This window comes from Mixophyes fleayi, chromosome 4 (assembly GCF_038048845.1).
Source record: "Mixophyes fleayi isolate aMixFle1 chromosome 4, aMixFle1.hap1, whole genome shotgun sequence".
Taxonomy (NCBI): Eukaryota; Metazoa; Chordata; class Amphibia; order Anura; family Limnodynastidae; genus Mixophyes; species Mixophyes fleayi.
Window position 1 is genome coordinate 233896859 of NC_134405.1, and position 144179 is coordinate 234041037.

General features: G+C 42.3%; 1 protein-coding gene across 5 annotated transcripts; it reads right to left on the reverse strand.

The window, feature by feature from the left end:
• Nucleotides 1-23696: 23696 nt before the first annotated feature.
• On the reverse strand, nucleotides 23697-72701 carry MDM1 (Mdm1 nuclear protein). 5 transcript variants are annotated; one of them, XM_075209489.1, is made up of 15 exons: nucleotides 72654-72701; nucleotides 71552-71657; nucleotides 67877-68535; nucleotides 66097-66231; nucleotides 65129-65308; nucleotides 58955-59097; nucleotides 57970-58069; nucleotides 47009-47047; nucleotides 40967-41142; nucleotides 39672-39950; nucleotides 30884-31032; nucleotides 29448-29578; nucleotides 28102-28336; nucleotides 27526-27585; nucleotides 23697-25472 (listed from the first exon to the last, which is right to left on the reverse strand). In XM_075209489.1, exons 1-15 carry the CDS (start codon nucleotides 72684-72686, stop codon nucleotides 25363-25365), a joined length of 2535 nt encoding a protein of 844 aa, XP_075065590.1. In that variant the 5' UTR covers nucleotides 72687-72701; the 3' UTR covers nucleotides 23697-25362. The 5 variants fall into 5 exon arrangements, with proteins under 5 accessions (XP_075065590.1, XP_075065592.1, XP_075065593.1 ...); XM_075209491.1 differs by lacking the exon at nucleotides 72654-72701 and adding an exon at nucleotides 72538-72652; XM_075209492.1 differs by lacking the exon at nucleotides 47009-47047.
• Between the last annotated feature and the right edge of the window lie 71478 nt (nucleotides 72702-144179).

Sequence of the window (144179 nt, forward strand, 5' to 3'; positions counted from 1 at the left end):
TTTGGAAGCGACAGGCTTGGGCTAGGGAATGATTGTGGGGGGAAAAAGAGAGAGAGGAGTTGAGGGTGACACCCAGGCAGCGAAGTTGAGTGACAGAGGAGATGGTGGTGTTGTTGACGACAATAGAGAGGTCATCGTGGGATGGGAGTCTGGGCGGAGGAAAGACAATGAGTTCAGTTTTAGAGATATTGATTTTGAGAAAGCGCTCGGACATCCAGGAGGAGATGGCGGAGAGGCAGTCGGATACCCGAGTGAGGAGGGTGGAGGAAAGATCAGGAGAGGAGACATAGAGTTGAATGTCATCAGCATAAAAGTAATACTGAAGACCGAAGGAGGAGATGAGAGCACCAAGGGAGGAAGTGTAGAGCGAAAAGAGTAGAGGGCCAAGAACAGAGCCCTGCGGGACTCCTACGGGGAGAGGGTAGGAAGAGGAGGAAGAACCAGACGTGGATACAGAGAAGGAGCGATTAGCGAGGTATGAGGCGAACCAGGCATGGACAGAACCAGAGAGGTCGAGAGAGAGAGAGAGAAGAGTTTGCTGCAGGAGGGGGTGGTCCACGGTGTCACAGGCTGCAGAGAGGTCAAGGAGGATGAGTACGAAGAAGTGACCCTTGGATTTGGCTGATAGGAGATCATTAGTAACCTTGGCCAGGGCAGTTCCGGTAGAATGGAGGGGGCGGTAGCCAGATTGGAGAGGGTCAAGGAGGGAATTGTCCGCCAGGTGCCTGGTTAGGCGGCTGCAGACAATCCGCTCAAGTAATTTGGAGGCATAGGTGAGAAGAGAGATAGGGCGATAATTAGCAAGAGAGGTGAGGTCAAGATTGGGTTTTTTGAGGATAGGAGAGATAAAAGCGTGTTTAAAAGAGGAGGGTACTACACCAGAGGAGAGTGATAGGTTGAAAAGGTGTGCTAGGTAAGAGCAGGCCATTGGAGAGAGAGAGCAAAGGAGGTGGGAGGGGATGGGATCGAGAGGGCAGGTAGAGGGTGGAGAGGAAAGAATAAGGGAGCGAAATTCTTCACCGGTTGTAGGGCTGAAGGAGCACCAGAGTTGGTTGATGGGGGGAGGTAAAGCGATGAGGGTGGCGGGAGAAGAGGAGGAGGAGATGTTCAATCTGATGGCCTCAATTTTGGAAGAGAAGAAAGTGGCGAAGTCAGAAGCGGAGGGAGAGGGGGGGAGAGGAGGGAGCTGAAGGTGGCAAAGAGGCGGTGGGGATTGGAGGACTGAGAAGAAATTAGGGACTTAAAGAAGGATTGTTTAGCGAGGGAGAGGGCAGAGGAGAAAGAAGAGAGTATGAATTTAAAGTGGAGGAAGTCAGCCAGGGAGCGAGATTTCCTCCAGAAGCGTTCAGCAGTGCGAGAGCATCTTTGGAGGAAGCGGGTGAGTTTTGAGTGCCAGGGTTGGGGAATAATGCGATGTCTGCAGATAGAAGAGGCCGGGGCAACAGCATCCAGGGCAGTGGTGAGGGAGTGATTATAGAGAGAGGAGGCCTGGTCGGGACAGGCCAGGGAGGGAAGGGGTGAAGGGAGAGTTTTGAGAGAGGAGGAGAAGGAGGTGGGGTCAATAGCATCCAGGTTACATCTAGTGAGGGTGGCTTTGGGCGAGGCAGGAGCAGGGGAGGAGGACAGAGTGAAGGAGAGGAGGTGGTGGTCAGATAGTGGGAAGGGAGAGTTGGAGAAGTTAGAGAGATCACAGAGATGAGAGAAGACGAGGTCTATAGATCCTGTATTCTGTTTGAGTCTATAAATAGGCCTACTTTTGTATGGACCCGGTTTACTACTGATTACCCACTTATGTAGCAACATGCTTAATGTCTGAATAGTCTCTTGTATGACAACCCAGAAAACGTCTGACTACACACTTATTATTACTATTATTATTATTATTATTATTATTATTATTATTATTATATACACTATTTTATAAGGCACGGCAAAAGGTCTGCAGCACTGTACATATAATGTACAGTAGTATACAGAACAGCAACAGACCCCGGCTTGCTGACAATGGCTATATTTATCCCACATCCTTACCTCTAGAGGCAGAACAGTGGACCGCGACCTGCGTTCCTCCGCAGCAAAGCCCATTCTTGGTGAACACCAGGGGGTTCGTTAGACTCCTCACCACCGGCCGGCCAGCGCTAATCTAGAGTAAGGCAAGTACTCCATATTTATTACTTATTTACTGCACGTTATACAAGTGTTAGAGTTTGCTCTGACCACAATATGAATACTTCGGGAGACCCTTCTCGTAGGGATTTGCTACAACATCTGTTAGGAAGGGTAGAGAAGCAAGAGGCCAATCAGGAGCAGCTGCTTAAATTTTTACAAGGACTTTCAGCCCGAATGGATACCTTGCAGAAACCTTAGTAGCATCAGGGACGGCATCAGCTCCTATACAGGCTCCTACTATCGCCGCCTTATCTACAGGTGCGGCTTCATCTCTACGTATTTGTTAGGAACTCCCAAGTCAGCACAGTGAAACTCGGGAACTACTCTGAAGGCCAGGTGTTCGCTGGAGCCCCTAGTGGTGGGGACAGACTGGGCTGCGGGCCGACCGAGGGTCGAGTAATGTATACTGACTTAAGGAGTTCCTAGAAGTGGAGTGATTGGTGGACAGTAGTATAAGAAGAATCCTAGGTCAAAAGGTCACAGGCACAGATGCAATATCCAAGGGCAAGCAAAGGGTCAAACTCACAAGCAGAGAAGCAAAATCCGAATTCCAGGCAAAAGGTCAAGATCAGAAGAGAAGGGTCACAGGTCCAATAACAAGCAGGGGTCAAAACACGGGTAGTCAAATCCAAGGTAGCAGGAACCAAAAATGGATAGCACAAGCAGGCAGCAGGACTGAGGACTGAACGCTATAACCGGCAATGAGGCTAAGTCCTCATTGCCTTAAATAGTCCAGGTAGCCAATCAGGGAAGAGCCCAAGAAGTGTCCAGAGGCGTGACCTAACAGCTGATTACCAGGTGACCAATAGCGATGTAGTTCAGCTGCAAAACATACCACCAAAAGACACTGCCTCCAGAACCTCCAGATAGCCATGATTGGCTACTGCCTAAGTGACCTTTCGCGTGTACGCCTGCCTATTGGCCAGCTGGCCGGGCGCCACGCTAGAGATACTGTAGCGTCCCGGTTGTTGCCCAGACAACCGGGACGTGGAAACCGGAAGTGACGTCCCAGTTGCCGTAGCAACCGCCGGGACGTCATCAGAAGCCACAGGAGAGTCGCGGCGGTGCCCGCGGCCGCCGCGATCTCTAACAGTATTCCTAACCCACCTAAGTTTGATGGGGACCCTAAGTTATGTAGGGGATTTTTAAATCAATGCGCTATACAATTTGAGCTCCTTCCCGGAAATTTCCCATCTGAAAAGGCTAAAGTAGCATATATCATATCCCTCTTGTCTGGTCAGGCTCTAGCCTGGGCATCCCCACTCTAGGAGAGAGATGATCCTTTACTACATAACTACTCCAATTTCCTTTCTACCCTTAAGAAGGTTTTTGATGAGCCCGGTAGGGTTGCCAACGCAGCTACCAGTATCCTTCGTCTCCGACAAGGAAACCTTTCTGTAGGTCAATATGCTGTACAGTTTAGGACAATGGCCTCAGAGCTCCGGTGGAATAACGAAGCCTTAATAGCTGCCTTTTGTCAAGGTCTTACAGACCGAATTAAGGACGAATTAATCTCCCAGGAACTTTCTACTTCTTTGGATGATTTAATTTTCTTGTGCATTAAGATTGACTTTCGTTTTAAGGAGCAATCTCTGGAGAGGGAGCATTCCCGTCCGGCCCTTGTCGTCTTGCTCCCATTTTTCAGACCCCTGTTCAACCTCTAGAAGAACCCATGTAGCTCAGAAGAACCCGCCTTTCGGCTGAAGAGAGAGAAAGAAGGTTCAGGAACAGATTGTGCTTGTACTGTGGTGAGAGGGGTCATCTTTTGGGTACCTGTCCTAAGCGGACGGGAAACGACAGAACCTAACATTTAGCAGGGAGGTTTTGTTAGGTCCCTCTTGTCATATCCTCTCTTCTTCCAACAGTAAAGATTGTCTTATTATTCCCTGTACAGTAGTGGTAGGTTCCAAGGTCCATCCTGTTTCGGCACTACTGGATTCCGGGGCAGCAAGCAATTTCATTTCTTCGGATACCATCTCTCAATTAGGTATTTCTACCCAGTCCCTAGAGAGACCCATCTCCCTTACCACCATTGACGGAGGCACTATTTCTGGAGGACACATTCTGTTTAGAACCATACCTTTAACCTTCAGAGTGGGAGCATTACCATCTCTTTTTTAATCATTCCTAAAGCCATTAACTCCTTGATCCTGGGTCTGCTATGGCTTCGTCTTCACTCTCCTGGGATAGACTGGCATTCTGGTGAGATTATTTCTTGGAGTTCTACTTGCCACAGTAGTTGTTTGACTAAAGTAACACCTATTTTGTCCAAAATAAATGCTCAACTGGGCAATCCTCAATTATTGCCAATTCAGTACCGAAGTTTTCAGATGTCTTCTGTGAACAGGAGGCCACTAGACTTCCACCTCATAGAAGCTGAGACTGCGCTATTAATCTCCAACCTGGTAAACCCATTCCCTGCGGACGTATTTTTCCCTTATCTGTTCCAGAGACCAACGCAGTATCCGAATACATTCAAGAAAATCTCAAGAGCGGGTTCATACGAAAATCATCATCTCCAGCAGGGGCAGGTCTCTTCTTTGTAAAGAAGAAGGATGGGGGCCTTCGCCCTTGTATTGATTACTGTGCCATCAATTCTATCACGGTGAAGAACAGATATCCCCTACCGTTGATCTCTGAGCTCTTTGACCAAATAAAGGGGGCCTCCATTTTTTTCAAGTTGGACCTAAGAGGGGCATACAGCCTAATTAGAATAAAGGAAGGGGATGAGTGGAAAACAGCTTTTAATACGCGAGATGGACACTTTGAGTACTTGGTAATGCCCTTTGGGCTATGTAACGCTCCTGCTGTTTTCCAGAACTTCATGAACGAGATCTTCCAAGATTTACTCTATCAGTTTGGAGTTATCTACCTAGATGACATCCTTATCTTCTCCCAGACCTTTTATCTCATCGCAGACATGTAAGAGAAGTATTGAGTAGGCTTCGTGTGTGTTCGAACAAAAAAGACTTCCCTTCCTAGGATATATTATATCCGAAACTGGCCTTCAAATGGATCCATCCAAGCTTAAAGCCATCCTGGATTGGCCACAACCATCAGGCCTTAAGGCTACTCAGCGATTTCTAGGATTCTCAAATTATTACCGACAGTTTGTTAAAGGATACTCTTCATTAGTAGCCCCCAATACAGCCCTCACTTGCAAATCCACCAATCCTAAGATCTGGACTCCTGAAGCAGTGCAAGCCTTCAAAGATCTCCAGATGTTATTCTCTACAGCTCCAATTCTTCTTCAACCAGACTGTCAATGGCCCTTTTTTGTAGAGGTGGACGCATCCTCCGTGGGGGTCGGGGCAGTTCTATCTCAAAAAGAATCAAGTGGTAAATATCATCCTTGTGGGTTCTTTTCTCATCGGTTTCTCCCTGCAGAGAAAAATTATGGAATCGGTGATAAGGAGCTCCTGGCGATCAAATTGGCCCTTTCTGAATGGAGACATCTACTTAAGGGTACTCAGTTTCCGGTAACAGTATACACTGATCACAAGAATTTACTGTACCTACAGTGTGCACACTGTCTGAACCCTCGTCAAGCCAGATGGGCCATCTTCTTTTCACGCTTCAATATCAATATTACCTTCCATCCAGGCTCTAAAAATGTTAAAGCGGATGCTCTCTCTCGTTCATTTGATGCTACTGATACCGAGGCCCCAGAGAGAGACAAACCAATCTTGGATACCAACTGTATATTGGCTTTGTCCCCCCTGATTAAGAGAAGCTGTCTTCCGGGTAAAACCTTTGTAACCCTACCTCTTTGTGTCAAATTATTGCATTGGGCTCATTCTTCCCTTTTTTCTGGACATGCTGGGGTGCGGAAGACTTAGGAATTAATCTCCCGAAAGTATTGGTGGCCTACCATACGTAAGGACGTCAAGACTTTTGTCTCTGCCTGTTCAAGATATTTTCAGCATAAAACTCCCAGACAGAGGCCGACTGGTCCGCTTATGCCATTACCTATTCCTGATATTCCATGGTCTCACATTTCAATGGACTTTATCACGGACCTTCCGTGTTCTAAAGGATGTACTGTTATCTGGGTCGTCGCTGACCGGTTTTCTAAGGTTGCACATTTTGTTCCTTTGAAGAAACTCCCTTTGTCTCCTGTCTTAGCGGATCTTATTATTAAGGAGATTTTTCGACTTCATGGTTGCCCTACTGATCGGGGATCACAATTTGTATCTAACTTCTGGAGAGCTTTTTTGCCAAAAACTAGGAACCAAACTGGATCTTTCATTTGCATATCATCCCCAGAATAATGGGTTGACTGAGAGGACTAATCAAGAATTGGAGAAGTTTCTAAGGTTTTACATCTCTGCTAATCAAGATAATTGGGTTGACCTTCTTCCCTGGGCAGAGTTAGCTCACAACTACCATTATCATGAAGCAGCCTCCAATTCCCCCTTCTTTATCTTGTATGGTTGTCATCCCAGGCTACCAGCCTTCTCTTCTCTTCCTCACTCAGAGGTACCAGCGGTGGATTCTCTCTTTTGCAGGTTTTCTACCATCTGGGATCTAGTGAAAACCAGCCTGAGGAGATCCGCTAACCGTGCTAAGAAGGCGTATGACAAGAAGAAGAGGGTAGCTCCTCAATTCATCCCAAGGGACAAGGTGTGGCTATCCACCCGTAACATCCATTTGAAAGTTCCTAGTAAGAAGTTGGCTCCTAGATTTATCGGTCCTTTTGAAATATCCCAAGTTATCAATCCGGTGGCTTTTAGATTGAAGCTTCCTTCTTCATTACGTATTCCTAATGTCTTCCATGTTTCTCTCCTTAAACCTGTTATTACTAATCAATTCTCCACTACAGAGAGACCACCACCTCCTGTGGTAATTCAAGAACAGCCTGAGTTTGAAGTCAAGCAAATTCTGGATTCCTGCAGCTCTAGAGGAGTTCTGCAGTTCCTGGTGGACTGGAAAGGGTATGGTCCTGAAGAACGTTCATGGGTCCCTGCTACCGATCTACATGCTCCACGACTCCTGCAAGCTTGTCATAAGAAATTTCTCACCAAGCCAGTATAGGTGTCCACCTTTTTTGGAGGAGGGTATTGTTACACACTTACCTGTCCCCGTTCCAGCGCTGCGATCTCCGCTGCTTCCGGGTCTCGGCCGGGCGGTCACATGACACGGCAGGCGGGGGATTCAAAGATGCTTTATAAAAACTCTGCTCTGACGCCTGGGCAGCGTCAGAGCAACTTCCTCCTGTTCCCGACTAAACGTTTCCTGTGCTTTCCAGTGAACCTTGCTGATCTTCCAGACTCTGTTCCAGTGTACCAGACCAGGCTTGTTTGACCACGTTACCTCTTTGCTCCAAGTGTACCAGACCCAGGCTTGATTGACTACGTTGCTTCTCTGCTCCTGTGTACCAGACCCCGGCTTGCTGACCACGTCTAATCTCTGCTCCAGTGTACCAGACCCCGGCTTGCTGACCACGTCTAATCTCTGCTCCAGTGTACCAGACCCCGGCTTGCTGACAACAGCTATATCTCCCACATCCTTACCTCTAGAGGCAGACCAGTGGACCACAACCTGCGTTCCTCCTCAGCAAAGCCCATCCTGCCTTGTGTGTAATGAACCAGGGGGTTCATTAGACTCTGCACCACCGGCCGGGCAGCGCTAATCTAGAGTAAGGCAAGTACTCCATATTTATTACTTATTTACTGCACGTTACACAAGTGTTACACCTTTGAAACAGTCTCATAGCTTACTTATATGATATATTAAAGTATCGAGATTTTGGGAAAGAATTAATTAATCTGATTAATTTTTTTTTTATATTTCTCCTACTACTTCATCGGTAATTAACGACTTGAAGGGAGAAAAAGTTGCCATGTCAAGAGACAGCAGACAGGGTTTTTCTATGTCTCCATTACTTTTCATCTAACCTTAGATCCCATGCTCAGAGTCCTCCAGAACTGGTCATAGCTACAGATCATACAGATCAGTGACGAGACGATCATTGATGTCAGCATAGCAGATGACATTTCACTATATATCAAACCTAAAGGATGCCCTTCACCAGCTAATGGGGAAATTGAACAGTTTGTATTTAGGGTGGACATTGATAACTCAAACACACTGCTATTAAAGAAAGTAAGCAGCTACCCTCACTGGGCTAAAGACATCTATATAAATTGGGCAAGAAAAGCCATAATATACTTAGGTATACAATTACCCAACAACCATCATAACCTATATAAATTCAATATTACCACATTGTTAGGGAATATCACTAAGGACTTGGGTGAGTTGAGCCATCTCCGACTACTATATTTAAGGAGAGTGAACCTCATAAAAATGGTTGTATTCCTGGGGTTACTATATAGCTTCCAGACACTCCCAATAATATTAACTCATAGAGAAGTCCTTGCAATAGAGTTTATTAATTTATTTGGAAAAGAAAACCCTTAATAAGTCTGGTTAAGCTCCAGCAATCAAAACCCAATGGGGGAATCAATCTGCCTAACATATCTCCATATGGTCAAGCCGCACAGCTAAGATATCTTAGGGACTGGCCTCATGGGGAGTACAATCCTGACAACACAACACTAGGAAAAATGTTATATCCCAAATTGACCTGGGGATAGTAAAAAAATAATAAGTAGAATCTGATTGTTGCTATGGGCTCCACCTTTCCTTTTTAGAAGGTTTTGTAAATCTGCCGCCTGATCTCCTACCTACATTTACTCAACCAAAAAGTACCCACACATATTAGGAAATCCCCTGCTATTGACCTAAAGAAAATTGTGTCATCAACTGAGGCACAAATATAAACTTCATCCCTATATCTCCCTGATTTTCCCTTAATGAAAAACCCCAAATTCAAAGAAGGTATGGCTGCTATCCTTTTACAGAATGGAAAAGAGCTGGGCTCATGGGGATTGAACAATTGTTATACAAAGCAATCAAGAAGCCCTTAACATTTCAACAACTGCAGGAGAAATAAGATTGTGTCAGACCCTTTGACCTGGCCTACGTGCAGGCCCAACACTATGCCAGTAGGGTCTCAAGGGCACTATCAGAACCCAACTGATGCAATCCACTGGATTCCCTACTATCTAATAGTCCACAATACACAAAGCAATTACACTTCATTATAACCCTACATAATCAAATTGATGATGAAAGTACAAAATTGGGAATCACATAATGGATAGTATTTTTTCCCTATCTTTCTATGGACATATTGTTCCACTCATTGTCAGTCTCAATGAAAATTTTTCCAGCAAGCGCACAAATAGAACTAATTTCTGAACATCTATGTGACAAAATGAGTGTGATAACCCTGTGAGCATTTGGTTTCTCATTTCTCACATAATGTGGATTATAGCAAGTACTTTTTATAGCCCATGCTTTTGTTCCCCAGCTCACCAGACTACAACTGCATTGTCCAATAACATGTGGCTAAGGGGACATTGTAATTCAGTGTACATATGTATATTGTGTATTGTATATTGATGACTTGCAGTAAGGTTGCTATTCATTGTCTTTAAAGTGAAGCCAGGGGGATTATGGGTAGGGATAATGTTGTAAAATGCTGGAGTGGGAAAACTAATTAGTGTCCATTGTTCTCACCAGGCTAGTCCAGACAGGCCATCTAACAGGGGAGGTTTTGTGGAAGGACAGCTCATCTTCACTCCGCTCTCCAACCCCCCCTAGTCCAGCACTGACCAATGGTTAATGAGAATAGACCCAGGGGTTTGCAGAGGGAGGAAAAAGACTGTGTGGAAATTAGACCTGAGATATAAGGAGTCACTCCAAGGGGGAAGGGTGTTCATTCTGGGATTTCATTCATGAAGACTGCAAGATTTAGTTTTGAGTTGTCATTCTCTACTAAAGTCTATATATGCAGCTGAGAGAGATCCATGGGTCGTGAAGTCTGGACAGCCAGGTGACTATATCTACTTAAGCTATTGGGGTAAGGGACAGATAATGTGCTAAACCGGCCTGCCATTTATTTACTGTGTGTACATAATATTCTAGTGTTGTTTGTATGACAATAAAGATACTGTCGTATTTTTATAACTGCATTTTGCCTGAGTGACCATGCGAATCCTAGAAGGTACTGGGTAGACTTCCCTGGCATAGGAAGGCACCCGTGGGTGGCCAGCCAGAGTGAAGTGGATAGCATTGGGCCAGATAAACCCGGTATCTTCACAATCTACCACAGGACTTTCTGTCTCCACATGTGATCTGGTTGGCTGAAAGTCATTCATGCCCAAAATATGGACATCTCATGGTGGACGTGACCTACTGCTTGTGGGACTGCCCACCAATTAGACATTTTTGGACACGGGTTTAGAGGTCCACAAAATACCATTTAGTAACTTCCTTGCCCTTAACCTCTGAGTGGTCTATTCTGGGTATCCTCCCATGGTTACAAAAATACTTGAGGGAGGCAGAAAACTGACAACTGAACACTTTTGTAACAATAAAATGTAAACTGTACACCTGTGCTGTATTAAGTTTTGTATTAAGTATGCTTCAAAAAAGTTAAAATTGTTTAAAAGAACAAAATACATTTTCAAACTAAATATAATAAGAAAGATCAATTTATTTACAGAATAGTAAGAGAGATGGTAATGCCCAATGTGAAGTAGGCCTGGGATCAAGAAAACAGGGCTAGGGAAGCGGGTCTAGAGGTAGAAACGATAATGCAATAGTTGAAGGAGAACTCAAGGAAGGAGAAGACACAAATAAGGTGACACCAAGTCGGGGAGTGGAGGTGATAGAGGCAAAGGAGTTAGGAGGAGGACTGATAGACTTAAATAAAGAAATTAATTTTAAGGGCACACTTGAAGCCTGGGAGATTAGATGCTAATCTGGTAGGGTATGGAAGATTGTTCCACATGTGAGGAGCAGAGTTAATCAGTGTGATTGTAAGGCAACCATCATTGGCAGAGTGGAGGGGGTGGGAAGAAGAGTTGGTAGAGATAATGTTTGATATACAGGGAGAGGATTGGTTGAGGACTTTGTAGGTGAGGGTGAGGGACTTTGTAGGTGAGGGTGAGGAGTTTAAATTTAATTCTGTAGGACAAAGGGAACTAGTGTAGCAACTGGCAGATAGTGACAACAGAGAAAGAAAAGTGGCAAAGCTTGAGTTGGCTAGGTCACATAGGAGGATGTTACTGTAATCAAGTGAGTGAATAAGAGAGGTAGCTGCCATGATGAGAAAGGGCCATATCTTGGATATGTTCCAGAGGTGGAAGTGGCAGGATTTGGAAAAGGACTGAATGTGAAGAGTGAAGGAGAGGTCCAAACTACAGTACAAACTTCATCCTCTTTGAGGTTAAGGTGGGAATTTAATTAGCCGCAAAGTGGGCATTCCGGAGACTTTGCGGCGGAGATATCAACAAAAATCTAAATTTTCCACATGCCCCATAGAAGTGCATGAAAAACTAAATGGATTTTTTTACCACTGTAACGGTAAAAGTGCACAGCAGCGATGTTCTGTTGCTAGTTGAACGTTGCCCTAAAGCAAAAATAGAGAACTTAAAGAACTTTTTAGAGATGTTCAGGGGCAGGGCTTGCATAACATCACAGGAGATCAGGGAGTATGCTTACTTTACAAACAGAATGTCTTCCTAGAGGAGTGAGGTGGAATACATGCCATACTACTATATTAACTCTGTAGCACATTACAGAGTGTGTGCCTGTGTGTTCTGACCCACCACCTATCGTTATTTTTCAGTAATGCTTGGAATATAGTGATTGTAGTTGCATTGAACAACCCGAATAGAACCATCTGCTTTCTGCATAGTTTCTGGAGTGACTGTGAACAAATCAGACTTTGCATCTAGTCGTAGATGGGATACCGAGTGCAACCTTTCACTCGTCTCAGTGTTTATATAAGTCAGCGCTTGCCAAATATACCAGATGAAATAAGATGTAAAAGCTGACATGTATGGAGCAAATAAAAGTTTGTACATTAAAAGGGGACATTGGGGCTGTCTTTTTTTATTTGTGTAATTTGAATATGTAAATATTTAATTCATAGTTGAACACCTTCTCAAAATCCATGAACAAAAGTATCTTCAGAGTCAAAGGTCTTTGAGGTCTGTAGATCAGTGGTATTGTCAATGTGTTATGCTAAGGACCGTGGTTAACCTGTGTGGATCTCATATGTTTTGTAATGATTAAAAATTTGCAGCCTTCCAAAATAGGAACTGTACCACTGCCGTATTCCATATTCCATGGAAGTGTACATGGACATTATCCAGAATAATTAAATGTCTGTATAAAAAAGGATCAAAGATTTGAAAAACACAGTCATCAGTACATTCTAGGTTTGTCGCACAATTGCAGCCAAAAGACAAAAAAAAGCTGTCCTTGAGCAACCTAGATAAGTAATAATAATATTTACACCAGACCACTTATTGTACTTTCTTTTGATGCCAGTTATGGATGACATATGTACTGCGGTCTCCCTAAACTAGTCATTTGATAACAGGAAGCTTTGTATGTAGTGTAGTAAACACTGACATTCCATATTCACTGCATGACATTTGTTAAAATATGGTGGTGTTGATGATATTTAGTCAGCATACTGAAATGTAGTAAAAAAAAAAAAAAAATAACTAAAATATATGTTATAAAGTATAAAGCTTTATTACGAGATATGTAAGAGTATTGGCAACCTTTACACCTACATCTAATAAACAAATTGATAGAGCAGGTATACACTCAGCAAGCGAAGTTAATGTGCTACTATGCAGAATCACTTTGTTGGGGGAATAACATATTACTAATCCCACTCTCTGAAAATGTCTCAGAAGTTATAAAAGGTGGCTTCCTGTCATCACTCTTAATTTGAGTCATTTCAGCCTTTTGACAATGACATATACAATTGTCACAGGAGAAATGTTGCTAACGTTTTAACATCATAGTCTCGCACTTATACCACCCGGTGACTATCAGGGCATTTTAGAACAGAAAAAGCTGGAAACATGCAGGAAAATGATATCATACCAGAAGAACTGTTAGCACGCTGCAGTACATATGGAAATACACCATAAGCGTTTTTACAAAAGTGCAGAATTATGGGCCTGTAAAACAAATTTTGTGGCATCAGGCTCCTAGTTTTACACAAATGCACAAAGGCACCAGTTTTTACATGGAAGCACTTGGATTTTTTGGATAGATGACAGCATCTGCATGATCTGCTAGTATCAGGATATTCTTTGTTAAATGCAGCCGAGGAACACAAATAAGTCTAGTTATGCACTGTCATGCTATTTAACATTTAATTTTGTGAGATAAGGTTATTTAAACTCATAGATTTTGGAAATCACATTTAGGGGGTATTCAATAGAGAGCCATTTTGCAAAGTTGCACTATTAAACAAGGCTTTCTGAACTACTACTGCCCGCGTGGTATATCTCCTGAAATATAAGACTTGTGTAGAAGTAAAAACTGTGTGTTGATGAGAGAAGTGGTCTTAGCAAAATTGTCTTGTGTATTGCACATGCATCTTATGTTATAGTTCTTTCTTTTTTTCTTTTTTTATTGCATCAAGCTATAAATACCATTGTTATGAGGCAGAATTGGGTAATGCCAAGTAACTTGCATCAAGAATCTATGCTATTATTATTATTATCCTTTATTTGTTAGGCGCCACAAGCTTTCTGCAGCGCCGTACACAGCACAAACAGTAGACTATACAGGGTGAAACAGTACAAAACAATAAACAAAAATACCAGTACTTCAGAAACTCCAGGCTGGCTAATGCAATAGACATGGAGCAGAAGAACAGCTAGGGAGACAGGAGGGAAGAGGGCCCTGCTCATGTGAGCTTAGATCCTAAGGGAGGGAAAACAGAACAGGCCAAAGGGGAGCCAGATGTGGCAAGCGGAGAGAGCGAGTGGAGGAGATGAAGGGGTTATGCGGATGGTTGGTAGGCTCTAAGCAAGAGGTGGGTTTTCAGTGCACGTTTGATGGAGCACAGAGTAGGCAAGAGACGGATGGAACGAGGGAGGTCATTCCAGTGAACGGGGGCTGCATGGGAAAAGTCTTGGATTCTGGAGTGGGAAGAGGTGATAAGAGTGGAGGAGAGGCGGCGATCATTGGCTGAGCCCAGGGAGCGGTCAGGAGTGTGAATGGAGAGGAGGTTAGAGATATAGGGGGCAGTAGAGTGGGAGAGAGCCTTGTAAGTGGTGGTGAGGAGTTTGAAAAGGATTCTGTAGGGGAAGGGAAGCCTGTGTAAGGCGAGGCAGAGGAGGAGCGGCGTGAGAGGAAGATGAGTCTTGAGCGGAGGGGGGAGAGATGGGAGTGGGGGAGGCCGGTGATGAGGAGGTTGCAGTAATCCAGGCAGGAGATGATGAGTGCGTGGATGATAGTCTTGGTGGCATCCTGAGAGAGAAAGGGGCGGATTCAGGCGATGTTGCGTAGTTAGAAGCAACAGACTTGGGCAAGGGAATGAATGTGGGAGTTAAAAGAGAGAGAGGAGTCGAGGGTGACCCCCAGGAAGCAGAGTTGGGTGACAGAGGAGATGGTGGTGTTGTTGACGACAATAGAGAGGTCGTGGTGGGATGGGAGTCTGAACGGAGAAAAGACAATGAGTTCCGTTTTAGAGATATTGATTTTGAGAAAATGCACGGACATCCAGGAGGAGATGGCGGAGAGGCAGTCAGATACACGAGAGAGGACGGTGGAAGAAAGGTCAGGAGAAGAGATGTAGAGTTTAATGTCGTTAGCATAAAGGTGATACTGAAGACCGAAGGAGATGAGAGCACCAAGGGAGGAAGTATAGAGCGAAAAGAGTAGAGGGCCAAGTACTCTGAATACTCTCCATGGAGGTGAACATTTCTAAATTTCCACTTCCACAACTGGTCGTACATATGTTCAGTCAGACACATCTCAAGACGCATCCAACTGTAAAATAGTAGCATTTGCACTAGACATACAGTATATGAGACATACAAGTGTGTGTAATAATGCCATGCAATATGGTAAATATAGCATAGAGATGTGACTTGACAGTGATAGTAGTAAATGCTCAAGTTGCATTATCCTATTTGAACACTATATATGTAATGAAGTGTCATATACACTAGAAATAATATTGTCTGAACAGTTATTAATACATGCAAAAGTAGAATTTTCCATATAAAATGTAAATACAAACACAAATAAAATATTAAAGTAAATTTTTTTTTTTTATTAAACTCAAATGAAAACATTCTTTCCTGCAAGTAGTTCAAAAGAAAATGTCAAATAAGTAATATGAATAGATGGCATAATTTCATATAATATAGCCGCTCTGCTAATGATGTAATCAGCTGGAGGGGTCCAGACGATATCATCCAATCAGAAGCTGTTAGACAGTGCTGCTGATAGTCATCATCAACATAGCTTGTTGTTGTACCTCTCTTCCAACACCCGCAAGAGATACTCCACCAAAAAAGGAGTATCTTCGGGGGAGTGTACATTTGATTGTGCTGCAATTACACGTACATGCCTGTAATCGACTTACACTTGCCCACCATTGACTGGTTGACATTTGTTATGTGAAAAAAATAGAATAATATAGAATTAAGCACACATGCTCAAATGTACTTATACTGGGTATATTAAGTGACTTTTGAGGTAATTTACTAAACAAACACCAAGGGCTAGATTTACTAAGCTGCGGGTTTGAAAAAGTGGGGATGTTGCCTATAGCAACCAATCAGATTCTAGCTGTCATTTTGTAGAAAGTACTAAATGACAGCTAGAATCTGATTGGTTGCTATAGGCAACATCCCCACTTTTTCAAACCCGCAGCTTAGTAAATCTAGCCCCAGGTCTATTTGATCACTTTTGCAGTACAAATAGTCCACCATGTGGGGATTCATGTATAGCTCCATCAACATTTCTCATTCGGCACACCTCTCTCCGCAATATGTGAGCATTACAGCTGTGCAGGACGTACACTGTTCCTTTCAACCTAAGTGTCCTTCAGTGTTAGGTAAGTATGCATCTGTTTAACAAATGTTTTCATCTTCTGCAGACGAGTGCTCTTACATGATGACCAACTGGACCTATGTGCTTGCACACGTTGTGTGAGCACAGGAAAATTCCTACAATTCTCCCCCATTTTATTAGTTAAAAGAAATAAAGACAGGCGCATAGTTCACATGTCGCAACCATGGCTTAATGTTTAAAACTGTGAAACGTATATAGCATGAACTTTGATCAGCGTATAAAAGACATCCTGGGCATGATTCATTAAGGAATGTAAATGTTGATATGTGCTGTATTTTGCACAAAATTGCTCTTCGAGTGCCCAGACCTGGACTATATGTCAGGGGACACAACATACAATTCATCCTCGAGCGCAATGGACACTTACAACAGTCTACAATTGCATGCAGGGAACTGGGAGGGGAATGAGCGTTTGCACATAGTAAATGAACAGTAAGGCCATGCGAAGGCGCATATTTTTCTGTAGTATCAGTTGCACCAGTTACAGGTCAGGTGTAAATGCTGATTGATAGTGAGGACAGTCGCTTATTCATGCTAAAATATGTGTTTGCAATCAGGAGCAACTATAACAATGCATTTTATATACAGTGGACATTGATAACTTTGTGATAAATTTATTTAATTGGAAAATGGTAAATTAATGACTATATTATTAACAAGTGACCGTAATTGAATATTTTTCTGTGCGTTCTGTTTGGATTTTATATTCCACATATGGATTGGACATATCCTGCAGTGTATTGTATCTGTCAAATTAGAGCTCACTGTTATTACTCTGCATTTATCTTGTATCTGGCTGCAGTACCTCAATACCACCAGATGTGCTGCTGTTTTACCCTTGAACATTCCACCTTGCCTGCAGGAGTTGACCTCCTTCCCTGATTAGTGCCTGCACCTTTTCCACTGCTTTATATACCTGCCTCAGTCATTGCTCCTTGCAGTTCATAGTTTGTTCCTGGCTGTTGCTGTTTGTCTGCTATCCTTGCAAATAATCTGGCCCAGTTTGTTACTTCGGTTTGACCTCTGCCTGTGACCTGATCATCCCTGATTGCTGCCTGGATTGATCCCTTGCCTGTGACCCAGACTACGCATATTGCTGCCTTGACAGACCCTTTGCCTGGTATTTAACTCTGCCTTTCGCCTGCAATTCCACTTCCCAGCCTCAGGTTCGTGGTGTCTGCTGTTTGATCCATTGGACTTACCTGTGTTCTGCCTATTGTCCGTGATACCATTTCCCCAGCGTCAGGTTCGTCGAGTCTGGTCTCTGCTCCTTTGGATTTACCTGTACTCACTGTAATCGACCATACAGATTTACAGCTTGATCGAGCCTCTGCTCATACTGTATTGCTCTCCAGTGCTATCTCCATATAGGCCACTACTGGTATTACACCCAACCTTGAATCTGTGTTGCTACAGACTGAACTATTAATCATTTCCTGCATCAGTGGCTCAAACCTAATTGTCCTGCTACCTTGTACTATGGTTAACCCTTCATATCCTGGCACTTGCTATCTTCATATGTTTGAAACACACCATTGCTTGTTCTGAGTTGTTGTTCATAGGTTCTCTGCACCAATTGGCTTTCCATGTGTATCAATCTTAATAAACATACTTAGTTTTATTCAAACACTTCCATTTTCCTTGGAGTTCATACTAGGAATCCTAACACTCACCTAAACCCATATTCAACAACAGATGTTTCTTCAGACCCGGCTGTAGTTGAATATGGACGTGCGTATGCACCAATTATGTGAGTTTCCTTTTCTTATGCCACATTCAGTAAAATGGGTATTTTATGGCATTACTAATCCTGGTAATGCAGATGCACAAGTTTGAATTCTAGTAAAATAAACGCATTGGGCTAAATTTTTGCAAAGTCAAACACTATGACAATAATAGAAAGAGTACATGCTGAACAATAGTTATGCCTAGTGAATATCTAGAAGCATTTCATGTACAGGACATTTATTTTTGAGTCCATAGATATGATCATATTAAGTAAAATAAGTGTAAACAGAGTGCAAAGGAGGCAAACCATAGCACACTGTTGTCAATCAAGTACAAAACTACACTCTGTGCACAAATGTATTTTGGCTGCTGTTAGTAAATTGGTCCATCACAAACTCAACAAAAGAAAAATAGAAAACATGCCCAGTGCATTTTCTGTGCTATAAAAAAGGAACATTTTCATCATATTTACCGTAATATGTCTTTCCTTGAAAGAAACATGGCAGCAAACACCAATGGGTCAATTTCCTACCTACCTTCCCAGGACTTTCCCAAAGCTATAAGAGATACATTCCCCCTCCTCTCTCTGTCTTTGATGGTCCTAGCATAGTAAACAATTAGAGATGGGCAAATCAAGTCTGCCATTATGTTCAAGTATAGAAAAATTACAAAAAGGATCATATCCTTTTTCCATTTTCCCAAATCACCTCCACATGGCACTGGACACCAATGGGATCTATTAACACAGTCCAAAAAACAAAATGGGAAGGGATATTTTTTGCTAACACAAATGACGAAGCAGCCTGCAAAAAAGCAGATATATAACTTGTTTTGAAACAAAATATCCAGTCTTAGTGCTTAGTAAAGGAATGGAAAATTGAACACACTGCTGCTCAGCAGAACTGCACTTGGTGCAGAACTGTCTTAACAAGCCTATGATGGGTTATAGCCATTATAGAAATATATGTTCAACTCCAAAGGGCCCTGTTTGCAAAAAATAACTTTCTTACTGCAGTCATAACTCAACGTGGAGGCAGTATTGTGAAAAAGTAAGGCCCTCATTCATTCCCATTGCTGTAGAGCAGAAAGATTCACATTTCTCAGCTTCAGTTTCTCTTAAGATATACCTTTAGACATATGATCATGTTAAACTGATTCTTTCTGTTCTGAAGTAGAGAAAGTACTAAATATTACCATGCTAGCATGATAGAGTCCTACTGCAGCTAGCATGAAAACAGATGCCATATTTACATAGGAATAAAATAACTTTCCTCTATTGATTGAAAACTAGGTAAGATTCAGACATTTCAGGATCTCACAAACCCTTCTGGATATTGTAACCAATAGAAATAATTTTTAACGACAAGTCTGGTAGACTAAGAAAATGCTTCTGAAATGGTTCATGTATACTAGTATATCCCAATAAGTGTAAGTAATCCTTAACAGTAATTTGACAACATAATGGACCACTCCAATGGAGTGTTCTGCGTAAGTGACCCCAGGTAGGGAGGACAAAGACTTGGGCTCAAATGGTATAAAAACAGAGGTTGCAGTGTGGGGGGTCGCCATCCAGACTGGGGCTAGATTAAAGAGAGCAAACGCACACTGTCAGAAGGTGTTAGAAGCTAAACTTCAAGTGCTTGAGACGCAAAATAAGGCCCGGCCATCTAGAGAGATTAAAAAGGAACTTACTCAGGTAAGAGCCCAACTACAGAAAATACTTATGGCTAGGACCCAAGCAGCCCTAAATAGATTGCAGCAAAAATTCTACGTGGCCGGGAATAGAGCAGGGAGGATGTTAGCGCGTAAACTTAGAGGCCGTCAAGCTAGGAACAGAATAAAATATATATTGGAAGAAGGTGATCGAAAAGTCTCTAATCCCAAAGACATAGCTAATACATTCGCTAAATTCTATGCTACCCTATATAATCTGAAGGAAGATCCCACCACGATCCAGCCAAATAGCAAAGCCATAGATTCCTTCCTGGAGGGCCTTAATCTTCCCAGTCTTGATCCTGAAACAGCCATGGCTTTAGATACCCCATGGACACAGTCTGCAGTTGAAGAGGTTATTAAAAAATCACCGAAAGATAAAGCCCCAGGCCCAGACGGCTATACCAATAATTTCTATAGTGCTTTCAAGTCTGACTTAGCCCCTATTCTTGTGCAAGTGTATAATACTGGTACTGAGCAGGGGCACTTCCCCAAAGAATTGCTCGAGTCTCAGCTGATAACAATCCCGAAGCCGGGGAAGGACCCCGCTTGTTGCTCTAATTATAGGCCCATTGCCCTGTTGAATACTGATATAAAAATTTATGCCAAGCTCATAGCTAATAGATTGCAAAACCTTATCCCACAGCTCATACACCCTGATCAGGTGGGGTTTGTTAGTGGACGCCAGGCCTCTGACAATACAAGACGAGTCCTTAACATCATTGAAAGTATGAATGGGTCCCACCTTGAGCTAGTAATTCTCTCCCTCGACGCAGAAAAGGCCTTCGATAGGTTGCACTGGGGGTTTATGCAGCAGGTCCTTTTTCGCTTTGGGCTGATAGATTTTTGAACGGGATCATGGCCCTTTATAGTGACCCCACGGCTAGAGTACTCAGTAATGGTTTTCTCTCTGATCATTTTAAGGTTTCGAATGGCACCAGACAAGGGTGCCCCCTTTCGCCCCTAATTTTCATTTTAGCAATAGAGCCTCTAGCCCAAGCTATTAGACAGGCCAAGTCCTTTCCTGGGGTCACAGTCAACCAGACTGTTCACAAGCTGTGTCTTTTTGCAGATGACATCTTACTATTTGTAACTGACCCGGAGACCTCGCTGCCGCCCCTCCATGTTATACTTGATAAATTTAGTGGGGCATCTTACTATAAATTGAATACCACTAAATCCGATGCGTTACCTATCAATCTTCCGCCACCTAAAGTGTCGAGTCTTAGGGCTCTCTTTCCTTACTCTTGGAAGTCATTATTTGGGTATTCAGATTACTCCCTCGATAAACAACATTGTAGACTTTAACTTTGTGGCTCTGATTCCCCTAATACTTACCTTGACTAAGTCATGGATGTGCTGCGAGGTCTCCTGGCTAGGTAGGCTGGCGGCCTTTAAGATGATGATTTTGCCGAAGCTAATGTATTTGTTCCATACGTTACCATTGCACTTACCAAAACCTATACTGGACAAGTTACACTCTATCATGTGCTCATACATTTGGAAGAACAAACCTCCACGAATAGCTAGTGTTCGTATGTCTTTAACTAGACAAAGAGGTGATCTAGCTCTCCCAGACCTGGCTAGATATCATATGGCTTGCCTTCTGGCCCAACTTAGAGACTGGTCTCTCCCCCCCAATACAAAACCATGGGTAGATTTGGAAAGAGCTCGCAATCCTCATTTCCCCTTGCAGGATCTACTCTGGCTGCCTAGACGGTGGCGCCCACCGTGTGGGTCCCTGTCCCGGCTAGCTGGTGACTTGTTGAGGGCCTGGGATAAGCTGATTGTGAACTCATCTGCCATATCTCTTCCCACTAAGAACCTGTCATTGAGAGCTTTGGCTAAATTTATCCCGGATGTAAATTTGTCCCTGTGGATAGCGAATGGCATGGTAGTCCTAGGATCATTATTTGATGACCAGGGGTTGATGTCTTTCACGCAAATCCAACACCAATTCCATATACCTGCGAGAGATTTTTACAAATACCTACAAATCAGACACTGGATATCCTCCCTCTCGAGATATAATCTGTCCCTACAGGCCCTTCCAGCCACGCTCCTCTCGAAACTTACGAAAGGAAATAATAGAGCTGGGATCACCTTTTGGTACGGATTCACCTCCCCGGAGCCAATAGCCAAGTGCTCTAGTCAACTCCAGTGGGAATCAGATCTCCAGATAGCCCTCACAGAGGACCAGTGGCAGGCAGTCTATGTAAATGCTTTTCACATGTCCAAATGTTTAAACCACACTGAAATGTTCATCAAGCTAGTTAATAGACTTTACCTGACCCCCTCTAGAATCCATAAAATGTGGCCCTCCCAGTCTAAGCTGTGCTGGAGACAATGCTCATTGGTTGGGGATTTGCTTCATATCTTTTGGACATGCCCGGTTTTGCGCTCTTTCTGGGCTCAGGTATTTGACCTAGCTAAGAGAGTGACCAAATTAGATCTTCCTCAGACCCCCGAGATTGCCCTTCTCCAGGTATATCCGCCTCATGTCCCGAGACAGGCCTGTTATGTGTTTAATCATATACTTATTGCCGCCAGAGCAGCCATAGCCCAGGCATGGAGAGCACCGCTCCCCCCCTCTCTGTCAAAGGTAATTACCAAAGTCCAGTATGCGTTTGAAATGGAAACACTAGATGTCCCTTATTCAATGAGACCATCTTCCCCATTGATGAAATGGTTTGAATGGCATGTCTACGTGACCGACGGGGGTGGGGCTCCAGTAAATAATCCTTCTTCTTCTCCCCCTGCTATTGGTGGTTCTTTGTCAATAGTTGCGCCCTGATTGAGTGTTTATGTCGGGTTTTCCAAGACCTAGGCCAGGTCTGGTGAGTTAGTTTAAATTTGCACAGTAAACTGAATACTATAAATTGTATACTGTCTGTAACTTGCAAATTCTATATTGGTGTGGATGAACTCCCCCCCCCCCCCCTCCTTTCCCCCCCCTTTTTTTTCTTTCTGTACCCCCCATTTACTTAAAATTTTTTCAATAAAAACGATTGATGATAAAAAAAACAAAAAACCAGAGGTTGCTGTTAAATCCTTCTTACCTAAAGGCGGAACATAATATCCTGATCTTGTACCTTCAAATCAGTTATAACCGGTGTGAAATTATTTACTCCTTTGGCCAGAATATTTTAAAGGTGATCACTGCTCCTGTAAAACATTACTATTTAGTATCAGATGGTGGAGCGTTGGAGAGAAGGGTGAGAGGCAGAGTGGTGAGCTTTAACTGGTGGTTTAAGCCCCCCCACATACACACACTAGGAAAGAGCAAGGTGAGACATCTTGAGCGCTGATGTAAAGGGACAGAAAAAAACCAGGAGGTGGTGATGGGCCTGTCCTATGTTTGAAGGGGGGATTAGTAACACATGGGTGTTCGTGGGGAACAGGAAAACTGAACACATGCTACTTCACATTTTGTTTTGAAAGATTTAGTGACATTTTCTAAAGTTTTAAGATTTACATTGTTATTTACAATGTATAAAATACATAATTATACTCTCAATAAAACATCATAAATGTATAGTATAAAGCTTGCTTAGATTTAATTTAAAAAAATATATTCATTTCCTTGACATTGTGAAAACCAAACTAAATATATATCTATATACTTATTACAAAAATTAAATTTCACACCAATCATGTACAATATATTCAACTTGATTTTACATAAATTAAACAAGTACACAAAATATTAAATATACCAACTCAAATAATTAAAGTTCTAACAAACTGCATTTGCATGTGCGCAGTTGGTATAGCAGGGAGTTGCTTTTCTCAACAGTGACCACATTCACTTGTATAAATCTTGTTTAAGTTTCATTCTGGCTTGTGGGCGTTTATGGTTTTGACAGGAACTCTAACATTCCTGTATTCTAGGTACAAGCAGATTTTTATGGGCAATCCATCCAGTAAATGGTTAGGTCAATGTAACTGACAAATCTTGGTGAACGTGTCGACCAACCGAGACCATGTCAAAGTCAATATTACGAAATAGTGAATTGGTACTATCAGAGTGATATACATCAGTATTAGGTAAACATGGAACTTAACACACACATCATACAACTGAAGAACAAAATTTATATGAAGCCAAAAAATTAATAGAATGTTACATTTGTCGATTTATAGGGAAATGTTCATTAGTTAAAAAGGAACTGCACAAATGAAAAAAATGCATATCTTCCAATACATAATGGATAATTTTAAAACATTGCTATTCATTTTTCTGCTGTTTTAAGGCCCTTACCCACTGGCATTAAAACGCTACATCTGAGATGAGTTTTTAACGCAAGTGCAAAGCAAGAAGATGCATGTAATATAAAATGTAGTCTATTCTATGTATTCATAACCATTTTTATACATACTTGCAACTGCATACATTTGTGCTGCTGAGGTTCTCTGCTTGATCCATTTTAGTGCAATTAAAGCATATCACCACGTTTCATAAAGTAACTTTTTTCTTTTGGAGTGTTTTGTATATATACTGACTAGGAATTAACAACAGCAGTTACACCATCTTTGTGCTGTATTTTTCTTCATTCATGCCAATGGTACATTCTTTCTTATGGATTTGTGCACTACATGTAGAAACGTCATTGATATGAATGGACCAATGACATAAATGAAGCTTTATATTATTGTTTTTCCCCCATTTATTTAGAGTCAAGTAAATGGTACTGATGATCAAAGGATGGAATCCAAGGGACTCCCCTCACTGGCAGACAATTATATTGAGGCTAGCACGTGAAACTGCTTATGATTGTCTGAAGCAGTTCACGTTGTCTGTTTTTTTTATTTTTATATCCTGTGGATTACAAATAAAGAAGACTACAAGTGGACTACAAAATGAAGCATTCCATTGGCTAACAAGAGACTCCACTGGACTACAATCACAGACCATTTCCTATGGATTACCAGAAGAAGATCTTTTTGATTAAAAATGAAGAACATCACCCATTGAATTACAAATAGAAAACATTTTCTTAAGATCGCCAAAAGATTTCCCTTGGATTACAAATAAGGAATATTCCCCATGGATTACAAATCAAGAATCATTACAAGATACAATACATATTTTTTTCTATTAATAAATGGTGAAGAAAAGTTTGGGGAGTATTTATTTCAACAAAAGTTTATTTAACAATTGTGTGTGTGTTTTTATTAACATTTTGCTTTGCTACTTTAGTGTAAAACTTGCATTTTTTTTTATACTCAAATGCAACACCAGTGGGTAAATGTCTTTTTTTGATTGAAACATTTAAACCAATCAGCTACTCTGCAGCAGTAAGTGCTAACAATTTTGTAGAAAGCAGCAACATTGTTTCAACAAAATTAAAAAAAACACACAGTAATCTTGATTGCCTGGAAGATTCTATTAGAGTGAATAGGAAGTAGAAGTGTTGTGAGAACTCACGCCATTCTATTTTCACACTGAACTTACATGTCAGCTGAATTTTTCAGTAGCTGTCTCTAACTTATACAAGAAAGAGAACAAGAGGGAACAATGTCCAGGCCAGCCCATACATCTGTATTCATTTTAAACTGTAGTATAGCCAATTAATGCTCAAAGAATCATACAGTTACTAATGTGCTCATTATTTCAAAAGACAGGACTATAAATAGAAGTATTGCAATAACATACCAAAAAGGTCATGGTTTACGTTTTAAAAATACAAAACTTAAACACACAAAAAAATCATCCTATTTTTTACATGTTCCACATCAACTACATTTTTTTTTCCCTGTAGCAGTTGATTAATCTTGTCATTTCTTGCCCCAAAAGTATTCTTTTCTTCTCTGTGCACGCTCCAAAACTTGAGAGGCCAGGGAGCTAGAAGCTGCTGACCTAGCAGAAATCTGAGAAAGCCGGTCATCTGAAAAAAGAATTGCCGTAATCAATGGTATGTAGGTACAGGAAACATTCCATTGATACAATTGATGATTAAGGAGATACTACCAGTTACTAATGTAAATGTCCCCTATAACAGGGAGACCACCATTGAGTGGTCCCTTTGCAACAGTGAAAACAAGTCCCAGGTTGGCCAGCACAGGGCTGGTGCTTTTATGAAGGGGCTGAGTGTATATTGAAATACTGAGTGTGATCCCCCTGACAGTTGGGTGGGATCCTGGATTTGCAACTTATTAATGGAGAGGAGTCAGTAAGTCCCTGTCCATTACACTAAAAGAGTCACAATTTAAAATTAGAAACTCCTCAGAACTCAGAAAACCCATATTCACCATTTCATTAAATATATAAAAATACAAAAGCACCTGATGCATCTGCATACTGCGCCCAACCAATGCAAAATGATCCAAGTCAGGATTCTCTCTTGAACGGTTGCCATCACAAGTGACAACCATAGGGAAAAACTAGTGACTGGTTGGTCAGTAAAGCGGTCTCCAAGTATAGAAACATTGGTCAGTCTTAGTGTGGGGATGGGTTCTTTTTTCTGGGGATTTTTTATGGGGAGGAGGTGGGGTCCTTGATATCATGATACATCAAGAAAATTTATATTTTATTATTTGTGTATATATTTATTTATTTCTCTTTTGGCATTAGGGGCAGGACACTAGGATCAAAGAGTTAAATACTACAGTCTCCAAACTAGTGGGTGGAAAGAGTACTAGCCAGAATGGAGCTAAGTCATTATGTTCCTGTGCCCCCTCCCCCCATAGAGGCATGAGACATGGGCTCATGCCTCTATGAGGATGGTTTTTTATCATCACAGGTAGACCAAACACGCATGGCCTCCCTATAATAGTGGAAACCAGCCCTGGCTGTTAAGTACTGGGGTTGGATGAGAATGTGAAGGGTGGGTGAGACATGCGGTTTGTATTCAATTATTTACTTTTGTTTTAAGCAGTGAACTGTAAATGGGGATTGTTCTATTACAGGCGGCAAGAACGTTTCTGCCGAAAGTTTAGGCCTTTGGTGGAGAAGTACATTTCTAGGAGCACACTGAGCAATGTAATAAAAAGGTTCATCCAAGTGACACATGTAGTATAAACAGTCTTGATGTCCCCTCAGTCACATGATTTATTAAAATGATAACTAAGGGTAAATCGGGTAGTAATTTATGTGAAAGCATGAAAGTTTTATTCACACTTGGAGTTAAAGGGGCAGAAGGTTGGACATTGATTTCCACTTTTCCACACATTGAGGCACATCCAGTGAACTTTGGTTCCACAGGGCTAGTGATCAATAGGAAATCAAAATTGCTAAAACAATTTTTGTCTTTTTAATAAGATATTAAAATGAGCAGTGAGGTATGGAGAAGCTAGAACATTAAAAAAGTTTCCTTTAAGGTTGCATTATTTCACAGAACATTTTCAAGACACAAATGGCCTTCACTTTAATGCTCTCACTTTATCAACTACTTTTAAAGGAGTTCCCTGTAAACTAGGCTCACAAGTTGCACTTAGCTCTCAGAATGTGCTAACATATTGTTTTGATAATATAAATTACAAATTCAAATTAAGACAATAATTGTGAGGTCCAAATAAGCAGGCAGGGCTGTCACATATCACTTTGGAGGCAGCCATAGGAATATCAGAACACAAGGGGCAACATGTGTACAAAACTCTTCACAAACTCTTACCAATTTGCAAGAAAGAACACGATTATTAAATAGGCTACTTCCACATCTTTCTAACTATTTATTCTGGGACAGTTAAATATACATGTGGGAAATAGGTGTATGACACTGAATACATAAAATAAATTAATAAACATACAATTATCACCTCTAACTGATCATTCTATTTGTAGCTATTTTGATATGTTTTGTTTAGCTCCTCCTGCTATTTATCTCTAAATCATAATCTATTTGTTATGTCTATGTGTCCTTGGTTTGTATTGAGTAAAGGAAGATTACACTTATAACATCCCACACAACTTTCACTGTAAAGTGTCATCATAAACCATACCTTCCATGCTATTGTCATCATTAAGGGCTGCATTGTAAAAGCCAGGGCTGTTAAAGTTTCCTGAAAGTAAAGAAACATTAAATATATTTATATTACCAGTAGAAGTAAAACTGAAGAATGAAAATGGACAAGTGGCAATACCTGGTGGATGGGTGTTCTGCAACCTTTACATGTACCCATTGTGAGATTTGTTTAACAAAGGGTGAAGAGCCACTAAACACACCCTACAAAAGGTCCTTTTTCTGCATTGCCCGGTGTATTCATTGGGTTGAAGCTGCAGAGGCTCCCCACTTGTTTATCAAAGGAAAGAAATGTATTACTAACTTTATCTAAAAAAAATATATATTTTATAAATTTAAAACACAAATCTCTTACCTGTATACAAACAAAATTTAACTCTGACTAAAAGAAACACTAAATAGCTTAAATAACTTTCAAGCACCCTCCCAAGCTTTGGGCTCTGGCAAACAGCTAATAAGTATAGAAAATGTGCATTTTGCCACCACTCGCTGCAAAGCAAATTTTGGGTGATTCACACATATCTATTTAGTAGTAACAGGATTTTTTTCATCTTACCATTATGCTGGAATTCAGGATCTCGTAGGGATCCATGTATTCGACACGATGAACTCCACTGCTGAGATACTGGGACAGAAGGTTTCTCTACAGGTCTGCTGACAGGATATGAGATGGTTGCTGGGGAAGGTTTATTGGAAACGGGTGAACTCAGCCATGGATCCTCCCTCAATGGCAATGGATCTACAGTCATTAGACCAGCAACAGGGGGAGATTGTAGGGACGGCATTTCATCCTGGCACACAAGTTATTAAAGTTGGGAAATATTACCGATATTGCAGTAATAATGAGAGAATTTGATCACTGATGACTATATAGAGGATAAAAGATTATAATTACACTAACTAAAAGTCACCAAGAAGATCCTTGATCATATAGTGCCTTTAATGTTCATAGATTTCCAAGGTGACTTAGTAGGAGACATAATTTACATTACAATATGCTTTGTAAAATATTATCACTAAACTCCCCACTGCTCTATGCAGTACCTATTGCACTAAACTAAAACTGTAATGCATTATGCACTACACTCCAATGGCAAAACTACCACCACCTACAGGGGGTCACCCTCTTCGGGGAGCTAGAGGTTAGACTGGCCAAGCAATACTGGTCTACCATCCTGTGACCCCCACTCAGTAGTGAAGCCCAAATTTCACTGGTCAGGCACTGGCCCCTGCACATGCACAGAAGAGCAGAATGTGGCCTCCTTCTGAACACAAGGGGAGATTGGCTCATGTGTTCTGTCCCTGCAACACTGGAAGGAAATATAGCTCTCCAGTTGTTGTGGAACTAAAAGTAACAACATGCTCAGACAAGCAGAGCCTGGCAGTGCTTGCTGCGACTTCCACAACAGATTCCTAGAGATTATATTTGAATTGTACTATGATCCAATAACAAATTACTGTAGATGTCAATTATTTAAATGTAAAATACCAACATAAGGTCCAGTGAATTCAATTCAGTTCAGTTTCACACCTTTGTAAAAGCACCAGAAATTATTACTATAAAGATCTAGTCAGTCAGATAATGCTAACTACATACAGTAGTGGGATGACTGTCACGTCAGTCAAAATGTCCATTGACATTATCATGTCATCTGAGTCTCAGTTATATTTTGTTACTTATGCCAAGTTGCTGTTACATATTTCTTATGGTTTTGATAAATGTTGTCCTTGTCAAAATTACTATCTAAACCAGTCTTACTTCAATGTGGACTGGCAAATGACCTAGAATAAACATTTCTTGTAAAACATACTAATATAATGCAACTTGGTCACCTCATGCCAATATTTTTTTTATACAATATCATCACTTTTACTTTTCAGAAAATAATACACTATTCTTACCTTTTTCTTCCTTCTTTCAATGAAATATTTAGAGACAGAATTACTTGGATAACAATCTTGTTTAGTGGAACTTTTATGCTTATGTTCTGGTGCGTGGTGATGATTAGTTGGGGAAACTAAAAGAGCACCACCTGAGAAGTAACATATTAGATTATTAAATTATACTACTACCATTATATTACAGAATGAGAACTTAAACATGGAACTCGTGTAAGACTACAGCTGGAGATAATGAAGCTGTATATCAAGTTACCTGTTACAACTATTATTACTTTAATCCTGTAATTATCCTGTGCACAGGTAAGACTAGGTTAAAAATAATAAAGCTAGGTAAAAGCAAGTAATTGATTGTTAAAAGTATATGTTTTGGAAAAATACTAGGTACATGCTATTATTTTCAGTTCTGCAATGTTTTAATGTTTGTCAATTATACAATCCATGTATTGTTTACACAATTTCTAGCAATTAGGAAAAATATTTGGTTTTTGCCTATTATGCATTTCAAAGTCACACTGCATTTAGATTTTATTTATTTTAATTACATTTTTTTGTCAATTCACAAAATGTACTGGGACAAATAGAGCCGAATCTGTCCCCTTCAAAGACATATAAAACAAATCAAGTAGTTTTGGGGGTGCAAAAAGGCTCTGCATCCAGCCACTCAGATGACTGCTTCACTAAATGTGCATTCTCCATCCCCTGAGGCCTTAGCATGTGAGGTCTTTCAACAAGGAACACCTCAATCCATTTTGGTGCACAATTGGATCCAACAACACACTGGAAGATTCACATTTTGTTAGCTCATTGTATATTACCTTCTGATTTAAGGAACACTACTTAATGCAAATCAGGTACAAAGCTATTTTCACCTGACAGCTTTAGTAATAAAACAGTGCAAAGGGTTAACCTTGGAGTAACTTTATATGTTTATGTAACAAAAAAAAAGGCAAAACTTTGTTCAAAAATATAACAAAAAGTCATAGCAAGAAAAGTAAATTTCACAAACTAATGAAAACCTGTGAGAGACCTCTGGTGATTTATGTAGATATATTCTATAACATTTTAGAAAAGGGAAGAACCTGACTTAGTAGCAGTGGCGGATCAAAGGGGGGGGGGCGATCGGGGCGATCGCCCCCCCCCTAGCGGGGGCTTGCTTCCGGCGGCTGCACACTGTGCAGGTCCGTTCAGCAGTGACAGTGTGCTGCCCGGCTGCTCTGATTGTGTTTTAAACACAATCAGAGCAGCGGGGCAGCACACTGTCACTGCCGAGCGGACCTGCACATACTGTGGAGCCGCCGGCAGCCTTAGAAATTAGAACGGGGGCGGGGCCTAAATCGCCCCCCCCCCCCTCCTAAAATCGCAAAAAGTCTGGATCCGCCCCTGCTTAGTAGGCAGATTTACTCTGCGTATGAAAGCATGCAGTCTACAAATCTGACCTGTGGCTGGAGTAGTTAGATCATGATGAGTCCGCTGTACTTGTCCATGTGTTTTCAGTTTTGGGGTCGGGAGTCTTCCTTCAACTTCTGAAGACATGGAGGTACATTCTGACTGATCCTCTGGAGGACTTATTTTCATAGAACATGGTCTGTAATAACAATATATAAACAGTTTTATGATGATTTACATCTCTTATTAACACCTTAAAATAAATACCCGCATAAAAATCATTCATCCAAAGAGTTCTTTATAACGCCTTCTTGTTAATAAAGAAGCGCACAAATTGAATTGGGAATCAGATATTGGAGAGACTTTGGACTCAGAAGAGAGGATGGATATCTGGGAGTGGTCTCTAAATAATCCATATACTACTACTCATTAAAGAAAATGTCTATAAATTGCTTTTTAGATGGTGTTATGTTACATCTAAACTCCACAACATTTTTGGAAACATCTGATTTATGTCTGCAAGAATTGTGGGAAATTTTTCTGCCCCAGACTTCAGCATTTGTAGACATATGTGAACAGATGTCAGAAGCATGATTTCCTCCATCATTTGTACCATTGTCCCACTAAACCTAAAATTAATTTCACTTCCCTTGCCGATTCCAAATGTCCCTAAACATCTACACAATTTGAACACACATATTCTTGGCCACACAGTTTGCTGCATCTTGATTAAAGATTAGTCGCCCCACTTTAACAATGGTCACTAAATAAATGTGACAAACAAATGGAATAAATAATCAGTATCTTTGTCCTGCGTTTGGTACTTTTAAGCTCGTCTGGATCCTGACTTCTGGCTTGTCTCTGACCATTCTTCTGAATTCTCCCTGTATACTGCGCCATCGTTTGATATCCAACTCAAGACTGTCGACCATCCCTGGTCTCTTATCCAGTGCACTGGTAACTAACTTGGAGAACCACGATCTGCGCACCTCATGCAGCCAAGGCCCTACCACCTTGTGAGGTTCCTCGATAAATACCAGGGGTGCGTTAGACTCCACGCCTCCTGTCAGTTCTTGAAGCTGATGTGTTGGAAGCAGGAAAAATTGGCAAGTGTAAAGATCTGAGCGACTTGTGATGGCTAGATGACTGTGTCAGAGCATCTCCAAACCATCAGGCTTTGTGGGGTGTTCTGGTAGACAGTGGTTAATAATACCTACCAAAAGTGGTCCAAGAAAGGACAACTGGTGAACCGAAGACAGTGTGATGGGTGCCCAAGGCTCATTGATATGAGTGTGAAGCTAAGGCTTGCCCATCTCGCCCAATCCCACAGAAGAGCTACTATAGTACAAATTGCTGAAAAAATGAATGCTGGCTATGATAGAAAGGTGTCAGAAGAAACAGCCCATTGCAGGTTGCTGCTTATGGGGCTGCACAGCCGCAGTCCAGTCAGAGTGCCCATGCTGACCCCTGTCCACTACCAAAAGCACCTACAATGGGCATGTGAGTGCCAGAATTGGACCATGAAGCAATGAAAAGAGATGGCCTGGTCTGACGATTCTCGTTTTCTTTATATCATGTGGTGCGTGTGCTCTGTTTACCTGAGAAAGATGGCATCAGGATGCACTATGGGAAGAACGCAAGCCGGCAGAGGCAATGTGAAGCTCTGGGCAATGTTCTGCTGGGAAACCTTGGGTCCTGGTATACCAGGACCCATATCTACCTAAACATTGTTGCAGACCAAGTACACTCTTTCACGTCAACGGTATTTCCTGGTGGCAGTTGCCTCTTTCAGCAGCATAGTGCACCCTGACACTGCAAAAATGTTCAGAAATGGTTTGAGGAACATGACAAGAGTACAAGGTGCTGACTTGGCCTCCAAATTCCCCAGATCTCAATCCGATCAAGCATCTGTGGGATGTGCTGGAAAAACAAGTCAGAGCCATGAAGGCCCCACAGGACTTAAAGGATCTGCTGCTAACGTCTGGGTGCCACATACTACAGGACACCTTCAGAAGTTTTGTGAAGTCCATGTATCGACAGGGTCAGAGCTGTTTTGGAGGCAAGAGGGGGAGCTACACAATATTAGGCAGGTGGTTTTAATGTTGTGGTACATCGATGTATATCAAAATAAAAAGCACAAACATGTCCAGAAATGGAAATGGTGACAGCATGTAATATTCAAAGGGAAGCAAATTTACATATAAGTAGATTTGATTTTTGAAGATTCAAAGGAGTTTTTTGAAGGTATATGAACCTGCACACTTTTCATTGACTTATCATCATCATCAACATTTATTTATATAGCACCAACAAATTTCATAGCACTTTTCAATTGGGAACAAACAGTAATAAAACACTACTGGGTAATACAAAGAGGTAAGAGGGCCCTGCTACTTATTTTCAGATTGTTCCATTAATACAGGAATACACATTTTCAACAAAGCAAAGCAAAGCTTTCACGGAACAGAGAAAGAAAAAGCACTGGAAAACATTTTGACAGTTACTTCAAAGTCAGTCATTATTAGTGGTATTGAAATGAGAGCATGACCACTGGCTATAGAGGCCAATTTAGTTTACTCCTAATTGTGTTTACTCTAAAGTTGTCAATATACATTATTTGTTTGAAAGCTTTGTGCAGATCAAGGAGCACCACTTATCTGCGGAAAACATAGTTTCCAAAAATAGGGCAAAAGTTGCTTTGAAGAAGAAATCCAGATTTGTTCCAGTGACAAAAATAAGAAAAAATGCACTGTATTATTTGAATGAAATGGCAAAATCTTCAGTTGATGTATTATATAGATATGAATTAAAAACAATTAGGTCAGATTTTGATAAGCTAGTTGTCAACTAATTCTGACCTGTTCCCTCCACTCTGTACTGAAGTATATGGAGAGCATGTAATAAAGGGGGGAACTGAATTGAATGTGATTTATTTTTTTTTGACGCCGGGTTAATAAAAAAAAAAAAATTCCCGCGCGGGTTTAGACCCGCTGGCACGACCGTTTTAGCTAGCCCCGCGTATAAAATCATGCAATTCAATTGAAACACAGTTAACGCTGCCACAGCGAGTTAATCATTGGTGCTTGCAAATTTTTAAGGGAGTGAAGGGGAGGGTTTAACGCGGCCATGTATAAAAAAAAAAAAAAAAAAAAGGATTGGCATACATTTGCATACATTAGATTGCACTACACAACCTTTCTATTTTATAATATCTGCATACAGTACTTTCTTTTAGCATATTTTTTATTTTACTATTTATTACTATAGACTCAACTATACTATGTCAAAATACATTAGTACATACATATTAGTATGAAAAATATAATTAGTGATTTTTGTGTTTTTTTAATTTTATGGGTTTTTTTCATTCTTTTTTTAAAAATAAAATCAACTTTTTCATGTTATGTATTACTGATAAACATAGTTTATTTTTATTTTTTTCATTATTACATGATTTGAAATACCCTATTTGCTGGCGTATAAGACTACTTTTTTGCCCTGAAAAACATGCCTCCAAGTGGGGGGGTCGTCTTATACACCGGGTCCAGTATGGCGCGGTATCCAGTGCGGCCGCGGCGGGTCATCAGCGTGGCTGCGGCGAGCATCAGCAGCGATACAGGGGTGCCAGCCTTTTCGGCGTGACCGGCCCGTTCTGCTGACAGGGAGGGCAGACAGGGAGCAGGGACCAATCCAAACAGCCAACAGCCAACCAAAGTACTGCACCATTGAACATAATAATTGTGCTGCTGCAAGACAATATGGAGTTACAGAAAAGATGGTTCGGGACTGGAAATCAAATGAAAAAGCATTAAAGATTATGCCAAGGGGTAAGTGGGCACTTGCTCTTTCCCTCTATTTGTTATCTTCCTTCTATCATAGACTAGTGAATTACGTTTAATAAACTCGCACTGTTTTATGTTTACTGTACATGTTTGATAACATACAGCCTTGTGACAGTTTTCCTGCATGTCATAGGCATTCGAATATAAATTAACATGTTGAAATCAAATCTGATGTTCTTTTATGTTTTATTTGGTGTGTGGAAGGTGTGCGGAAGAGGGGGTAGTCTTATACGGCGATTATATAACAAACTCTATATTTTGAGTGGAAATGTTGGGGGTCGTCTTATACGCCCAGTCGTCTTATACGCCGGCAAATACAGTAGTTTTCTTAGGCTTTTTAGTTTTAGCACACCCCAAAGAGGTGCGAGATAAAAAAAAGCATATTGGCCTGTTTAACGCACCGCTTTAAAGAACAACTGAATAACTTTTAACGTGGCTGCCTCTCGCATACCCTATACTTTCAATAGATCTTCCTTTTGAGCACGATAGGACCGTTTGAGCAAAAAAAAAAGTGCATTAAAAAATGAATTCAATAGCGGGTAAAGTTAAAGCGCTCCAAAATAAAGAAAAACTTATTAAAATTATTTAACACTGTGTCAAAAAAATACTCGTTCAATTGAATACCCCCCTTAATGTCAGCATTTCCAAACAGTCCCCACTCCACATTACAGAAATACACACATTTTGTCTTGAGCAAATTTCACAGCATAAAAAAAGCCCAAAAAACAAACTTTTGCTTGTAGTGTACATACTGTATATTATTATTATTAGTATAATGTATAATTTATGTATTTATGTTTTTATTTTATATAGAACCACTATAGTGCTGAGCAGACGCTATTATTTTATTCACATCATTCTCTGCCCCATTGGAGCTTACAGCCTAAATTACCTATCACACAACCCCCCCCCACACACATTACAGTCATGGGCAAAAGTTTTGAGAATGACACAAGTATTGATTTTCACAAAGTTTGCTGCTTCACTGTTTTTAGACCTTATTGTCAGATGTTGCTAAGGTATATAAAGGTAAAATTACAAGCATTTCATAAGTGTCAAAGGCTTTTATTGTCAAGTACATTAAGTTTATGCAAAGAATCAGTATTTGCAGTGTTGACCCTTCTTTTTAAAGACCTCTGCAATTCACCCTGGCATGCTGTCAATCAACTTCTGGGTCACATACTGACTGATGTCGCCCATTCTTGCCTAATCAATGCTTGGAGTTTGTCAGAATTTGTGGGGTTTTGTTTGTCCATCCGCTTCTTGAGGATTGACCACAAGTTCTCAATGGGATTAAGGTCTGGGGAGTTTTCTGACCATGGACCCAAAGTTTCGACGTTTTGATCCCCGAGCCACTTAGTTATCACTTTTGCTTTATGGCAAGGTGCTCCATCATGCTTTGGCTGAGAAGCAACCCCACACATGAATGGTCTCAGGATGCTTTACTGTTGGCATGACACAGGACTGATGGTAGCGCTCACCTTTCCTTCTCCGGGCAAGGGTTTTTTCCAGATGCCCCATACAATCTGAAAGCAGTCCAATCCCTGTACCTTTTGCAGAATATCAGTCTGTCCCTGATGTTTTTCCTGAAGAGAAGTGGCTACTTTGCTGGCCTTCTTGACTCCAGGCCATCCTCCAAAAGTCTTCACCTCACTGTACGTGCAGATGCACTCACACCTGCCTGCTGCCATTTCTTAGCAAGCTCTGCACTGCTGGCGCCCGGTCCCGCAGCTGAATCAACTGTAGGAGACGGTCCTGGCACTTGCTGGATGTTCTTGGACGCCCTGAAGCCTTCTTCACAACAATTGAACCTCTCTCCTTGAAGTTCTTGATGATCCGATAAATGGTTGATTTAGGTGCAATCTTACTAGCAGCAATATCCTTGCCTGTGAAGTCCTTTTTGTGCAAAGCAACGATGACTTCACATGTTTCCTTGCAGGTAACCATGGTTAACAATGGAAGAACAATGATTTCAAATACCACCCTTCTTTTAAAGCTTCTAGTCTGTTATTCTAACTCAATCAGAATGACAGAGTGGTCTCCAGCCCTGTCCTCATCAACACTCTCACCTGTGTTAAAGAGAGAATCACTGACCTGATGTCAGCTGGTCCTTTTGTGGCAGGGCTGAAATGCAGTGGAAATGTTGTTTTTGGGATAAAATTAATTGTCATGGCAAAGAGGGACGTTGCAATTCATCTGATCACTATTCATGACATTCTGGAATATATGCAAATTGCCATCATTAAAACTGAGGCAGCAGTATTTGTGTTATTCTCAAAACTTTTGTCCATGACTGTAGTGTTCATTTTTGTCAGCAGCCAATTACCCTATGTTGGAGTGTTTGAGGAAACCGATGGAAACACAGGGAAAACATACAAACTCCACACAGGTATGGCCCTGCTCGGATTTGAACCCATGCCACTACTGCTGTGATGCAACAATGCTAACCACTGTGCTTCCAACAATATTCTAAAAGCTTCTGTTGAATTTTTGTTTAAATGAGTGATGTTACGCAAAAAGGCATACATAAAGTTTCAGAAGCACTATAATAATTGTATGCATGTTGGTGTGAAAGAATTGTGATAATAGATCATATAGTGCAGAATGCCTAACTGTTTGGCATATTTGCAATAATACAAGTGGGAACTATCATACCGATTCCTTTGCAATAGTAAAGTAACAATCAGAGGGGAAATCTATTTTTATTTTCAGTATAAATCTCTATAATCTAGTAAATGGAGATTTATTACATTTTGTTTTATTTTAAGAATGGATAGTTACTATTTTGGTTTGGGTTTTTTACATAGTGACTCCTGGCTTCTCTATCCTCCTCAAAACTCCTAAATGATCTCCTAAATAACAAACACCTTGGGCTAGATTTACTAAGCTGTGGGTTTGAAAAAGTGGGGATGTTGCCTATAGCAACCAATCAGATTCTAGCTTTCATTTCTTTAGCACCTTCTACAAAATGACATCTAGAATCTGATTGGTTGCTATAGGCAGCATCCCCACTTTTTCAAACCCGCAGCTTAGTAAATCTAGCCCCTTGTCAGAATAAGCAAGAGCTCTATTTCTCTTGTCATCTCCATATTTTTTATATTGCACTGGTTTTGAGCCAAAGTCATCAGTAAGTTGATTGGAAATACACATGGCAATTTTGCAAATCCATCTTTACCACATTCCCTTGTTCCATAGTTTACAATGAATAAATCAATCTCTCTGATTTTGAGATGTTTGGTGATATTTTTAAAGGTGTCAGAAGTGTCAAATTTAATGGAGATTTCCCTTTTCTAAGTCTGGAGATTTGAAAATCACCATGTAAGGTTTTGCTACAATGCCCCCTTACAGTACCTAAGGAAGTGATAACTAAATGACTTTTTGTTCCCCTTTCTGCAACCATTTAAAAAAACCCACAAATGTTAGGAAACTAGAAGTACTAAGCAATGGAATCCATTTTAGGAAAATTCCATCGAGCGAGCATCCTAACCACTAAAACTTCTATCAGAAGAAACTAGCCACAAAAGAAACTTGGAACTCAGAAACAATACTACAAAATCCTTATGACACAAGAAGAGTTTTGTGGCTAGGAGAGCTGTTCCGCTACGTGTTATGGTGAATGCTGAGCTCACCTCTTCCTGCTGAGTCACATCTCTGCTACCTGTGCAAGAAGACTGATACTGGCTCAGCATACTAACAGTGATACTGCCAAAATAAAGGTTACAACCCAAGGTGACCGGTGGAAATTGTGAGAAATAAACGGAACATCCTTTGGTATCATGCAGCGTTGTCCAAGTAAAGGAAATTCAATTATATCATCTCATTTGGGCTGCCATAAAAAAAGAGATGAGTAATTAACAGTACTGTCAGGGGATTATACATATTTTATTGCAAGTGTGACATTATATTCAGTATTTAGTAACGAAATTGGGACATATTCTACACATTTCTGTTCATCTGTATTAGGTTTCCTAGTATAACTGTACTAAAACAACCTTTACTCAACCACTTTATGTCATTACATCCTGAAAGCAGATCCTGTGTAAGAGATCAGTAAGAAGGCAGAGTAAAAATGTTTCCTTAATAGTAAAGCCAACATAGCGAAAGCAGGGAAGTTGTTATAGAACAATAAACTATATAGCGGCTCCGAAATCCATAAAATATAAAGATATTGACTATTGCAATTCCCTCCTTACTGGTCTTACCAAAGTCAGACTTGAACCCCTACAATCTATTCTGCACGCAGCGGCTAGATTGATTTTCCTTACTAACCGTCATTCCTCAGCTGAGCCACTCTGTCAGTCTCTACATTGGCTGCCTGTATTTCAACAAATCCAATATAAAATTCTTCTACTAACATACAAGGCCATCAACAAAATTGCACTGACATACATTTCCTCACTTGTCTCAAAATATCTCCCTACTCGACACCTCCGTTCTGCACAAGATCTACGTCTCTCTCCCACTCTCATCACATCCTCCAACTCTCGGTTACAGGACTTTTTTCGGGCTGCACCCACTTTGTGGAATTCCCTCCCTTGCACAGTAAGACTTTCCTCTAGTCTTCAAACCTTCAAGCGTTCACTGAAAACCCACCTCTTCAGACAAGGTTATGATATTCCTCAACCAACATCTTAATTTCCCTAGATTACCCTATTACCATCCTCTACACAGCTAACGCAAGACAACAACCCTCTGACCAACATTGCAACACACACAGCCCACTCAATACTTCTACCATAGCATTCTAGCTGGTCCATTGTGCAATATGATGTAGCACATCATATTAACTCCCATTGTCTAACTCCCATTGTCCTATAGATTGTAAGCTTGCGAGCAGGGTTCTCTTACCTCTCTGTCTGTATGTATTACCCAGTATTGTGTTATCAATGTTTGTTCCCAATTGTAAAGCGCTACGGAATTTGCTGGCGCTATATAAATAAATGATGATGATGAATGATGATGATGATATAAAAGTAGAACATAGTTTAAATACTACCTTTGCATCCTTCTTTCCTTGTTGCTTTTGATGTAATCTTCCTCTTTATTGTGTTCTGCCTGATCTATCTCCTCAGTGTCAGCAGCTTCCTCAGGTTCATCCTCTACTCTCAAGGGCACTATGTCTTCTGTTGGTTCTATATCATCATTTTCATCCCACACTAGTTTTCTCCTTACGGGGATGGTAGGGGACTCTAAAACCCCTAAATCTGTATTAGATGCAGTTTTCACTTTTTTTTGTGACTGGGGTATTTTTTCCTTCTTCAACGATGTTTGTAATCTATGAAACCAATGCACAAAGATCAATAATTTAAATATTAGTAATAAGGTATATAATATGCTTACTCCGATCACATGAATTGAGATGTAGACCAAAATGGTGCATTGTTCTCAGGAATGTATTGCTCCATATCTACTGATATGCTGGGCTCACTTAAAAATCACAACATCAATAATATTTCAGATGACCCTTATCAAAGTATCCTAACAAAGACTTAAATCTATCTACAAGAAATAGAGAAAAATATTTTTTAACTTGAAAATCAGACACTGGTTTAACCTATACATTCTGAGCAAAGTCAGAGAGTATGATTAGCAGTTGATCATCTTGTACGACCTGTCAGCCAGTCTCTGCAGTAGCCATTTAGATGTCAGCGGCTGATTATAAAAGAACTATGGGAAACGGGTGATTTATTGTCGTTGAGAAAGTGTCTTACAATGCACAACAGTTCTTGGCTAAAGACACTGATTTCTGAATGTTTGCTTTAGAGCCTAACTGCCAGGTTTTATATGCCATTTGTATAGTAAATATTTTTGCACTGTTTGGCGGAAAGTAATGTTTTAACGGACTGAATGAAAGTAGCTTGATGGATATTAGTAACCAGTGATCAGAGACTTTGTAACTACAATGTACATATAAATATACAGTATGAATATATAGTACTTTTATATATTATATACAGTAAGTAGAATTTTTTTTTTAGTGAGTTTGACAAAGTCAAATTCCACACAAAGACTATTCAAGAAATGCAAATATCTTAATACAGAACTTATTATCCATTATTTAATTAATGGATAATAACAATATGTGATAAATGCCATTTTTTCATACAGTTAGAGACTATACTATATATTCACTTTAGAAATACTCCTATTTCAATTAATGGGTATACTCATTGGTGTTACAATATCTGAAGTTGTTGTAACAGATTCTTTGCAAACCTTCATACTTGTTCAAAGAAAGCAAGTATAGGTCTTATCCACTGGCTAACTCAAGGACTACATCATGAAACGTACCCAGCAAGATCTAGAGCTTTAAGATTGTTGCTCATATCTTCCGCACTGCTAGAGGTAGAAGACACATCCCATAACTTGTTGCTGGTAGAAAGGATCTGATTAAGGTGTTCTCGGGAGAAGTGAGTTCCCTGAGCACGACGTCTGTAATACTCTGCTCTTTCTCGTCGTTCCTTCACCTAGTCAAAAGTGGGCAAATATTTTACATAACTGGGAAGCTGGTTCAGTATTTTTTTTTTTATATATAAAAAAAAAAGTTATAAAGTGATTCATCTTAATATAGATATTGGAAACCGTTGCAAACTATCAAGGCACTAAGATGTCTTTTTTCTGGCTTATTGCATATATGCAAACATATTTAAGCAGAGTGTAGGGCCACAAAATAATTGGCAAAAAAATGTCATTGTAATTTATAAAGCAGTGTTGGACAAGTTTACTATGTGATTGGTAGGGTACTAGTGTCATGAACAGAAAAGTAAAGCTGAACGTGTCATTATGTGTAAACTAAAAACAAACAATTTAATATATATTTCAAAAATTGTCACAGAAATGGCAAAGATAACAAATACACATAAAATATAATTAAATCAATTTGAAGATAGTAAACAATCCTTCCTTTCACAACTGTTGCCCCAAAGCACTGCTAACAAATTAGTCATGTATTGTGTGCTTTTTTTTCCACAGATAGACAATTGTGGTGATATTTGTGGACACATACCTTTCTCCACATAGGTACATCACAGATTCATGATGTGATTTTGCCGCTTGTGTCAACCGCAGAAAAAAGAGCAGCAAAATTACTAAGGCCACAGTAATTACAAGCAGTAATCATAGCTTGTTGTCACACATGCATTTTAAAAGTAGCAATTTTCTGCAGCTCCAAACAAGTTTAGAAAAAAAATGTAGGTCCCAGTGCACAAAGGCAAAAATGAAATTATGTCTCTCCTCTGCTCTATTTTGCTAGCTGGATAGGAGTAGAAGCTGAAGCTCACATAGAAATGACATATTATGGAGAGATGCAGAACAGAGCACAGAGTCGTCTTTCTAAACACATGACTGGATTGGCACATGCTCTGCTTTCTCCTCTTCCTGTTCAGCCATCCGCCTTGGTAAGAGTCATGTGCAGATCAATCCCCCAATCGACTAAAAGTCCGTTAAGAAAGGGCCTTTAGGGGCACCTTAGTTAACTAAGGAAGAGACATTAATAAACTAGCTAGCTGTACTGAATACAAATTAGCTACCCTAAGTAACCTCTCCTAAACGCTTCAGCATTACTTAAGGTGTTAAGAAAGGCATTGCCATTAATTAACCAACTCTATAAATGCTTAGAAATTATTATTTACGTAGCAGGCTGGCATAAATAACTAGTTATGCTGCACACATTGAACTCTTTAAAGGGCCTATTTAAGAATTTTCTGATTTTTGCCCTTTAAGTATCATCTGTCATCGCAACGGGGCAATTTACTATAAATGACATGTCAGGACAGCATGTCTGATTGGAGGCTGTCCTGGTGATGGCTCTTTTCTAATAAATACTTTGGGTCCTACTTGTGTTAAACAGCATAGGAGAGAGCAGCAAACCTGCCAGAGAGGGATCCGAAGATCCCGCTCTTGCGATGCCCTCCTCATAACAATGAATGGCGTTAGCCATCAGGGTCAAGCTTTTCGAGGCTTGATAAAATTGCCAACACCGCAGTCCCCATCTCCAATATCTCCTGCATTAGGCTTTTCTTAACTTACCATTTTACTTACAAATGGCTAAATGCGGAAATGCTGTTTCCGATTGGTTCAGGGCTTCATAAATAGTTAAAATAATTAAAAGCACTGTGCTACTTATCAGTTCTGCAAGTGTGCAGAACTGATTTCCACTACCTTCTCCAAGCACTACATGATAGTGCTAAACGAGAAGGCAAGTGAACTCAATAGCTCATTGTTGTGACCACCAAAATTACATGTCATGAAGTTCCCTTCTGAGCACTATGTGGTCAGTCCCACTCCGCTGTGATCTGCACCCAAAGGGGACTGATGTGTGAATGGGAAGGCATTAAATGGGAAAGATAAAGGGGTTGATAATAATAGTGGTGGGGGGATGAAAGGATTAAAAGAAGAAAGGGGGATGAGAGGGAAAATGAGAACAGAGAAGTGAAATACCTTGAAGGTGGGAAAGAATGATGATGATAGGAAGAACTAAGAATTATGACAGGGAGAGGGGATGGTGATGGGGTGGAAAAAGGATGATGAAGATGGGAATTAATTACCCCAAGCGCCGACTTCCACACTAAAAATTTCATGGACACCCCGATCATTATCACCCTCCACCAGTACTACCTGATTCTAAAGTAAAATTTCACTCTACATGTGATTGCCTTTATATAAAATGACTGTTTTGGTTGCACAAGTATGTACTCGAACATGTATGTGGTGTCTATGTACTCAGTAAAATCTCTGGTTTTACATTTTGCAAGTTTTTTTTATTTGGTACATAGGATTCATGAAAATTTAGTTATTCTTTTACTCAATAGAAATTTTTCAAAAGTATGTTTTCAACCCAACAGTTCAGGAATAAGGTTTAATTATATATATAAAAAAAAATCTCTACAGTGCATAGTTTTAGAAAAGATATGCATTTCTGAGGAGACAGTATTGTTGTGGGTTTGAAATTTTCCATTAAGTTGTTAAGAGTGTGCGCTGGCCATACATGTCATGGGCCCTATACATACATTGTATCAACAAGATTACATAGTAAGAGGGCAATGGAACTGAAAAGACAGAATAGTGCTTTCAGTTCCATTATTTTAATAACAATATATTATAAGAATTGGCCCTAACATATACACAGTGGTATTATTTAAAAACAAACACACCCATACATGTACAAACACACATATATATATATATATATATATATATATATATATATATATATATATATATATATATATACACATATATATATATATACACACACACACACACACATATTATATATACACATATATATGTATTCACAATGGCCGGAGCGGGCTGGTATACTGTGGTATGCCATACTTCCACTTCCACTGCCTTCAATGTAAAACTATCAAATTTACTTCACTTACATCCATACCACCACTTCTAAAATTTCTGCTTCGATCACTGAGTATATGTATACATACATGCAAGCTATATTTATACATGTATATGAAAACATGCTTAGAATATACTTTATTGTTGTATTCATGAGGGGGGGGGGGGGGTGAAGGGGACAGCATGCCAAGAAAAAAAGGGCAAAATAGAAAATCTGAAAATCTGACCCCAAAACAGACAGCTTTTACGTATTTTAATTTCATATATATGTATATATATATATATATATATATACACACACACACGTGCACATATACATATACATATATACATATACACACATATACACTCACTATATGGGCAAACGTATTTGGACACTTTACCATTACACCAACATAACACTGTAATGATATTGCATTCAAATACATATACTTTAATATGGAGTTGGTCCCCCTTTTGCAACGATAACATCTTCCACACTTCTTGGAAGGCTTTCCACAAGATGTTGGAGTGTTTCTGTGGGAATTTGTGCTCATTCATTCTGTAGAGCATTTATGAGGTCAGGTACTGATGTTGGACGAGAAGGCCTGGCTCGCAATCTCTGTTCCAGTTCATCCCAAAACTGTTTGATGGGGTTGAGGTCAGGGCTCTGTGCTGGTCAGTCAAGTTCTTCCACACTGAACTCATCATACCATTTTTGTAGCCTTTGTAGTCCTTGCTTTGTGCACTGGGGCACAGTCAGGTCGGAATAGAGAAGGGCCTTCCGCAAACTGTTGCCACAAAGTTAAAAGCATAGTATTGTCCAAAATGACTTGGTATGCTGAAGAATTAAGACTGTCCTTCACTGGAGATAAGGAGCCTAGCCCAAACCCTGAACATCAGACCCATACCATTATCATTCCTCCACCAAACTTCACAGTTGGCATAATACAGTCATGCAGGTAACGTTCTCCCGGCATCCGCCAAACCAAGACTCACCCATCTGACTGCCAATCAGAGAAGCGTGATTCGTCACTCCACAGAACACGTTTCCACTGCTCCACAGTTGAGTGTCAGTGTGCTTTACACCACTCCATCCGAACGCTTGGCATTGGTCTTGATGATGTGAGGCTTGTATGCAACTACTCAGCCATGGAAACCTATTCCATTAAGCTCCCACTGCACAATTTTTGTGCTTACATTAATGCAGTGGAAGTTTGGAACTCTTCAGCTATGGAATAAGCAGAGCGTTGGCGACTTTTATATACCATGTGTCTTAGCAGTCATTGACCCCGCTCTGTGATTTTACGTAGTCTTCTGCTTTGTGGCTGAGTTGCTGCTGTTCCTAAACGCTTCCACTTTCTAATAAAATCACTTACAGTTGACCGTGGAATATCCAGCAGGGATGAAATTTCACGAAACGTCTTATTGCAAAGGTGGTATCCTATCACAGTACCATGCTTAAAGTCACTGAGCTCTTCAGAACGACCCATTTTTGCATCACAAATGTTTGCAAATGGAGACTGCATGGCTAGGTGCTTGATTTTATATACCTCTGGCAACGAGTCTGATTGAAACACCTCAATTCAATAATTAACAGGTGTGACCAAATACTTTTGTCCATATAGTGCAAATATCTAATATATAAATGCTTAGTGGCGTCTGTGTGTGGAAAAAAAAAACAAGTTGCAGCGCCACCTGCTGGGCAGAGTTATACACTGACCTACTAAATTCTTAGTGTGTGTGGGGAAAAAAATTCAAAAAGGGCTGAAATTTGGTATGGCTCAAACTCATTTTCGTGAGGTAATTTTACCTCATGAACACACATGTGTAGAGGCGTGCGTTAGTGTGTGTGTGTGTGTGTGTGTATATGTGTGTGTGTGTGTGTGGAAAAAACTATTTTCTCAGAAAGGGCTCATCCAATTGACCTGAAATTTGGTATACTGACATTATTTGACAAAAAAATTAGAATAGTCAAGTCAGTTAACTTCCATCATCCCCCCTTCCCCCCGTGGGAGGGGTAGTAAAGGCTAAATTTACGAGTTGAGGGGTCAAACTCATTTTCGTGAGGTAATTTTACCCCATGAACACACATTTAAAAGGGTGCTTGCGTCGGGAAGTAACGATCTTCCCCTGAGGAGGCCTGGGCTAGGCCCAAATGCATGACAAGAACCTTTTTAAGACCTTAAGTATCTTGATTTGACTAGAATGCATGAGTATCATGCATGGGTTAACTTGTGTATATATATATATATATATATATATATATATATATATATATATATATATATATATATATATATATATATATATATAAAAACACACACACACACACCGACAAACATGAAAAATGTATCACTAAAATGTCTCTTATGAGCTGCAACAACAGGTTTAGGTGTTACTTACATTTTTAACCTTTATGAGCTTGTGTTAATTGTAAGAGATTGCAGGGAATACCTACTGATATGTTAGCACCCATATTTGCTTATCATTTGCATTTTCTTATCCTTAAGGTTTTCGTAATTGTTAAAAAATGCCAAAGTGCTACCTAAACTAGAGTTAGGGGGACCATACATATCTTAGAGCACAATCTCTTAGTGTTAAGGAGATTTTACAAGCTTTAATGATCTGCTAGATCTCTTTAAATTTAATGAGAGTTTAGAACATCTATGTGAGTTTATGTCTTTCTTCGTTCAGCTGTCAAAAATTTAATGGAGAGAAACATATTAAAGTCGTGTAGAAAGCTGGAGTTTATGAATGTTTTCAGAAGATTTAATCCCATAATTTATACATTATATATTTTTATAACCAAATACCCTGAAATGAACACAAAATGCTGGAACCTGTCACACACACAAAGAATGTTGAGTACAGCAGTATATTGTATGCTTCATAATGAAAACACAGCATACAGATTACTTTGGAGTCAAAATATTATACTTCATTTGCAATGAAACAATAATGTAGTTTCAAGAGTGAACAGAACACTTAGAAACCAACCTCAGCAACCCACATGGAGCCTACACTGAGAGGAGGATCCTAAAGAATGAAACACAGAACAAATCACATATTTATTATAGCAACAACATGAACAAGGAAAATCAGATCATTGCTGCCACCTAGCCAAACAATTGAGCAAGTGAAAAGATTCACCCTAAACCATAAACACATATGAAAAAAAACCCAAAAAAAACAATTAAAATATGTTGCCCAGACAGGTCAAATTGCAGTAAGTGTCAGGACTGACACAGGTTAGTAAACATATTTCTTACAGAACACTAGTGCTTTACCCACATTGCAATGGTATAAACTCAACAAAAAAGGGCAGATTATTACATATGTTACTATATTTCCATATACATTATTTCTCAGAGTGTAAAACGTACAATGCTCAAAATCAGATTATAGGCCAACATGATCAAGACTCATGCAGCTGTACTTGCAGAAGCCCACTGATCTTTTGCAGGTTTAGGGTTTGTGTGTTACTCCAGAAGCAGGAGCTGGCTAATTTTAGCCCTTGTGTGTGTTTGGGGGCAAGAATTGGCTCAACAGCCTATTAAGAAAATTTTAAAGGAAATAAATGCTGGTACCCGAGTGACTCAGCCCAAGGTATCCCACTATGGGACCAGCCCAGGGACAGATGCCCTCCAGCCCAGCCTGCCCCTCTCCCCCTCTCCAGCACTCAAACTCCTCTTACAGGCAATGTCAAGTTCAAAAATAGCCACAGTTCCAAACAACAATAATCTGCTCAGCTTGGAGATTTACAGAAATATGAAAGGTAATTATATCTCAATGTATTTTTGCTGAGACTGTCATTTGGGGTTCTTTTTAAATTAGAAATCTTACTAACATCCGAAATCAATTTTAAAACACCAGTCAACTCTTTTTTTTTAAGTTTACTAATGTTATATAATCTCAATTAATATTAGTGAACATATGATGGTTTTTAAACGTTCAAAAAAGGCAAATCAATCATTGAAAATTCCTCAAAAATGATATGTTGTTTAAAAAGAAAATAACATGCAACTTGATTACAGCTTTTTGACTAATATAATGATTAAATAATGTGGTGGCCTTGCTTGTCATTTTCTGAAATTCCGTTTCAGTAGATTCTGACAGTTTCATATTTGTATATATTTATCAAAAACCTCCCTATCGCACCAGGATAATCCTAAAAACTCCAAGTGAAGAGATATATTCGAATATAGTACATAGTTCAGCCCCTGGAGATAGGTGCACCCACACAAATAGTTAAGTCTACAGGAGAACACTAGAAAACACCTAATGTGTCTTTGGGGCGCACTCTAAGGACAATAAAGTAAATTAATATAAAACTTACTGAAATTTTATTAATATATCTTAAAATATTTGTAAATATTAAGAAAGAGTGAAATATTAAAAACAAGTATATCGTATGATTTTACCCAAAAAAATCAAAAACTGTTAAGATCGTGCTGTTTCTCCAACGTATCTGCATTTAGTAGAAAACTCGTCACTCGTGCTGTTTTCTCCTCTGCTTTATATATTAATATAAATCTTCTTATTCTGGGATATTGTGGGGCTCTATAGGGTTAGGAGTCTGCCGTTTTTGATACTTTAGGGGGGCCATCAGAATTAGATTCTCTCACGATAAACAGGGCAGACATAACAGCTGTTTGTTCATTCAGCAATACGTGGCCTCTATAAACAATCAGAAGGTCTGTTCCTGTACACTCTATATGTGGAACATCTGAACTTGTTAGCCTTACTCTAGATATCAGTCTGGTTGTAAGAAGTTAAGCAACTTATATAATTAGCTGGGACATCATAATCCACGTGTTCCGTGTATAATACTCTACAATGATAGCAATAAAGATCTAGCAGCTATCTACACACCTAGCTCATTTTGGCTTCCTATTCTACGATTAGTAGCATTGTCTATGTATAAATCGAAGTGGTGAATACCTCAACAACGTCAGATTCACTGTCACTCACCGGACTGTGAGTGCTACTTCTCGTGTATTTAGGAACCGTGGCCGTCCACCATCCTGAGGGTCTGCGCATGTGCAGCCCTTTCAATCCTTCAGTACATGTTCCTTTTAGTTAATTGGCTGATCAGGCAACACTCCCTATTTAAAGCACCTGGGTTCAATACCTCGTTGCCTGATCTTGGAGTCTCATTCCCCATGAGCCTCTGAAGGTGTTCCTGTGTTTCCTCGTGTATTCAGCTCCTGCTGATTCCTGTTGTTCGCTTGTGGTTTCCAGACCACTTCAACTCTCCTGTATTTCATCGTGACTACACCAGCTGATTCCTATCCGCTGCCTCTGTGCTTCTACAGTTTCCAGTCCACTTCAACTCTCCTGTGTTTCATCGTGACTACACCAGCTGATTCCTATCCGCTGCCTCAGTGTATCTGCAGTGTCCTGCTCATCGCAACCCTCCAGTACTCCTCGTATCTGCAGCCAGCCGATCCGCTGTTCCGTGCTTCTACAGTGTTCCCGCTTGTGTCAACTCGCCTGTCTGCATCGGATCAACGCTCCGCTGCTTTCATCTCGGCTAGACCGCCTCTACTCTCCTGTGCTCTCCGGGTGTCCAGTTCTATATACTACTGCTTCCTGAGTATTGTTTATATCCTTGCTGGTCTACCTACTGTGCGCTGCACCTACTTGGTTACCGCTTCCACCCTCCTGGGACTTCGTATCCTGCCGGCCTCCAGCCGTTCAGGTATCCCTGCACTCCTTTCTGACAGCCTGCTCTCCTGAACCACGGTATGCATACTTCTCATTGACTGTGCTGGTGTATTGCATATCTAGCTGGACTGAGTTGTTCTCCTCTGGAGTTTCCTATCCACTGAGACTATTGCCATCATTTGACTGTGTTACTTTTAGCCTGGATAGTTCTTGTGACTTTGTATATTTGTGCAGTGCTGCTCAGTTATTACTATTTTGTGCATATCATCGTAGGATCAAGTTCAGTGTGCCCGTGTATACTATGCATTGCATTTATCTCCCCGTGCTCCTCCTCACATATATATCTCAGTGGTACAACTTGCTAGAGGCAGACCACTGTTCCCTGTTTCCCGAGTCACCAGTTTCCAGTATCCTTTCACATAGCAGTGGTACAACTTGCTAACGCAGACCACTGACTTTCCGGATACCTTCACCTGGATTCCATTCCCTCACCTAGACAGCGGTACAACTTGCTATATGCAGACCGCTGACTCTCATCACCTCCTCGTTACTTCTGGGCATTCATCCTCACTATAGCAGTGGTACAACTTGCTACCCGCAGACCACTGACTACCCTCACGTTTCCTTGTCCATCCAGTTCCTCGTGTACAGTTATCTATATTTTACCAGTGCTGCTAGTCATAGACTTTCCACGAGCATTCTCTTACCATCTGCTGTCTCCTGTTCCGTGATCACCCCGCTACCAGAGTACCATATTACCACCTATACTGCTCTGGTAAGTCCATCATCTGGTGATATCTGGGTAAAGACTCCTAGTGCCCGTGACAGTAAGATCAGGCCATGACAGACCCAGATTCGGAACCTACAGCTAAAGAGATGCTGCAGCATCTGGTTACCCGTATGGAGCAACAGGATGCTCGCCAACAGCTGTTGTTACAATGTTACCAGGCGTTAGCCTCCCAAGGAACATCTGGACAGAATATCACAGCTAATGTTGATGCTCCTGTGCTTGCCTCCATTTCCCCAGTGCCATCCCAGGTGTCTACGGCTTCCACGCTTCACCTGCCTACTCCGTCAAAGTATGATGGAGACCCCAAAACTTGTAGGGGTTTTCTCAACCAATGCTCCGTTCATTTTGAGCTCCAACCTCAAAATTTCTCTACTCATCGTTCCCGAGTGGCCTATCTTATTTCATTGTTTTCTGGACAAGCTCTCGCATGGGCTTCCCCTCTGTGGGAAAGAAACCATCCATTACTACAGGATAGTGCCAAATTTATTTCCACGTTCCGAAGTGTATTCGATGAACCAGGTCGTGTCATTTCCGCTGCATCCAGCATCCTCCGCCTACGTCAGGGTTCTCGTACAGTAGGCCAGTACGTCATTCAATTTAGGATTCTAGCCTCTGAACTTCAGTGGAACACTGAAGCGTTAATTGCCGCCTTCTGGCAGGGGCTTTCCGATAAAATTAAAGATGCACTGACTACTCAAGAACTACCTATTTCTTTAGAAGATTTGATTTCTCTTTGCCATCGTGTAGACATGAGATTTCGTGAAAGGGAGTATGAAAAAACAACTTCAGTTAAAGCACCTCTTCGCTCAACTTCTCAATTTCGTCCAGCTTCATCTCCTGTGATACCCATGGAGATAGGACGCTCCAAATTAACTACTGAAGAGAGGAACCGAAGAGTAAAGAATAGACTTTGTATCTATTGTGCCGATTCCACACATATGCTCAATTCATGCCCTAAAAAAATCGGGAAATGCCAGGCCCTAACTAGTTCTGGAGAGGTGAAGTTAGGGTCCCTGGAGTCCTCTCCATGTTCTACGAAATTAAAAGTCTGCGCTTTTGATGTTACAATTTCCTTCGCTACCAAATCCTTTGAGTCCCAAGCACTTATTGATTCTGGAGCTGCGGGAAATTTTATTTCTAAATCCCTAGTGAATCAATGGTCCCTACCAGTGATTACCCTGAAGACACCTATTACTGTGACTGCTATTGATGGATCACGTCTTATCAATGGTCTCATCACCCAGAGTACGTCTCCAGTAACGCTTCAGATTGGTGTGCTACACCAAGAAGAAATTTCGTTTTTAATTCTTCCTGTTACTACAAGTCCGATTGTTTTAGGCCTTCCATGGCTTCAATGTCATTCTCCCCAGATTGACTGGCGCACTCCTCAAGTTACGTCTTGGGGAGCTGAATGTCATCATCGTTGTCTCTCCCAAGTCGTTCCTCTTAAAATACAGCAATCTTCCATTTCACCTTCCTCACCGGGACTCCCTCCTCAGTATGCTTCATTTGCCGATGTATTTGATAAAACTCAGTCTGAACGTCTTCCTCCTCATCGTTCATGGGATTGTCCGATTGATCTTCTACCTGGCAAGACTCCTCCTAGGGGTCGTGTGTATCCACTTTCGTTACCTGAAACTCAAGCTACATCTGAATACATCCAAGAGAATCTCCAGCGAGGATTTATTCGACCTTCTACTTCTCCCGCTGGAGCCGGGTTCTTCTTTGTAAAAAAAGAAGGATGGATCACTACGCCCCAGCATAGATTTTCGTGGACTTAACGCCATTACTATTAAAAATCGGTATCCCATTCCTCTGATTACTGAGCTATTTGATCGGATTAAGGGAGCTCGGATCTTTACCAAGTTGGATCTTCGTGGTGCCTACAATTTAATTAGAATCAGGTCCGGTGACGAATGGAAGACAGCTTTCAACACCAGAGATGGGCATTATGAATATTTAGTAATGCCTTTCGGGTTATGTAAAGCCCCCGCTGTTTTCCAGGGCTTCATTAATGAGATCTTCCGGGACTTGTTATATGTATGTGTCGTCGTTTATCTGGACGACATATTGATCTTTTCACAGGACCTGCCTTCTCATCACCAACATGTGGCAGAAGTTCTTTCCAGACTCCGGAGAAATTCATTATTCTGCAAATTAGAAAAATGTTCATTCGAGTTGCCCCAGATTCCATTTTTGGGTTATATTGTCTCCGGAGTTTGTCTGCAAATGGATCCAGAAAAGGTGAATGCTGTGTTACATTGGCCTCAGCCAACTACTCTTCGTGCCATTCAGCGTTTCTTAGGTTTTGCCAATTACTATAGACGCTTCATTCAAGATTTCTCTTCGATTGCATCTCCTATTGTGGCCCTGACTCGTAAAGGGGCCAATACTAAGCAATGGTCATCTGAGGCTCTTCAAGCCTTTCAGTTTCTTAAAGAGTCCTTCTCCTCTGCTCCCATTCTTCGACAGCCTGATGTGACGCTTCCCTTCTTCCTAGAAGTAGATGCCTCTAATGTTGGTTTAGGAGCCATTCTCTCCCAAAGATCGGAGCAACAAAAATTCCATCCTTGTGCCTTTTACTCTCGGGGTCTTCTGCCTGCGGAGAAGAATTACACCATCGGGGACAAGGAGTTGCTGGCTATTAAAGTAGCATTAGAGGAGTGGAGATACTTGTTGGAGGGAGCTCGTCATCCTGTGACAATTTTCACGGATCATAAGAACTTGTCATATCTACAGTCTGCTCAATGTTTGAACCCTCGTCAAGCAAGATGGTCCCTTTTCTTTTCTCATTTCGAGTTAATCATAACCTTCAAACCAGCTGCAAAGAACAAAAAAGCCGACGCTCTATCTCAAGCCTTTGTGACGTCCTCTGACGTTGAAGAGGTTTCCAACCATTCTATACTAGACCCCAAATGTGTTTCGCTGGCTGCTTCTTCCACTAAGGTGCTACCATTTGGGAAAACTCTCGTGCCTCCTACTCTTAGGAGGAAAATCCTTTCGTGGTTCCACTCTTCTCGTTTTTCTGGACACTCTGGTGAACGCAAGACCTTTGAGATTCTCTCTCGAAGTTACTGGTGGCCTTCTATGAGGAGAGATGTCAAAGAGTTTGTAGCCGCTTGTGAATTGTGTTCTCAGTTCAAGACCCCCAGCAGAACTCCAGTGGGTTTGCTTCAACCACTACCCATTCCGTCCAAGCCATGGACTCATATTAGTATGGACTTTGTTACTGATCTTCCTCCTAGTAAAAACTGCAATACTATTTGGGTAGTGGTGGACAGATTTTCGAAGATGGCGCATTTCGTTCCCTTGTCTGGTTTACCTTCCTCTTCTACTCTGGCTGAGCATTTCATCAAAGAAATCTTTCGTATTCATGGATGTCCGTCTGAGATTGTGTCAGATAGAGGAGTACAATTCGTTTCCAGATTCTGGCGGGCCCTTTGTAAGACCTTGGGCATACGATTAGCACTCTCATCTTCCTACCATCCTCAATCAAACAGACAAACTGAGAGGGTCAATCAAGATCTTGAGACTTTTATAAGGATGTTCTCATCAGCCAATCAAGACAACTGGGTAGAATTGTTTCCTTGGGCTGAATTCGCTCATAACAACATGTACCATGAGTCATCTTCTAAAACTCCATTCTTTGTGGTTTACGGTCACATCCGTCTTTTCCGTAATTTCCTGCCCTCCCTCCCACCCAAGTTCCTGCTGTAGAGACTGTTTGTCAAACTTTCAAAAATATTTGGTCTCAGGTCAAAACCTGTTTAAAGAAGACATCTGCCAAATATAAGTCTTTTGCAGATAGAAAGAGGCGGGCTATTCCACCACTGAAAATTGGAGATCGTGTCTGGTTATCTATCAAAAATATTCGTTTGAAGGTCCCATCTATGAAATTTGCTCCTCGTTTTATTGGTCCGTATAGGATCATTCAAGTGATAAATCCAGCTTGTTTCAAACTTCTACTTCCTAAGAATCTTCGTATTTCCAACGCCTTCCATGTGTCCTTGCTCAAACCTCTCATCATCAACTGTTTCTCGGTCCCTCCTTCAGCACCTCGGCCAGTTCAAATTCATCAGGAGGAAGACTTTGAGATTACCCACATATTGGATGCAAAAATTTCGCGAGGAGTTCTTCGTTTCCTCGTTCATTGGAAGGGCTTTGGTCCTGAGGAGCGTTCATGGATCAAAGCTGAAGATCTCAACGCTCCAGCTCTTCTTAAGAAGTTTTATTCCAAGTTTCCGGACAAACCCGGTTCCAGGTGTTCTGTGCCCACCTTTAAAAGGGGGGGTACTGTCACTCACCGGACTGTGAGTGCTACTTCTCGTGTATTTAGGAACCGTGGCCGTCCACCATCCTGAGGGTCTGCGCATGTGCAGCCCTTTCAATCCTTCAGTACATGTTCCTTTTAGTTAATTGGCTGATCAGGCAACACTCCCTATTTAAAGCACCTGTGTTCAATACCTCGTTGCCTGATCTTGGAGTCTCATTCCCCATGAGCCTCTGAAGGTGTTCCTGTGTTTCCTCCTGTATTCAGCTCCTGCTGATTCCTGTTGTTCGTTTGTGGTTTCCAGACCACTTCAACTCTCCTGTGTTTCATCGTGACTACACCAGCTGATTCCTATCCGCTGCCACTGTGCTTCTACAGTTTCCAGTATACTTTAACTCTCCTGTGTTTCATCGTGACTACACCAACTGATTCCTATCCGCTGCCTCAGTGTATCTACAATATCCTGCTCACCTCTACTCTCCCATGTTTCATCGTGACTGCACCAGCTGATTCCTATCCGCTGCCTCCGTGTATCTGCAGTGTCCTGCTCATCACAACCCTCCAGTACTCCTCGTATCTGCAGCCAGCCGATCCGCTGTTCCGTGCTTCTACAGTGTTCCCGCTTGTGTCAACTCGCCTGTCTGCATCGGATCAACGCTCCGCTGCTTTCATCTCGGCTAGACCGCCTCTACTCTCCTGTGCTCTCCGGGTGTCCAGTTCTATATACTAATGCTTCCTGAGTATTGTTTATATCCTTGCTGGTCTACCTACTGTGCGCTGCACCTACTTGGTTACCGCTTCCACCCTCCTGGGACTTCATATCCTGCCGGCCTCCAGCCGTTCAGGTATCCCTGCACTCCTTTCTGACAGCCTGCTCTCCTGAACCACGGTATGCATACTTCTCATTGACTGTGCTGGTGTATTGCATATCTAGCTGGACTGAGTTGTTCTCCTCTGGAGTTTCCTATCCACTGAGACTATTGCCATCATTTGACTGTGTTACTTTTAGCCTGGATAGTTCTTGTGACTTTGTATATTTGTGCAGTGCTGCTCAGTTATTACTATTTTGTGCATATCATCGTGGGATCAAGTTCAGTGTGCCCGTGTATACTCTGCATTGCATTTATCTCCCCATGCTCCACCTCACATATATATCTCAGTGGTACAACTTGCTAGAGGCAGACCACTGTTCCCTGTTTCCTGAGTCACCAGTTTCCAGTATCCTTTCACATAGCAGTGGTACAACTTGCTAACGCAGACCACTGACTTCCCGGATACCTTCACCTGGATTCCATTCCCTCACCTAGACAGCGGTACAACTTGCTATATGCAGACCGCTGACTCTCATCACCTCCTCGTTACTTCTGGACATTCCTCCTCACTATAGCAGTGGTACAACTTGCAACCCGCAGACCACTGACTACCCTCACGTTTCCTTGTCCATCCAGTTCCTCGTGTACAGTTATCTATATATTACCAGTGCTGCTAGTCATAGACTTTCCACGAGCATTCTCTTACCATCTGCTGTCTCCTGTTCCGTGATCACCCCGCTACCAGAGTACCATATTACCACCTATACTGCTCTGGTAAGTCCATCATCTGGTGATACCTGGGTAAAGACTCCTAGTGCCCGTGACATTCACCTCACATGAGAATCTGTCCATAAGAAGTACAGAAATTCACCTATTAATAGGAGCCCATCAAGCCATTTGGACATATATTACCATTATTATCAGTCTTGGTAGTAGTGTTCCTAGTAGGATGTGAATCACTAATTATATTCTAGTGGATACCTTCCTAGATATGGCTATTTGTTAGCAGACTCTCAGCATAACCCAATAACAGTTATATTTGGGTAGAAATCCCAACATAACCCCCCATCTCAATTATTATCTAATAAATGCAGCTACGTTGGAGAAACAGCACGTTTCGATAGTTCTCCTATCGATCTTAACAGTTTTTGATTTTTTTGGGTCAAATCATACCATATACTTGTTTTTAATATTTCACTCTTTCTTAATATTTACAAATATTTTAAGATATACTAATAAAATTTCAGTAAGTTTTATATTAATTTACTTTATTGTCCTTAGAGTGCCCCAAAGACACATTAGGTGTTTTCTAGTGTTCTCCTTTAGTTTTATATTTGTAGCTGCTTCATGGCGGTTAAAATATAAAATCTCATCTCAATTAATAAAAAGGCTATTTAACCACTTCATGACCAGAGGGTTTCCAATCCTTCATAACTAGACCAATTTTCATGCTTTCAGGCAGTGCTGGTATAAATGTTCTATTTCTTTGTCCACTCAGTGAATTTATATTTCAATCTTTGGAACTGATATGGTATTCTTTTTACAATGTTTTGAAATAAGTATATATTTTATTAATAGGCATAAAACAAGAAAAATATATAGTTTATGCATCTCATAGTTACTGTGACATGACACATTTATTGCTACCCCACAAATGTACTCACAGTGCTATAAATTAGTGCTGAATATAGTAATACCAATAATGTGTACTTTATTTAAAGGAATAAGGAACAACATTTTTTTCAGTTCCAAGCTTTATTTTCCGCTGCAGGTATACTGCAATTGCACATAGGTGTAACTTAAACACCCGGGTGAATATTTTAGGTGAGAGTGAGGGGATATAAGGCTCGGAATGTGCAGCAATAAAATGGTAGTGGGTGACTTTTTGTGGGTGACTGCATGAAACCCATGCAGAATAGATGAAATTGTCTTTTTGTGTGCTCAAAGAGGGTTTGCTAAGGGGTTTCCTTAAATTATTTTTTCAGATTTTTTTTATTCATCCATTATGTACATAATGCAGGGGGCAAAACCATGCATGCCCTGCACTCAGCATGCATCAATCAATCACTCATAATAGTCCTCAGAATAATGTTTGTAATCAGATGCCTGGGAACCGAATCCAATGGTTCCTGGCCACAGATCAGTGTATGCAAAAGATAAACTCACATTAGCTTGTGATTTATATAGTTTAATCCACACAAGTTATAAATTAAACCAGTCACACATGCAAGAGCATCCAGACAAAAAATATTTAACAATGTAATATAATTTACTCAAACTATCTCTTTATAGCTATTTACTAATGTCTTGGGCTAAATAGATTAAAATGGCTCAAGACCATCCTCATTCACTTGGGGTAACCCTAGTTCCACATCTTAGTGGAGTAACCTCCTAAGTTTAACAATCACAGATTACTCACTTGGTCATGTACTTCTTGCTGTGCCCTCTCCCAGGCTCCATCCTTGTATTTATATTCTGAGGGCGATGAAAAATTTGCAGAATACTCTGTTTTGGCTTTCCTAGAATACAAGAAATGGTAAGCTGACATATTTTGGAAAGTTGTTCATTTCCTAACATAGATACATACATTGCGAAGTTGTAGCTCACTAGGATCATGCACTGGCCTTGCAATAAAGGACACCAACAACTGGAGGTTTTGTAAAGATTTTACTTGATTTTCTTAAAGCCAGGGTAAAAGAAAAGTTCTTGTCACATAAACAAAATGGAAGAGAACATCTGTTGCATCCAGGGTATCAGCCATACAATCTCTTTCCTTTGATCGCTAGTTTATTGAATACAGCTGTTCCTGCTACACATCTCAACTCTGCCTGTTTGACAACAGTTCCACAGACTGACAGTTGTGCATCCTGTAATACCATCATCACACTGATAACAGAGGCCCTTTCCTGCTACACATTTCAGCTCTGTCTGTTTGACAACAGTTCCACAGACTGACAGTTTTGCATTCTGCAATACCATCATCACACTGATAACAGAGGCCCTTTTCTGCTAACAATCGCAGAATGGTTGGTGTCTCAAAGGGATGGATTTGCACAAACTTTAAAACTAAATCTGTGTCACCAGATCTGAAAACTGGTTTACAGTAGTAACATAGTAATACAATATTAGAAATAAAATGTAAGTATAATTTTGTAAATAAGGTATTGAAGTTTTTATTCGAATACAAACTTTTCACCGGAAGACATGACCTTACCCTGCAATTTTGTTTTATGCGTCTTGAACACAAGACTAGAGTTATGCTGTTTATACAATGAGAATGTAAATCAAATTAATCAGTACGGTTTTGATTACATGTATTTGTTATTTAATGTGTATAATATGAAGAATTACAGTAAAGATTAGAGAGTCATCATGTCAATGTATGTAGAATTAATGTTTTATACCTATAACATCTGGATGGATTGTTAAGGTGTTGAAGAATTTTTTCTTTAATACTTTCTCTCTTAATTTTTTCTTTTTGTCCACTCTCAGATGAGTCCACTTTTGCAGTGCCAGAATCCACTTCAAATATTGCTTTCTTTTTTTCCTAGAGAAATGTAAAAAATAAAAACAAAACTAAAACAATAAAAGGAAATAGAGATACTCAAATTATTCAAACCCATTTAAAATGTGATTGAATTTGAGGTCCTCAGACTTTTTTGCAGTACTATTGTGATTTCTGCGCCAGTTCCACTTTTATAGCCACTCTGCCCTCAAATAGGGAGCTGGGTAATCAAGTTTGTAGTTAAATAAAAAAAAGTTAAAATTAAACTAAAATGTTAATATAAACTAAATGTTGTCAGTCCCAGCTTAAATGGCTACTTTTGATAGCATATTAATGTTTTTGTTTTTTTTATTCCAACAGCAAACAGTACTGGGATCGAAATTCAAGTTTGCATGGGAAACTGTTTATCTCACTGAAATCTAACTCAAATTTTTTAAGTTTAGTTCAAGGATTGTAACGTTAAATCTAGTTCACCAAACCTGTTTGAAAACCACTTAAAAGAAATTTGGGTATCTCAACATATAAAGTATTATCTTTAGGGTTAATTTCTCAAAATGTAAAAAAAAATAAAAATAAAAAAATTTAAATTGTTTACTACAGTAAAAATGTCTCCATGTACGAAAGTCTAAGGTTTTACCAGCTACAAATAATGTACTTATGACACATGGATCTGAGATCACTACATTGAGATCTTTGAAGAAACATACATTTGCCTACATTTTGGCACTAAACTGACTTAACCCATATCACAATGGGGCTTCTTATTCTGATTTTTTTCTTTTGTATCTCCTTAAATTAAACTATGTGAATCACTCAACAACATATACAGTTTACTAGATGATCCAAAAGTATAAGGTCGAGAGGAAAAAATGCAGATGGCACACAGTAAGGGCTCATACTAACTGGCTTTTATTACATGTACTAAAACCACATGGAAATGGTTTTGGCACTAGAAAGCATTATTTTTAGGCATAATGTTCTATTTTTGCCATTTACTGGATTGTTGAAGCATACAATGAGCTCCTAAAAGCTAATAAAAGCACTCGTAACAACTGCATGCCAAATGCATTTGACAAGCATATTTACTAGCATTAAAAAAACACAAACGCAATGCTATTGGGCATGTGGCCTTAATGAGAACATGCAGCACAGTTCTGAGAAATATATGGCAGTGTATAGGACCAACATGTGTGTCCTGGCAGAAACCCACCAGGCTTCGATGCACAGGATTGCACCCTGTGTTCTAAATAGCTGTGCTCCACTCCTACAGGAAAACTGTCACGTTAGAACTACTGGAGGGGCTACCGGCTGGTACTGACACAACTAAACATGGAGGCACAGAAACTAACGCACCTCCGATATTCACCAGGGACCCCCACAAGGAGGTATGGACTTGGCTGCGTGAGGTGCGCAGATCGCAGTTCTCCAAGTTAGTCACCAGTGTGCTAGTGTGGAACAGAAATGGTCAAACGGTCTGGTTCAGAAGCCAAACAGGAGCGAAGTACACAAGGATAATGCAGAGAATGGTAAGAGGAAAGTGCCAGGGATAACACGAGAGAGTAGTCCAGAGATCAAGCCAAAGGTCAGAGTCAAACACAATGCACGAACGTTCCTGCATTGTGAAGGCTGGAGCTGGTGAACCAATACTTTGGCACCAGATACAGTCTGAAGGAGGTATAGAGGGAAGTGATTCCTGATAGGCGAGGGTGATTAGGCAATCAGCTGCAGCTGAAACGCTAGCAAGCAGGAGAAGAGCCTCCGCGGACATCATAGCGCATGCGAGCACAGCGTGGTTGCCCGGATTCAGGAAGAGCATTACTAGGCAACGGGACGCCGCCTGCCAGAGAACACAGGCGTCTGTCCCTAGCACCTAGGAGAAGTGCGGGACGGCGCCTGACAAAAACAATGAGCCATCTGCACACCTAAATGCTTATATCAGTAAATATTATGCCTTACAAAGTAACAAAACATTTTGATGCAACTGACATTTCAAGCAAGCACTGTGTTACCAATGTCTAACCAAACAATTATACACCTATTCCAGATGTGGATGGGCAAGGAGATCTAATATAGCATGCTCCCATTATAAACTAAAGCATCAGCAACAGATAGCTGTGACTAAGACTCAGAGCCGGACTTAGACCTCATGGGGCCATAGGCAAGATATTGGTTTGGGCCCCCTCCCTGAAACAATCCATAGCACTATATTTTTTTAGCATAGCATATACTCCTATAGTTGAGTAGAACAAGTAGAAGGGTAAGCTATGTGCCGCCGCACATCACACTGCTCCTCCTGCATCACCATGCGGCCCCTCATTATTGTTCTCTTATCAAACTGTGCCCTCTCTGGCCAGCACCTTTGCCCCCTCTCTGCCCAGCACCTTCACACATGCCCCCTCTCTGCCCAGCACCTTCCCTCCCTCTCTGCCCAGCACCTTCACACATGCCCCCTCTCTGCCCAGCACCTTCACACATGCCCCCTCTCTGCCCAGCACCTTCACACATGCCCCCTCTCTGCCCAGCACCTTCACCCCCCCTCTGCCCAGCACCTTCACACATGCCCCCTCTCTGCCAAGCACCTTCAACCCCTTTCTGGCCAGCACCTTCACACATGCCCTCTCTGGCCAGCACCTTCACACATGCCCCCTCTCTGCCCAGCACCTTCACACATGCCCCCTCTCTGCCCAGCTGCTTCACACATGCCCCCTCTCTGCCCAGCACCTTCACACATGCCCCCTCTCTGCCCAGCACCTTCACCCCCTCTCTGGCCAGCACCTTCACACATGCCCTCTCCGCCCAGCACCTTCACACATACCCCCTCTCTGCCCAGCACCTTCACACATGCCCCCTCTCTGCCCAGCACCTTCACACATGCCCCCTCTCTGCCCAGCACCTTCACACATGCCCTCTCTGGCCAGCACCTTCACACATGCCCCCTCTCTGGCCAGCACCTTCACACATGCCCCCTCTCTGGCCAGCACCTTCACACATGCCCCCTCTCTGGCCAGCACCTTCACACATGCCCCCTCTCTGGCCAGCACCTTCACACATGCCCCCTCTCTGGCCAGCACCTTCACACATGCCCGCTTTCTGCCCAGCACCTTCACCCCCTCTCTACCCAGCACCTTCACACATGCCCCCTCTCTGCCCAGCACCTTCACACATGCCCCCTCTCTGCCCAGCACCTTCACACATGCCCCCTCTCTGCTCAGCACCTTCACACATGCCCCCTCTCTGCTCAGCACCTTCACACATGCCCCCTCTCTGCCCAGCACCTTCACACGTGCCTCCTCTATGCCCAGCACCTTCACATATGCCCCCTCTCTGGCCAGCACCTTCACACATGCCCCCTCTCTGGCCAGCACCTTCACACATGCCCCCTTTCTGGCCAGCACCTTCACACATGCCCCCTTTCTGCACAGCACCTTCACAAATGCCCCCTTTCTGCCCAACACCTTCACACATGCCCCCTCTCTGCCCAGCTCGTTCACACATGCCTCCTCTATACTCAGCACCCTCACCCCCTCTCTGCCCAGCACCTTCACCCCCTCTCTGCCCAGCACCTTCACACATGCCGCCTCTCTGCCCAGCACCTTCACACATGCCCCCTCTCTGCCCAGCACCTTCACACATGCCCCCTCTATGCCCAGCACCTTCACACATTCCCCCTCTCTGGCTAGTACCTTCACACATGTCCCCTCTCTGGCCAGCACCTTCACACATGCCCCCTCTCTGGCCAGCATCTTCACACATGCCCCTTCTCTGGCCAGGACCTTCACACATGCCCCCTCTCTGGCCAGGACCTTCACACATGCCCCCTCTCCGGCCAGCACCTTCACACATGCCCCCTTTCTGCCCAGCACCTTCACACATGCCCCCTTTCTGCACAGCACCTTCACACATTATTATAATTATTATTATTTTTTATTTATAGGGCGCCACTAGGTATCCGTAGCGCCGTACAGGGACAGACAGAAATACAGTACAGGGTGAGACATCACGGAACAGTTAACAAAAAGCACAGTAACTCGGAAGCTCAAAGTACAGCTAGATGACAGGCGAGAGCCCCAGCGGGGTAGCTAGAGGGGTAGAAGGGCCTCACGGAAGAGACAAGAAGCTGTCTCTACACATCACCTTCACACATGCCCCCTTTCTGCACAGCACTTTCACACATGCCTCCTCTCTGCCCAGCACCTTCACACATGCCCCCTCTCTAGCCAGCACCTTCACACATGCCCCCTCTCTGGCCAGCCCCTTCACACATGCCCCCTCTTTGGCCAGCACCTTTACACATAACCCCTCTTTGGCCAGCACCTTCACACATGCCCCCTCTCAGCACAGCGCCTTCACACATGTCCCCTCTGTGCCCAGCACCTTCACACATGTCCGCCTTTTACACTGCAGCTTCAATCTCACATACACTAGCTCTCTGTCACAGTACCCCGTCCTCTTACCTTTTTCTACCTTTTGTGACTCCAGGAACAGTCCTGCACATTGACTACCATAGAGTTCCAGCAGCCTGCCTAACACTGTGTACCATGCTACCATAACACCAGTCCCCTCTCTGGCCAGCACCTTCACACATGCCCCCTCTCTGGCCAGCACCTTCACACATGCCCCCTCTCTGCCCAGCACCTTCACACATGCCTCCTCTCTGCCCAGCACTTTCACACATTCCCCCTCTCTGGCCAGCACCTTCACACATGTCCCCTTTCTGGCCAGCACCTTCACACATGCCCACTTTCTGCCCAGCACCTTCACAAATGCCCCCTTTCTGCCCAGCACCTTCACACATGCCCCCTCTCTGCCCAGCTCCTTCACACATGCCTCCTCTATGCTCAGCACCTTCACCCCCTCTCTGCCCAGCACCTTCACCCCCTCTCTGCCCAGCACCTTCACACATGTCCCCTTTCTGCTCAGCACCTTCACACATGCCCCCTCTCTGCCCAGCACCTTCACACATGCCCCCTCTATGCCCAGCACCTTCACACATTACCCCTCTCTGGCCAGCACCTTCACACATGCCCCCTCTCTGGCCAGCACCTTCACACATGCCCCCTTTCTGCACAGCACCTTCACACATGTCCCCTTTCTACACATCACCTTCACACATGCCCCCTTTCTACACATCACCTTCACACATGCCCCCTTTCTGCCCAGCACCTTCACACATGCCCCCTCTCTGCCCAGCTCCTTCACACATGCCTCCTCTATGCTCAGCACCTTCACCCCCTCTCTGCCCGGCACCTTCACACATGCCCCCTCTCTGCCCAGCACCTTCACACATGCCCCCTCTATGCCCAGCACCTTCACACATTACCCCTCTCTGGCCAGCACCTTTACACATGTCCCCTCTCTGGCCAGCACCTTCACACATGCCCCTTCTCTGGCCAACACCTTCACACATGCCCCCTCTCTGGCCAGGACCTTCACACATGCCCCCTCTCTGGCCAGCACCTTCACACATGCCCCCTTTTTGCCCAGCACCTTCACACATGCCCCCTTTCTGCACAGCACCTTCACACATGTCCCCTTTCTACACATCACCTTCACACATGCCCCCTTTCTGCACAGCACCTTCACACATTACCCCTCTCTGGCCAGCACCTTCACACATGCCCCCTCTCTAGCCAGCACCTTCACACATGCCCCCTCTCTGGCCAGCACCTTCACACATGCCCCCTCTTTGGCCAGCACCTTCACACATGCCCCCTTTTTGGCCAGCACCTTCACACATGCCCCCTCTCAGCACAGCGCCTTCACACATGCCCCCTCTGTGCACAGCACCTTCACACATGTCCGCCTTTTACACTGCAGCTTCAATCTCACATACACTAGCTCTCCGTCACAGTACCCCGTCCTCTTACCTTTTTCTACCTTTTGTGACTCCAGGAACAGTCCTGCACACTGACTACCATAGAGTTCCAGCAGCCTGCCTAACACTGTGTACCCCACTACCATAACACCAGCCCCTCCCACGACTAGCGGCAACCGCCCCCCCCCCCAATCTGGGCCCCCTGAGAACCCTAGCAGTAAATCCGGCCCTGCTAAGACTGCATGAAGAATGGTTTACCTTCCTCTTATGGGAGTGATGATCTTGGTCATAGTTCATAAGATGCTTTTCTTCCCAGTCCTTCCTCAATTTTGGTCCTTTCACAGGTGGCGATCCCTTATACTGACTGTTATACTCTGTCTCTGTGACGACTTTATTTAACTTAAAGGGAGGAACCGATTGATTCTTGTTGTGTATGACCTGACAGAGAAGAAAAGTGTTTACAATGTGCAAACCACGTCAACAGATTAGATCTTACTACAGTAAATGTAGGCACTTTGTGTGCTTTCTCATAGAACAATAGTGTCATTCACCTTACTATATGATTAATTCCTAGAATGGGTGCTATGTCCCTTAATAAAGGACTTTTGCAAGGACTCATTATGTTTCATTACCCATGGCTTAGTATTTAATTAATAAAACACTTATTTTAATTATTTTACTTTTACATATATCACAGAAGGTCAACAGAAATAGACTCACAGAAAGCTAATGCGCAAAGTCCCCTCCCCCCTCTGAACCCAAAAAAAATATCTTACCCAAGACACAATCGGAGTGGGTAGAGCATGAAATAAATCTTTAAACTGAACAGAAAGCCTGCTTAGTAATTACAGCACTCTACTGTAACAACCACCCTGATCCTTGGGCCAATATACTTTTTTCCTGTGCACTGCCCACAAGTAGCCCATAGATATTTTTTGATAAAGACCATCCTTAGTTACACTACACACCACTCCCTAAAATATCATACTGACCCGACCAACAAAACAAAGCAAAAAGCAAGAATGGTAAAAAATGGCAGCCTATGTTGCTACATAAGAATTATGAGATCTGTATTATGTAGTTGTGGTGAGACCCATTTAACAGATTATTATAAATGCAGAGAACACATTTCCCAAGTCCTGGAATGGATTTCTAACAAACAATTCTAAAATATGCAAACTAATGGCATCATAATGTATTGTATGGTTCGTCCCATAAACACATACCTGCTCTGCAGCAAGCAACGGAGTGTTTTGTGTGGTATTCTTTCTTTCATATTGCCTTCTGTATTCAGACAACTTCAGTGGATGGTGAGAAGGGGCTTTGTTCAACCCTGCTTTCTTCTGCAGAACTCTGTGAAACTTTAATGTTACATTAAGTTAGCATCTTCTTTACTGCTTGTCAATGCTCTCATGATATGTCTTAAGGTACCTATACACGCTGCAACATTGCATTTGATATCAGGCAATTGGTCAGATTTTGCAGAAAAAACTACCACTATCCTTGATAATGATCCTCTTGAATTCCGAAAATCATTATTGGAGAGAGATTTTAGAGACTCTAGGGCTGTGTTTGTGTGGTTATGTTGTGACCACACTCACAGCCATAACTAGGGCTGTGCAAGAGGGGTAGTCACCCAGTGACTACACCAAGAGCATAGAAAGTTGATCATCTGATCACATGCATTTCTTCCATTCTCTTCTAGTAAAAAGGATGATATATAAAACAGGTGAACAAAAAGTAAATAGTCGTCTACAGACTACAATGCTAGTAATTGGACAATTTATTTATTAGACTAAGTGACGTAGTCGTAGGCTATAGAACATAGTAAACAAAGCTGTTCTGTTCTGACAGTCAGTAAAATAGCAAACTAACATTTTATGTAAACCTGGATTTATTTGCTTTTCTTAATAAACACACAAGTCAGCAAATAAAATGGATTTTTGTGTACAGAAGAGTGTTGAAGTATATCTAAAATATACATAAACTAAGATTTAACCCTTCTGCAAACAGATACATGGGCAGATTTGTGATAGTTCATCCAAGATAATTTATTCTTATTTATTTGTTTTTTATTCTCTTCTACCCAAGCAAATTATTTTTTTCTTTCTATTGATATCTAAATTTATAGGCATTATATAGAAAAAAAGAAATAAAAACTACAAAACACCTTTCAGCATGTTTGTACTTTTCACTACTTTCACAGTTACTTCAACCCACAAATACAATTCTGCTATAGTGGAAGTGTAGATACAGCACAGCACACTGTGCTCTGATAAAGGTCATGTGCTCCTGTTATCAGGAGGGGATTGGGTGCTATGTCAGTTGGGGTGTGTCTTCTGTCTTTTTCCTAAGAAACCTAGACAGCTAATGCCCAACTCTACATCATTCCCTCAGCAACACCAGCCCCATGACCTGTGCTGCATCTGTGTAGTCATCAGCTGTCCTTGAAGAGAAGCACAGAGCAGCCAGATGCACATTGTCATCTAATAGATCAGCGCCTGAGCAGCTGGTTCTGTGCAATATGGCTGCTCTAGTCATTGGCAAAACTTCTTACAGGTCTGACCATTAGCTAATACAGAATGCCTTTTGTCACTAGTTTAATTTCCCCTGGATCACTAGCTAATCCAAACAATTATCACTTACCCCACATTTTTGTTAAATTTTCACTGATGCCATCATCCATCAATGTATGCTCCACAACTCACTTTATTTTACATGAACTAGTTGGAGGTCCAATCCAACCATCTCTATTAAGCTCTTAGCCTTCATCCTTGTGGAAATGTAGGTGACTGACCAATATTTACAAAGGTGTGCCTTTGATTTCATTTCCCAGATCTGTTTAAGACTGTAAGCTCTAGTTAGCCCTCTACCAGTCTATTCCACTGTACATCAATTCAAAGTTATGTCAGAATATTTTGGCACTACATAAAGTTTACTGATAAAATTGACAAGATTGATTGATATACATTATTAATGTAATGTATAGGAAATTTTCATTCTTACCCCATTGGTTTCCTTTTGTGGACTAGATTTACTAGGTGCTGGCATTATATTGCTGTCTTCTGTTTCACTGTTCTTCACTTTCGTCTCTGCTGCATGGCCATCAGCAGACTGCATTTTGGAATTCGCAGAGCGGCCATTAGCAATCTGCATTCTGGGAACTGCCGAGTGGCCATCAGCAGACTGCGTTTTGGAAACCACTGGGCGGCCATCAGCCATCTGCATTCTGGGAACTGCCGAGTGGCCATCAGTAGACTGAATTTGGGGAACCGCTGAGTGGCCATCAGTAGACTGCAATCTAGGAGCTGCCAAGTGGCCATTAGTAGACTGAATTTGGAGAATCGCTGAACGGCCATCAGCAGGCTGCATTCGGGGAACCACTAAGCGTCCATCAGCAGACTGCATGCGGGGAACCGCTAAGCGGCCATCAGCAGACTGCATTCTGGAAACAGCTGACTGAGATCTAGATTTTCTCTGTAATCTTGGTGCATCTGGTGTGTGGATTTTCTCTTCAACCAAGCAATCTTTTTCAATACCACGGCCTAAGTTTAAACATTCTGGAGCATACTCAACATTTTCTTTCCATTGTAATGATTTGGATACCTGTGGATTGTAATAAGGAACTCTTCTTTTTGAAGGAAAGTTTGGTTCTTTGGTAATGCCTATATAAGCAAACAAGCAACATATTAGTATATGAATACAGTCACCAACATACCCTACATATATATTTTCAGTAACATTTGTATCAGATGACCACATACATTAAAGTAAGAGGGAAAAAGAATGCATGTTATCAGATAGACAGTAATTATTAGCCACTAAAGCTCACCCAGAGGCATATATTAAAATATTAATTGCAAAATTTAGCCCAGTGTAATATTTACTGTATATGTATAGACTGAAAACACAATTAAACTTAGTACTGTACTAAGATGTGGTTCAAACAACTATAGCAGGGTTCGGCAACCCCCGGGCACGTGTGCCAGATGTGGCACGACGACCACTTTTGTCTGGCACGCCGACGCTGAAGCTGCTTCAGTAAAGCAGCCGATGATGGCCGAAACGAAGTTTCTGCGCATGCGCAGAAGCTCCGTTTCGGCCATCACCGCCTGCTTAACTGAAGCTGTTTCATTAACAAAGTATGCCACAGTGAAGCTGCTTCAGTCAGCAAAGCAGCCAGTGATGGCCGAAACGGAGCTTCTGCGCATGCGCAGAAGCTCAGTTTCGGCCATCATCGGCTGCTTTACTGAAGCAGCTCCCACCCAGGTTTCTGGAGAAAGACGAGTCTACAAAGGTAAGTAAGAGCAGCAAATTGAGGGGCACATATACTTGACATACTTTGTATTTGTGGGGGCAACTGTGGCATACTATGTATTTGTGGGGGCAACTGTGGCAAGCTATATATTTCTGGGGGCAACTGTGGCATGCTATATATTTCTGGGGGCAACTGTGGCATACTATGTGTTTCTGGGGGCAACGGTGCCATATTATATATTTCTGGGGGCAACTGTGGCATGCTATATATTTCTGGGGGCAACTGTGGCATACTATGCGTTTCTGGGGGCAACTGTGGCATACTATGCGTTTCTGGGGCAACTGTGGCATATTATGCGTTTCTGGGGGCAACTGTGGCATGCTATGTGTTTCTGGGGGTAACTGTGGCATACTATGTGTTTCTGGGGGCAACTGTGGCATACTATGCATTTCTGGGGGCAACTGTGGCATACTATGTGTTTCTGGGGGTAACTGTGGCATACTATGTGTTTCTGGGGGCAACTGTGGCATACTATGTGTTTCTGGGGGCAACTGTGGCATACTATGCGTTTCTGGGGGCAACTGTGGCATACTATGCGTTTCTGGGGGCAACTGTGGCATACTATGTGTTTCTGGGAGTAACTGTGGCATACTATGTGTTTCTGGGGGCAACTGTGGCATACTATGTGTTTCTGGGGGTAACTGTGGCATACTATGTGTTTCTGGGAGCAACTGTGGCATACTATGCGTTTCTGGGGGCAACTGTGGCATACTATGTGTTTCTGGGAGCAACTGTGGCATACTATGCGTTTCTGGGGGCAACTGTGGCATACTATGTGTTTCTGGGGGTAACTGTGGCATACTATGTGTTTCTGGGGGCAACTGTGGCATACTATGTGTTTCTGGGGGCAACTGTGGCATACTATGAGTTTCTGGGGGCAACTGTGGCATACTATGAGTTTCTGGGGGCAACTGTGGCAAAGTATGAATTGTGGGCACAACTATGAGGCATAAGATGAATTGGGGACACAATTATGAGGTACGATGTGAACTGGGGCACTACTGTGCGGCATAACGTTCTTTTGCTGGTCCCTTACTGTTAATATGATATTAGCCTCATAAAATGGGACATAAATATATATATATATATATATATATATATATATATATATATACACACATATATATAGATATATATATATATATATATATATCTATATCTATCCGAGAGGGAAGGGGGCGGCTACAAATTGCCCGGGCCTGCTTGGTGGCCCAAGTCCCCACTGGAGACCTATCTTTGAAAATAATTTTTTTATTTTAAAAGTACGTTTTTTTTTTTTTATTGAGTGCAGGGGGGATCGGTAGTGGCTAAATCCCCTTCAGCTCAGGTATCTTCAGACGCCAGGTCATGTGACTGCTGTGGTCACATGGTACTCGGCGGGCTGCTGGATATCTTCCCATGCTGTGCAGTGGAGAATAAGGTAAGAAGAAGGTGTGCTGGAGAGGGGGCATGTGTGACTAAAGGTGCTGGGCAGAGGGGGGGCAAGTGTGATTAAAGCATGTGGGCAGAGGGAGGCACGTGTGATTAAAGCATGTGGGCAGAGGGGACATATGTGAGCAAAGCTGCTGAGCAAGGGGGCATGTGTGAGTAATGCATTTTTCTGTAAGAGGGTAGCCTAGTGCTTTTCACCTGCTAGACACGCCCCCAATGATGCACTGCCACGCCCCCAATTGTACGACCACTTGCATGGTAAAAAAATGTAAACATTTTTTTTCCCATGCTTGACTATAAGGGGGGACACATGAAGTTGCTGTACTGGGGCCATGAATTTCTCTAGGCAGCCCTGTATGTATGTGTGTATGTATGTATGTATGTATATATATGTATATATGTATATATATATATATATATATATATATATATATATATAATCACACCCAACTGGCACACCTGGGCTTCACTAGATTTTAGCCGGCACTCTGATAGAAAAAGGTTGCCAACCCCTGAACTATAGTTTAATAAACAAAAAATGTGTATACGCAATTTCACTCTGCAGTTAAGTGGGTCACATGTGGCCCTCCTGAAGACTGTATTTTGCATCTTCGCTCCTCTTTGTAGGAATTTTGATACCACAGAGTATACACAGTGCACTCAGATTGGCTAAGTAGCAGGTTAATCCATGATTAGATGGTATGTCTTTTCACCATCTTGACTACGCATCTCTAGGTTAACCTACTACATGGGCAGTGTAAGCGCTTCATGTTAATGCTCTACTGTCATAATCTGATTTTATGGCAATAATCTGATTTTATGGCAATATAGGGTCCCTTTGCAGAAAAGAAGGGTCCCTTGTGAAGTACCTATCAAAGATTATGTTGACCACAACTGATTTAGTAAAATATTATTCAACAACTATCGCTCACCAAGCTCATCTGATCGAAGCCCGGCCCATCTGGACATCTGAATACGATGTTGACTTGAATCACTGGATGTCCTCCACTTGAAATTCTTGCCATATTCTGATAAACCCTATATTTAAAACAAAAACTCAAATTATGCATGGAAATAAAGTCTACGGGGCTTTTCACATCTGCAAAATATTTTTAAATTTAAACTTAATGGGCAAAATATAGCAGTAGTCATGAGAATGCAATAATTGCTATGCATATTGAATTTCATGTTCTTAAATAGGTTATTTTTTTCTTTTAGTTGCCCAATGTGTATTTCAACTTTTTGGTACAATTTAAAATCATTGAATATCAGCCAAATACACCCTTGTTTACATAAACTGAATAAGATAGACACATACAAAAAACATACTTTGTAAAAGTCAATATTTATGTTGGCATCTGCAAATATTTTGAACAAAAGAGGGAATTGTAACATTTTGTTATTAAAAATTACACTTTATGTTTTCACAGACACAGTCAAGCACTTTGGAATACTTTTAAAAAAAAATAGAAAATGAATAATAATAATACAGCTTGTTATAAAAAGCTGCAAATACCACAATGTTTTTAAAGTGTTCTAGTACAGTATGTGGGTTAGAATATAAAGAAAGGAGCCTGACTGACACTTGGGAGTTAATTAAAACGTGTATCCTTTCAGTGGGAACTGGGAACAAAAGATTGATAATTTTCGAAATAGATACGGACGGAATTTAAGTTTAAAACAACACGCAATATTTTGTTTCAGCCCCCATAACCCTACAAAGATCACATATACATGTTGCATCCTATTATTTCTATTTCCAAGGATTTGCAACTCTACCAAAACACCCTTTTAGTATAGTCAGCAAACATCAGCATCTTCATCTGGCTAGAGCTGTTTTACAGTGCACATCTATGTACATATTGCTGAGCGCTAAGCCGCTACGAGTTGTCTTTATGTCACACAGCAGCAGCAGCACCTTAAATCGGACCGGCATGTTGATCAGTCTCCTCTCCCCGGGGTGTCCCAGTAGCACTGCTGCTGCTGCTGCTACTGCTGGGATTAGATCAGGGAGCTGTAAACAGACCCCGTTACCTTGGCAAAGCCCAGTACGCGTCCAATCTCCATTACGCATGCGCATGTCTTAACGATTCAGACAAGAGCAGCACCAATCAGACGGCGGCTTCCGGAGTCCCTTCATCAGAGTTGTTTACTCCACATACAGCGAGGCTTAGGTTCACCAGTGTTACCTTTGTGTTTACTCCGCCCTCTTCTGTTCATAATTGTAATATTGTCACTGTCAGCCACTTACACATTATTACTTATATAAACTAGCGGTTGTGAATTTAAATGAGAGTGCTTAATAACTGATAATGCCTAGGGAAAGAAAATACATGTACTATACACGCCTAGAAAATGTCTATGGCAGATAACATGTAATTGCAAGTGTGTAAGTTGTTAAAACAGCAGCAACTGACCTTTAGATTGTATGTGCTAGTTTCTCTGTAAAAGATATTCAAGGCCTTGTGTATAGTAGCTAACATACTTTCAATTGTTTTTTCTACAACCTTTGAATATGTTTTCTGTTAATTAACGTAGGGTGCTATGTTGCAATTAAATAAGTATTTTTGCAAAATGTCTACAAATTAAATTTGGTATAATGAAAAACTTAAAAGACAAGTATATATAATTTATAAAATGAAAGCTACCACATTTCAGTGGTCTAGTAAGCATTTTTGTAAATTTGTGCTGGATTCTGAGGGGCCAATATAATTCGTCGGGCCTGCGCACTATTACTATGGTAAAAGTGCACAGTATTACCATTAGTACGGTAAAAGGGCACAGTATTACCATTAGTACGGTAATAGTGCACAGTATTACCATTAGTACGGTAAAAGGGCACAGTATTACCATTAGTACGGTAATAGTGCACAGTATTACCATTAGTACGGTAAAAGTGCACAGTATTACCATTAGTACGGTAAAAGTGCACAGTATTACTGTTAGTACAGCAATTTTAATCCAGGTTGAAATGACCATGTTAACGATAATACAATTAGCGCCGTGTTATTCCTACACTAACGTGGCCGATTTGAATCGGTCTCTTAATCTTGAACATCTACTCCTAATAATTACTTTTGCCTTAAGAAAGAGTGTTACCTGCTACCTACCATTTTACCAGACATCTGATGCAAGGCCAGAAATCAATATTTGACATTTCTAAGTTCATTTTTAGCACACTTCTTTAAAAAGGAAGCACCACTAGGGTAACCAGGCACCCTACTGCTCCAAATGGCCTTGCTAGGAATGTGTCCTCTACAGGTATCAATGTTATCCTATTTTAAATCCTCATCATCTGTGCTTATGCAACTGGTAATTGTAGTGAGCGGTAAGTTTCCATTACCGTAATTGTCAGTAATGTGCACATAAACACAGTTCACGGGGGTCCTATAGAACTTCACTGCTAATTGAATGAGTCTCTTGGGGTACATGTTATTTCTAGGGATGAGCGCGCTCGGATTTCTGAAATCCGAGCCCACCCGAACGTTGCGGATCCGAGTCGGATCCGAGACAGATCCGGGTATTGGCGCCAAATTCAAAAGTGAAACTGAGGCTCTGACTCATAATCCCGTTGTCGGATCTCGCGATACTCGGATCCTATAAATTCCCCGCTAGTCGCCGCCATCTTCACTCGGGCATTGATCAGGGTAGAGGGAGGGTGTGTTAGGTGGTCCTCTGTGCTGTTTAGTTCTGTGCTGTTTAGTTCTGTGCTGTTTAGTTCTGTGCTGTTTAGTGCTGTGCTGTTTAGTGCTGTGCTGTGCTGTGCTGTTTAGTGCTGTGCTGTTTAGTGCTGTGCTGTTTAGTGCTGTGCTGTGCTGTGTTCTGCAGTATCAGTCCAGTGGTGCTGTGTGCTGTGCTCTGTCCTTCTGAGGTCAGTGGTGCTGCTGGGTCCTGTGCTGTGTCCTGTTCAGTCCAGTGGTGCTGTGTCCTGTGCTCTGTGCTTCTAAGGGCATAGTTATTTCCCCAATATTCCCCTGTGTTTAAAAAAATAAAAAAAAGTTTTTTTAAAAAATACCAAAAACTACTTTAATATTTTTTAATTACCACAAAATTTTCACAACCAATCCTGCAGTATAAGCCCATTGGTACTGCAATATTACCAAGTTCACACATTCAGCAGTAAAAGTCCAGTGGTACTGCAATATTACAAAGTTTACACATTCTGCAGTATCAGTCCAGTGGTGCTGTGTCCTGTGCTCTGTCCTGCTGAGTTCCGTAGTGCTGCTGGGTCCTGTGCCGTGTCCTGTTCAGTCCAGTGGTGCTGTGTCCTGTGCTCTGTGCTTCTAAGGGCATAGTTATTTCCCCATTATTCCCAAGTTTTTAAAAAATAATAAAAAATTTAAAAAAAAAAAAAAATATAATAATTATAACCAAATTTGCAAAACCAATCCAGCATTATAAGTCCATTGGTACTGCAATATTACCAAGTTCACACATTCTGCAGTATCAGTCCAGTGGTGCTGTGTCCTGTGCTCTGTCCTGCTGAGTTCCGTAGTGCTGCTGGGTCCTGTGCCGTGTCCTGTTCAGTCCAGTGGTGCTGTGTCCTGTGCTCTGTGCTTCTAAGGGCATAGTTATTTCCCCACTATTCCCAAGTTTTTTAAAAATAAAAAAAAAGTAAAAAAAAATAAAAAATTTTAAAAAAAAAAAAAATATAATAATTATAACCAAATTTGCAAAACCAATCCAGCATTATAAGTCCATTGGTACTGCAATATTACCAAGTTCACACATTCTGCAGTATCAGTCCAGTGGTGCTGTGTCCTGTGCTCTGTCCTGCTGAGTTCCGTAGTGTTGCTGGGTCCTGTGCCGTGTCCTGTTCAGTCCAGTGGTGCTGTGTCCTGTGCTCTGTGCTTCTAAGGGCATAGTTATTTCCCCACTATTCCCAAGTTTTTTAAAAATAAAAAAAAAGTAAAAAAAAATAAAAAATTAAAAAAAAAATATATATATAATAATTATAACCAAATTTGCAAAACCAATCCAGCAGTATAAGTCCATTGGTACTGCAATATTACCAAGTTCACACATTCTGCAGTATCTTGTGCTACATATAATGGAGACCAAAAATTTGGAGGATAAAGTAGGGAAAGATCAAGACCCACTTCCTCCTAATGCTGAAGCTGCTGCCACTAGTCATGACATAGACGATGAAATGCCATCAACGTCGTCTTCCAAGCCCGATGCCCAATCTCGTAGTACCGGGCATGTAAAATCCAAAAAGCCCAAGTTAAGAAAAAGTAGCAAAAAGAGAAACTTAAAATCATCTGAGGAGAAACGTAAAGTTGCCAATATGCCATTTACGACACGGAGTGGCAAGGAACGGCTTAGGCCCTGGCCCGTGTTCATGACTAGTGGTTCAGCTTCACCCACGGATCTTAGCCCTCCTCCTCCTCCCCCCCCCTACAAAAAATTGAAGAGAGTTATGCTGTCAGCAACAAAACAGCAAACAACTCTGCCTTCTAAAGAGAAATTATCACAAATCCCCAAGGCGAGTCCAAGGGTGTTGGTGGTTGTCAAGCCTGACCTTCCCATCACTGTACGGGAAGAGGTGGCTCGGGAGGAGGCTATTGATGATGTAGCTGGCGCTGTGGAGGAACTTGATGATGAGGATGGTGATGTGGTTATTGTAAATGAGGCACCAGGGGGGGAAACAGCTGATGTCCATGGGATGAAAAAGCCCATCGTCATGCCTGGTCAGAAGACCAAAAAATGCACCTCTTCGGTCTGGAGTTATTTTTATCCAAATCCAGACAACCAATGTATGGCAATATGTAGCTTATGTAAAGCTCAAATAAGCAGGGGTAAGGATCTTGCCCACCTAGGAACATCCTCCCTTATACGTCACCTGAATAACCTTCATAGTTCAGTGGTTAGTTCAGGAACTGGGGCTAGGACCCTCATCGGTACAGGGACACCTAAATCCCGTGGTCCAGTTGGATACACACCAGCAACACCCTCCTCGTCAACTTCCTCCACAATCTCCATCAGATTCAGTCCTGCAGCCCAAGTCAGCAGCCAGACTGAGTCCTCCTCAATACGGGATTCATCCGAGGAATCCTGCAGCGGTACGCCTACTACTGCCACTGCTGCTGTTGCTGCTGTTAGTCGGTCATCTTCCCAGAGGGGAAGTCGTAAGACCGCTAAGTCTTTCACCAAACAATTGACCGTCCAACAGTCGTTTGCCATGACCACCAAATACGATAGTAGTCACCCTATTGCAAAGCGTATAACTGCGGCTGTAACTGCAATGTTGGTGTTAGACGTGCGCCCGGTGTCCGCCATCAGTGGAGTGGGATTTAGAGGGTTGATGGAGGTATTGTGTCCCCGGTACCAAATCCCCTCGAGATTCCACTTCACTAGGCAGGCGATACCAAAAATGTACAGAGAAGTACGATCAAGTGTCCTCAGTGCTCTTAAAAATGCGGTTGTACCCACTGTCCACTTAACCACGGACATGTGGACAAGTGGTTCTGGGCAAACGAAGGACTATATGACTGTGACAGCCCACTGGGTAGATGCATCCCCTTCCGCAGCAACAGCAACAGCTGCATCAGTAGCAGCATCTACAAAATGGCTGCTCATGCAAAGGCAGGCAACATTGTGCATTACAGGCTTTAATAAGAGGCACAACGCTGACAACATATTAGAGAAAATGAGGGAAATTATCTCCCAGTGGCTTACCCCACTTAGACTCTCATGGGGATTTGTGGTGTCAGACAATGCCAGTAACATTGTGCGGGCATTAAATATGGGCAATTTCCAGCACGTCCCATGTTTTGCCCACACCATTAATTTGGTGGTGCAGCATTACCTCAAGAGTGACAGGGGTGTGCAGGAGATGCTTGCGGTGGCCCGCAAAATTGCTGGACACTTTCGGCATTCAGCCAGTGCCTACCGCAGACTAGAGGCACATCAAAAAAGCTTGAACCTGCCCTGCCATCACCTCAAACAAGAGGTTGTGACGCGCTGGAACTCCACCCTCTATATGCTGCAGAGGATGGAGGAGCAGCAAAAGGCCATTCAGGCCTACACAGCCACCTACGACATAGGCAAAGGAGTGGGGATGCGCCTGAGTCAAGCGCAGTGGAGACTGATTTCCGTGTTGTGCAAGGTTCTGCAGCCATTTGAACTTGCCACACGAGAAGTCAGTTCCGACACTGCCAGCTTGAGTCAGGTCATTCCCCTGATCAGGCTGTTGCAGAAGCAGCTGGAGAAAGTGAGGGAGGAGCTGGTAAGCCATTGCGATTACAGCAAGCATGTAGCTCTTGTGGATGTAGCCCTTCGTACGCTTTGCCAGGATCCGAGGGTGGTCACTCTTTTAAAGTCAGAGGAATACATTCTGGCCACCGTGCTCGATCCTCGGTTTAAAGCGTATGTTGTGTCTCTGTTTCCGGCGGACACAAATCTACAGCGGTGCAAAGACCTGCTGGTCAGGAGATTGTCCTCTGAAGAGGACCGTGACATGCCAACAGCTCCACCCTCATTTTCTTCCACATCTATGGCTGCGAGGAAAAAGCTCAGTTTTCCCAAAAGAGGCACTGGCGGGGATGCTGATAACATCTGGTCCGGACTGAAGGACCTGCCAACCATTGCAGACATGTCTACTCTCGCTGCATTGGATGCTGTGACAATAGAAAAAATTGTGGATGATTACTTTGCTGACACCATCCAAGTAGACATGTCAGACAGTCCATATTGTTACTGGCAGGAAAAAAAGGCAGTTTGGAAGCCCCTGTACAAACTGGCTCTATTTTACCTGAGTTGTCCCCCCTCCAGTGTGTACTCGGAAAGAGTTTTTAGTGCAGCGGGGAACCTGGTCAGTGAGCGGCGAAGGAGGTTGCTTCCTCACAACGTTGAAAAAATGATGTTTATAAAAATGAATAATCAATTCCTCAATGAAGTACAGCACTGCCCTCCAGATACTACAGAGGGACCTGTGGTTGTGGAGTCCAGCGGGGACGAATTGATAATGTGTGATGAGGAGGAAGTACACACTGTAGGGGGAGAGGAATCAGAGGTTGAGGATGAGGACGACATCTTGCCTCAGTAGAGCCTGTTTAGTCTGTACAGGGAGAGATGAATAGCTTTTTTGGTGTGGGGGCCCAAACAAACCAATCATTTCAGTCAAAGTTGTTTGGTAGGCCCTGTCGCTGAAATGATTGGTTTGTTAAAGTGTGCATGTCCTATTTCAACAACAGACCTCTCAACTGCAGCTCATCCCTCCTCTGCGGGGATAATGTCTCCTGTGCTCTGACACGTCACTCTGTGTACTCTCAGCCTCAGGATCTGACACTACAGCTACCATGCCTCTTGTAGCAGCCCTCACTCCAGGGCCTCTTCCATGTGCAGTGTCCCCCTCTCTCTTGGGTTCACTATAGTGGCATGGAGTTCTCCCCCTCATCCAGGGCACACATTCCTTGCCCTGGCTCAGTCACCACGCTCAGACTTCCAGGCAATGCTGGGGGAGCCTGGGAGCTTCCACCCCAGGTCCCCAGCTACAACTCTCCTCTCCTGTGTCTTCTCTCTCTTTCTGACACTTTAAAGATCGTGCCTTTAAATGAAAAAGTCAGTCTTCATTGCACGACTATGTGCAAGTGCAACAGGGACATTTTTTTGGGTTTACAAAGTCAAACAATAACACTACGACCCTGTCTGTCTGGGGTCTGTCAATGACGAATTGTCTGGAGCATGTTTGGAGGAGGTATTGTGGCCCCGGTATCAAATTGGGTACCGGGGCCACCCCACTATGCAGTCCAGATACTTGTTTGGTGGAATTCCGACACGTGGAGGGTTTTTAAATTATATTGTGGCCTCGGTACCAAATTGTGTACCGGGGCCACCACACTACGCAGTCAAGATACTTGTTTGGTGGAATTCAGACCAGTTGAGGGTTTTATTATTATATTGTGTGGACCACTCTATCTATACCACACTACAACTCTATACCACTCTATTTCCTACTTTAATTCTATTTAATTCTATTTCCTACTTTAATTCTATTACTAATTAATTACCATAAAGAGGAACAAAAAAAACCAATTTTACCAAAAGTATAATATGACTTAGACTTACAAACACTACACTTGAAAGATCGTGCCTTTAAATGAAAAAGTCAGTCTTCATTGCACGACTATGTGCAACAGGGACAGTTTTTTTGTTTACAAAGTCAACTAATAACACTTGGACCCTGTCTGTCTTTAACATACTTGATGGGATCTCAATGACGAATTGTCTGTAGCATGTTTGGAGGAGGTATTGTGGCCCCGGTATCAAATTGGGTACCGGGGCCACCCCACTACGCAGTCCAGATACTTGTTTGGTGGAATTCTGACACGTGGAGGGTGTATTTATTTTATTGTGGCCCCGGTATCAAATTGGGTACCGGAGCCACCCCACTACGCAGTCCAGATACTTGTTTGGTGGAATTCTGACACGTGGAGGGTGTATTTATTTTATTGTGGCCCCGGTATCAAATTGGGTACCGGGGCCACCCCACTACGCAGTCCAGATACTTGTTTGGTGGAATTCTGACACGTGGAGGGTGTATTTATTTTATTGTGGCCCCGGTATCAAATTGGGTACCGGGGCCACCCCACTACGCAGTCCAGATACTTGTTTGGTGGAATTCTGACACGTGGAGGGTGTATTTATTTTATTGTGGCCCCGGTATCAAATTGGGTACCGGGGCCACCCCACTACGCAGTCCAGATACTTGTTTGGTGGAATTCTGACACGTGGAGGGTGTATTTATTTTATTGTGGCCCCGGTATCAAATTGGGTACCGGGGCCACCCCACTACGCAGTCCAGATACTTGTTTGGTGGAATTCTGACACGTGGAGGGTTTTTTAATTATATTGTGGCCTCGGTACCAAATTGTGTACCGGGGCCACCACACTACGCAGTCAAGATAGATAGATGCGTATCATAGATAAAGTACATTCAGTGGTGTGGGGCAAATTGAAAAATATTCAAAATGCACTGACATTATCAAAAACAAGAGGTTGTCACACGCTAAAACTCCAACATGTATATGATGGAGAGGATGGAGGAGCAGCCGTATGTGTAGTGTAATGCAGACCTGTTGAAGGTTTTTTATATATTTTATTGTGGTGCCCAGTGCCCACTCCTCTAGGCAGTCCAGGTACATTTATTGGTGCGATTCATAAAAGTTCAGGGTTTTTAATATATTGTGGTGACCCACTCCTCTACGCAGTCCAGGTACAATTATTGGTGCGAATCATAAAAGTTCAGGGTTTTTAATATATTGTGGTGACCCACTCCTCTACGCAGTCCAGGTACATTTATTGGTGCGAATCATAAAAGTTCAGGGTTTTTAATATATCTTGTGGTGACCCACTCCTCTACGCAGTCCAGGTACATTTATTGGTGCGATTCATAAAAGTTCAGGGTTTTTAATATATTGTGGTGACCCACTCCTCTACGCAGTCCAGGTACATTTATTGGTGCGAATCAAACAAGTTGATGGTTTTCTTATTATATATATTGTGGTGACCCACTCCTCTACGCAGTCCAGGTACATTTATTGGTGCGATTCATAAAAGTTCAGGGTTTTTAATATATTGTGGTGACCCACTCCTCTACGCAGTCCAGGTACATTTATTGGTGCGAATCATAAAAGTTCAGGGTTTTTAATATATCTTGTGGTGACCCACTCCTCTACGCAGTCCAGGTACATTTATTGGTGCGATTCATAAAAGTTCAGGGTTTTTAATATATTGTGGTGACCCACTCCTCTACGCAGTCCAGGTACAATTATTGGTGCGAATCATAAAAGTTCAGGGTTTTTAAGATATTGTGGTGACCCACTCCTCTACGCAGTCCAGGTACAATTATTGGTGCGAATCATAAAAGTTCAGGGTTTTTAAGATATTGTGGTGACCCACTCCTCTACGCAGTCCAGGTACAATTATTGGTGCGAATCATAAAAGTTCAGGGTTTTTAAGATATTGTGGTGACCCACTCCTCTACGCAGTCCAGGTACAATTATTGGTGCGAATCATAAAAGTTCAGGGTTTTTAAGATATTGTGGTGACCCACTCCTCTACGCAGTCCAGGTACATTTATTGGTGCGAATCATAAAAGTTCAGGGTTTTTAATATATCTTGTGGTGACCCACTCCTCTACGCAGTCCAGGTACATTTATTGGTGCGATTCATAAAAGTTCAGGGTTTTTAATATATTGTGGTGACCCACTCCTCTACGCAGTCCAGGTACATTTATTGGTGCGAATCAAACAAGTTGATGGTTTTCTTATTATATATATTGTGGTGACCCACTCCTCTACGCAGTCCAGGTACATTTATTGGTGCGATTCATAAAAGTTCAGGGTTTTTAATATATTGTGGTGACCCACTCCTCTACGCAGTCCAGGTACATTTATTGGTGCGAATCATAAAAGTTCAGGGTTTTTAATATATCTTGTGGTGACCCACTCCTCTACGCAGTCCAGGTACATTTATTGGTGCGATTCATAAAAGTTCAGGGTTTTTAATATATTGTGGTGACCCACTCCTCTACGCAGTCCAGGTACAATTATTGGTGCGAATCATAAAAGTTCAGGGTTTTTAAGATATTGTGGTGACCCACTCCTCTACGCAGTCCAGGTACAATTATTGGTGCGAATCATAAAAGTTCAGGGTTTTTAAGATATTGTGGTGACCCACTCCTCTACGCAGTCCAGGTACAATTATTGGTGCGAATCATAAAAGTTCAGGGTTTTTAAGATATTGTGGTGACCCACTCCTCTACGCAGTCCAGGTACAATTATTGGTGCGAATCATAAAAGTTCAGGGTTTTTAAGATATTGTGGTGACCCACTCCTCTACGCAGTCCAGGTACAATTATTGGTGCGAATCATAAAAGTTCAGGGTTTTTAATATATATTGTGGTGACCCACTCCTCTACGCAGTCCAGAAAGATACCTTTTTGCAACGTTTTGGACTAATAACTATATTGTGAGGTGTTCAGAATACACTGTAAATTAGTGGAAATGCTTGTTATTGAATGTTATTGAGGTTAATAATAGCCTAGGAGTGAAAATAAGCCCAAAAACTTGATTTTTAAACTTTTTATGTTTTTTTCAAAAAAAATCCGAATCCAATACCTTAAATCCGAACCGAGACCTTTCGTCAAGTGTTTTGCGAGACAAATCCGAACCTCAAAAATAACGAAAATCCGGATCCAAAACACAAAACACGAGACCTCAAAAGTCGCCGGTGCACATCCCTAGTTATTTCATGCAATTACATCCAGTTTGTTTAAATTTAGAATTGCCAACTGGCTGGTATTTTAGCAACCAGCCAGTAATAAAGGTACTCAGTGTCAATGTTATTAATAACGCACTAACATAACAGAGGTAGGAAGGCTAGTAAGTTTCTCCAGAAAAGGTGGCAATCATAGCTGCATTCACTGGTGACCGCAGCCCGACTGCTTCTCTTATAGAGTTTATTGATCTCTATGAAGAAGACACTGTCAGTATACACCGACAGCATTTCAAATCCAGGAAGCATAACTCCAAACTGTTTCCTTTATCCCAAGACAGATGATTTTGCTGTGCCCACAGGAGCTGAGCTTATCACTCATGAGTATGGCAAATACTGTTGTGTTGGCGGATCAGAGGAGTGTCTAGTTGGACTGGGGACACATACAAATTGTGTCCAGGGGCCTGATTCATTAAGGATCTTAACTTAAGAAACTTCTTATTTAAGTCTCCTGGACAAAACCATGGGCCCGATTCATTAAGGATCTTAACTTAAGAAACTTCTTATTTAAGTCTCCTGGACAAAACCATGTTACAATGCAAGGGGTGCAAATTAGTATTCTGTTTTGCACATAAGTTAAATACTGACTGATTTTTCATGCAGCACACAAATACTTGATAGCTTATTTGTACACTGAAATTTAAAGTTGATATTTGTGTGCTACATGAAAAAAACAGTCAGTATTTAACTTATGTGCAAAACAGAATACTAATTTGCACCCCTTGCATTGTAACATAGTTTTGTCCAGGAGACTTAAATAAGAAGTTTCTTAAGTTAAGATCCTTAATGAATCAGACCCCAGATATCTAACCATACACTGTTGGGAGGTATGATGAAGGACTAAAAATACTACTCTCTGCATTCAAGTTCTTCCCTACATTTGAAAAAGTTTTCTTTGAAAATGTCAGTTGCAGGAGAGAATCATATGTTCTCAATAGAGTTTAATAATTTCTATCAAAGATATGGACAGGCTGCATTCACTTTGCTGGGGAATGCATGATAAAACTCTAGTAAGTATATACCCTAGTATGCAAAGTCTCACTGTCCAAAATCCGGACACAGGAGACCTGTATTGAATGTGTTTGTTTAACCACTGCTGTATAAGGTATTACAGGGCATTACTACTGCTTGACATGTTCCTTAGTGTCATTGCTGGTAGACATATTACTGGGCATATTCAGCTGGATATATTTGGACATATTGGCATTACTTATGTTCTGCATATTATGAGCCAAATTAGTGCAGCTGGGCATTATTACTGCCAGGTATATGACCAATAGCCTAGTTATAATTGTTAATATAACTATGCTGTGTGTGCTGGGCATATCTGGTGCTAGTGTACCTAATTCCTTGGTGCACTACAGACACCTCTCCCCACCCACTGTTTAGAGCTCCAAACACTAAGCTGAGAACTTCTTTAGATTTTTCCTATTTTTACACCACACTATCCAAATTCAGAACCTGGACAGTGTATATGCCTGGTTAGCATCTTAGGGGTATATATGTTAAACTGTGATTGGCTGCTATAGGCAACATCTCTTCTTTTTCAAAGCCACAGTTTAGTAAATATAACCCTTTTAGGGGTATATTTACTAAACTGCGGGTTTGAAAAAGTGGAGATGTTGCCTATAGCAACCAATCAGATTCTAGCTGTCATTTTGTAGAATGCACTAAATAAATGAAAGCTAGAATCTGATTGGTTGCTAAAGGCAACATCTCCACTTTTCCAAACCCGCAGTTTAGTAAATCTAGCCCTTAGTGTTTTACTTGCCCTATTGATCACCAACAAACCACAGACTTCACACTAGTAAATTATACTTGCAATCTGAGGTAATATGCATTATTTTGTATTTATACATCATTTATTTATCAGTGGAAATACACTATGTGCAAGTTGTTTCTTAAAACTATACTAAAACTGCGTAAGTACAGGCAAACAGGGACACAAAATGTACAAAGCAGCATCTCTGTCAATGAAAAGGGAATCTTGATCCCCATTGTTTCTTCCGATATTTTAAGAAGATTGTGACTTAGGCTAGGTACACACTGAAGAATTTTCCAACTGACGTGTTATCTCAAATGATTGTACCTACGACTGAAGGTCCGATCAGTCTGGCGATTCATGCTTACACACCGATTTACCTTCAGATCTGTGCTCTTCATCTGGTTCTCTAGTCTTCAGAGAATGACAGCACAATATTCATTCATTCTTGTCACATTGTCACACTGATAAAAACCGCCTTGTTATAGCTATCCACATGTCCTAACAAATTTTGTTAGCCTCTGTGACTCTGAAACAAAATATTCTGTCTCAAAACGAACAAATGAATTATTCCTTCTACAGCACTCTCTACATTTATTCACTGGGACATTCATTGCTGGCATTGACTGAAAAGAGCACGACTCTGGAGATCGTGAACATGAGTGCATACACTAGAGATGGTCACTGACCCCCGTGTTTTGGTTTTGGATCTGGATTACCGTCGTATTTTGGTTTTGGTTTTGCAAAACCACCATTGCGTGTTTTGGTTTTGGTTTTGGTTTTGTTTGGTTTTGTTTTGCTATTTTGTTGGTAAATCAATGTTTTTGGGCCTAAAATAACCCAATTTAGTGCTCCAACTGTTTTAGAGATAAGTAATCTAATTGTAGAGGTAATAAATCATCCAAAAAAACAGTTTAATTCTTCGTGGTAGGCCTTCATTTATTCTACACACAAAACAGATTGTCTTCCTCTCCATCTATGCATATTGGCAATGCAGCCATCGTCTTTGGATGTATATTACACCCTACACTTATAGTTAAATATGTAAAGAAATGGAAAAAGGCAGTTTGCTTTCAGTCTCTATAGGCCCCCTCCACTTGTTTAAAAAACCAAAAAATTCAGTCGTTCTAGACTGTACAATATTAATTGAAATTGACAAAGCCAGTTTGGTTTCTGGCTCTCTAGGCCCCCCTCCACTTGTCGAAAAAAACCAAAGAAATTCAGCCATTATAGACTATACAATATTAATTGAAATGGACAAAGCCAGTTGGGTTTCTGGCTCTCTATGCCCACCTCCACTTGTCGAAAATACAAAAAAATTCAGCCGTTATAGACTGTACAATATTAAGAGAAATGGACAAAGCCAGTTTGGGGTCACTCTGTGTATGACACACTACCCTTAAGGATAAATTGCCCAAACAGCAGCCTTTCAAGACGGTACGTGATATGGAAATGCCACAAGTCCCTTTCCTCTTCGGGGGTAGATTGCACCCTACGCTTACATAGAAAGTTTTAAAAAGATGTTATCGTCATCATCTTCAGCTTCATCCTCACCCTCATCAGTGTGTACGTCATCATCACAGACTATCAATTCATCGCCGCTTGAATCCGCCATTAGAGAACAGTCAGTGCTTGGATGTCTTGGATGGTGAAGGCCTTCCTCGTGGAAGATGTAGTTAATCTTTATAAACATCATTTTCTCCACATTTTTGGGAAGTAACCTTCTACGGCGATCACTGACTAAGTTCCCTGCTGTGCTGAACACTCGTTCAGAGTACACACTGGAGGGTGGGCAGCTTAGGTATTGCAAAGCAAGTTTGTACATGGGTTTCCAAATGGCCTGCTTTTCTTCCCAGTAAGGAAAGGGACTGTCTGACATTTCCATATCAACTACCTCTTGAAAGTAATCCTCCACCATCATTTGCATGTTTATACTCGTATTAGATGGAGTTATGGGCAAAATGACACATTTTTTTGAAAAATCCTTCAAATCAGCCCAGATGTTAAATTGTTCTGGTCTGCCCCCTGCGTCTTCCCTGCTTCTTTTTGGGAAATTAATTTTTTTACGAGCAGCAGCAGCTTGAGGAAGTCAAGGAGGACACGTTGTCAAGCCGAGGCCCAGTTCAGCGGCCAACTTGCTGAGCAATAGCTCATTTACAAGTAAAGACTCAATGTAGGTTTTAAACCTTGGATCAAGCACAGTGGCCAAAATGTACTGATCCGAGTTCAAGATCTTAATAACTCGAGGATCATTGTGAAGCGAATTAAGTACTTGATCGACAAGGCCAACATACTTTGCTGAATTGCTTGCTTTGAGCTCCTCCTTCATTTTCTCAAGCTGCTTTTCCAATAGTCTAATTAAAGGAAAGACTTAGCTCAAGCTAGCAGAGTCTGCACTCACCTCACACGTCACAACTTCAAATGGTTTCAGCACCTTGCACAGGACTGAAAGGATTCCCCACTGTGCAAGAGTGAAATACATCCCCTCTCCTTTCCCAATGTCATGGCTGGTGCAATATGCTTGGATGGCTTTGCGCTGTTCCTCCATCCTCTGAAGCATGTACAGGATGGAATTCCACCTAGTTACCACCTCTTGCTTAAGTTGGTGGCAGGGCAAGTTAAACTGCTCTTGGAGCTGCTGTAATCTCCTACAAGCTGTGGCTGAATTCCTGAAATGGCCTGAAATTTTTACGGGCCACCGAAAGCATCTCCTGCACTTCACGGTTATTTCGTAGGAAGCTCTGCACCACCAAGTTGATGGTGTGACTAAAACAGGGAATATGTTGGAAATCACCCAGTTGTAATGCTCGCACTATATTGTTGGCGTTATCAGAAATGACATACCCTGGGGAGAGTCCGAGTGGTATAAGCCATGCATCAATCACGTCTCTCAGTTTGCGTAACAAATTGTCAGCCATATGCCTGTTAGTGAAGCCAGTGATACAAAGAGTGGCCTGCCTGTGACAAATGTTACGTAGTGGTGTACATGCTGCTGCTGTTCCTGCTGGTGAAGGTGAATGACCAACCCAGTGGGCTGTCACAGTCATATAGTCTTTGGTTTGGCCACTTCCACTTGTCCACATATCTGTGGTTAAGTGGACAGTGGGCAGAATGGCATTTTTCAGCGCAATCTCTACATTTTTACACACTTTTTGGTATAGTTGTGGAATTGCTTTACGGGAGAAATGGTGTCGCGATGGAATTCTGTAACGCGGACACAAAACCTCAATTAACTGTGAAAAACCAGCTGCGTTTATTGTGGATAATGGACGCAGATCTAACACTAACATTGCAGCCATGGCGTCTGTGATTCGCTTGGGGACTGGGTGACTGCTGTCATATTTGCTTCCCCTCGCAAATGATTGTTTCACAGTTAATTGCTGAAATGTAGGACTGCTCACTTTCTTGACCTGCCTCTGGGATGACGATTCACCCCCAGCAACAGCAGCAGCAGCAGCAGTGGGACTAACGCTTTCTTCAGAGGAATCAATAATAGTGCAGGAGTCATCCAGCCTTAAGTGGCATTCCGGGCTAACTCCGAGCGCTACTGAGGATATTAATGAGGATGGTGTGGTGGGTGTATTTTGTAGCCGTCGGGATGTCGGTGACTGGAGGGTCTTAGCTGATGATGGAGTGCTTGTATTTTTTTGGGAAGAACTTTCAGCTTTTCCCAACACTTTGCCATGAACTCTCGTTAAATGGCGTAACATAGACGAGGTTCCAAGATGGTTAAGGTCCCTCCCTCAACTGACTGTGGCTTGACATACACTACAAATGGCTATACAATTGTTGTCTGGATTTGGGTAGAAATAATTCCACACATAAGAAGTGGATTTTTTTGTTTTATGCCAAGGCATGACAATGGCCTTTTTCTTGTCACGTGCCAGAACTGCTGCCACTGGTGCAGGACTTACACAAACAACCTCATCCTCATCAACATCCTCATTAGCGCCCTCGTCGCCTACACAAATCTCCCTCTCATCCTCTTCTAATTCCAAAGTGGCATCCTCAATTTGGGTATCACCGGCTACACTCAGGCTATTAAGGCACACATCAGCAGAATGCTCACGATTAGACATCCCACTGTTGGATGGACTCTCCACAGGGATTGTTGTCATTTGTGAATCAGAGCAAACATTATCCTCTAATGCCTTACTGTTATCTTGCAGCTCCGCTTTGATGCGTAACAATAGTTGTGCACCAACTGTAGGCTCAGTAACTTTTTGGGATCTGCCACTAATAGCCAAAGGTGAAGGCCTCATTCTCTCTTTGCCTCTGCGTGTGTAGAATGGCATGTTGGCAATTTTTTTTTTATCGGCACTTAACTTTTGCTCAGTAACACTTTTTTTTCGCTTCAAGACAGTAAAAAAAAATTTTATTTAGTTTTTTGGACTGATTTCGAAACACTCTGCAGTTTTACATCGCCTTGCCCAGATGACGTACTGGGAACACTAACATCAGGACTGGTGACAGAACCTGGTTGCTCATTCTGATCAAATGTGGACTGCTTTGTATCCATTCAAAATTATTTGGTAGATACTGCTGACAGATATGACTTTTGACAGCCAGAAATATTTATGCACAATTATGGGGGACACCCCAAAAGCACTGAGGAGTGCTAAAAATTATTTGGTAGATACTGCTGACAGATATGACTTTTGACAGCCAGAAATATTTATGCACAATTATGGGGGACACCCCAAAAGCACTGAGGAGTGCTAAAAATTATTTAGTAGTTACTGCTGACAGATATGACTTTTGACAGCCAGAAATATTTATGCACAATTATGGAGGACACCCCAAAAGCACTGAGGAGTGCTAAAAATTATTTGGTAGATACTGCTGACAGATATGACTTTTGATAGACAGAAATATTTATGCACAATTATGGGGGACACCCCAAAAGCACTGAGGAGTGCTAAAAATTATTTGGTAGATATTGCTGACAGATATGACTTTTGACAGCCAGAAATATTTATGCACAATTATGGGGGACACCCCAAAAGCACTGGGGAATGCCAAATATTACAAAAATAAAATAAACCTCTATCCTCCTCTCTTTTCTAGCGATTTTTGTTACAGCAATTGGAATAAGAATATTGTATTCTCTGTCCCTGCTCTAATCAGCCTGTGACTACACCCTGCTCTCTCCCTCTGTCAAATGGCGATGGATTGCTGTGGAGGCGGGTATTTATAATCTTGAAGTATCGCGAGAACCGAGCCACGAGATCCGACGACGTCACGATGATGTTCGGCCTCGATTTGGATTCGGAGTGGGTGGGAGAGTACCGAGCTACTCAGCTCGGTACTCAGATACCCAAAGTTCGGGTGGATTCGGTTCTCAGGGAACCGGACCCGCCCATCTCTAGCATACACACTTCATGATCGGAAGGTGATTGGGAGGAAAATATTAAACAGTGCGGCCAACCAAATAAGTGGACAATCGACACTTTGGGACAACTTTCAACCATCGTGTCATTATACACACTAACCTGACTTCCAACCGAACGGTCGTATGTCGGCTGATTGGCCCGATGATTGGACATAAAAGCTCCAGTGTGTACCTAGCCTATCTCTCTTTTTTTAGAGAACTAATCTAATTTTTTTTACTTCTTATTAGTCTTTTTCATATATACATAAATTAATATCTTGCTGCTGGGAACCATCATCAAACAAATGGAACTTACCCTTTGTTATGGTGTCATTGGATGTGATAATATATAAATGTACTAAAAAAAATATCAAGATTTGTTTGAATAAAAATTACACTATATGCTACAAAATGTTTGCAAAGGTGACTTTTTTTTCAGTTAATATTCCTTCATGTCTGGCATTAGATAACATGTCTGTCATGGAGCAAAATGGTGGCTTAGTGGTTAGCACTTCTGCCTCACAGCACTGGGGTCATGAGTTTGATTCTTGTCCCTGGCCTTATCTGTGTGGAGTTTGTATGGTGTCTGTGTGGAATTAGTGGCGCTATATAAATAAATAAATAAATAAATAAATCATGATCCTGATATTAAATTCCATAAAAATATGTTCAAATTGGCTTGCTTCATTACTACTTTATTATTATTTTTTTGTTATTATCTTATAAATGTGTCAAAGGGTATTAGCAGTGCTGCACATTTGAACAAATAGCAAAACTAAATAGCTGTAAACATCAGAATTTACATACATACAGCCCTCAATGTTATATAATTATGTGAAAAAAACACTAGGAGAGAGGATCCTGCTTGTGAGAGCTTACATTCTAGAGGGGCGATGGACACAAAGAGGGAGAAGCTGAGATGAAGTAGAGGTTGTGGATCTAGAAGTGGCTAGAGTTCGGAGAAGGGCTGGCAGGCTTGAATAAAGAGGTGAGTTTTTATGGCACGTTTGAAGCCTTGGAGACTGGTGGATAGTCTAATTTGGCATGTGAGAGCATTTCAAAGGTTTGGAGCAGCACAAGAGAAATCCTGAAAATGAGAGTGGGAAGAGGTAATCAGACGGATGGTGAGACAGTGGTCTTTGGTAGCGTGGAGTGGGAGGGAGTTAGTTTGCATAGAAATGGTAGGTTGGAGATGTAGGGTGGAGCTAAATGGTTGAGAGCTTTGTAGGTGAGGTGGAGGAGCTGAACTGGATTTGGTAGGGTATAGGGAGCCAGTGTAGCGACTAGCAGAGTAGGGAGGCAGAGGTAGAGTAGCAAGAGAGGAAAATGAGCTGGGTATCAGTGTTGAGGACGGATTAAAGTGAGGAGACACAGGTGTAAGGGAGGCAAGAGAGAAGAAGGTTACAGTAATAAAGGAAAGAGATAACAAGCGAGTTGATGAGAGTTTCAGTTGCTTCCAAGGTGAGAAAGGGCCTGATTCTGTACATATTACAAAGGTGGAAGCGGCCAGATGGGGAGAGGGACTGAAAGAAGGGGAAGAAGGAGAGGGAGGAGTTAAGATGACATCTAGGGGTATATTTACTAAACTGTGGACTTGAAAAAGTGAAAATGTTGCCTATAGCAACCATACAGATTCTAGTTATTATCTATTTAGTACACTCTGAAAAATGGCAGCTAGAATCTGATTGGTTGCTATAGGCAACATCTCCACTTTTTCAAACCTGCAGTTTAGTAAATATACCCCCTAGACAGCAGATTTGAGGCAGAAAGGAGATGTAAATGAGAGGAACTCGAAAGGGGTGAATACAATGATTTCTGTTTTTGACATGTTCAGTTTAAGAAAGCAAGAGGAGATGACTAACAGAGAACAGTCAATGTGAGAGAGGATGAAAGGGTAGAAGTTGGGGCAAGAGAGGTAAATTTGGGTGTTATCTACATAGATGTGGTATGGAGGCAAAAGGAGTGGATCCACTCACAGAGGGTAGAAGTGTAGAGGGAGAAAAGCAGGTGGCAGAGAACAAACCTTTGGAGTGCCAACAGGCAGGGCCGGATTAAGGGGGGTCACAGGGGGCATGTGCCCCGGGCCCCCCTCTCTCAGGGGGCCCCCCGGACCAGCTGTGGCTCTTTTTGCTGCCCCCAAATGTCAGTCTACAGGGGGCAGCACAGGGTTCCGTTTTTAAGTGCTCTGTCGGCACTATAAGCACAGGTAAGCTTTTGCTTTTTTTTTTTTTTGAGTGTTCTGGGCTTCCTTAGCTGCGTGTAGATGACAGTGTGAGGAGGAGCAGAGAAGAGCTGCCCTGCCTGTCTGTGGGGGATAAGGTAAGTTAAGATCTGCTGTGTGTGTGTGTGACTTTGTGTGTGTGTGTGTGTGTGAGAGACTTTGTGTGTGTGTGACTTTGTGTGTGTGAGACTTTGTGTGTGTGTGTGTGTGTGTGAGAGACTTTGTGTGTGTGTGACTTTGTGTGTGTGAGACTTTGTGTGTGTGTGTGTGTGTGTGAGAGACTTTGTGTGTGTGTGACTTTCTGTGTGTGTGACTGTGTGTGAGACTTTCTGTGTGTGTGTGTGTGTGTGTGTGTGTGTTTGGGTGACTGTGTGTGTGTGTTTGTGTGACTGTGTGTGTGTGAGACTTTCTGTGTGTGTGACTGTGTGTGTGAGACTTTCTGTGTGTGTGTGTGTGTGTGTGTGTGTGTGTGTGAGACTGTGTCTGTGTGTGTTTCAGCCAGAGGAGGAGGTGATTATGAAAATGAAGGGGATAATTGTGGACAAGGAGAGGGGGTGATTTATGGACAAGGAGAGGGGGTGATTTATGGACAAGGAGAGGGGGTGATTTATGGACAAGGAGGGGGTGATTTATGAACAAGGAGGGGGTGATTTATGAACAAGGAGAGGGTGATTTATGGACAAGGAGAGAGGGTGATTTATGGACAAGGTGAGGGGGTGATTTATGGACAAGGAAAGGGGGTGATTTATGGACAAGGAGAGGGGGTGATTTATGAACAAGGAGAGGGGGTGATTTATGGACAAGGAGAGGGGGTGATTTATGGACAAGGAGAGGGGGTGATTTATGGACAAGGAGAGGGGGTGATTTATGGACAAGGAGAGGGGTTGATTTATGGACAAGGAGAGGGGGTGATTTATGGACAAGGAGAAGGGGTGATTTATGGACAAGGAGAGGGGGTGATTTATGGACAAGGAGAAGGGGTGATTTATGGACAAGGAGAAGGGGTGATTTATGGACAAGGAGAGGGGGTGATTTATGGACAAGGAGAGGGGGTGATTTATGGACAAGGAGGGGGTGATTTATGAACAAGGAGAGGGTGATTTATGGACAAGGAGAGGGGGTGATTTATGGACAAGGAGAAGGGGTGATTTATGGACAAGGAGAGGGGGTGATTTATGAACAAGGAGAGGGTGATTTATGGACAAGGAGAGGGGGTGATTTATGGACAAGGAGAGGGGGTGATTTATGGACAAGGAGAGGGGGTGATTATGGACTAGGAGGATGTGATTATACAAATAGAGGGGGTTGCAGAGTTAGAGGGGTTTGCAGAGTGACAACCCAGGAAGGGAAGCCAATGCTGATGAGAAGGGGGTTGAAGATGCTAAGTAGGTGGGGAATGAGGAGTGAGAGGGAAGATAGAGGATTAAGATGAAGAAGAGGATTGAGGAGTGGGATGTTGGGGATATAAATGGAGAACAGAGAAGTACGATGTGCTCAGACCTAGATTGTCTATTTATTGTGGACCCTCTTTCCCTGCCCCAGGGAAGTAGCATTTCTAAAAGTGGGCATTATGGGAAAAATGACAAAATTATGGCCACTCATTCTGTTAGCTCTGCTAAAGTGGACATACACTTACTTTATATGGAAACGTATAATGTACAAAATGTAATATGCCTCCATGCTAGCTCTGTTGCCTTGCAACAAATCGGGCCTGCTAGTGCTTAGCTGGACTAGGCTGTTAGGGATAACCAATATATACTTACATATAGTAAGGTTATTTTGTTAATTATTTGTGGAGTAATTGTGAGGTATTTAATGTGTGCTTGAGTTTGGGGAGAAGGAGTGCTATTTATTAAATGTGAATATGAATTATAAAATGTTGGCAATGGTTTTGAAAAATAGGTTTATTTATTACATGTAAATGCTATTCATTTATACCAGGCTGTTTGGGGAGGGAAATAAGTTTATTAAATGTGTACGCTATTAATTTAATGTCGGGGCTGCTTCGGGAAAATAGTTCTATTATTAAAAGTGAATAGTATTAATTTAATTTAATTCCAAATTTGGGGCTGGTTGCAGGGAGGGAGGCCTAATTATTAAAGGGGGTGCTATTGATTTATTAACAGGACTCTTTGGGGACTCCTAAACTTTATGTACCTGTTTTTGTTTCAAAATAGGGCCCCGACATCCCAGAATCTACACAAGCAGCAACTGAGCTTAAGACACCAGCAGCCACAGGTGGTGAAAGTGACAACAGCAGGTATGAGAGACCAGGACCATCTTCCAACTGTTCTCAATATGGTGGGACTGTCCAGAATTTGGGTGACTGTCTCACTTAGTCAGGATTTGGTCTGACTACAAGGACAGTTGGGAGGTATGTCCTACTTCACACTGTTATGCTTGTGAAGGCAGAGTTGTGTGCATCTAACAGTAGTGCACATAGCATTGCCTGTTTATTTGTTTAAAATGAATATCATATTCGACAATATGGGGCCCCCCTGTCTTAAGTGCCCCGGGCCCCCCCGAACCTTAATCCAGCTCTGCCAACAGGTTGAAAGGAGGAGGTAGAGGTATAGACAGAGAAGGAGCAGTTAGTAAGGTAGGAGGTGATTCTTGAGAGAGCTGTGTCACAGCTGCCGAAGGAACAGACAGTTTGCAAACTAGAGGGGGATCTACAGTGTCAAACGCCGCAGAGAGGTCAAGAAGGATAAGTAGGTGAAATGGAGCAACCCAAAGCCAGATTGAAGCGGATAAAGGAGGGAGTAGTAGGACTGGCCAGTCCTCTTCCTTCCTTTATCCACTTCCAGAAGAAGGAAGAGGACTGGCCATGTGCACCAAAAACAGAGTGACAGTGAAGCAGGGCCACTGACTCCTATATGGCAATGCCAGGACAGAGCTGTAACTTAAAATGTTAGCACTTGGGGCGAGAAGCAAAACTGCCGCCCCCCTAGAACTCAATTGTAACCAAATGCACCTAAAATATTTCTAAAGTGTGCCCCCCTTCAGTGTTGCACTCCGGGCGGTCGCCCCACTCGCACAGCCTTAGTTATGGCCCTGGTCAGGGGAGATGCCTCTACAAAGCGGATTCAAGCCTAAATCGGATACTCCACTGTGGCTAATAGAATATAGTGTAATGTTGCCTTTGTACCTTTGTGTGATTTATGCCGTATTATGACCATGTTAACCACTTCTTGAAAGTGCTATAATTGCTGTTAGTGTTTTTGTATTAATAAACCTAATGCATGTTTTTATCCAGATATTTGTCTGGATGTGAAAGTATGTTCTTAGTCCACAGTACTAAAGGTAAATAACCTGGTATCATAACATTTGGTGGCAGATAGTGGGATCACCCAGTCCCAGTTAGGCAAACTGGGTAGAGCCGCAGGAAAACATAGACAAGGTGCATTATGGGGCTCTGCAAATATCTGCAACACCAACCATTCATACTACAGCTTGTGACATAGTCCTTTATGTGACACAATACTATATGAATAAAGTATTGACAATGTTCTATATTTCACTGGTATTCAATGACCAGGACATTAGATACGTACTTTGGGGCATGTGAAAAACACTAATAAATCTGCCTGTATTATGACTTTTTTACTGTAATTTGTTTTTTCACTCCCAAAATGATACCCATTCCTCTATTTTCCTTGTACATTAAATATTTATAAACCATTTATTGAAATTATATACAAATAAGGAAGTTTATCACATATAATCAGATTATTGCCATATCAATTAACTGTATGAGATAGGCAATCCCTCTAGTGTAAATAGGAAATGTGATCTATATATCATGTGATTGATTTGTATTTTAGAGAACGGCTAAATGTTATAGAACACTTGAAAAAAAGTAACTAAATATGTTCAGCAGAATGACTAACACTTTCACAGGTTTCTCCTCTTCAGCTGGATGAAAAAAATCTAAGGGATATATTTACTAAACTGCTGGTATGAAAAAGTGGAGATGTTTCTTATAGCAACCAATGAGATTCTGGTTATCATTTATTTAGTACATTCTACAAAATGACAGCTAGAATCCACTTTTTCAAACCTGCAGTTTAATAAATATACCCCTTAGTGTCATTTCAACAATAATGTATAATACACAAGTGATGCTAATATAAGGATACACTCCTGTAAATAATATCTGCATAAATGGTGAATTCTGTTGTCATTATTTATAATTGATGAGTTCTGATGAGTTTATCAAGATCACTTGTGTATTATCAGGAATAATGCACCATCTACTGTAAATTATATTATGGATGTCACCTCCGAGATCTATGTATCAAACCACATGGCCTGTGACCTTGAGCCTTTGTATGGTCAAGGAACTCCTCAGTACTTATAATATTGTAATCATTTATGGTAGGATGTACATTATTCCAACGCTGTAACTTCCACAGTTGCAGGAAGTGCGGTTGTATGGTGCCAGGTGATGCTGGACCAACTGCTGCTTAGGTCCAGCGCTGCTCTTCTGAGCATTAGTGAAGACCAGCTGATGCACGGTGAAGTCCTGTTTGGCACCCACACATGTTCAGAAGAGCAGATTTTGCTATGGGGCCTGGCAATGAAATGTTATGTCTCTGCATTATGCCATGTATAAGCTTTATTTAATACTTTAGGTCTAACTATTTTAGTATCAATTCAACATACATCTATGTTAGTCAGCACTTATGTCAAACACTCAAACAAGGCTGGAGTTTAACTCAGAGTCTATCTAAACTACCTAAATAGTCTGATCAATTGAATGCCGTGTTCAGTAACGCCACATAATATTATTAATGACATATTCACTCCCAGATCAGGTTTACATCCACCATCATAAGTCGATTAATATACTGTTTGTCAGGTCCTATTTAATCCAAATTACTCATGACCAATCAATAATGAATAGTAATAAAATGGAAGATTGAAAGAACCAAAAGAATTGTATAAGGTGAATAAAAGTAAACTATATATAAATGAAATAAACATATACACACACCTCCTGGAAAATGACTATGCCAACTTCTGAAATATTTGAAATGACAGATTACATAAGTATTACCTACATTCACTTAACACCTGTATTTACTTGATTCGCACAGCAGATGGTACACTGTGTCAATAATATGAAAATACACCTACAAAGTAACCAAAAAACTAAAATGTTACCAATAAGACACCCAAGATAAGTCAATTAAATAATGCTACTGTAGACACATATTTAGTATTTATCACAAAGCTTAATCATAACTTTCATAGAAAATGTATATTTCTAAGTCTTCATCTGATTCTGCCTGGCTGCACTTTCATGTTTATAGCATTTAAAAGTTTAACTTTTCTCTGTTTTTTTACAGTAATAATTGATAAACAGATTAAAAAACATGACATTTCCTGCATTTATTTGCCAAATTACTTGCGAACATCCTCTCCCCTCCAAATGTTAATCTGAACAAAGATATAAGTCTGATGTATTATTATAATTACTGTTTGTTTATAAGGTGCCACAAAAGATCAGCATCACCGTACACAGGGCACAGTACACAGATCAGTATCACCGTACACAGCCCTGGCATTTAAAGCACACAGACACACGTGTTGTGGGCTCCATGCACTATATTGTTGCACACTGATGCTGGCGCAGTGTGCGTTGCTGGTGCTGTACAACATGATGAAGTATGAGTGTGTGTGTGTGGGGGGGAGGGGTATTTATTTCTCCTAATATCCCTCAACATTATATTGTTAGCACCCATATTACATCAATAAATACCATGACAATACATTATTAGTACCCAAATTACAGCGATAAATAACCCCCCACACAACACTCCTACTACATCGATACCCACCCACATTACAGCTACCAGCATCACCCCCCACATTACAGCTACCAGCATCATCCCCCACATTACAGCAACCGACATCATCCCCGCATTACAGCAATACCGTATCATACTTATTAGCAATACTAAGCCCCAAACACACTATAACAATGCCACCACCACGCCACCCCATACTACAGCAATACCACCAATTATACAGGCGCCACTGTAGGAAACCAATGTTTTGCTTTTTTCAAATCTCCCACAAGATAGCAACAACAGGATACTTACACACATATAGTTAACAGGTACCCTTTTCCCTCAATTAAATAGTAATGGCAGAATTTTCATGAATCATTCCACATAAAATAAAACTCTAACAAATATATCAGAAAAACATAACAATTGAATGATCATTTAAACCCACATGGCCGCTTTAAAAGTATTTCCATCTGTCAGATAAAAATATTTTTTATACTACAGTAACTGGATATGCGTCTTTTCTATTCATTTTAAATAACAGAGTATATTAATTAAGGAGGATAGAGGAGGTGGGTGAGAGATAATTGGATGTGATCCATCAGTTTGATTAGATAGGAAACATTTAGATTATTTACCTGAAGACATCTACCCCCTTAACTCACAGGCAGGGTCGACGAGAGGAATTTTGGGCCCCAGTACAGCAACTTTTTTGGTCCCCCATCATATTCAACAATAAGAGACTTGCCTTTGACAGAAGTTCATATTATGCCACACCGTAGTGCGCCCAGTTCATATTATGCCACACCGTAGTGCGCCCAGTTCATATTATGCCACACCGTAGTGCGCCCAGTTCATAATATGCAACACCTTAGTTCGCCCAGTTCATATTATGCCACACCGTAGTGCCCCCAGGTCATATTATGCCACATAATATTACCCTCAATTCATATTTGGCCATGCAGTAGTGCCCCCAAATAACATTATGCCATACAGTAGTGCCCAGACAAAAAACTCATTCACAAATAAAAATTGATACAGCATACCAGATACTGAGAGTGTGAGTCCCAGGAGCAACTTAATACACCATTTACAATGCAAACAAAAATAGATATATTGACATAATCACAGATAACATTTACGACAAGCAGTGCTTTTTCCTCTTAATTAAAAGTCTCTGTACAGATAAATATGCAAGAAAATTACAGCGCAATAGTGAGCAATGCATAGTGTTTTAAACGTCATTGGATACACAGTAGTGCCCCCAGTTCAATGAAGGATGTTTAAAAACACATCGCACACGAGAAAATATATGAACTTTCCTGATTATGGCATCCTGTGTTCTGGTTTCCTACTGGGCGCACTGGGCGAGAAGGGATCTGCAGCTGTCAGCTCACACAGCCAGTCGGGAGCACGAGCACTGGTTGAGGGCAGTGGTCAAAGTGGAAATTTAGAAGTGGGGGTATGGAAAATATAAGTGAATGGAGTATGAAGGCTTGCTTTTTTATTTTCTTTTAACACTTGTCCCCTCTGTGCATTCCCATTCTTCATTACTACTTGTGTTTTATGATGGCTGCTTCCTTGACATTCCCATTCTTAAGATGACTTTCCCTTTACACTTTCTTTTACCTATGCCCTTGCACCATCTTCTCCTTTGTCCCTCTCACTTTACCCCCTTCCCCCCTGGCTCTCACCCTCTTCCAGCACCCCCTTCCCTCCTGGCTCTCACTCCTCTTCCAGCACCCCCTTCCCTCCTGGCTCTCACTCCTCTTCCAGCACCCCCTTCCCTCCTGGCTCTCACTCCTCTTCCAGCACCCCCTTCCCTCCTGGCTCTCACTCCTCTTCCAACACCCCCTTCCCCCCTGGCTCTCACCCTCTTCCAGCACCCCCTTCCCTCCTGGCTCTCACTCCTCTTCCAGCACCCCCTTCCCTCCTGGCTCTCACTCCTCTTCCAGCACCCCCTTCCCTCCTGGCTCTCACTCCTCTTCCAACACCCCCTTCCCCCCTGGCTCTCACTCCTCTTCCAGCACCCCCTTCCCTCCTGGCTCTCACTCCTCTTCCAGCACTCCCTTCCCTCCTGGCTCTCACCCCTCTTCCAGCACCCCCTTCCCTCCTGGCTCTCACTCCTCTTCCAGCACCCCCTTCCCTCCTGGCTCTCACTCCTCTTCCAGCACCCTCTTCCCCCCTGGCTCTCACTCCTCTTCCAGCACCCCCTTCCCTCCTGGCTGTCACTCCTCTTCCAGCACCCCCTTCCCTCCTGGCTGTCACTCCTCTTCCAGCACCCCCTTCTCTCCTGGCTGTCACTCCTCTTCCAGCACCCCCTTCCCTCCTGGCTCTCACCCCTTTTCCATCACCCCCTTCCCCCCTGGCTCTCACTCCTCTTCCAGCACCCCCTTCCCTCCTGACTCTCACTCCTCTTCCAGCACCCCCTTCCCTCCTGGCTGTCACTTCTCTTCCAGCACCCCCTTCCCTCCTGGCTCTCACCCCTCTTCCAGCACCCCCTTCCATCCTGGCTCTCACTCCTCTTCCATCACCCCCTTACCCCCTGGCTCTCCCACACCCGTGAAAACCCTGCCCCCCCTCCCACAAAAATCGCGGCACTCCTCCCTTGCGCGACCCCAGTGGGAGAATCGTGGCCAACCCCCCCCCCCCCCGCGACCCCCGTGCAAAAATCGCAGCCCCCCCTTCCCCCCCACAACCCCTGTGCAAAAATTGGGGCATCTCCCTCCCGCAAAAATTGCGGCACCCCCCCATGAACCCTGTGCAAAAATCGTGGCACCCCCCCTCACACAACAATCGTGCCCACCCCCCCCCCCCGGCCTGCGATCCCTGTCCAAAAATCCCGGCACCCCCCCTCCCGCGATCCCCTCCCTATTCAGAAAAAAAATACAAACTGTGTCCACAGTGCACAGGATAAGGGTGAGGGAGCAGAGGAGCCCTCGTCCGTCGCGCAACAGAGGTGGCTGGCTCCTGCCCAGGAACCAGCCACCTCTGCTCAGGAATCCAAGAAGTGTCTGCTGGCCCATCTACCCATCGGCCCTTCTGGCATTTGCCAAAAGTGCCCGATGGCCAGTCTGGCCCTGACTGTACATAGAGAATGTGCTTGGCTGGTAATAGTCTAGAGGTGTGGGAGCAATTTTGCAGAAACTGAGCCTGTACCCAGGATTTTAGGTGCAGTAAATAGGGTCAGATCCACAAAGTATTGCTACATCTTCTGCATATACATAGTGCTGACATATGTATTTGAAACTGCAATATCTCTTGTTGTTTTATGCCATTTAGAGTGGTTCAATAAAGAGGTTTTTTTTGTTTATAATATAAATGTGTTGCTATTTTTTACATATTGTAATGGAATTTGCAAAATAGTTTTGAGCAATTCTACTTACAAAACTATCAACAGTTCACAAGTTGATTCTTCACAACCAGTCTGGCCACAGCTCTCAAAATACTTAACATTGTTTATTTGGGTGGGGTACTAAATGATAATTACTACCATTTACGACAACACTTATATCGACACTAAAATGCCGGATCAGTACAATTCCGACATATTGCAAATACAGCCTTATATAAAAAGTGACAGTGAAGATTTCCGACACCCCTGCTATAAACGGTGACAAAAGCAAATGCCGGCAATGTGATTGTCATCAGTTTAAATGGCGACAGTAACGTTGCCGTTATTAAGGGGGCAATTCGAGGACCCAGTACATGTATCATGTATGTACTGATCGGGATTCGTAATGATGACTACCACCGGTTTATTTACTATAATTATAGATATACTAAGACACTGGACACAGGATATATTAGCAAAACAGCAGCTTGTTATTTTACAAAGTAAAGTAAAAATAAAGATGAATAAAAGCATGACATTAGCATTATAAGTTGTCTCTTGTTAAGATTACCAGCAAAGAGTGACCTCTTATTTCTACCATACATTACACTTTTATTTATTATTATCATGTGAGACATAATGGAATAGTGTGAGATATACTGTATATTGTTAAATAACATGTTATAGTTTGTGGTCCATAAGAGAAAAAAGATTAATGACCTAGGTAAGCACTCCAGGTACATATATGTACCTGGAGTGCTTACCTAGGTCATTAATCTTTTTTCTCTTATGGACCACATGCTCATACATATGACCTTAGCACCCCCTCACACAATATAGTATATTTACTAGTGAGGTAGGGTACTATCTTGTGCGGAGCGGTTTTTCCCTTTTCCCTTTCCCTATCTCTCCATGACATAACATGTTATAGTTGTCTACTGAAATGTCCATAGCCATGGTCTTATTGGATTCCTGTCTGAAGGAACACGACTGCATATGCAGAGGTGGAAAGAGACTGTGGATGTTATTCCACTGTTTTCTGGAGCTTGTGACAAGTGGTCTCACTTCACTTATCAAGGTCCATTTTATTTTGGTAATTTTTAGGATACAAGGAAAACCCAAATATACTCCTTAATGATATATCTGTTCTTATTTCAGTTTCTTTTCTGATATGCTTAGACCCTTAACTACATATTCCAGTGGATTGCAAACTTTTTCAGTTCAAGGCACCCTTAGGGCCTCCATAATTTTTTCAAGGCACCGCTAAGCCAAACTAATTACCAATTAGCCCCCCACCTTGCTTACCAGTGACCCTGGCCGAGGCACCCTTGTTAGATCGCTGAGGCAACCCAGGGAGCCTAGGCACACAGTTTGGGAACCACTGACATATTCTATAGATCATAAGTGGACTAATTTTGAATTGTCCTTCAGTGAGCTGCATGGAACCATATGAAATGGAATTTGATTGAAAATGTTATACATCTAATTATTAAGTGTTACCAGCAGAAATGATGAGGTGTGTGTGACTTAAATGACAGCCTTTATTTTATAACACAATAGATCAGCAACAAACAGTATATGCAGAATATCAGATGCAGACTGTCAGATTCAGAATCATATGTTGATTGATCAAGTTCAGAATAATATGCAGATTTATCAAGTTCAGAATCATATGCAGATAGCTCTGCAATAAGCAGGCAGAAATGCATTATAGAGTAACTCCCAACATTAGAGCAGGAGCTTAACCCAAATCAGCAGACCTGGTACAGCGGAATACTACAGTGTACTTATCAGCAGTATATTATAAAGTCCAGGGAATCCAATGTATTATGAGACAGACCCAAAGTCCCTCAGAACACTCAGCCACAATAGCAATGGAAGCAGTACAAAAGTCAATGCAAATTCTTACTACTTATTGGATTGTGTGAGCTACACAACTGATGGTCAGGATGCAGGCTGGAATAGATGTGGAGTAGCTGAACACCAGTGAAATGTACCACCAGATGTCAGCAAACAGAACGGATGGTATAAATGGTAATGGTACCACTGTCCTGGCTTTCTCTGGACACCACACCTCTGCCCGAATGGAGCACTGAATATATGGCAGACAGGTAGCAAGAACATGAGCGGTCAGAGTCAGGAATCAGAACCAGAATCGTAGTCAGACATAGCCAGGGATCAGAACCAGAATTGTAGTCAGACATAGACAGGGATCAGAACCAGAAGGCAAAAAACAGGATAATACAGCGCAGGAACCAGAACACTATCGCTAGAAACAGAAGTCTATCACTGGCAAAGATGGAGTATCAGGACAGACATTATATACTGCAGGTAACCAATCAGGATAATGCAGGTTACACACCTGAATTGCAACTCAGCCTAATTGAAAACAGAGAGCTTTCATACACAGGGAAATACAGCAGAAACAGAATCCTAACATTCAGTCTGGAGTATATTTATGAATGCTGACACGCTGCCTTATGTCTTAAAACAAAGATAATTGCTATTTGCAGACACTTGTTTGTGACCCAATCTGCTTCATATTGTATGTAGTGGTTCAAAGATCCGGAGATCTTATTATTAGTACACATATATAAATGAAATGTTGGCATATCAATTTGTTTTTTATTTATGTTGCCTTCATGTCTTATTTTCATATCTTCCCTAGTTTTGTGCTGCAGGCCATGCACCATTTTAGTTTCCCTTATTTGTACTGTCTCTAATGTATTTATATCCTTCTGGAGATATGGTCTCCAGAACTGAACACATTTTCTAGATGAGGTCGTAACAATGACCTATACAGTGGCATTATTACTTCCTTTTTTCTGCTACTGATTCCTCCTCCTATGCAACCAAGCATCTGACTTACCTTCCTCATTGCTTTGTTACATTGCTTACCTGCCCTTAAGTCCCCTGAAATAGTGACCTCTAGATTCCTTTCCTCTTCAGTAGTTTCCATTATTATGCCATTAATACTATATTTAGCCTTTGGGTTTTTGAGACCCATGTGCATTTTTTGGCATTAAACTGTAGTTGCCACTCTCTTGAGCATTCCTCTAATCTACCTAAATGATCAATCATTTGTTAAACCCCTCCTGGTGATGTCTACCATGTTGATATCTTTATGTCATCTGCAAAAAGGCATACTTTCCCTTGAATACCATTTGCAATGTCTCTAATAAAGATATTAAAAATCACTGGTCCAAGTACAGATCCTTGGGGTACTCCAGTGATGACCTTTCCTCCTTTGAATGCACTCCATTTACTATAACTCTCTGTCTTCTATCCTGCAACCAAGATCTTATCCATTCAGCCATCTTAGAATCCGGAACTCTTCAGCTATGAAATCAGCAGCTTGGGTTTGAACTTTCACTGGCATTAATGTAAGCACAAAAACGGTGCGCCGGGAGCTTAATGGAATGAATTTCCATTGCCGAGCAGCTGCATGCAAGCCTCACATCACCAAGACCAATGCCAAACTTCAGATTGCTGTAAAGCACACTGACACTGAACTGTGGAGCAGTGGAAACATGTTCTGTGGAATCACACTTCTCTGTTTGGCAGTCAGATGGGTGAGTCTGAGTTTGGCAGATGCCAAGAGAATGTTACCTGCCTGACTGCATTATGCCAACTGTGAAGTTTGGTGGAGGAGAGATAATGGTATGGGCCTGTTTTTCAGGGTTTGGGCTAGGCTCCTTATCTCCTGTGATTGGCAATCTTAATGCTTTAGCATACCAAGTCATTTTGGAAAATGCTATGCTTCCAACTCTGTGGCAACAATTTGGGAAAGGCACTTTTCTATTCCAACCTGACTGTGCCCCAGTGCACAAAGCAAGGACTACAATGACATGGTTTGATGAGTTAGGTGTAGAAGAACTTGACTGACCAGCACAGAGCCCTGACCTCAACCCCATCGAACATCTTTGGGATGAACTGGAATGGAGATTGCGATCCAGGCCTTCTCATCCAACAACAGTGCCTGACTTCATAAATGCCCTAAGAATGAATAGGCACAAATTCCAACAAAAACACTCCAAGATCTTGTAGAAAGCCCTCCAAGAAGAGTGGAAGCTGTTATCGCTGTAAAAGGGGGGCCAACTCCATAATAAAGTATATGTATTTGAATACAATATTATTACAGTCCCTGTTGGTGTAATGGTCAAGTGCCAGAATACTTTTGTCCAAATAGTCTATATTTCTATAAAAGCAATGTGCACTTGTTTATTATGCATAGATATATATTTATACCAACAATGTTTTCAACTCTTTATAATACATAGCATCTTCAAATAGAGAATTATAATTGCAATTATTGTAGCCAGAATTTTCACACACAAACAGATCTACTGGGGCATATAAGTAGAGACTTACTGTATTTTCCTAGCAGAACTATTTGAGTGTGTGTTAAATCCTTACGTTTTATTGGGGGGAGGAGATTGCGTGAATGACACTTCACACCCTGGGCTCTATGTGGTCTAGATCTGCATCTGTCCGCTTGCCAAAGAGTGGCGTTGACAAGGCCAAGCAGTGCAGTTGTTGCCTGACCTGCACATGCCCTGGATTAGAGCACTGACACCACACAGGTGCTAGCCTGGAATACACTTTTAACAATGAAGTTTTAGTGGCAGGCGCCCCAAAAAGTTATTTTCCCTAGGGCCCCACACCTGTTAATATAGCCCTGCAGAACGTGCATTTATAGGTATTCTATTTAGTGAGGTAATGCAGTGAAAGCATTTCCCATTTGTCATCCTAAGGTATGTATGGAAGAAGATAATGGTGCTAAATATATATTGGTGATTGTTACACAGAATTGTTGTGTAATCTATCTTATTGTTTACAGTTAAATTGTAGCCTAAATACAATAGGGAGAAAAAATACTTAAGAAAAAACATTAATTACTGCATATGCATCCAGAGTTAAAGAATGTACAAATCTAACTATTAATATTTAAGCAGACAGTGACAGATCAAATGAAAGTGAGGCTTCTGTGTTCTAGATAACTCCATTATACATTCACAGATACACAGACTTTCCCAATTCCTAATTTAAAGACTATACAATTTGAGAAAAAAAGATATCAACATGGACTGTAAAATGGTGACTAATCTTCATTGACTAAGTGTCATTAACAAATATAGCATATGGCAGTGCAAATGATCTTTTGTGATGTCACAAGTCTATTTTCCAATGTTTCTTTTTGAGTGTGTCTTATTTTAATATCCACATGCAAACAAGATTTCATTTTGCTGGACAAGGTTATTTAAAAGAGAATCTCATTTAAGTGGTGAAGATGGTATATTCGGAGATACATTCATTGATTGCAAGAAGGAAGTGACACAGAACCCATAACATGAATTGATTTTTAAATTTTTTTAGCAGGTAATAGAAAATGATGTTTGATGTGTTGAACGTGCCAAAACACATGCGGATATTTACAATTATACATATCTTGTAGAATGCATTAAATAAATGATAACTAGAATCTGATTGGTTGCAATATGCAACATCTCCACTTTTTTAAACTCGCAGCTTGATAAATTTACCCCAAGGAGTCAACTGCAAGATGGGGTGTGGTCAGTCATTAAAGGGGATTTGGTCTGCCCACGGAGGACAACGTATAGCGCCATAGTGTAGTCTATAAAGAAAAAGCAAGTAAGGTCAATGTCACATGAATCATGTAAAAGGAAATAGAGATGAAATGTGTATCAATCAATAAATAACCTTTATTTATGCTGATAAACACATGTATGATTAAATACAAAAAAATAAATTAGAAATAAAAAATTAAACAGCAGCTTCTTAATGAAGGCATATAAATTAACCACCATAACGGTTGTAACACACATGGACATTTTTTAATTTAGTTTAGAAGCCTAAACAGTATAGATAACAGTATAGATAATTTAATGCTTACAGTGTAGTGCTTTTTTACTGTCAGAAACTAACCACCCTACCCTCTCCTCTCTCTGTTATAATGAGAAGCTGAGCGCTGCCGCTGCTGTTCTAACCTGTGATCATTATCAATGGCTTCTTCTGCAAATCGGCTCTTCAGAGCAGTATCCCCTCCTCCAGGGGGCAGATCTTCTTATCCCAGAGCATGGAGATGTCATTGCCCGGCAGCAGGGATGCCATCAGAAATAGTGAGGCCCAGTACAAATGAAAATCCCCCAGCGCATATGACACCCCCACAGTACAAATGACCCACAAACTCGACAAATTCTGTTTAGTCAAAAACAAGTCTACCAAAGCACCATTAATGTCAAGTAAAGATGTTTAAGCTGCATCAGAACAAAGGACAAAATGAGTAGTGACTCACACAAACCTGCAAGCATTTACTATTATTATTATTATTATTATCTTTGACTTATAAGGCGCCACAAAGGGTCCGCAGCACCGTACATTACATATACAGAAAACAGAACCAAGACAGAACATGATACACAAATATATACAAACACAGGTGACAGGGTAAAGCAAATCAGATTATATCTGACAGATAGTGAAAGGGATGGTAGAAATCAGCAAGAAGAAGGCCGAAGCTTAATAAAACAGGGAAAACAGGGCTAGCGAAGCAGGCCAAGAGGTACAGAGGGTGAAGGAACAATAGAAGGAGCACACAAGGAAAGAGGGCCCTGCTCATGAGAGCTTACAACTTAAAGGGAAGGGGGAGACACATAAATGTTGGTACTAACTGGGGAAGAGAGCCAGGACAGGTAAGTTAGGAGGACTGATAGACTTGAATAAAGAAATGAGTCTTAAGGGCATGCTTGAAGCCTTTGAGAGTAGATGCTAACCTGATGGAACGTGGAAGATCGTTCCACAGCAGGGGAGCAGCCCGGGCAAAGTCCTGAAGACGAGAGTGAGAGGAGGTGATCAGTAGTGAGGCGGCGGTTAGAGGCCGCAAGCCTGTCTTCTTGCTAACAATCAAGTAAAATCTTCAAATGCAAATGTAGCTTATAAAAATGAGGGCACAACTATGGGGTATAACATGAACTGAGTTCACAACTATGGTGGGTAATATGAAATGAGGGCACAACTATGATGGATAAAATTGGGGGGCATAATATGATCTGGGACAGAACTATGTGGCATAATATGAACTGGGGGCATTATTGTGTGAAATAACATGAACGCTTACTTGTTGGTCCCATTACTTTTAAAATTAACATGATATTGGCATTATACAATAAGAAATAATTAAATTTAAATATAAATATATATATATATATATATATATATATATATATATATATATATACACATATACACATATACACGTATATATACATTATGGACCTCATTCAGAGTCGGATGCAACGTTCGTTTTAGGCGCATCCAACAAAAAAACACTACCACGCATGGTAGGGACCCCCACAATCCTATGGTCCAGTTTCTATATTTTTTACTTTTTATGTTATTTTATCTTTGTTTATACTATGTATGTGCAATAAATTTTGTAGCCAACGGTATCACACTGGATCCGTTTTTTTGTTTGTTTTTTTTTCCTCTTTTCACTCAATATTGAAAATATCCTTTTGGGAGAAAAACCTTGATTATTCTTATGGAGGATTTCAAAAGAATTTGAACCCAGGCCTACTATTTCTTGTCATCTTGTAAGTGTTATCACTTAAGGAGTTGGGTGAAGATATCAATCACATTATATGGAACACGTTTAATATATATAAGGCACTTATATATTTTGTATCTGGTGAGTGGATTCACATAAGAAGACACCCTTGGATTAAAGCTGATTAATTTTATATTCACTAAACGACGCCATTTGTTGTTACAATATTACACTATGTTGTGTTTTTGTGTCTTTTATGGTATATTACTATAGAACGGAGGAAAGATCTGAACAAGGTGACCTACGAATCTACTCATAAAATATAAGTATTTTTGATTATCTTATTTATATATATTGTTAAGAAGATAAGATTGGTTGTTTTCTCTGTTCACATGCATACCGCTTCATTGTAAGACTCATCTATGTGATTGCAATCAGCAGCACTGAAACACTCCTATACATATATATATTCTATCTAATTTTAAGGAAAATTGTGTGACTCCTATAGGGGGGTTTAGCAGCAGTTGATTGTTGCGCAATCTACCCTTCTTGCATATCATTTTATACTACCACGCATGTGCAGAAAGCCCCAAATCCGCCTGCATCTTGGACGCATTTAACACTTGCGACAGCTTGCGACTCCCTACGAGAGAATGGGAGGAACGCGGAATTGTGAAGGCGTGACCATGTAAATACATCCTAGTCACAGTGAGGCGCAGACGCAACACCCTTCAAAACAGGGCTTAAGCTGTGTGGCAGGAATTAGGTGGCGCAAGCGTTAGCTAGCTGCAGGAACTGCTTGCAGCTCGGTAGGGTATTAAGAGTGAAACGCAAATGGGGTTACTTGCCACTCGTAATACCCTACCAAGCTGCGGCACACTCCCACTTCTATACTTCTTAAATGGACTTTGAGTCCGACTCTAAATGAGGTCCTATATGTACACATACATACATACATGTATAAACACACACACATACATACATAAATACACACACACACAGTGGTCGAAGTGGGAATTTAATAGTAGCGGCATGGAAAATGTAGGTGACTGGAGTATAAGAGTGTTACAATAAAAGCCTTAACTGTGAGGAGTTTGTATGTTCTCCCCATGTTATACTGATAGGTTAATTAGCTGCTAACAAATTGACCCTACTCTGTGTTAGGGAATTTAAACTGTAAGCTCCAATGGGGCAGAGACTGATGTGAATGAATTCTCTGTACAGCGCTGCAGAATTAGTGGCGCTATATAAATAAATGGTGATCATGAAAGATAGATATATACACACATATACATATATATATATATATATATATACATACACACATATATACATATGTATTGTCGAAGTCAGCAAATTGGATAAAGTAATTTCAATTAAAGTCTAGCAAACTTGGTTGTCTTTGTTTGAAAAGATGTGTACGGTACGCTACGACGTACAAGGGCACGCTACGGCGTGAAAGGGCATACGCATCCACTACACGTGGCAGCAACAGTCTGTATCGGTCTTTTACCATACATTCGCACAAACACGCATACTTATAAAATAGCACACATTAATGGTAGTTGCAACACATAGTCAGTTATGTTGAAATATAGTAGTATTTATATGTTATATCAGAGTTACATGTATATTAATGAAATACACTGAACAGGTTAAAGGAATCACATCATGAGTGGTATCATAATGAACCTCGTTACATATCCTACTGTTTGGTTCACTTTGCGAGGGAATCGCAGAGTGCATACACAAGTTATGAATGATAGGGAATTATGAACTACTTAAGACTAAGGAATCTTGGCGTGAAGAGCAGAGCATACCCCCTGCAGAGATGACCCCCTCCTTTGGATTCCTTTGTATGAACTGGCCAATGATGACGACCCCTTGGACCTTCCTGAGACCTGGACCAATAGATGCAAGCTATTCCATCTTCATTGTATTACTGTATTTGATTGTGTATATAAGCAGCAGCTTGTGATCCAGAGGGCAGACATCTTGTCCCCAGACTTCAGGATTGAATGACTGCACTGGATCCACAGCGCCTGCGATAAGTAACGGCTGTATTTACTATTACTTCGCTTGAGTATATATATTCTATTATTTGCGAATAAATCTTTGTGCGTTGGAAACACAACTCGAGGTTCGACAATCGTTATTGGTTAGCGACAATACGCACATAACAATTTGGGGGCTCGTGAGCTTTGGAAGTTTCGTTGCCGATGATACACAAGACCAACGGATTTCGGTTCCTCAACAAAGGGTGTAGACGCGTCATAAACGGGTAAGAACGCATGGTGTTCAAAACCTGAATTTTACTCTGTGTTGTGAAACCGAATGTCCGTTTTGCATTATCTAGGGCACGCTAACTAGAACCTAGGGACAAAAGAGAAAACTGTTTCTTTTTACTGTCATTGTGCGTTTTAACTATATTGCATTGCATAGCGTATGTGTACTTCCTGCTTAGCATATGTGAACTTCCGGTAGATTTGCCACGTGGTTAAACAATCGTTTTGATAGTTATTATACATGCATAGTATAATTACTTGTGAAAGCCTCTGAGACATTATTACTATTGTTGGGAACTTTTGATTTTCTGCGCAGAAAAGGTGTATAGTGTGTGATGTTGTAACGTAGATACACTGTTTATTATTCATTGGTTCTCAGTTGCTGTCTGACGAGGCGGATTGCCCAACTGAAGGACGGTATACAGGGCAGGTATACCGAATGCGAAAACGTGTTTTTCGCAAAGCGCTACCAATAGATCGCAAGGTTTGCTAATAATTAGTATTGGTAGGCAGTGCGATCCGATCGCACCGTTAGTGCGAATTGGTGAAGCAGCTAGGAGGAATTATACTGGAAAGGCAGGTTGATTGTATTAACTTGCGCTCCCAGCGATAATAAACTCAGTAGATTTTTGTGGTTGAGCCAGGGTATCGAGGAGCTGATAGCCCTTGGGGCCCACAGTGATATTTCTGTATTAGGGATCCTCGCCTGGTGCGAGAAAAGCGAGTGAACGCGGCTAAAGGAAATACGTTCACCGAGCATTATAGATCTCTAGCGGTGAGTATAGCAACAGAGTTGAAATTATTAGGTAGAAAGAACAGAGCATTGCGGTGTGTCTGTATTTCACATTTGGCCGGAAGGAACAGAGCATTGCGGTGTGTCTGTGTTCCGGGTAGAAGGTATATTGTTCAACATGGGTGCTAAGCATACGCTAGAGATGGTCAGTGTACTGCCTAAGGAAGGCCCTATTGGTTCAGCGAGGTTTCTCATGTGTAAGAAATATGGTGCATACGCAACTGTGTATTGTGACACGTGGGTCGGGATGACCAAAGCTTGTGATAGGCTTTTCCCAACAATAGGAAGTTTTAATGCAGAGGTACTAAATACTGTAAAAGATAAAGTATGGTTGATCAAGTCAACGAAAAAGAGAAATAGACATAATGATTGTTTAAAATTGTGGCAAATGGAAGGTAACACGCGGCAGAGCAGCGAATGCAAACCGGAAGTAGGCGTGACGAAAAGCGCGCGCAAGGCGGATGTAACCGCTGAGAAGCGTGGCAAACTCAGCGCAAGCGCGCCCCCGACACATAAGGTGGCGGGAGGGGTAAGTACAGCCGTTGTTAAAACTGAAAATAGAAAAATTGCTAAATTGTACCCTGTTTTAAGCCAGTTTCAATCAAGTGTATCTGAAAATGAAGATGAACCCACTGTGATTTCGGCCATTGCCCATGCTGTTAGTGTACTAGAGGCTCAGCGCAAGTATGAGAAAATGGCTGAGATAGGTGAGAGTAGCGTGATCACTAGGAGTGAAAGCATTCTAAATCTAGGACCAGTAAGTCCTGTAGTGTCCCCTGAAGTCAGTGTACCAGAGGGTGCGTTCCCGGTCCGCACAATATCGGTTCCCAATGGGAAACCGGATAAGGATGGTGTAGTTCCTTTAAGAAATGTTACAATGCATTGTCCCTGGACTAGATCAGAATTACGTTCCATTTTGACTGAATTCCCAGACCCTAGAAAGGAGTTAGCTAAATGTCAGAAATTTGTTAAAGACTTAGGGAATGCTCACGAACCAACCAGTAAGGATTGGCGGGTAGTGTTGAGGGCGTGTCTTCCTCCCAATACTAACATACAAAAATTTATTGAAGATTGTTTGTTGGAGGAAGATGACACCTTGACTGATGAGATTAACCAACGGAATATAGAACAAATTGTCAAACACTTAGCCATCTGTTTTCCAGTAGTAGTAAATTGGAGTAAGATTTTCACCATTAAACAAAAGGATAGTGAAACTGCCTCAGATTACTTTGCTAGAGCTATAACAGCGATCGCACGATTTAAAAATTTAAAGACAAGAGTACAAACCACATTACCTAATTGGAGAGGCGTCACGGTAGACTCTCTTAGGGAGTCTGCTGTGGAGCATGACAAGAACCTTTTTAGAAAAAGGGAAGAGAAAAGTGATAAGTTAATGACGGTAAGTATACAGGCTCTAGAAGGGGTGCATACACGACCATCAGCATACAACCCATATAACAGGAAACCTAAAGTGATCAGGTGTTTCAACTGTAACGAGGAAGGACATTACAGGAGAGATTGTAAAAAGGAAAGACTCAATACACATAGGGGTGGGTCACATAGATATCTTCCAAGGAGGGATTCACATAGACTAGAAGACTCACATCTACCCGCACATATTACAGCAGCAAATGCTGCACGGGAAATCAATAGTCAGCGCTAGGGGTCAGGTCATACCTGTAGTCTACAGCCAGTGAGGTTAACCGAGAGTCAGAGTGAAGAACCAACAATGATAGTTGACATAGCTGGTAGGAAACAAACTTTTCTTGTAGATACAAGGGCGGCCCGATCTGTGATAACCTCTCCTTTCAATCTACAGGTGACCAGTAAAACTATTCCAGCTGTGGGGGTAACGGGAAAAGTGTTACATTATCCTCTAACTAAACCCGCTGAAGTTACTATTGGCCCTCTGCATACTAAGCATTCGTTCCTCTTAGCTGCAGCGGCTCCTACTAACTTGCTAGGGAGAGACTTGTTTACGTAAAATGGGATGTGTCATATACTGTACTTCAGATGGTGTGTTCCTAGATATACCCGAGAAGGTTGCACATGAGGTACAGGACATATTGGACACCCCTCAAAGGTTAATGTTACACTCTCCTGTTATAGAACAAAGTCCATCTCAAGTAAAGGGGATGTTGCTGGAAATACCAGGTTCCCTATGGACCAGAGATGGACAGGACACTGGACTGATGGCAAACGTAGCCCCTGTCATGGTCAATCTAAAAAGTGGTAGGATAGCTCCAAAAATCCCACAGTATCCATTAAAACCGGAGGTGGAACTAGGGGTATATCCTGTTATTGAGAGGCTGTTACAACAAGGGATTTTAATTCGTACAGTCAGTACAGCAAATAGTCCCATTTTCCCTGTGAAGAAGAGTGGGGGGAGGGGCTATAGATTAGTCCAGGACTTAAGGGGAATTAACAAAGTTGTTGAGAGCCAATTCCCCGTAGTGCCGAATCCAGCTGTCATCCTCATGCAGATTTCACCGTCTGCCAGTCATTTTACTGTCATTGATCTATGTTCTGCTTTCTTTTCAGTCCCTCTTCACCCTGACTGCCAATACCTTTTTGCATTCTCCTACAGGGGAGTGCAATAAATGTGGACCAGACTACCCCAGGGGTTCATTGACAGCCCCAGTATTTTCTCCCAAGCCTTACATGACTGTTTGCAATCCTTTCAACCCCACAATGGGTCTGTTCTAATTCAATATGTGGACGATTTGTTGTTGTGATCTGATTCTTTTATGTCATGTTTACATGATACTAAATTGTTGTTGCTTCATCTTTCACAAACAGGGCACAAGGTGGCAAAGGATAAATTACAGCCATGTCAGACTAAGGTCAAATACTTAGGACACTGCCTCACGAAGGGGCTAAGACACCTGACAACTGACAGAATTGAGGCCATACAACACATGACCCTACCGCAGAGCCAGAAGCAGATTCGTACTTTCTTGGGGATGTGTGGATACTGTAGGTCCTGGATCCCAGGTTTTTCTATTCTGGCATTACCATTGCAGGAGCTAGTCTCTTCCTCAAAACCAGAACGTGTTGTACACACAGAAGAGTCAGAGCAAGCGTTCTTTAATCTTAAAGATAGTCTGACAAGAGCACCTGCATTGGGAATACCTGATTATGAAAAGCCTTTTGAGCTATTTTGTACAGAAGCTGATGGCTGTGCAGCAGGTGTCCTCGCACAGAAACATGGTGATGCTAGCAGACCGGTAGCATACTACAGTGCACAATTAGACAATGTGGCAAGATCGCTCCCAACATGTCTCAGAAGTGTAGCAGCAACGGCCCTTCTAGTAAGTAAGAGCGAGGATGTAGTATTAGGACATAATTCAACCATCTATACACCCCATGCGGTATCAGCTCTGTTAAATTCAGCCCAAACCAGACATGTTTCTTCAGCTAGATTCACAAAATGGGAACTAGCCCTGATGGCACCCTCAAACATCACCATCAAACGATGTAGCACCTTAAATCCAGCTACATACCTTCCGTATGTGTCTCTAGAGACACAAAGGGTGGGAGGTGAGGAGACCCTGGTTGATGATGAGTTAGGCAAGAATACTGACACGCATGACTGTATGGAACACCTGAATCAGACCTTTACTGCAAGGCCCGACATACGTGACACCCCCTTAGAAAATGTAGATTTTACGTTTTATACAGACGGAAGTTGCCATAGACAGACAGGGACAGGAGAGCTATGTACTGGTTACGCTGTTGTAGACGATCAGGATGTGGTAGAAGCTGAACCCCTTGGTCCACCTCACTCAGCCCAGGTGGCGTAACTGGTAGCACTAAGGAGAGCGTGTGAATTGGCAGAGGGTAAATCAGCCAATATATATACTGACTCTAGGTACGCCTTCGGGGTAGTGCACGATTTTGGGGCCCTTTGGCGTCTTAGAAACTTTACGACAGCAGCAGGTACACCAGTAGCGCACTCACAGCACATAAAAGGACTTCTGACAGCGATACAGTTACCCAGAACAGTAGCCGTCATAAAGTGCAAAGCCCATACCTTTGAAGAAGACCCAGTGTCATTGGGCAACAACAGGGCAGACGAAGCTGCTAAATGGGCAGCAGGGCAACCTATAACTGTATCGACCGAGACTATGATGGTTTTTCAAACACTAGACATGCAGAAATTAATTGAAATGCAAGATTTGTGTTCCCTACAAGAAAGGGCGGTCTGGAAGGCGAAGGGATGTGGTCAAGAGTCCTCAGGACTCTGGAGGGATGGACAAGGTAAGCCTGTAGCTCCCTGAACATTTTATCCAAGCCTGGCTGAAGCAGCACACGGCCTGACTCACCTGGGTAAAGAAGGTATGTGCAAACTGGTGAGAGCATACTGGTGTGCTCCCGGATTTTCCTCTCAAGCTGGTAAGAAAGCAATGTCATGTCTTACTTGTTTGAGGAAAAATGTTGGGAAAACTATTCCAACTGAGCCATCCCACATCCCTCCTACAGACGGACCTTTTCAGGTAATACAAATTGACTATATCCAATTACCACCGTGCAGGAATCTACAGTATGTGTTAGTGTGTATTGATGTGTTTTCCGGTTGGGTAGAAGCATATCCGGCAGCCACTAATACTGCTGTGTTCACTGCAAAGAAAATTGTACAAGACTTTGTGTGTAGGTTCGGTATCCCTATAATCATTGAAAGTGATAGGGGTACCCATTTTACTGGTGATATCTTCCAAAATATGTGTAAACTCATGGGAATCAGTAGCAGACTTCACACCCCTTACCGACCACAAGCCAGTGGTAAAGTGGAGAGAGTAAACGGTACTATCAAGAACAAACTGGGTAAGATAATGGCTGAAACTGGGTTGGCATGGCCTGAGGCTTTGCCGTTGGTCCTCCATAGCATTCGAACCACTCCTAGACCTCTTAATCTGTCCCCCTTTGAGATACTGTTCGGACGACAACCTCATTTGATCGTGAGTCCACAAGACGACTTAAAGTGTAATAATGAAGTGACTGTACAATATCTTATAAGAATGAGTAGACAGCTGAAACAACAACAACAAAAACTAAAAATGCTGTCACCTGGTATGCCAGAGACGAACTGTCATGATGTTGAACCTGGAGACTATGTTATGATCCGCAATTTCTTACGTTCAGGTTGTTTAACAGACCGTTGGGAAGGCCCGTACCAAGTGCTGCTGACCAGTACTACATCACTGAAGGTTGCAGAGAGAGACACTTGGGTCCATTCCACCCACTGCAGGAGAGTCCATAATCCGGAGAAAGTGCAAGACAAAACTCAGACCGACGACATAGAGCTGTCACTTGTGAGCCTGTTCCGGGAGACCTAAAGCCTGCAGTTGAAACACCTGAACCAGAGACGTTGCCTCAGAACTATGTTTCCAGCGATGGAGTGGCGGTTTTTGTTTTTCTTTTGTTCCAGGATTTTCCTTGTTTTTACTTTTTCTAGGACATTCTATTTTTGTGAAGGAGGATGGAGGACGGAGGAGAGTTCTGGGAGTGATACGGATGAAATGGAGGCCGAAGAAAAGTTAATAGGATACTATGAGCAGCCCATTATCAAACTTGGTCCAGGGGTTATGAAAAGGTCTGCTAGCTCAGGAACTCGGAGGCAGTGTGAAGGGCTATTGTCTGATGAGTATTGTATCTGCAAGTTCTGCGACTCCCTAGTTGAAGAGAGATGCATCCAACGATGCCAGTCCCCCAGTACTCTGAATATAGGCGGGCATCCTTTGGAGGATTATCACTCCCTGGTGGGTAAGGTGCTAAACCAAACCGAGTGTTGGGTGTGCTCTCACGTGCCTCAAGGGCAGCATAACATAGGACTAGTGCCATTCCCTCTAAAAATATCTGAAGTACTCAAATTAAGGGGTGGGAGGCCCATAGAAGGGAGGTACAATAACACTAGGTCCCCTAGTCTGACGCTTCGACAATACTCCATAGGCAGATCTTTGCTGTGCCTAAACATATCTCATGCAAAGCGCCTGGAGAATTGGGAGGCTGACCTATCAGATCAGACAATGGCTCGCCACACTCATTTTAGAGGAAGACTCACAAGGTCACTACTAGGCAGGAATGTTGATGGAAGTCACAAGTTAGGGCGTATAACCAAACATAAGAAGGTATCCATTGGAAAAGTCTCTACAGATAAATGTGAAAATGTCATTAATGCCGACACGTGTCTAGAGCAGATGGAGACACTAGGCATGGGTAGTTTTATCAAAACTCTGTGTGATATAATTCATGGGCATACTGTTCCTTATGTTCTCCCTGAGAATGTGTATTTTGTTTGTGGAAGAAAAGCTTATTCCTGGGTGACTCCGAGTTCCAAGGGCTTGTGTTTCTTAGCTAAACTGGTTCCTGAAATCATGACTGTTACTCATGAAGAAATGGTTGGTATTCACAAGACTACATCACCACCATACATACACACACAGTATGAACACCGTGGCAAGAGAAATATGATTCCTGGTGAGGAACCCATAGCTACAAAAGTGATTAGTGAAACTGCTGGTTTCCAAGTTATGGTTGCTCTAGAACTCACCAGGACTGCTCGGGGAACATTAAACTTTAAATATATCCAAGACCTAGCTAAATTAATAGATAATATCACCGAGATGTATGATGACACTTTCAGGTATACTGGAAGGGAGCTACAAGCGTACAAGAAAGAGTTGGTGCAATATAGACTGGTACTAAATTATCTCACCTCTATAACTGGTGGGTACTGTGTGACACTGGCCACCCAGTTCGTGTCAAATGTTGCACGTACATTACTAATAATACGGATGACCCTAAAGAGGTTATAGACCGGAAGATGGATGAAATTTTGCAGCTGAAATGGGAATTTCGAAAGAGCCATAATTCTTCGTTATATGAGGTCGGGGAAAAGGTGGCAGGTTGGTTCTCATGGTTGAACCCAGCAAAATGGTTCTCCGGTCTGGGGGAGTGGGTACAGGAAATGATTGCGAGTTTAGGTAAGCTCCTTCTCCTTATACTGGGTGTCATCTTAGCAATTGGTTTAGTTGTCAAATGTGTTCCTACTGTGTTGAAGTGTGGAAAATGGTCTCATAGGAGTAACACTGAGAAAGAGACTGAAAGGGTGATACCAGATACCGAGATCATGGTCTGTGAAGAAGTATTGTATAATCCTGAACTTGAAACGGTGATTGGGTGATAGTTTATTACACTATCAAAGGGTGGAACTGTCAAAGTCAGCAAATTGGATAAAGTCATTTCAATTAAAGTCTAGCAAACTTGGTTGTCGTTGTCTGAAAAGATGCGTACGGTACGCTACGACGTACAAGGGCACGCTACGGCGTGAAAGGGCGTACGCATCCACTACACGTGGCAGCAACAGTCTGTATCTGTCTTTTACCATACATTCGCACAAACACGCATACTTATAAAATAGCACACATTAATGGTAGTTGCAACACATAGTCAGTTATGTCGAAATATAGTAGTATTTATATGTTATATCAGAGTTACATGTATATTAATGAAATACACTGAACAGGTTGAAGGAATCACATCATGAGTGGTATCATAATGAACCTCGTTACATATCCTACTGTTTGGTTCACTCTGCGAGGGAATCGCAGAGTGCATACACAAGTTATGAATGATAGGGAATTATGAACTACTTAAGACTAAGGAATCTTGGCGGGAAGAGCAGAGCATACCCCCTGCAGAGATGACCCCCTCCTTTGGATTCCTTTGTATGAACTGGCCAATGATGACGACCCCTTGGACCTTCCTGAGACCTGGACCAATAGATGCAAGATATTCCATCTTCATTGTATTACTGTATTTGATTGTGTATATTAGCAGCAGCTTGTGATCCAGAGGGCAGACATCTTGTCCCCAGACTTCAGGATTGAATGACTGCACTGGATCCAGAGCGCCTGCGATAAGTAACGGCTGTATTTACTATTACTTCGCTTGAGTATATATATTCTATTATTTGCGAATAAATCTTTGTGCGTTGGAAACACAACTCGAGGTTCGACAATCGTTATTGGTTAGCGACAATACGCACATAACAGTATATATATATATATATATATATATATGTATATATGTGTGTGTCTATATATATGTATATATGTGTGTGTGTGTATATGTATATATATATATATATGTGTGTGAATACATATATATATATATATATATATATATATATATATACATGTAAAGGTATATAAATCAGAAGCTTATCTGTAAGAATATGGACCTCCTCCACAGCGATTTCATATGTTGGATGATCCAGAGAAAGAGCTGCAAGCTCAAAAAACTCCCCTAAATCCCTGTAAATCCCATAGTGTAATATGTTCAGACCAAGTAACCAGACTGGAACATGGAAAAATTATTGACATTTAATAGTTAATATGAAAGACAATAAAATGCCCGTACATAAAGTACAATAAGAAACAGCTTATCTGGTAGCCGCTAAGTCTCCTACAAGTGTCCCAATAGGGGAAGCCTTCCGGCCACGATAGCAACACATCAAGAAGAGGAGCAGAGGGGTGCCAGATAAGTCCTTCTAGATAAGTCCTACATATATATATATATATATATATATATATATATATATATATATATATATACACACAATTATTCTGTCAGCAATACAACAAAACAATCTGTTCTTGGTGACATGTTATTATAAGCTTGGTTCTTAAACCATGTATTAACATACACTCATATATATCTTATAGTGTTTTATTCATTTTTCCCTACTGGAATAACAAGAATTCTCTAAAACAAGCATGTCATCAATATGTAGGTGAGTGCAGCAGTGCATACACACTGAATAATATTCAGGTGTCAGTATTTTCAAGAGATATTCTCTACTTCCACTTCCATAAAGTTGGACAAATAATTTAAAGCTGAGAGAAAAAAGGGGAACGAAATGGCATCAGTAGAAACATTAACTGATCCATGAAAAGGAAATAGTTGTTTTCTATCTTGGTGTAGGGAGAAATTAGGTTATAATATGCGCCTTATGTAAGTACCTCACCTAAACTTTTGAGAGATGTTTGTTGTTTGAATGCTTGTACACCCTTAAGCTAGCTTTAATTATGTTGGTCAGTGTCAGGCAGTACACATGAAATCCATTGCAACTGATGACTGTTCTCAACGTGTAGTATTGGTAGAGGCATAAATAACAGCTGTTAACACAGCACATGAGAAGCCATAATTGTTACTTTTAAAATAAAAGTACTTTCCTAGATGTTGATTGCTGCAGCCTTTCTGCTCCTTTTTCCTACAGCGGCGGCGGGAACATTAATTTAGTGTTAGTGAGGTTAATAATAATGTAGGTACAAAATAATACCTAAATTATGTTATTTTAGCCCAAAAAATAGAATTTTGTAAAAAAATGGCTAAACAAAACCAAAACAAAACCAAATCCAAAACGGTTTTGGCAAAACCAAAACCAAAACCCGAAGGTAATCCAGATCCAAAACTGAAACCAAAACACAGGAGTCAGTTAGCATCTCTAGGCCCAGTACAAATGAAACACAGGGCCCCCCTCGCCACAAAGCCACCTTCCACCTCCACACCCCCGTTTGATGCCCCGGTGGATAGCTTATGCTTTGGGAGACAAATAGAAAAGAACATACAATGTGTTTGAGAGATAAACAGCAAGAGATGGAAGTAAGAGAAATGAAGTGGGGTATTTCCTACATACAGACACGATCACAGAGAGCCTCTCCTCCCGTCACTACGAGGAGCACTGCTATACAATATAATGATTAGAGAAATGGCATACGCATAGTAGCGATCACAGAGAGCCTCCTACAGTCACTATGAAGAGCACTACTGCTGAGTATAATGAGAAGGGGAATGTCATACACAAAGTTATTATCACAGAGAGTGTCTTGGTCAAGTCAGGACCATCCTTACATAGTTTAATGAGAATGTCAATGTAGGGATAATTTTTGCAATGTACTTAGCATATTTTACATACAATATTGTAATTATGGTTCCAAGCTTTCCGGGTAATAGACCTCATATCCGTATTATCTTAAGAGTGATATTTTGCTAAATGTTCTGTGCATTTTACTTGACAATATACACATTTAATAATGAAATAATTAAATAATTACACTTTTACTTATGCAAAACATTTATCGAATCATTTTTTAAGGAAATATAGTGACATATAGTGAGGTTTAGGGTGACTGCCAGGGGCAGACTGGCCATCTGGCAGTTCTGGTAAATGCCAGAAGGGCTGCTGGCTAGATGGGCCTGTGCAAGGACCTGTGTCCCAGCATTACAGCCCTAGCTAATGGGATCAGACCTAGCCTACCAGTGGCTTCCTGGTGGCTGTCTTCTTCCCAGGAACCAGCCACCTTACTAAATATGCTGCACCAATCTGCCCAGCTCTACTCCACCTCCCCCACCCATCCTGAGCCTCACCTCCTCTCTCCCCTGTCCCCTGCTTTCAGCGGGTGCACACATCTCGAATCAGACCGCCTGTCTAAGCTGACAGCTGCGGCTCCCTCCTCACCCAGCACTCAGTAGCAGGACAGAACATACCATAATCAGGTATGTTAATATATTTTCTCGTGCTTCAATATATTTTTTCAACCACCTTTTTTTTAACTTGGGGCACTACTCTGTGGTAAAATGTGATTTTGAGGCACTATTCTGTGGTATAATGTGATTTAGGGGCACTACTCTGTGGCATAATGTTATTTGGGGCACTATTGTGGCATAATATGATTGGGGGCACTACTGTATGGCATAATATGATCTGGGAGCGCTATTGTATGGCATAATATGAATTGAGGGTACTACTGTGTGGCATAATTTGATTAGGGGGCTCTATAGTGGCTTAATATCAATTGTGGGCATGAACTATTTTTCGACACTGCCGCTGCGCAGTGGCACACAGTTTGTTTCCTGCTCATATATGGAGGGAGGCCCCAAAAGTTCACTGTACCCAGACCCCACATTTCTCGTGGCAGTCCTGTACATACCATTACCTGATACAGGTGTACCCTATGCTGCAAATAGAGATTCAAGCTGCGCGTAATACATTGTATCTCACGGGACACTGTATAACAATGTGCTGTGCAAAAATTACTGTAATTAATATTATTAAAATTATTATTATCATCTGAAATAGAGGTGGGCCTGTGTGCTTTTAATGCCAGGGCTGATTTTTAGTCCCAGTCAAAACAATAATACAATAGTATAGTACTTAGCCACCTATTGTTCAGTATATAAATCATTTCATCATTCATTTCTATAGCATCTTTTTAGATCACCATATCTAATAAAATTTTATCAACTAAAATCTAATTCATGTAAAGAAATGAAGTTATTTCTAGTGGGTAAAATTCTAAACAAGTTCCCTCAAATGAATATAAAAATCCCAGTGCTATTGTACAATAATTGCAGAGAATTATGTACTGAGGTTGGTTTACCTAATAAAATAAGTGTTCAAGCAAGTAAGAATTTAAAATATTACTTTTATAGTGTGAAACTATTCAGGCTTTTAAAATATTTAATTTCTTCTTAACATACCTGAATATTTCAACAGGGGGCTTTGGGTTTTCCAGATGGCAAACCTGGAATTATGTAGCCCCCAAAAGAGAAAGTAAAATGCACTCGTTGAACTTATCCAGAGATTCTAACACTGCTGATGGCTAAACTGGTTCTATCATGATAGCCCTGACAAACTAACTCACTGCCACCACATTTTGTACCTAGTGATACTAACATGCACATTTATAAAAAGTAGAGATGAGCGCACTCGGATTTATGAAATCCGAGCCCACCCGAACGTTGCCGATCCGAGTCGGATCCGAGACAGATCCGGGTATTGGCGCCAAATTCAAATCTGAAACTGAGGCTCTGACTCATAATCCCGTTGTCGAATCTCGCGATACTCGGATCCTATAAATTCCCCGCTAGTCGCCGCCATCTTCACTCGGGCATTGATCAGGGTAAAGGGAGGGTGTGTTAGGTGGTCCTCTGTCCTGCTATATCTCGTGCTGTGCTGTGCTGTTCAGTTCTGTGCTGTGCTGTGCTGTTCAGTTCTGTGCTGTGCTGTGCTGTGTTCTGCTCAGTCCAGTGGTGCTGTGTCCTGTGCTCTGTCCTTCTGAGGTCAGTGGTGCTGCTGGGTCCTGTGCTGTGTCTTGTTCAGTCCAGTGGTGCTGTGTCCTGTGCTCTGTGCTTCTAAGGGCATAGTTATTTCCCCAATATTCCCCTGTGTTTAAAAAAATAAAAAAAAGTTATTTAAAAAAATACCAAAAACTAATTTAATTTTTTTTTAATTACCACAAAATTTGCACAACCAATCCAGCAGTATAAGCCTATTGGTACTGCGATATTACCAAGTTCACACATTCAGCAGTAAAAGTCCAGTGGTACTGCAATATTACAAAGTTCACACATTCTGCAGTATCAGTCCAGTGGTGCTGTGTCCTGTGCTCTGTCCTGCTGAGTTCAGTAGTGCTGCTGGGTCCTGTGCTGTGTCCTGTTCAGTCCAGTGGTGCTGTGTCCTGTGCTCTGTGCTTCTAAGGGCATAGTTATTTCCCCATTATTTCCAAGTTTTGAAAAAATAAAAAAAAAGTTATAAAAATCCAATCCAGCAATATAAGTCCATTGGTACTGCAATATTACCAAGTTCACACATTCTGCAGTATCTTGTGCTACATATAATGGAGACCAAAAATTTGGAGGATAAAGTAGGGAAAGATCAAGACCCACTTCCTCCTAATGCTGAAGCTGCTGCCACTAGTCATGATGTAAGGTCCCTATCGGAGATGTGCCTCACAGGGCGACTAACTCCTAATACCTCCGAATTTACCACGATCCGCGTGGATGACTGGATCCCACCTCGGTCCCGGATTGGGTTTTCTCCGGACGCCCGCAAGTAACACCTAAGAGGGAAAAACACAATTAAACCGAGTCTACCAAGTAAGGGCTGTCCGAGACTACGGCAAAGGACAAGGACACGGTCAGTCCAAGCTCCTTGCCGCCTCCTCACTTTGTTCTTGCCAAGACGCGGGGGACTACAGGCACTGAAGGCCAAGACTAGTCCGAGGACTAATCCCGCCTCAAGTACCTCACACACCTGCCGGTGAGGGCCTAACCGAAAGGGGGAATCGAGCGTGATACTCACCGGGACACTCCCACTTCCGATCCGGTTCTCCTGCACCTTCCCGACTCCTGCGGATGACAAGAACACACAGCCTCCCTCTACGCTCTCCGTGAAACTAAGATGGCACCCACAAAACTGGACTAACTACAACGGCGACCCGACCCTAACAACGTTCTAATGGTCGGCAATGCAACTAAGTCAACAACTATGACTAACTAGGTGTGGTGCACTAACGGAACTACTCAGTTACACGCTACGGGGAACACCAGCCGGTGTTCACAGCCTAAACCGGAGGGCGGTTCCTAACCCCCTCACCCAGGTCGTACCAAGAAGCTGCCTTCTTGCTATGGAGTCACACACAGGCCCTAAGTACGGGTTCTTTAAGCCCGGCTGAGGCTCAGTAGAACAGCACACTAACCCGCGGGCCGACTGCCGCACGGAACAGCCGATCGAACTGAACCGCCCGACTGCCTGTACTCGGGTATCTCACACGTGTCCCTACGTCCGGAACCACAGGTCCACCTGCACGGAACCGGCCTTGAGGACCCTTGATCAGAACCACGGCCGCCCCTGGAACTGCCTCAAGGTGTGCTGCACTGCCACCAACTCACTCAGCCACCCCCTCTGGGTACCAGTGTGACCCCGGGGACCTAAGGGACAGGAAAACTACGTGTGTTCTCCCCTGACTATGTGTATGCTGGTACTTACACTTGTCCCCACAGCACGGGTTAGCACAGGAAAAACCACAGGAACAAGAGCCTACCTTTAATGGGGGCCTGACGTCTTGCCCCTGGACACAGTTATTTAGCACACCAAAATACTGCAATGTAAACTACACTCGCCACACAGACAGAATAAATACAGTATACAGTACCTTGCCCGCTACTTACCCGAACACACCGCTATTAGCCAACCAGCAGGTTGCTACAGCACCACAGGAGCCTACGCTCGACCGTACCTCCTAACCACGTGTGCTCACCTCACACAGGACCGCGCCTACTCTCACGAGGCTCCCACGCCTCTACCACACACCACCAGGGCCTTATGCCCTACACACCATGGGTCTCTGCCCAGCTACACAAAGAGCCTTGTGCTCTGATTAATGGGCCTCAGCCCCCTCTCTACCTCAGGGCTCTGAGCCCACTCACTAGGGCCTTATGCCCTACTACCTAGGGGGTCCTATCCCCTGCCTGAGGCCTGTGGCCTCCCTAACTAACTGAGGGCCTTGTGCCCTTAATAGCCTACAGGCTACCAGCCTCTAACCAGGCCCTCTGGCCTTCCTATGGCCTCTAGGCCACTCACTACCTAAGGGCCTTGTGCCCTTGTATACCTGGGGCTCAGAGTCCCCCTCACTAACTAACAGGGGCTTGTCCCCTTTATCATATGTATATGGCCTACTGGCCCACTAACTCGTTGGGGCCTAGTGCCCAGGTCCCTGGGCCTTGTGCCCCTACTTTAGTGTGCCACGGGCCTTGTGCCCGACTTTATTCCGTGTACTGTGGGCGTGGGCCCGGGAGAGGAGTTGCCTGGCAAGGCCTTACCTGGGGCTGTCTTCGGGGAGCTTCTCCTGGACTCCTTCCCCGCCTGCCGCTGCTTCTCTGCTCTGCCGCCGGCTTCTGTTCTTGATCCCGCCGGTCTTCAGGCAGCAGAGGCGCTCTTAGCCCTAACAAGGGCTCTCTGCCGCCGCTGCTGGTCTCCGCTGGCTTCTCTTCTGATCTTGATCCCGCAGCTCTCCGCGACACGTCCTCTTCTGGATCTCTCCGCCGACGAACTGCCCATGGCGGCGCGCGCGCCACGTGATGACATGGCGGGCCCGGATTGGTCCGTCGCCATTTTTCTTTTTGAAATGGCCGGGAGGTGAGCCCTGATTGGCTCACCGTCCCGGCTGAACGGAGGGAACCGCCGCCCGAGGGACGACGACGGCCCCGGCCAGGTAAGTCCTCCACAATGACATAGACGATGAAATGCCATCAACGTCGTCTTGCAAGCCCGATGCCCAATCTCCTAGTACAGGGCATGTAAAATCCAAAAAGCCCAAGTTCTTAAAAAATAGCAAAAAGAGAAACTTAAAATCAGCTGAGGAGAAACGTAAAGTTGGCAATATGCCATTTACGACACGTAGTGGCAAGGAACGGCTTAGGCCCTGGCCCGTGTTCATGACTAGTGGTCCAGCTTCACCCAAGGATCTAAGCCCTCCTCCTCCCCCCCACCTACAAAAAAATTAAGAGAGTTATGCTGTCAGCAACAACAACAAAACAGCAAAGAACTCTGCCTTCTAAACAGATGACATCACAAATCCCCAAGGCGAGTCCAAGGGTGTTGTTGGTTGTGAACCCTGACCTTCCCATCACTGTACGGGAAGAGGTGACTCCATCCAGCATTTGCAGCACGCCCTCTGCATATGCTGGAAGGATCACCCACAGTCCAGTTACAGATTTGGCTAATGAAGGTGTGAATGTTGTACACCGGGAGGAGGATATTGATGTAGCTGGCGCTGAGGAGGATGTTGATGATTACAATGCAGACAGATACCAAATTGCCTTTCTCAATTTCTATTTATATTCTAGATTATATAACGGCTGAATATTTTTCTGTTTTACTCCTAGTGGAGAGGGGATCTGATGCAGACAGATACCAAACTGCCTTTGTCCATTTCTTTGTATATTTGAATTTCTAGTTCTACAGTCTATGCCGGCTGCTTTATTTATATTCAACTACAAGTGTAGGGCGGGGGGGGGGGGCATAGATAGCCACCAAAGTAACGTGGTCCATTTAATTACACTTTCTAGCTCCACAGTCTGTGCAGCCTGCTTTTTTTATCTTCAAAGTATTTATATTTACAAGCCTTGCAATGTAAATTAACTAGAGGTAGTGACATGGTAGAACTCCAAAAGGCAGTTTGGAAGCCCCTGTACAAACTGGCTCTTTTTTTTTAACTGCGTTGTGCAGCTGGGAACCTGGCCAGTGAGTGGCGAAGGAGGTTGCTTCCTCACAACGTTGAAAAAATTATGTTTATAAAAATGAATAATCAATTCCTCAATGAAGTACAGCACTGCCCTCCAGACAGTAGAGAGGGACCTGTGGTTGTATGAGGAGGAGGAAGTACACACTGTAGGGGGAGAGGAATCAGAGGTTGAGGATGAGGACGACATCTTTCCTCAGTAGAGCCTGTTTAATTTGTACAGGGAGAGATGAATTGTTTTATTGGTGTGGGGACCCAAACAAACCAATCATTTTAGCCAAAGTTGTTTGGTAGGCCCTGTCGCTGAAATGATTGGTTTGTTAAAGTGTGCATGTCCTATTTCAACAACATAAGGGTGGGTGGGAGGGCCCAAGGACAATTCCATCTTGGAACTTTTTTTTTGCATAATATGACAAATCAACAGTCGTTTGCCATGTTCAAAAAGTAAAACCAAATTTAAACAAATTCAGGAAATTAAACCAAAAGTAAAATGCCCTGTCATAATTTAAAACAAGAGGGATTGACGTGCTCTAGAACTACTGTATTGTTGTTTATATTTTATAAACACTACACTTGAAAGCTTGAGTCTTTCAATGAAAAAGTAACTCTCCATTGCACGAATATTTGCAACAGGGACAATTTTAGGGTTAAGAAAGTCAACTAATAACACTTCGACGCTTTCTGTCTTTATAAACACTACACTTGGAAGTTGGAGGAGGTATTGTGGCCCCGGCACCAAATTTACTACCAGGGCCACTCCACTGTGCAGTCCATATTTAGGTGTATCAGATATTAAACAACAGTGACAGTTGATGCCCAATTTTTTAATTATATTGTTGGCGCTGTAAAAAATTGTGTTCCGGGCACACCACACTACGCAGTCCATACCCTTTTTTGGTGGAATTCTGACCCGTGGAGTGTTTTTTAATTATATTGTGGCCTCGGTACCAAATTGTGTACTGGGGCCACCACACTACGCAGTCAAGATAGATAGATGCGTATCATAGATAAAGTACATTCAGTGTTTTGGGGCAAATTGAAAAATATTCAAAATTCACTGACATTATCAAAAACAAGAGGTTTTCACACGCTGAAACTCCAACATGTATATGATGGAGAGGATGGAGGAGCAGCCGTATGTGCAGTGTAATGCAGACCTGTTGAAGGTTTTTTATATATTTTATTGTGGTGCCCAGTGCCCACTACTCTACGCAGTCCAGATACTACTTTTGGGTGTAATTCAGACCTGTTGAAGGTTTTCTATATATTTTTTATAGCAGTGCCCAGTGCCCACTACTCTACGCAGTCCAGATACTACTTTTGGGTGTAATTCAGACCTGTTGAAGGTTTTCTATATATTATATTGTGGTGGCCAGTGGCCAGTCCTCTACGCAGTCCAGATACTATTTTTGGGTGTAATGCACACCTGTTGAAGGTTTTCTATATATTTTTTATTGTGGTGCCCAGTGCCCACTACTCTACGCTGTCCAGATACTATTTTTAGGTGTAATTCAGACCTGTTGAAGGTTTTCTATATATTTTTTTTATTGTGGTGCCCAGTGCCCACTACTCTACGCAGTCCAGATACTATTTTTGGGTGTAATTCTGACCTGTTGAAGGTTTTCTATATATTATATTGTGGTGGCCAGTGGCCAGTCCTCTACGCAGTCCAGATACTATTTTTGGGTGTAATTCAGACCTGTTGAAGGTTTTCTATATATTATATTGTGGTGGCCAGTGGCCAGTCCTCTACGCAGTCCAGATACTATTTTTGGGTGTAATTCAGACCAGTTGATGGGTTTTTAATTGTATTGTGGGGAACACTCCTCTACGCAGTCCAGAAAGATACCTCGTTGCAACGTTTTGTACTAAAAAAAAAAAATTATTGTGAGGTGTTAGGTGTTCAGAATAGCCTTTAAATTAGTGGAAATTATTGTTATTGAATGTTATTGAGGTTAATAATAGCCTAGGAGTGAAAATAAGCCCAAAAACTTGATTTTTACACTTTTTAGTTTTTTTTCAAAAAAAATCCGAATCCAAAACCTTAAATCCGAACCAAAACGTTTCGGCAGGTGTTTTGCAAAACAAATCCGAACCCAAAACATCGAGAAAATCCGGATCCAAAACACAAAACACGAGACCTCAAAAGTCGCCGGTGCACATCCCTAATAAAAAGTAAAAAAAAAATACACAGTCCAGATTACAGAAAAAGATGTTGATTGCAGCAGCCTCTCTTGATAGTAGAGCCTCCTTTTTCCTACAGCAACAGCAGGAAGATGATCAACTGATAAGAAGAGTCATGATCACATGATCTCAGCAGTCATTCCCCCGCAGTTCACCTCCAATTGCATTTAACAGCTGCTGCCTGTCACTGACAGACACACAGCAGCAGCAGGGAGGCTGGGGAGGAGATAGCAGCGGTGGACAGCTGAGGCAGAAAGATTACTAGTCATAGTAGCCACGCTTGGCTATCACTTGGGATGGGCTTTACTGTTCTTCGCCCCATCAAGGAAGAGGGCGGGGTTATCAGGTGTCAGGGCCTACCGGGGAATACCCCGCCCCCCGACGGGCCAGTCCGATGCTGGTAGGAGAAGAGGGTGATCAACAGTGTCAAAAGCAGCAGAGAGGTCCAAGAGAATGAGTGTGGAGAAATGACCCTTAGATTTTGCAGTAAGTAGATAATCGATCACTTTTGTGAGAGCAATTTCATTGGAATGTTGGGGATGGAAGCCTGATTCCAGAGAGTCAAGAATGGAGTGAGAGGAGAGAAAGTGAGACAGCCGTTTCTATAATAATTACTTAAGTAGTTTGGTGGCAAAGGGGAGGAGAGAAATAGGGTGGTTGTTGGAGAGAGAGGCTGCATCTAGAGATGGTTTCTTAAGAATTGGTGAGATGAGCGCATGTTTAAAGGAGGATGGAAATTTGCCAGTGGAGAGAGACAGGTTGAAGAGGTGAGTTAGAGGTGGGCATCCAGTGGAGGAGAAGGAGCGGAGAAGTTGGGAGGGAATAGAGTTGATAGGATAGGTTATAGAGTGAGTTGATGAGATGAGTGCAGAGACTTCATCTTCAGTTACTGGAGAGAATGCATTAAGGGTGAATTGATACATATTACGCAGCACTGTACGGTGAGTGAATCCTGACACAAACAATTTACAAGCAATTACATAAAATAGAAGGTAAATATAGCCCTGTCCAAATGAGATTACATAAGAGATGTGGGGAATACTTGATACATAAGGTAGTGAAATAACAATTGTAACTGTTGGTGGGGAGAATGTGTGTAGCTATTGTAAGACAGAAGCATTATCAGCCGCCAATAATAAAGCAGTAATTGGCGACTGGTATTTCTGTTAATCTACACGGGGTGAAGTAGTTTGGAATGAGGAAAGTGGAGACATGAAACAAGAACTAGTTATTGTAGAAATCATATCTCAGCCTGGTTTGCATGGGACAGGGGAGACATTGAGGCAGGGGATAAAAAATAAATAAAAAAATAAAAAGAACACACACCCTTCTCCAGAGACTACCTGCCCAATTCTGATCAGAAACGCTGCTGCTTTTACTTGAACCCTGGGCTGTCGGATCTCTGTAACGGTTCCAGTATAATGGGACTGATTGAACTTTGGACCATTCATACAGGTTGTGCAATCTTGTGACAGAAGCTGTTTTGATTCATGATGCCTTTCGATTTTTACAGCGGGTGGTAAAACAATAGGAGTCTCATTTAGCGTTAGGAGCAAAGCCAGCTAAAAAGTATAAATTTCGACCTGGATAAACCACATTGCGTTGCAATTGCATATTTTTTCTTTCTAACACTGCAATTTAGAGCTCAGCTAGGACGTTACCCTGTTTGCTGACTCAAGTTGGACATAGGTTTTCTTCTAAAAACATGTAAACTGAGCATTTAAATGAAATTAGTTCCTCTCATGGCTTGCACCAATAATTCTTTGGCATAGCATCCAAATTAATCATGTGAATGAGTACATGATAGTGATAAGCACAAAGTTAATAAATCAGTTACTAGTAGTGTTAGCTGCAAAATAAATTTGTATCATGTAAGTAACACATTATAATATTATTATGAAAAAGCCATTAAAACATATTCTAACTAATATGCATAGGTTTCCTCCAACTGCCTACTCCTACGTATGTTCTATTGTTATTATTTATCTGATGGAACATTTTATAACCCCCTCATACTGGGTGCCCTCTACTGCTGGTTTTAGTTTGGAAAACATGTCATAAAAACACGTTTTCTATGTAAAGTTTTTTAAATTAGTGAAAGGTTACTGTAACTGAATGGTAGTTTCCATGGTAATGTTAGCCAATGTGACATGAAACATTTGTTCAAGATTTTGTGTTTGCAGAATAACAAACTTTAAAGTACTTTGCTTTTCTTAAACACACATTGCCTAATTCATCAAGGAATGCAAAATGAATGCAATTTGCATTTTTTTAAAACAGTAGGAATTTGCACGCAAACACAATGCAGGTATACTGTATGTACGTTCTGGCTATACGGCGCTGTGACAGGATAGACTGCCTATGTCACCCAGGGCCGCCGAGAGGGGGGGGGAGCGGGTACATTTTACCCGGGACCGCGGTTCTAATTTTTAATTTAATTTTTTTTTTATCTTGCTTTTTTCTATGTATTTTTTTTTTCTCCCCGGCGGGCAGGGGGGGGGGGGAGTCGGGTCGGGTCGATTCGTTGGTGGGGGGAGCTGTAACACTAAAACAAAACAATAAAAAAAATAAAAAAAATAAAAAAATACTCACGTGACCGCAGCGCCGCGTCCCTCCTCTCCTCTTCTCCATTCACACTGACTGCCGGGTGTGACGTCATCAAGTCACGCCCGTCAGTCAGTGAGGAGCGCCGGACAAGACAGCTAGAAGAAAGAAGAGAAGACAGAAGAGAAGAAGAGAAAAAGAAAGAAGCTGACAGGAGGTAAGTAAAGAAACGGAGAGGCAAGGGGAGGAAAGGGACAGTGCTAAAAAGAAGGGGGAGTAAAACAACGGTTGAGAGAGGCTGAGAATAAATAAAAAAGTAGAGAGAAACAATAAATAAAAAACGGGAGAGACACAATAAATAACAAGGGAGAGAAACAATTAATAAAAAAGGGAGAGACACAATAAATAAAAAAGGGGAGAGACACAATAAATAAAAAAGGGGAGAGACACAATAAATAAAAAAGGAGAGAAACAATAAATAAAAAAGGGGAGAGAAACAATAAATAAAAAAGGGGAGAGAAACAGAATAGTTAAAAAGGGGGAGAGAAACACAGAATAAATAAAAAAGGGGAGAGAAGCACAGAGTTAAAATAAAAAGGGGAGAGAAACAGAATAAATAAAAAAGGGGAGAGAAGCACAGAGTTAAAATAATAAGGGGAGAGAAACAGAATAAATAAAAAAGGGGAGAGAAGCACAGAGTTAAAATTAAAAGGGGAGAGAAACAGAATAAATAAAAAAGGGGAGAGAAGCACAGAGTTAAAAAAAAAAAAGGGGAGAGGCACATTTAATAGTGGGGTCTATTAATTTAAGATGGGGTGGTTTGGGGGCTATTGAATATGGGGGTGAGTTTAGGGAGAATGAGGTCTATTTATTAAATGTGACTATGAATTTATTAATGGCAGTGATGGTTGCAGGAAATAGGTATTGCTAGGCTGTTTGCAGGAAGGGAAATAGGTTTATTTATTAAATGTGAATACTATTTTTTTAATGTTTAGGCTGGAGGAAGGCCTAATTAATAATCGTGGGTGCTATTGATTTAACGCAGCGTCTGGCTGTAATTTTCAAAATGTAGCCATTTTTTTCCCCAAATAGGTCCTTCAACATTCCAGGATCCAGACAAAGCCGCAACTAAACAAAACCAGCAGCTACAGGTGGTGAAAGTGAGAAGAACAGGTAGGAGAGAGCAGCAGAGTGTGTGAAATGTTGTGATTCTAGTAGGGACAATAGGAATTTTTGGTGAGTGTCATGCCCAATGTAAGGTGCAGGCCAAGACTGAACTGTTTGTGTACACACTGCATTCTTTGTATACTACACTGTGGTGGTAGATGTCTTAAAAGTCAGGAGTGCTGGGACATATGTGACGCTCTGGTGAATTCAGGACCTAGTGATTTTGATGTGCTAGCCACGCCCCAACGGCACATTTGCCACGCCCCAAATGTATGACCACACCCCCCAAAAAATTGCACCGCTGTTAGGCTAGCCACGCCCCAACGATGCATTGCCACGCCCCTGAATGTATGACCACATCCGTAAATTTTGGGGCTTACTCGACTATGAGGGAGGCCCCATGAATTTGTTGTACCCGGGCCCTGAATTTCTCTTGGGAGCCCTGATGTCACCCTGTCTGTTATTGCTGGGAACTGGCTGGGCTTAGTTTGGCACCGTTCCCTTTTGCTATACCAAAAGTGCCTTCTAACCGCACTATGAGGGACTTACTAATGCTGACACTGGGTTTCTTCTGGGTAACTGACGCTGCGAGTGTACCCCATTGCTGGTGTCCCTGGGCTGGTACTCCTGACCTCCTCCTATGGATCAGGGTTGCTGTGGATGGATCCCGCCTGGCCTATCACACTGGCCAGAGCTGCTGGGAAGCGAGCAGAGCGGTAGTACTGGATGCTGAGTCCAAACCTCAGAAACAGCCAGGAGTGGATTAGATGTTGGGTCTAATCTGTAGGTCACAGGGATAGGGAAGTTTCCAAGCAGGTCGTTGAAGCAAGTGATGTTTATTTGCTCATCTGGTTGAAGGCACCAGAGACCAGGTCGGATGAAGCAAGAAGAACAATTTTCAATACAAGACAGTGCTTTTTATACAGATTTGGACACAGCCTCACAGGGTAAGCCAGCTCCTTGAGGTCTGAGCTATTTTTAGAATCAGGATGCGATTTGTTTATCCAAACATGGTGTCACAGTTCGGAAAATGGATTTTTCGGTTTGCCCAGATTTGCACTACTCAAGGAAGGTGTGGAGTCTAACGGGGAAACGGTATTCACCAGGAACCGCAGCAAGGCGGGTTGGCCTTTGCTGCATCTATACTGCAGGTCGCAGACTCTACCAGGAGTACCAGGCGAAACCACTTAGGACAGTGTTTCTCAACTCCAGTCCTCAGGACCCCTAACAGTGCATGTTTTCCATATGTCCTTGCTTAAGCATAGGTGTATTCATTACTGACTGACACATTCTAACAGATCCACAGGTGGTATAATTATTTCCCTTGTCACCTGGAAAGCATGCACTGTTAGGGGTCCTGAGGACTGGAGTTGAGAAACACTGCCTTAGGAGAACATGCAAAGATGGTCAGCAATGGCAGACAACACGAGGAGAAGAGTAATGGCGATCGGCAGGTACCACTGGAGAGATGGTAGCAAGTACACTATGAAGTGTTAGTTCTGCAGTAGACAGGTTACCACTGCAGAGGTGGTGAAGTACACAGTAGAGTGTCAGCTCTGTGGACAACAGGTTACCATTGAGATGGCGGCAAGTACACTACGGAGTGTCAGCTCTGTAGTCAGTAGGAGAAGAGGAGTCACGTCTAGCACCTAGGAGGTAACTAACAGAACAGGCACCAAACATTAGTAGGAAGTGCTTTTAAAACTTTGGAGCCAAAACCCTTAGCCAATGGGAATGGAGCAGAGAGAATGAATAGATCGGGTCTGTGCATGGCGGCTGCCAGAACTCAGCGAGCGGTCAGCGGGACCAGGTAAGAGCGTGGGGATCGGGTGTGCAGCCCGATCGCCCGACGTGTGATATATGGATTTACATGCAATGCAAAGCTAACTATATTTACACTTATCTGTGATATCCTAAAACTTGCTGTGATTTCCTGCATCTTGTTTTAGATGCAGGAAATCTAGTAGCAAGTCTAATTAAACTTTCCTGTGCCTTCAGGTGCTGGACCCTCACACACCAAAAGGTCTAATTCACATGAGATTAACGTGGGTCCTTTCTTCAGACAGCTGCAGAATACACATTCCCAAAGAAAGTTACAAAACCCCAAATGTTAAAATAATTTCATTTCTAAATATAACCTACTAAAATTATGTTTTTAACAATATTAGGTAGGTAGATTCCATGTTCTTCACCAACTGTTTTAAATCGATATCGCCTTGCTAAGCTATAGGTGTCCTCTCTCTCTATATTTTAACCATATTGCTGCCAAATTGCATGTAATTGTTACGAGCCACGGCGGTGCCCAGCCGCCGCGACTCACTCACCCGCGTCCCGGCCGTCGCCATGACGACCGGGACGTCATTTCCGGCCATAACCCGGCCGTTGCCGGGGCAACCAGTAGACGCTTCAGAGCTGCGTCCCGGCAATAGGAGGAGGCCGGGCGCAGCGTTCTACAGCCTGTGGGCTAATTAATATGGGCAGATTATAGGAGGCAATTACAGGCATTAGCCTGCAACTGTGCAGGCCAGGGGCAAGCCCTGATTGGCTCTGTTAGTGACTGCTTTATTAACCTGCAGGAGTGTGTTCAACCTGTGATTGGTTCAGCTGGGTATTTAAGGCAATGAGGTCTGCTGCCTCATTGCCGGTTATAGCTCCTGTGTTTCAGTCTGCTAACCTGCTAGTTCCTGTCCTGTATCCTGATATCGCTATTTGACTCCCCGTGTATGACCCTTGGCTTTGATTTGGACCTTGCTCGTGTTTCCTGTGACCCTGATCTCTGGCCTGTTTACCCGTTCTGCTATTTGCCTGTGACCCCTGACCTCAGCTTGTTCATCAATACTCTTGTCTGCTGCCGGCCCTTGACCTCTGCGTGGACCTGACTCCTCTTGCCTGGGTTCTCCCCAGCTGGTACGCACTTCACGACCCTCTGTCAGTCTGCGGCTGTCAGGCGCCGTCCGCACGGCCGCCTGACTGCCTGACCGCGCGTCTGGTTGCTATGCAACCAGACGCATCACTTCCGGATTCCCCCTGCCTGACCCCTTGCTGTATGACGCGCCCCGTTGCTAGGCAACGGGACGCTATGTAGGATTCCGGCGGCAGGTATGACAGCGCTGCAGCGCTGATGCTGATTGGACCTCCACACTATTTAAACCTCTTCCTGCCCTCTAATCAGTGCCAGAGTATCAGGTCTTCCTGTCTCCAGCGTTTGTGTGTTCCAGTTGCTGTATTTGTCCCTGACATTCCTCGTGCTGCTTGTGACCCTTTTGACCCGGACCGTTTGACCACCCCTATCTGGATTCTGCCTTTGTACTGCACTCCCTGAACGTTACCGACCCGGCTTGCCTCACCATTCTTCTGGATTTCCCTTTGTACCTCCTCTACCTGAACGTTGCTGAACCGGCCTGTCTGACAACCCCTTGTATCTCGCTGTGGACTCTAGGAAGGACCGCGACCTGCGTGTCCCTGCAGCGGAGTCCATACTTCCTTGCGGGGGTTCCTGGTGAATACCAGGGGCACGTTAGACTCCGCGCCTTCCTCTGAGTTGCGCCAACAACAGCAGGTACTTTCTACCAGTCATACACCCACTATCAGTCGTGACAGCGTCCCAGTCTGTCCCCACCATCAGGGGCTCCAGTGAACACCTGACTGGCAGAGTAGATTCCGGGTTGTGTTGTGCCGGCTGGAGGGGTTCCTAACATTATAACCGGCCCACTCACGGAAACAAGGTTAGAATGGATACAAGTGGATCCACACCGTCTCCGGCACAAACCCTAGCAGGCCACGTTGAGTCCTTGTATCAGATGATGCAGGGATTGGCTGAGCGTATGTCTGTTCAAGAAGAAGCCACAAAAGCTTCACAACCGACTCCAGGTCCCATCTGTGAACCCAAAATGAACTTACCAGATCGGTTCTCCGGAAATAGAACCCTGTTTCGGAACTTCAGGGAGAGCTGCAAGCTCTATTTTCGGATGAGACCCCGCTCCTCTGTTTCAGAGCAGCAAAGAGTTGGGATTATTATTTCCCTTCTACAGGGTGACCCCCAGTCCTGGGCGTTTTCTTTGCCGCAGACCAGTCCGGCCATGCAGTCCGTAGACTCCTTCTTCGAGGCACTGGGTCTACTGTATGATGACCCGGATCGAGTGGCCTCCGCGGAAGCTCATCTACGGTCCTTGAAACAAGGCCGACGGTCGGCAGAAGAATACTGCGCTGAATTCCGTAGATGGTCACCTGATAGTGGATGGAACGACCCTGCCTTACGAAGTCAGTTCCGTCTCGGCCTATCTGAACAGATTAAAGATTCTTTGGTGCAATACCCGTCTCCTAGTTCTCTGGAGGATCTGATGCACCTCTCCATTAAAATTGACAGGAGATATAAGGAGCGGAAAACTGAAAAGGAAACATCATCACCTCCATCCGCCTTCGTTCCTGTTTCCCAGGATGGTGAGGAGCCTATGCAATTAGGAGCATATCGTCTCTCTTCTGAAGAGAGAGACAGGAGACGTTCGCAAGGTCTATGTCTATACTGTGGCATAAAAGGCCACTTCTCCCGTTCTTGCCCAAATAAGTCGGGAAAAGACCATGCCTAGGGAATGAGGGGAAAGTTCACCTAGGTCTGCAAATTATCTCCCCGAAAAATGCTGTATTAATCCCTGCACAGCTCACCTTCCGGGGCTCGCTCTGTGGACCTGTCGGCCTTCATTGATAGTGGAGCTGCAGGCAACTTCCTTGATATTGGGTTTGCCCGCTCTGCCGGAATTCCGATGGTAAAACTCAACTCTGCCATTACTGTCTGTGGCTTAGACGGAGGTCCGTTGCCTGGTGGCAAGATTTCCTGGGAGACCCCGCCACTACAGTTGAAGATCGGAGCTCTCCATTCTGAGTCAATCACCTTCTTCCTGATCGATTGTTCGTCGATTCCTATGATCTTGGGCCACCCATGGCTTTCCTGTCATAACCCTGTCATAGACTGGGTAAAAGGAGAGATTGTCAAGTGGAGTACTTATTGTACACAGTCTTGTTTGTCACTATCTCTGCGTATGATTCAGCCTATTCCGGAGCGGCTTCCCTCACAGTATCATGAATTCTGGGACGTGTTCTCCAAGAAGGCTGCTGATACCTTACCGCCACATCGTGACTTTGACTGTGCCATCGAACTTATTCCTGGTTACAAGTTACCTAAGGGGCGTTTGTATTCCCTTTCTGCTCCAGAAACAAAATCCATGCAGGAGTATATCGACGAAAACCTGGAGAGAGGCTTCATCAGGCCATCTAAGTCTCCCGTAGGAGCAGGATGCTTCTTTGTATCAAAAAAAGACGGAGGGTTAAGACCTTGTATTGACTACCGGGGATTGAATCATATCACAGTCAAGAACACCTATCCCCTTCCTCTCATCTCGGTATTGTTTGATCAGCTAAGAGGGGCTACTGTCTTCACTAAAATCGACCTTCGCGGAGCATATAATCTCATCCGTATCAAAGAAGGAGATGAGTGGAAGACGGCGTTCTATACGCACTCTGGCCACTACGAGTATCTGGTCATGCCGTTTGGCCTCAGCAATGCGCCTGCAGTGTTCCAGGACTTGATCAACGAGGTCCTCCGAGACTTCCTGGGTGGTTTTGTGGTCGTCTATTTAGATGATATCCTCATCTATTCCAAATCTTTACTCGCACATCAGACTCACGTCAAACAAGTCTTACAAAAATTGCGGGAAAACCATCTCTACGCCAAGCTGGAAAAGTGTGAGTTTGAGGTGCAGAAGGTATCCTTTTTAGGTTACGTAATCTCTTCTGAGGGATTTTCTATGGATTCAACAAAGGCCCAGGCTATTGTGGATTGGGTACAACCCAACAATCTAAAGGCGGTACAGAGGTTTCTGGGCTTCTCCAATTATTATCGAAGGTTCATTCACAACTTCGCTGACATTGTGGCTCCCATTGTGGCTTTGACCCGTAAAGGAATGGACCTAACTAATTGGTCGTCTCAAGCAGTAGCCTCATTCAAAAGTCTGAAAAAGGCCTTTATCTCAGCTGAGGTCCTTAAACATCCAGATCCAGCTAAAGCATTTGTTCTAGAGGTCGATGCCTCGGACGTCGGGGCCGGCGCCATTCTATCACAGAAGGATCCTCATACTAATCGTCTACACCCATGTGCCTATTTCTCCCGTCAGTTCTCTTCAGCAGAAGCCAACTACGATGTCGGTAATAGAGAACTATTGGCAATCAAGTGGGCCTTCGAGGAGTGGCGGCATTGGTTGGAGGGTGCTTCGCATCAGATCTCTGTCATTACCGACCACAAGAACTTGCAATATATACAGTCAGCCAAGCGCTTAAACCCTAGACAGGCCCGCTGGGCATTATTTTTTACCCGGTTCAATTTCCTGATCACCTACAGACCAGGTTCCAAGAATGTCCGGGCAGATGCCCTGTCCAGGAGTTTCATGGCACACCATGTTCCAGTTACTAACCCAGAGTCTATTATTCCTCCTTCCATAATCCATGCTGGGTTAACCCAAGATCTGAATGTCACACTGCAGAGATTCCAGAAATTAGCCCCAGATGCTACTCCGGAGCAACGACTTTTTGTTCCAGTCCACTTAAGAAAGGCGGTTCTTGTGGAAGCACATTGCAGTAGGGCTGCTGGGCACCCTGGAATTTACAAGACGCTAGAAATCCTTTCCCGCACGGTCTGGTGGCCATCCATGTCTGCCGACGTCAAGAGGCATGTCCTCTCATGTGAGATTTGTGCTAGAAACAAAGTGCCTAGGATCCGTCCAGTAGGCCAATTAGTTCCTTTGGCCCCTCCTACGAAACCATGGACTCATCTGTCTATGGACTTTGTAGTGGATCTACCACCTTCTGCAGGACACAACACGATTTGGGTCGTGGTAGACCGGTTCAGCAAAATGTCACACTTCATTCCGTTAACCAAACTACCTTCTGCTCGGGATTTGGCTCTCTTATTCATTCAACATATTTTCAGGCTCCATGGACTCCCTACTGACATCGTCTCTGATCGGGGTTCTCAGTTTATAGTACAATTCTGGAGGTCCTTCTGTACCCTTCTCGGAATCAAGGTCAGTTTATCATCCGCCTACCACCCTCAGTCAAATGGGCAAACTGAAAGGGTTAACCAGTCCCTAGAAAAAATTTTGCGATGTTACACATCGGAGTTCCACGATAATTGGTCTTCCCTGTTACCCTGGGCGGAATTCGCCTGTAATAATTCCTGTCACTCAGCTACAAAAATCTCTCCGTTCTTCTGCAATTATGGTTTTCACCCCAGATCTAACTCCCTGTATTCACTCCAGTCCGTTGGTATCCAGGAGATCCGCTCCACTGCAAGAGATCTCAGAGTTATCTGGAAGAAAGTTCACTCATCATTGAGACAAGCCTCACTTGTGGCAAAAAAAAATTCGGACCGACATCGTACCACCTGCTCCCTTAAGGTTGGCCAGAAGGCTGTCTACAAAAAATATCAGGCTCAGACAGCCTTGCAAGAAGTTGGGCCCTAAGTTCATCGGGCCGTTTCCTATCATCAAACAGGTGAACCCCGTCGCATTTAGGTTAAAAATTCCGGCCTCATTGAGAATTCCCAACACATTTCATTGTTCTCTGTTGAAACCGGTACTATTTCCTGGTCAAACCCAGTCTTCAAGTGTGCCTGGGAGAGGTTCCAGTGGACCACAAAAATTTGTGATTCAAAAGGTCCTTGATTCTAAAAAAGTTCAAGGACAGGTGCATTTCCTCATACAATGGAGGAATCGTGGATTGGAAGAGAGATCTTGGGTTCCGCGGAGACAACTCCATGCCCCAAAGAAACTGAAGGAGTTCTTCAAAAAATTCCCTAGAAAACCAGGATGTCGGGGTCCCTCGACCCCTCCTCAAGGGGGGGGTACTGTTACGAGCCACGGCGGTGCCCAGCCGCCGCGACTCACTCACCCGTGTCCCGGCCGTCGCCATGACGACCGGGACGTCATTTCCGGGCCATAACCCGGCCGTTGCCGGGGCAACCAGTAGACGCTTCAGAGCTGCGTCCCGGCAATAGGAGGAGGCCGGGCGCAGCGTTCTACAGCCTGTGGGCTAATTAATATGGGCAGATTATAGGAGGCAATTACAGGCATTAGCCTGCAACTGTGCAGGCCAGGGGCAAGCCCTGATTGGCTCTGTTAGTGACTGCTTTATTAACCTGCAGGAGTGTGTTCAACCTGTGATTGGTTCAGCTGGGTATTTAAGGCAATGAGGTCTGCTGCCTCATTGCCGGTTATAGCTCCTGTGTTCCAGTCTGCTAACCTGCTAGTTCCTGTCCTGTATCCTGATATCGCTATTTGACTCCCCGTGTATGACCCTTGGCTTTGATTTGGACCTTGCTCGTGTTTCCTGTGACCCTGATCTCTGGCCTGTTTACCCGTTCTGCTATTTGCCTGTGACCCCTGACCTCAGCTTGTTCATCAATACTCTTGTCTGCTGCCGGCCCTTGACCTCTGCGTGGACCTGACTCCTCTTGCCTGGGTTCTCCCCAGCTGGTACGCACTTCACGACCCTCTGTCAGTCTGCGGCCCAGTCTGTCCCCACCATCAGGGGCTCCAGTGAACACCTGACTGGCAGAGTAGATTCCGGGTTGTGTTGTGCCGGCTGGAGGGGTTCCTAACAGTAATGTAATCTAGCCAAAAGATTGAAAGCATTTGTATATACACACTATAAATTATTCAGGGCACCTACTATAAAAATGCCAGCATAAAATATTTATTAAAAATGAACTTTATGAAATACATATAAATGTAGAATAATAAACCATAATTCATCAATATGTATATAAGATATGTTAAAGCCTCAACCTGGCACACAGATAAGCTCTTCAGTATTTACAGTCAAGTATATAGATTATACTTTCAGTCTTTAATTTGGTTCCTAAGATACTATATACTAAATAATATACAATTAGCCCTTTTGATCTTCTGCTCATTATTTTTCCAAGGACCAATCGCTTTGGATTTTTCACTCAGAGAAGACATTCTCAGATAAGCTTCTTGTATATTGCTTATTTTACCGAATATGCAACTTGAACTAATTTATTTCCTTCCACCTTTATCACAAAAAACTACACTATTAGTACTCTCCCCTTATACAGTATATAAAGAATAACCAAGTCCTGAATGTTGCACTCCTACCACCCCAATAACATTAAATATCAAGAAACAAAAGTGCAAATATTTCTTGAAATGTTGATGCTGCTCTTGTAAAGTATTAAGTTAGCATGGGATTCATCTGAAGCATTGAAATCAAGAGGCACAAGAGCACAATATAGTGTAGTATATTGAGTCGTATTAGATACAAACTAATAAACCACTGTCACAATCCAACACTGAGCCTGTGTGACATGTGAGTGACAAAGGGTTAATAAAAAACAGCTACCTGGTCTGTTTAAAAACGCTTAAACTTTCCCTGTCTATCCCACACATTAACTTTGCCTTACCAAATTATGCCATCATCAAGGTTTTTATGAAGAGATGACACTCTTACTCAGGAAGCCTTTGGTTTTTCCTTTAAACTTATCTATTCCAATTTACTTCCATCAGAGTTATCAATAAACAAATGATCTCCCCTTACCCAGAGTTATCATAAACCAAATGGTCTCCTCTGTTTCAACTATGTAGTATTCTAATACCAAGCTAAGTCTGACATGTGAATTCCTAAGTACAAAGAGATCTGAACTCATTAAGTGTAATTTAATATAAAAAAATATATCCGCAATACTTAAGATGAAAACAATTAACAAAATGGCATACACACATAAGATATAATAAGTTGATACCCTAGCAACTTTAGAACTATTTCCTGAGAATACAATGGAAACAACACTTGCAAAACACATAATATGAAGGTACTAACACTGGGCCTGATTCATTAAGGATCTTAACTTAAGAAACTTCTTATTTAAGTCTCCTGGACAAAACCATATTGCAATGCAAGGGAAGCAAATTAGTTTTCTGTTTTGCACATAAGTTAAATACTGACTGTTTTTTCATGTAACACGGTTTTGTCCAGGAGTTTCTTAAGTTAAGATCCTTAATGAATCAGGCCCACTATTTGGAGTATTTATTAAGTGATCATATAAAACACTGGACCCTTAAGCTTGGAAGGTTATTTGGATTCAAATTTGGCAATAGTGTA

Coding starts and splice junctions, on each gene's coding strand:
- MDM1 (XM_075209489.1), bottom strand. CDS start 72,686: ATGGAGATTGGACGCGTACTGGGCTTTGCCAAG. Junction 58,070..58,954: donor AATCCATCCAGATGTTATAG/GTATAAAACATT, acceptor CTTGTATTCTAG/GAAAGCCAAAACAGAGTATT. Junction 39,951..40,966: donor AAAGCTCTAGATCTTGCTGG/GTACGTTTCATG, acceptor TTGGTTTCATAG/ATTACAAACATCGTTGAAGA.